A 126829-nucleotide genomic window follows, 5' to 3' on the forward strand; every position below is an offset into this window, starting at 1 on the left:
AACTGACTCTTTTTACTTTTTTGAAATACTGAGTATCATTTACCAAAACAGGAACTGTGATTTAATTTTTTTGTCTGTGTAAATGTGCAGACCACGAGTGACATAAAAAGTTTTGTTTCTCTCTCTTTGCAGTGTCTTGGGTAATAAAGTGACACACATTTTATTTCTTTCATGTCATTGTCAGTGAGAGCGAGTGTGTGTTGCAATTTTAGGCTCATTTTTAAAAACAGTCGCATAAAAAGTCCCCGGAGCTAAATGAGAACGATTATGTGGTAAGCAAAGAAATGTGAAGAAGATGTTAGTGTGACCAGATTAAGAAAATCCAGTCACACTATGTATTCATTCATTCTTTGTTTAAAACATAAGACACTGGACTTTTTCATGTAATCCGAGCTAATCCTTTCAGTTACGCCTAAACAAAGACCATCTTTCTCCATTTTCTCTGTTTCAGTATAACAACAACAACAACAACATCAGTGTTACTGAGCACAGAGTTATGAGCGTGGATAACTCTGTGCTGGATAAATGCGCAATCCAAACATCCGGGCCCGGTACTTTGAAACAACTTCAATAAATGCAGGATATCCATCCGTTATCTGGATTCATTCAGGGATTCAGCAGTCACACAAAGCTGGTTATCAACTCACTAAATCAACTCAGAGTTTCCCCTGTGTATTCACAGGAAAAGGATGGTGTTAGCGGCATCTGGCCAATCACGGATAAGTGCTGCAGCTGGCAACAGACTGGCTGATTAGTATAGTTTAGTATCGCTTTATGTTGCCTGACGATAAATCTATACGGTGGGAAAACTAATACAGATGGAAAGCAACACAATGTGTAAAGGGAAAAGCTCTGCACAATAAAAGTCCTCAATGAATGTGTCTGTTTAAGCGTTTTGGTCAGTAAAACTGGAAAAGAGCAACTATATTAATAGTATTTAGACTATTTAAGGTTAGTGAAGAAAATCAACATAATTCAGTGCAAGTTGATAAACTTACGCTGGTATAGCTCACTGGGTTGAGCAGGTGACCCATATGTCACATGGCTCTGGCCCTATGGAGATGTCAGCCATGCTGTCGTATCTCAAAAGTCTTGAGCCACCCTCTTTATATTTTGCCATGAAAATGGCAAATTGGTGCAGAAATTTGGGGGAAAGCCATCCAATGAATGCTAGTGCTCCACTGCATGTTGTTCTATTCATGAATACTTTTACTGCACTGGTGGTGTAGTTGGGATTACTGTCATGCATGCTGTCAATGAAGCCTTTTTTAATCCTACACTTTCCAGATGGTATTGCACGATGGATGAATATCTGATTGTACTTTTGTGTATTCATATTTCCAGTTTTTAATGAGATCTCCAACACCACTGGCTGAATTTTAGCCCCAAATCATGGCAAATCATTAGCTGTACTTTTTATGCTTTACTGATTCAAAGGTCAATCATTAACAGAAAAAAACAAACAGAACGAAACCTCTGAAAATGTCAGGTACAAATGTCCAGACCTTCAGAAAGCCTGGAGAACTATTGTTCAAGACCACTTAATTAAAAAAATCTTTAAGCAAAATATAAAAAATGGAGGGTTAGGGTTAGCACTGTACTTGTATAGCAGCTTTCTTGCATAGATGTGTATCTTATGCATGAAAGCACGATTTCATGCATATATCTCCCTTTCAAATGCTGCTACAACCGGCAGCCAGTTAACAACTTTGAGCTACCGTCACTTTTGAAGCTCGCCCAGTGACGCACTTAAATGCTCAATGTGTTCAAAAAGCAGTGCGCTAAAATATCAGCTTGTGGTTTTACAGTTTTTTATGTGCTGGGCTATCAAGCCTGTTTTGGTCATGTGCATTTCCTGAAGTGTGAAGCAGTTGCAGCGCAGCCTCGCAATGAACTCCACGACAGGCTGTAAAGCTAAACTGCCTCTTAACAGGTATGCAGAAGAGGGCTAGGCCGTCACAACTAAATCTGCATGTATCCCGTCAACATATGCTCAACAACAAACCGATGGATTTATCCGTTATCACCAGCTAAGATTCAGATCTTATTTCGACGTTACAGAAAGCACCCTGCTCTTTCTGTCACCTCCTCTTCATTTTTGTTCTTCACACTTTGCTCTTCATCTGTTTGACCTTTCACACATCTGCAACGGGCAAGGTGCACGAACACGTATGAACAACTCGATACTGATGTGTATCAGGGTGTTATTTGCATCTGCATGGATTCCACCATTTGTCCCTTGTTGTGTACATTGTTGTCTTGTATGTGTGTGTGTGTGTGTGTGTGTGTGTGGTAGCCTCATACTGAAAGGCTTTATCAGACTTCACTTCACAGTTTCAGATCAACTTCTGTGAGTTTTCTCACCGTAAAATGGAGAAAAATGACAAGTTCAACAGTGAGCGCTCTGCTGCAGGTTATGTGACACCAAAAGCATCGAAGTTAAGATGCTGTGAATGATCAACAGACAGCAGAAACATATAGAGGCTTTACTCTACCAGACATGACACCAGTTGTGTATGTGTGTGGGTGTGTTTGCACCATTTCTAGACACATGAGTCTCTCTGGCCAGACAGTTTTATCTGCAGCTTTGAGGTCTATGTGTTACTTACTGCATGTCTACACAAACACACACACTCACACATACTATATTAACTATTATCATGTCAGTCACAGCCTTCCTGTTCTTTTCACTGTCTATTCTCAACACTGCGTGACTGTCTTCTTCCCACCAAGGTCTCCTGCTCGTCCTCTTTAGTCAAAGGTCACGTCAGAGTTTAGTTTCGGAAAGAGAAAAGGACCAGCCCAACAACATGAGGCACTGAAACTTGTTTTTTTTTTTCCGCAAACACGTGCTTCTGTGGAAAGAGAGAAGGAAAACAAAACTCCTTTCCAGAAGGCTTCATATTGAAGGGCAGTAGGTGCTTGGCCAACAGGGCAGTGCCCTATGATACGCAAATGTGCAACCAAATGAATCATAAAAATATGTAATAGATAATATATACATAGCTCACTGTAATGGTTTTTCTCTGTTCCTGTACGACAGAACACAAACCAGCAAAAAGAAACGAAACTGCTGCACTCATATTATCCTAGCTTTCCAAAGATGAGAGGAAAACTATGAGCAGAGGAAAACATCTGTCCCTGATGTCTGAGAAACAAAACAGAAATCCGTCCATCCATAGTTTAGCTAGTTAGCTAGCGCACAGCTAGCATGTTTGCAGTTAGGACACAACAAAGTCAGGAAGTCGGTATAGTAACCTCAAATTGACGTAGCCCCTGGGTTCTGTGCCTAATTTAGAATTGTGTATTCTTATTTAATGGGTGGATGGGTTTTATTTCTAGTTGCATTCATGATTGTTCCAGGGGCTTGTGATCCTTTTGGGTTCTGGGTAACGAGGGAAGTGGGAACGACTGGCGATAAAGGCACACAGGGGGTCATATTAAGAGAATCAGAGCAGGGAGGGAAAACACAAGACAGTGTGAACAATGAACTACCAAAATAAGACAGGCTTTTGCTTTTTATGCAATGTCCCTGATTATGCTTTGCCATGACCCTCGTATTTCTTTCCCTGATTACCCTTCTTTGTATAAATGGTCCTGTTGTGTCTGTAGTCTTTGTTGGATTCCCTGCTGTGGTGCTTCCCTTGTCTTGTTAATTTTTTTAGATTTCAAACTATGATATAAAGTCTTTCCTGCCCTACACACCAGTTAGTTCTTGTTTTCATTCCCCATCCACTTGTCATCTATTCTCAAAGGCCCATGAGCTGCTGAACAAGGCCTTCCAGACTGAAGCTGCTAGCCTAGCTCATTGCTTCTGAAATATCTGTCCACTTCATTATTAGTCAATTGCTTGGCTATCTGCAAATTGCATAAAACTGTGTGATTGTGGACAGTTGTGGTTACAGATTATCTCACCACCTCCATGCATTAGTACTTAAAGTTTACCTAATTTGCTAAAACGCACAAAACACAATATACAAAGGTCTACATATGGTCTCTACTCTGTGTTAGTGCCTGTTAACTGACTCAACTGCATCAAATGAGGCTCTAAAAGGAAAATAATGAGCCGAAAGATTTACTGATGCATAGCTAATGACACTATTGATGGTGCAGCTTTGATGTAATCAGAGGAAACTTCATCCGAGAGATTCATCAGGTCAGGAATCCCAATAGCCTCTTAATGATGTAGTTACTCTACTGAATAAAGGAATAACAACAGTATTGTCAGGCTATGGCTTCAAATGTTAAGATCTGTGCAAATGCCATTTTTTATGTCAAACATGGCTGGGTTATTTTGGTCTTGTGAAAACTTGACACCTGTCAGCTGCACCTCTTAATATAAAAACGACTTTGAGCATCGTTTCCTCATTCTGTTTCAACTTTGCGATGCGTAGCATATGACACACTCCTGTTGTGGGCATCTGACAAGACGTTAGTGCTTTCTGACACGGGACACACATGAAACTGTCCGGTTTCCTCTCGTGTTTGACTTGGTCGACCACCAGCGCTCTATTTTTGGCTTTGCGTGGGCAAACCAATTCAGTCATGTGTGTCTGAAATAGAGGTTCATTCACTCTCGCTCTCTTTCAGTGCTACCTAAAGGAAATGTCAGTTTCTCATTCATGCTGCTTCATTTGCAAAACCTCAATGATTATCTGCACAGAGGTTATGTGTGGTGAAGAAGTGATTTTTCTCAGCGAGCTTCAGTGGACCACACTTCAGGTTCAGGTTCTCTAGTTTCTGTGCTTTTCATGATGATAATCACTGGGACGCATACTCTTCAGAGATTTGTGCTCCTGACTTTATGTCACACATGTGCACATGTGCATGCATTTCAGACATGTAGGAGTAGAGACCTTTCAAGATTTCTCTTACGGGTTTCCAATTCAGGTTCTGTAACCTTCTGACTTCACCTCCTCACTTCCTCCTCACAGAGATGAACTTCCTCTTTCAATTCTCGCTCAGCGTTGCTGGTAAGACAGATAATTATTCTCTGCCTGTGTATGAACTGTGACTCCTGTGCTTATTCTTCCATGTGTATAGTATCAGAGTCCTGTGGCAAGTCAGGACAATCGCAGGAAAGAGACAATGCGTTACAGTCTGTGGGACAGACAGAGAGTCTGATGCATGTTTTTTTTTGTGCTCTGCAGATTGCAGCAAAAAAGGAAATGGAACATTGAGCATAAAGCAGGAAGTCAAAGCACTAATATTATCCTGACTCAGATATAGATGGCACAAAAAAGAATACAACCGCATTTTTAGACAGCTGAACCACAAAAGCCTTTTTACGCGGCTCAGAATTATCGAGTTTAGTTCGATGCACAGACACGTCTGCGAATTACGTCCCCCAAAAAACCCCAAACCAAAACAAAACACCACCCTTTTAGAAGTTATTAGAATGAATAACTTGGACATGAAGTTTTCCAATATGGTTTCTGCAAGGTGACGATGCATTGCTAATGACACTATTGATGGTGCAGCTTTGACGTGAAAACAAATAAAAGCTAACATTTTATTTTATTTTATAACTTTAACCAATACTTCTGGAGAATTTAATCTTGTCTATATTCATCTTGCTAAAAACAATGATTTAGTCTGTTCTTGAGCAATAAGCGTTACCAAAAAGGTTAAATAGACACTACTAAAAATAACAGTGGCAGAAAGTAGCTTCCTACGCTTAAAAAAACAAACAAATAAATAAAGTAAATTAAGCTTACAAAAGCAACACAGAGACTTGCACACACCATCGCTTCTCAAAATATCACTTCGTGCTCGGTAACAAATAGAGAAGTTTTACTGTGAAGCACCCTTGCTGAATGTTTGTCGGTTCCTATATAATCACTATCTTTTCTGTTAACAGTAACAGTCTGTGAGAGATGTCAGCGTGTATGATTATTAGTCTGAAGAAAATAACAGAATGTGGGAATTAACCACCAAACCCAACAAATATTCTCTGCAGACCAAAGTTCATTCTTTGTGTGGAGCGTTAACAGCTTAGGTCTAAAGACGTTTGTGTGTGTGTTGAAATAAATATGCTAACCAGTTAACTCCAGTAACTAACCACATGTAATGCTAGTTTGTAGCTAAAAGTGTTTTACAAGGTCTTGAACAATCAGGCCAGATCTTATCCTAAAGACCTCACAGTACCATATCACCATACAACATTAGGTGATACTGTATCCTCCCTTAGGTACACTGCAATAGGCCTAGGCTGCTTCCCATGACGCACCCATTAGTATTTCTTCTTCACGCACCTGTTTATACACCACTCAGCATTTAGTTTTCACCTGTCTCCTTTACCTCCACCCGGTCATGGCGGCCCCTCCTTGAGCCTGGTTCTGCTGGAGGTTTTTCCTTTTAAAAAGGAGTTTTTCCTTCCCACTATCACCACATGCTACTGCTACTACAGCATAGATGCTACTACTGCACATTCACCTAAGGTATATGTTATATATATATAATATTCTACCTCTATCCCCCCCCCCCTCCTTTTTGGACAAGTCGAGGAGCGTGTCAGGTTACATTCCACTGTGTGTTTTGTGTTGGAGAAAAGGTGGTGAAAGAAACATTATATGTAACGATGGGTAAAGCTCCTGACAACAGACCACTTGAGAGCAGGATTTGGGCAGGATTGGTTTATTGCTTAGCACACTATTTTCAATGTCCTGTCCTCACCTACTAGTGATGTCTGGTGATAGTAGACAAAAAACCCAGCTGCTTCCTTTGTCACATACCACAGAAATGAAAGAAATATCGATGACAAAACAAAAGTAGCACCAGTTAAGACCCAGAGCTCATGAGTAAGGATAAGGTGCATACTGCACTTTTAAAAAGGTTAATTTCAATAGGTGAATGGCTTAAAACGAAAAGCGTTTTTATGGTTTTAGTTACACACTGGATGCACTTAATTGTGCGGTGGAGTTTTTTAAGCGATAATGATGAAGATGACAAAGACAATCAATCATTAAATAATAATAAATGCAACAGTTTCATATTTATACGCCTTTTCATTCTGCTCTCATCCTTGGGAAACTCAATAATGTTATTAATGTGCAGGGAAACCTGTGGGAGGTAAAAGGTTAAAGGCGGTTAGGTGCCCTTCTTCTACTATCAGCACCTTATGCTACAGAAATGTTACCGCAATCATCCGCCCACAAACTGGCATTTTATTATTCCACAGCAGATGAACAGATCAGATACAGGTTTATACATGTGTGTGTATATATATATATATATATATACACCTCATATATATGAAAGAAAGCTGAACAGGAACACGATTGAATTAACACTGTGAGATGAGGAAAAAAAGAACAACGAGAAATGCAAAACATTTTTCAGAGAAGACCTTTTGCTTTAGAGCGAAGAATTGTAAAAGTCACCTGACAAGCGGGACACTGTTAAACTTCCTGCAATTTCAAAAACAATTGAACTTTTGTCAGTTTCTGGTAATATCACATTTATCTGTAACAGTTGTGACATTTAATGAGGAGTGTGTCTAACAGTGTGCAGGTCACGCAGAAGAGCTCCGGCTTTAGCCTTCTGACCTCTCCGGGGACAGAGGGACTGCTGTCGTTGCATCTGAACAAATTTATGAAATTCACACCAGTTGACTCAGCTCTCCAGCGCTCGTGAGAATCAAAAAGAAAGTGAAGAGCGAGAGTGAAGAAGCGACGGGGGAGAGAGAGAGAGAGAGAGGGGGGGAAGTGGGGAAAATGTTAGTGGCTAGTTTTGAAGGTCCGGGTGAATTCTTCTCAGAGACAAAAGCATCGTTGTCGTCGTGAATGCGGAAGTAGTGTGACATCACAACGTCATGAAGTCACTGGCCACTGGGATGTGCCAAATGTTATAAGGTTCAGTAAGGGGGTGGAATGGCGGGAGACTCATTAAACTTATGTGTGACAAGGCTCATTCACGGGAAAGGAATTCATAACAGTGACGACGGACAAACGTAACTAATGTGTGAATGTGAATCACTGTCGGGGTGTAAATATAAAACTGTGCACAAACCAGCAGTGATGTAATAACTTCAAATCGCCTCACACACACTCACTCGCAGACACAACGGAGTGTTTTTTTCCAATGCAAAGTTGTCATATTCACGTTTTCACAGAACACACTGGAGATTTTATCAGTTTTCTTCCATCCACCCTCCTCCCCCTCACGCTGCCTTTAAACCCTCTGAGAGAGAGCTGGCGGCGGGGGTAAAGGCGAGCAGAGAGGCCTCTCTGTCTCTGGCTCGTTGAAACAGTGAAGCTGTGTTCGAACGGGAGCTCAAGATGGAATGTGCATGTGTGCGCGCTATAAGTCTTTATGCAGCACGTCTCGTTTATTATGCATCAATTGTAGTTTTGTAGCTAGTTTCCTTTTGACTTAAAGCTGTGCGTGCCAGCGTGCGTGCTGTAGCGCGCAGACACTGCTTTTTATACATCCATCAGCTTTTAATCTTCCTCTGATCTCCCACACACCACCCACGTTTGTTCTTTTTTTTTGCAACTTCTTATTACTTCCCCCCATTTTTTTTGGGTGACTGTTTAAGGCTTTCATTGTCCTGCCGCTTCCCTTCTTTTCATCTTTTATCCTGCTTTTTTCTTTTTCATTGTTTACGGTGTGTGATTTTGACGTTTTGCTAACTCAGCAATCTGCACATGGCAGCGAGCTGAAACTTTCCTTTCTCACATTCACGCTCGCACACATACACGCACATGCTTGCAAATGCAGCGACGGAGGCTTGTTAAATTCAGATCTAACTAATATTGTTCGAGCGAGCGGTGAGAATAAATAGAGATGAAAGAAAGTGTCAGAAGAACCACCCAGAGTGCAGTGCAGAGTAAGTGTGCTCGCAGCGTGTTGCACGGCCTCCTGTGTGCATTTACGTGCAAATTAGCTTGTCTCTTCCTTTCTTTAAAGCCTTTATGAGCTGCCTGATTGCTCACCAGCTTTACAGTGGAGACCAATTAGCCAAATATGTGTGTGTGTGTGTGTGTGTGTGTGTGTGTGAGGGCCTATATATTTGCAGGTGCGCTAATTCCACTGGAACCCCTTTGAAGTGTGCAACAATGGACTTTTCCTCACTTTCTGCTACTAACCCTGCAGCACTCTTACTGTATTAGCACAGAGTTATCATCATCATCATCATCGTTTCCCTCTTGCCGGGTAGGGGCCCGACTGCTGCCACTGCTGCTGCTGCTGAGGAAGTTCAGAGCTGGGCGGGAGGCCTTGCTGGGAGGAGGTCCCAGCGAGGAGGAAGAGGAGGCGGCGGAGGAGGAGGGTAGCGGAGCAACGGTGGCCCTGACCTTGTTGTTCATTCCCAGTTGGCGACTGTAGTTTTGTAGCTGAATGGAGGCGACACACACACACACACACACACACACACACACACACACACACACACACACACACACACACACACACACACACACACACACACACACATTCTGAATTTCAAACTCAAGATCACTTTCTTGTAGAAAACGGGAGATGAAAGAGTGGAAGAGGAGGATGTGAAGGAGTTGGGAGGAAGGACATGTGAACGCAGCAAAAAGGAACATTATGTTTGGACTTTAAGTCTGAGGTCAGCTGGAGTGACAGCTCGCCAGAGCGAATAAACACTTTCCCTGCGTTTTCCCATTGAAGTGAACTATTTGCATGTGAGCAGCCTTATCAGCCCCGATGAGTCACCCTGCCAACAGCTATACACCCTCAGGACACAGCAGGCCTCAGTTGATGGGAATATATAAAAAAAAACATTAGGGTGAAAGTTCACGAGCGATACACTGCCTGTGAAATCCACAGGAAATACTACACTCTACTAGAAAATACTCAGAATATACTCCGAAGCACTGAATATTGGTCTGGAATTACAGTAAAAAAACCCAATAGGATGCCACCACAGCAGCGATACATTCAAAACACCAGACAAACCTCGAGTCGAATGATCTTCTGGAAAGTCTGAACCTTTTAGAAGAAGCCCTTGTGATATAAAACCACTTCATCTCAAAAGTGCTATCTTTGACAACATTGTAGAGTATCAGAAAGCACCACAGCACAGACTGTGTGCTCGTTTAATCAGAGTTTATGACTCACTTTGAAAACTCTAAAATAAAACTGAAGAATGATTCACTACACTATCGTTGTTTCACATCAGAAACGCAGTAATCCTCAGACTCAATGAGGTAACTTAACCACTTCCTGAAATAAAATTTAACTTTTAGGTTTTAACTAAACTTCTGACTTCATATGCATCCAAAATTATTCTTGTGATACTTTAGGCACTGAAGCTGCTTAAATGTTTATTTCGCAAACTTTTATCTGGCACTTTTAGTTTCTAGTTTCTTTCCAGGACATGATAAGATTATAAAACACAAAGCACCATTAAACATTAACCACAAGTTCACTTTGTGGCCTCCTTTAAAAACCTGTGATTGTTTTTACTTAGCATTCTCACATTATCTGACAGCTTTCATACATCTCTCAGATGCTCCCATTCAAACAAAACTGCTGACATCACACAACAGTTTACAAAAACAATACCCTCAGAGTGTTTGAGACTGGCTGACCTCTAGTTTACGACTACCTGGCTACAAACTGAGCAGTTAAAACTAGTTCCAGCTCAACCGAGTGCACCAATAATGCCCGATTATCTAAACTGCCTCCGGAGGGCACGCTTACACAACACCTTTATCTGTTTGCTTTAACTCGGACATCTGCTCGTCCTCAACCGCTGCCTCCAAACAACAATGTGGTTGTTTTATTGGATTATGTTGCTTTACTTCACATTTTTCATTCTCATGTTTATTTTCACGTTTTTGTCCAAAAGGCTTGTTTGTGTCTGACTGCAGCGAGTGCTGCCATCTAGTGATCAAATGAGGACGTGAGGCTGAAGGGCATTACTAAAGCACACGCTCCATAGAAAGATGTTTAATGTGGTTAATCAGAATGCGGTCAAATGGCTCTTGAACCATAAACTTCCCCCATCTTATATATAAGCATCGCAGAGTGACCTTCAGACTGTCATAAAGCTGCTGTGTTTACCTGCCGTGGCTGTCTGCTGCCTGTGCTTTTAGGGCCCTCCTGTGGTGGCTGAATCCTGGGAACACAAACAGCTTAGCTCCTCAGTATCATCTCCTTAACATATATCTGTAACCTGAACATAATCTTCTTAATAAGCTTCTTTATCATTGGCAACAGCTTGTGGTTACAATCACCTTCACTTAGCTACATCTTCACTAACGGCACTGATCACGTCATTCTTTAAATTAGAGCTTTGATCATCTCTATAAATATCATCACAGACTCATCATGATCCTCCCGTGTTGCTGACCTGTATGGGTATCGTGGCTGGGAGAGCAGGCCTCGGCTCCTGAGGTGCTGGTAGAGGTTACTGCTCAGGGTGAGAGGGTTTAAAACAAACTCCTCATCCAGCTGAGTGAGACAGCTCTGACAGAGACAGAAGGCACACGAGTATCATTTGAATATTTCAACTGCGACCTGTTTCGACCTTTAGCGAGTACTCAGAATAAAAAAGTGAGTCACAGTAAATGACGAGGCACCGTGTCCTGTAATGTCCTGTCAAAAATACACATGACGTCTAATACTGTCATCATCACATTCACAGAAGCGTCATCCTGAGACGTCATCGAAACTTTGCGTGCTTCGCCTTCGCGATGATGAGTGTGCAGTTTAAGTAAAGGTCATAATATGAAATTACTATTATAATTCTTTAATATCAGGGCGCAAGTGATAATGTGAGGAAAGTGTTCGAAGGAACAGGGAAAGGAAGAAAGTAGACAGGAATAGTGGGAGTATACGGCAAAGAGAAAGGTGGCAAAGGAAAAGGAAAATGCTTACAGTGAGTTGTTTGTGAGACTAGATGCTAAAAGAAGGAAAAAAGAGGGCCTTTTGTCAGTTGGTTATAGAGAGACCGAGGTGGAAAAAAGATAAAGATGGAAATGTGCTAATGAGTGAAGAGAGTGTGTTGACAAGATGGAAGAAGTAATTTTGAGGAACTGATGGGTGTAGGAAATGTAAGAGAGAGGAAGACAGATGGAAGACAGTTGGTCACAAAGTGCAGATTAGAAAGGAGGAAGTGAGGGCAGCTATGAAGAGAATGAGTGGAAAGGTGGTTGGTCCAGAAGACCTACCTTCTCAAGGTGGAGATGTCTGTGAAAGAGAGCAGATTTTGTACCCTAGAAACATGATTTCTAGGGTACAAAATTTTTAGAATTTTGAAGGAAGAAGAGAAGGAAGCAAGAAATGGCAATGGTGAGGGTGCGACATGAGGACAGTGAGACAGTGCTGATGTGGATGGAGCTGCCCGGCAGGAGGAAATGAGGAAACCCTCAGAGAAGATTCATGGATATGGTGAAGGAGGACATGAAGAAGGCTGGAGTGACACAAGAGGATGCTAGAGAAAGTGATTGATGGGTATGTGATCCAACAGGTGAAAGAAGAAGAAGACATATAAACAAATGGTGTGGTCCTTAGTTCCAGGTATATACAAATAGAATTGTATGATGATTCCATGGTTCAGTCTTTAAAAGGTTAACTGGTCATTCAGGCGAGTGTTAACATGATACCGAAATCCTCCATTGAGGGGACGTTGCAGCAAATCCACCTGAAGAAGATGTAACTCTTAGAGCTGCATCAGAATCTATGGGCCTGAGTTAGCATGATAAATGTTAAAGTTCATGATAGTACAATTAGAAAAGACTGAACAAGTGCGGCTTATTTGTAAAGGCTGTCATAAGAAGGCATTTTCTCCCTAAAAAGAACAGCACAGCTTTGGACAGGTGAGAACCAAGTGGAGATGTTTGGCCACAATGCACAGTGTCCCCTCATATCAGCTTTCACCATGGAGATGGAGGCGTGATGATTTAGGCTCGCTTTGCAGGCACAAGACCCGGGCAGCTTGCAATCACAGAGTTGACCATGAACACCTCTGTATGCCAAAGTATTGTAGATTCAGATGTGAGGATGTCTGTCTAACTTGGCTCACAGCTTGCCTTGTATTAATGTAAAGGTAACCAGTGCTGATAGATTACTGAAGTTGAATCATCAACTTCTGCTTTGAGGTTCTCAGTGTCTCTATCTACTTCTCTAAATTGTTTAGAGCAACCGGAGCTCATCTAACCTGTATAGTCTGCATGGCGTGATGTGCAGGGTCCTGAGCCGAGACCAGCTGTGAGCACGGCAGCAGCAACTCTCTGGAGACCACAGGCTTCAGCAGCAGGGACAGAGATGGAGATGGCTGGAGGATGTAGTGGGAATACACACCTGTGTTGGACACATACACGCGGCCTATGATTGTTCACGAATGACCTTGATAAACAGTCATCTCTCTCACACATAAACATAAACACAAATACACACATGGACCTGAGGCTCCAGCTGCAGACTTCTGAGCCGGCTCCACCTGCAGCAGCAGGAACAGGTCACGACTCTGAAAGAGAGAAATCAAAAACTTTTCGAACCGTGGAGGGATATGCAGAATCTTGCAAGGCTGACAAGCTAAAATGAAAAGACGATCAAACGGTCCAAACAATTTTATGCTATGTTATTACTGCAGAAACACTGGGATGCTGTGTAAAATGTAAACATATCTTAAACACAGCAAATGTTCAAATTGGGACATTTGACTATTTCATGAAAAAAACAACAGAGAACATTTGAATTTAATGGCAGCAACACATCTCAAAAACAGGGCAACAAAAAGACTGGAAAAGTGTTACTGAAAAACAGCTGGAGGAACATTTTGGAACTATTTATATTAACTGGAAACAGAGAAAGAGCACGTTAGAGAGCCCGAGTTTCTTAGATGTAAAGATGGACAAACGTTTGCCTTTCTGCAAAAAAACTGCATCTACAAAGCGGGGATTGCTTTCAGAATAACAAGCCTCAACATTAAAATTGGGAAGTCTTTGAACATCTCATCAATAATATACAGTACATTATATCATCAAATGATTCGGAGAATCTGGAGAAATCTCTGTGTGCAAGTGACAAGGCTGAAAATCCACATTGTATGCCTGTGATCTTTGGGCTCTCGGGCAGCACTGTGTTAAAAACAGAAGCAGATAAATTAACTTCAGTAGTGTATTAGCACCAGTTACATTAATATAGGGAACCAAAGAAGTATTAAAGTTGAGGGATATAAGCCATTATATCTGAGGTAAAGTTGGAATCCAAATACAGAAAAAGGCTCAATGTGGCTCTTATTTACAGATACTCAGAATCATGTAAATATAAAGTACACAGTTTCATTTCTGAGCTTTTATGCATTAGGACATACCGGTACCAGCTCTTTATGATTATGTTTGACTACATGGGCTTAGGGACACTTCCAGAAAGTTCACTGAGTCGTCCACAAATTCCCTTCCTGTCTTTATCATGCAGAGAAGAAGTTGCGCAGTATGTGAACATGATCCAGAAACCTCTTCTCTGGGTTAAAGCTAAAATGGACAACTGTCGTGTGGTCAGATGAATTTATTGTGAAATTCCTTTGGGGAAAAAAAGCTACATCATCCAGACTAAAGAGCAGAGACCTGACAGCTTGTTATCATCATTATCATTTTAAAAAGTCTTGCATATTTCAGTCATATTTTCAGCCAATGTCAAATTGCTGCAGCTAATCCAACAGCATGGCTTCGCAGCAGAAGAGTCTGGGTGCTGAACTGCCTTGCCACCAGTCCAGACCTTTCACCAGTTGAAAACATGAAATGAAAATACAACAAGAAGACGTGGGACTGCTGAGTAGCTAGAATCCTTTATCAGACAAGAACGGGACAACATTCCTCTCTCGAATGTGAAGCAACCGGTCTCTGCAGCTTGCAGACAGTTAAAAATACCCGCCACCTCTAACCCTAGATGCACCTTTGGTAACAATTAAAAATTCTAGATGATTTTCAGAAAAGTTGACCTCTGACCTCTAACATGTCTGAGATTTTTAAGTAGATCCACCTGAGCTATCAATTTGAAAGTCCTCTGTCACCTCGTTCTTAAGTAAGACGGCGCTGGCACGGCTGGCAGCCTTAACCCAATTTCCCTCAGGATGAATAAAGTATGATCAATCAATCACATTCAAGAAATCGCATTTTCAGAAAATGTGACCTCTGCACACCCCCCCCAGCAGACTGATGTCAATACTCCATCAGCCCTTTATAGCCGAGGGGTAAAAAAACCTGTTGTTAAACAAATAGGCGATGCTTTTTAGTGCTGAACATGGAGCTGTCCCAATTTGTTGAGATGTGTTACTACCATAAACCACAAGATTATTTAATACTGTTCTTAAACTGGCACATTTTCTCTGTTTGATATGTTTACTATGTTCTGCTGTAAACAAAATATGGATTTATGAAATTTACAAACCACTGCATTTTATTTGTACTTGAATTCGCACAACTTTCCAGTGTTTTTGGTGTTGGTTTGTATGAGTTGAGAATCACAACCGTCAAACAAAAGCACAAACATGAATATGATTGCTCTATTCTACCATGACTCCCACGTTCCCACATTCGCTAAAACGGGAACCAGATTTGCATTATGCAAATTCTTTCATGTAGACTGGTCAAATGGGTTTTACTTCTGCATCACATGCGGCCATAAAATGTCAGTTTCTCTTAATAAAGACAATTGTCACAAGATGAAAAAACAGAAACTACACCCTGAGTGTGTGGCAGAGGGCATGGAACAAGTTCTGGTTGTTCTCCATTTCATCCCAGTCCAGCTGCCAGCAGGTGGTTGGGCGGATCACCAGCGGAAGGCCGTACAACACACTCTCACACACGCCGTCTGCACGCAGAACTCTGAAAGACACACACACACACACGCCAACAATGGAAAAAACAATGAAATCCTTTTCATTTCTGAAATGAGCTCCAGCAGAAAACTGTAAGTATGCAAATATATGGAAAACATCATGAGCAGAGAGAATGACATCATCCCTGCTGAGGTGCGTTTGCAGTGTGACCCATTTTCTAACTCAAGTACATAAACAGCACAATTTTCCAACCGTCTGGTATGCAAAACGAATGCCCATTCGTTCACACAAACGCACATTACTTCCTACTGTAGGTCCTGAAAATGTAAAACAAATGCAAATCAAGTTTCTACCTCAGCGCCTGCTTTCTATCATTAGCGTGTGTGTAGCATGCGTGTGCGCATTTAGGGAAAAATTACATCAGCTGTTCACCGAGTTGGAAATAAATTCAGCATTACCTCAACTGCATGAAAACATTACCACCCCACACAGCAGGCAGGTCTGGCCCGGATCTGGTATCAAGCCGGCACTGCTGGTTGACTTCTGGCATGATAAGACGTATGTCATCCAGATATGGGCCAGGCCCGGCATAGATGGCAATGTCTATGTGATGGCATGCCATATCTGGCTCGATTGTGGTTTGGTTTATGTGGCCCAGGCTCATAGAAAACAAGTCTGGGCCAGACTTGGCAACAAGCTGGCACTTCTGACTAACTGGTGTCACAGCAGGGTGTATGTCAATCCAGATGTGGGCCAGGTCTGGCAATGATTGCACTATTTATGTTCCTATTTTCCTATTTTAATTAGAAGAACCAAATGCCATGTTGCAATACTGCTATAGTAGCCAACGTTTCAAAATAAGGTTTGACAGGTTTGTGACTGTACACTTTATCCAAAACCTAGTGACGGTTTACTCATCTATCACGGTCCACAGTGGCAGACTGTGTGGAGAGTGCGAGGAGGACTCAGGTGCAGACACAAGTGAGGATACGGGAGTGAACTTTAAACAAAAGCGAGCCTTTTATTGTGGCTGATGAACACAAAAGAAACAAACAAGAATGAGGGCAGCACAAGAGCAGTAACTAAACAGAAACCTAAACTGGGAACAAACTATGGTAAGGCTATGGCTTGGAATACAAAAGACTGGGCATGGAAACACGGAGGGTGGGAACACAGACGACGCGACACAGACTACATGAAACACAGAGACTAAATACACATGAGGGATGATCAGGGGAAGTGGCCACACATGGGAGCACAGCTGACACACATGAACCTAACGACAGGACAGGAGAGGTGAAACTAAATACACTGACCTTGAATACAGACTTTCAAAGTAAAACAGGAAACATGGAGATTAGACATGACATGAACTAAACATAACCACGCAGACATGACTCATGACAGGTAGACGCACGAACCAGGGAGACGGAGTACAGGGGAAGATGACAGAAGCGACAGCATGAACTTGACAACACAAGACACACAGACATAAACACATGAAGGGCAAGGGAGGCTTAATACAAGGGTCATATAATTACAAATGAGCTGGAATAACTTAATGAACCTAAACAAACAATAAACATCAAAATAGACTAAACACAAAACACTGGGTCGCACGACCCAGGACCATGACACTCATCTTTGCCAGTGGGTGGCTGTAGCTCGGGAGGTAGAGCAGGTCACCTACTGATCGGAAGGTTAGTAGTTTGATCCCTGGCTTCTCCAGTCCGCATGTCAAGAGTATGAATGCAGTTAGGAAGCGCTCAGTTTAGAGAAAGTGTGTGAATGTTGTATAGAGCACTTTAAGTAATCTGGGAGAGTAGAAAAGCACTATGAAAGAGTCAGTACATTCCTTGTCTAAACAGGGTTTTTCATGTTACTTTTGCACTATTATGTTCCGGCACATGTTGTTATTACATGGCTTGATTGAGGTACACATTAGGCTGACATATGGGCCAGCACAGGGCCAGCAGTGTGTCTGCAACTGGCCCGTGGCTGCACACAACCTACACATGGATTACATACCGGAAAGAGTGACGGCCCTTTGGTGGTCCAGATCAGGATTGTCAGAGGTGGCCCACACATGGGCCAGCACAGGACCACCAGTGTGTCTGCAACTGGCCTTGTGCTGGCCCATGAAACAATCTTCAGTGCACTGCATGAGTTTGTGAGAAAAAAATGGCACGTACACATTCCTCTACTGACAGGTAGGAAAGAGAAGAAAGTGAAAATGTACTGCGCTACATTCAGTTCATGTGTCCACAATCCCTGTGAGGTTTAAAATAACATGACGAGTTTGTTTTGTAGGAAGCAAATGTAGCTCATTTTTTGTATGACACTGTCCACAGAGGCTATTTTTGACCTACAAGCTTGTAAAACTCTACATATTTGTTTTGTGATTGGTATGAAAGATTTTATTCATTTGTCAGACTTTTACGATGAGCATTTTCCTGTCCTCTGGAATATATTTTATCTTCTGGTTTCCTCGTCCATCATGCTGATTGTACATTTACGAGGCCAACAAAATTCCTTACAAAAGCGACTGAACTTTGTGCTCATATTGCTTTTACAGCCTCGAAGCACTAACTCCAGCAGAACAAAGTGCACTCAGATGCTCCCAAGTCAAACAAAGGAGCTGTGCATTCAGAGAACGCGTGTTATTGGATCTTGCACACACAAGTCTTCCTTTCTCCTAACAAAGTGATTGTGAGCTGATCCTAAAAACTTTTATTTGTGCTTATAGTTCGAAGGCCCTCAGCATCGATGCCCACGCTTACTTGATCACTTTCAGTGTCTGCGGTGCTGGGCTTTGATTGGCCAAGCCCTTAGGGCCAGGCAGGAAGTCCCGAATGCTCTCAGTCTTCACTCCCAGGTTCGGGGTCAGCGGGATGAGCGCCGGGCTTATCATGCGCTCCTGCATGTCACACTTCACGCACACTGCACATGCAACAGAAACATGCAGTCATGTTAAAAACAAAGTACACGCCATGATTCAGTAGTTTGTAGAACTTAGAACTGTAGAAATTCTAAGTTCCCCATAGGTGAGAAAGTGAGTCCAAATGGTTTGTCTCTGTGTGACAGACTGGTGACCAGTCTAGGGTGTTTGTTGATGAATGGCCAACTCTTCTTTATAATGTTGCTTCAGTTCATTGAGGTTTATGGATATTTGTTTCTAAACTGCTCTCGGGTCGGGTTGAGGCCTTTAAAAACTTTAAATCTTGTCTTTTTCAGCTATTCTGCTGTAGATCATATCGGACTCTAGAATACTTCTGTATTCAGAGGAGTTCGTGGTCAACCCAGTAACTATAAGGTGCCCAGACATCTCAACTTTAGTCTCATTTGTCCAAAGGACACTGTTCCAAGAGTCACACTGTTCAGATGTAGCTTTACAAACCTAAGCCATGCTGCCATGTTCTTTTTAGAAAGAAGAGGCTTTCTCCAGGCAACCCAGTTTTTTAGGCTTTCTCTAATTGTACTGCCATGAACTTTAACATTTAACACACTAACTGAGGTCTGTAGAGTCTGAGTTCTTCTGAGCACTTTGGAGATGCTGGGATATCTACTACTGGGAAGGGTTTTCAACAGAAGAAACAATTGCTTCTGCTGCCAAAACCTCTGCTCCTAATGAGATGCTCACACTTGCTTATGATCAGGTAATGAAGTGCATTTGATTAGCAGCATCTGGCTGCAACTTACCCTCTTAATTTCTATGGAAGCTGTAAATTTGTACTTTTTCACGACTACACAGAGTCATGTGAAAACTGTATTTGTCATGTGGCTGTATTTATGTGCATTAAAAACCTTTCTTTCTTTCATGTATTTGTTAAAGTCATAAACTGTAATGCATTTCTGACTTCCTAAAACATCAGTGTGTTCAAGTTCTGTGTGTGGCTGTAGATTTTAACCTGGAATCAGGTTATCCATGGGGCTTGGTAGCAAGAGGTGAAGGTGCTCTCTGTCTCCACCCTGTTCTTGAAGCCATGCCTTGAACACAGTCTCTATGGCAAACACAGTGTTCTCCACCTGCTGCAGGTCGACCTCTGTCCCCAGCATCAGAGAGTCTGCAAACACACATGCACACACATAGTGTTAAAAAGCTGTATCAGACTGTCTGAGGCTCTGTATGTGATAAGTGCATTGTTCTAAAGATTTTAACCTCTTTCATTAGTTTGACATATGTTAATTAAACAATGTCAATTAGAACAAACTGACACTAACATTCTCTTTCAGAATCAGAATCAGAATCAGAAAGGGGTTTATTGCCAAATGTTGAGCAGGTTTACAACATTAGGAAATTTTTTGACCTGTATTTTGACATTTTTAACATTTTTATAAACTTGTTCAACAACTCCCCAACTTTCAAAGAAGGATTTTTTTAGCCACTAGATGGCAGCAACATATGATAAATCCAAAGTACAGTAGCAAATGGCCTCGGTGAACTTATCAGTACAAGGGTTCAGTGTTTGTGGATTATCTGAAAGCCTTCTTCAGCCTGTCTGATTAAGAATGAATAAAAGCCTCCAAGACTGAAGATGGTTATATTTTGAAGCTTTTTATGCAAACAAATGTGCTTCTGTTCTGCTTCTGAGCTTTTCCCTCATCCCAAAGGACGCAACATACTAAAAGGCCTAACTTGTCTTCCTTTTTTGCCTGATGACTCCCACTCATCATCAGACGAGCAAAAGAGACCCCACGGACTTGCTCCACCCTCATCTCCTGCTTTCTCGCTTATCTCACCCCCTGATATCCATTACCAAATGACTATAGGCAAGCCTTGCAGAATGCCCCTCTCCTCTCTTTCCCTCATTCTGCTCTTTAATAGTTAATGAGCCATCAGGACATGACTAATGGGACTAAAGGGAGAGCAGGAGATCAGGAAGGATGGAGGAGAAGGTTGACAGAAGGGAGGATGGAGAAGAGTAGGCAAAGTGCTTAATCTCATCCTGTGAGGAGCACTGCGGAGAAAGTAAGAAAGTTGAAATTCCTAGACTAAAATATGCCGATGCTTCTTTCATCTGTCAGATGGAACTACAGCACAGAAGATATTTTTGGTTCTTGGCCAAAGTTTGCAAAAGTGCCTTATCTAGAAATAAGTACATCCTCTGAGGGTGGGGGAGGAGGGGGAGATTAGGTTTGCTACTTTTTTTGCTGATGGACACTTGCGGTAGGATTCCTGCTGTGTGAAGCCGAGAAGGATGAAGGCTGAGAGGGAGGATTTAGAGGATAACAAAACATGCACTAATGACACTTTAGCTTTACAAGTTGCCTTTTATGTGTCAGGGAAAGCACACTGTCCTGACACATGCTATGTTGCTCTTGCTCTGAACACGGATAAAGAAGTTTTGGAAATTCTCTGGTACTCGGGGCGAGCAGTGCATCTCACTTTACAACACTGCAATGTTACTGAGCAAAAACCCAGCGACTGCAGAGAAAGAGTCTAAAAGAACAAAGAGACAAATAGAGAGAAAGAATGGTGTATACAGAAGAGACAGGGGAGAAAGTATAAATACAGAAAGACCAAGACCAGGAGGAGGAAGGAGGAGGAGGCAGATGAAGACAAGATGAGTTAGGGAAGAGACGGGTGGGTGTGGTGGGTGATGGATGGTGGACCACACTCTAGCTGTGTGGTCCATCCAGAAGGAAAAAGGAAAGAGAAAATGAGGTGTATTCCTTTTCACTGCGGCATAAATAATTCGAGATGCACCCTTTGTGTCTGCTCTTTGCTGAGCAATACACTGAAGACCGAAGAGAATAGGTGAAAGTAGTTAACCCTGATATATGTGTCTGTGTGTTTGGAGAGATGGCAATGAGCTGAAGTAATGATGCTCTCTGTTTCTCTTTGGCAGGATTATCAGCGCTCATGAAGAATGTGTTTACACTGCTAAATCCTCACACAGATCTCCCTCTGCTCGGTTCACCAAGTGTGTGTGTTTACTGCAAGTGTGCAAGATCAAAAAATGTGTTATCGTTAAATCCTCCTATCGCTATCTCTTCTCGCTCCCTCTGTTTCTGTTCTCTGTGATCTGGTGGTATGAGACACCAAGACGCCATTAAATTGTGAGTCAGAGCAAGTGACCCATACCGCTGATCTACAAGTCTAATAGTGCTCCTGAATTTCATTAGCATTTGCTTGTGTGTGTGTGTACCTGAGAAGATAAACCATGACATGCATGCTGAGGTAAGCATGCAGGGTGGCAGTCGAATCTCATTAAGTGTGTGTGTGTCTCTATCAGATGTCAGAAAGTCAGGGTGGTCACGAAGGGATTTATGATTGCTCCCCTCTTACACTAAGCACTGCACTGTAACCGCGGTGTTTAAATCCAGCAAAAAGACTAAAAATGTGACTAATAAATGAGTGAGATCTACAGTAAGTGATGTGAAGATGTCAAAATAAACAGTTTCTGTGTCAGCTGTAAAATTCATGAACAGGAAATTTAAACGTTCATTTGACTTTTCAGTGCACTGCAACTTTATATATTTGCAGATCATGCTCATTTTTAACACAAAACTATTTTTTTGCAAAAGCATAACACACAATTGTGTGTTGAATAAACCTCAATACTACATATGGATGAGATCACATTTCAAAATGTGGTACTTAAAGACAGAATTATGAAGCTCTATTTAAGAAACACAATAAAACAGCATCCATACTCACATTTTCATTAACGTTTACAACCTGCTTTAGTATGAGAAATGCGTATCTAGTTAGGGTGTGGTTTCTCTTCCAAAGAGCCCGTCATGTGTTTTTACATTAGCACACATCATTTCCGTGTTTTTAAATGATAATAACTGTAGATTCTCTTACAAAAATATACAAAAACACTCCGAATCTAAGTTTAATAAAGGCACAGTTATATCCACTCATCATGGACATCACTTTAATGGTAACTTTGGGCTTTTAATCACTTCTTTGAACTGTTCTTTTCTCCAGGGTGGAATGATTGCACAGCAGACATCTTTAATGGGCACACAACTAATCCACACAGGGTCAAAAGTATACCTACACCTCCACTTCTATTTGGCCAACTGTCCCATAGCAAGTTGCTCTTCAATCAGACGCTTTTGCACATCAACAAGTATAATTCTTTCTCAACTCATTATTATGGTATTAACACTTTGGGTATATACTCACTAACCAGTTCCCAGCAGCTACAGAAAGCTGATGTGACTGAAAAAGGTGCTTTAAGCCCATTGCACACTTGCTCCTTGCACCAAATACCAGACAGACAAACAGCCACTTATTTTCCCTGGTAAAGTCCAAAACAAATATTAAAAGTGTCTCTACTTTATACTGATCAGCATCCCATAGCAGCTGTATCCCTCTCAGTCTTGTAGTCTCTATGCATTTGTTAAATAAGATTGCACAAATAGCAGAAACTCTGTTTCTTTAACATAAGTCGCACATTAATAGTTTAATAGTTTAATTATTTATATAGCACATTTAATTACAACAGGAGCGTTGACCAAAGTGCTGTACAAGTGAGGGGTTACATTCATTAGCTGATGAATCTGATGCTGACTTACCAAACGCAGTCAAGTGCAAGATGGTTTCCTTTTACATTAGTGTTCCTCGTCTGTCTCCATTGATCCAGTTCTCTGATACCATATCCTCCTGACTCATATGTGATTAAATACCAAATAGATGCAACTAAGTTGCTTCCGATGACATCTTAGAGGGATGTAATTTTTAAAAAAATGATCACACAAACACACAGACACACATATATATACACAAAAAAAAAGAGTCGAATAATTCAGCCGATGAAAATGAAATGAATTCAGATTTTGCTGAAATTTCCCACAAGACTGTTTTCAGAAAAGGGCGGGAGGAGAAATCATTTTGAGTTTGACCGACAGTTTTTTTGCAAGATGCCAAGGGATTTGGCCACCTGCAACACCAAACACATTGGTGTATCTTTACTAATGCACTAATGCAACTATTTCCTTTTGCTTTTCACCTTGGTCATGTACGAGATTACTACCCTGCTGACTCTATGTGTGCGCGTCTTCTAAATCTCCATTCCACGTCCAGTAAAACGTCCTTTTACTCTGTGCATTAGGAAGAGCACATCATTGTCATGACCGCTGACCAGTGCAACATTAGCTTGTGAGTTCAAATTAATGACACTAATGCTCAATTAGAAGAGAAAGCTGAGCTCTTCCATGGAGCCCTGTTTTTACCCCTTCATAGAGATATGGATCAGCATGATGGACACTGTGGCCTGTAATGCCATGAAAGCTTCTGACAGTCATTTTCTAATTCCAGAGAGCTCATGCAAATGGGGGGTTTTAAAGTATGCTACTATGCACATCAATAGTTTGGAATTATGTCCTGTATATTTAGCCATTTAAATTCCTTTAATGCAATCACAACATATATATGAACATTTATATGCAACATTTTAAATTTTATGCAAAACAAGCCATTTAACTTCCCCACCACTGAAGAACAGGACACAAATGTTATAACCTGGATCTTAATTTTGTAGATGTGGTCTATAATTTTAGAAGTCTTAGTCATCTGTTAGATATGGTTCTATCACTTAAAGTACATTTATCAAAATTATTATCCCATATTCCCAAACATAGACAATTCTTTGCTTCAAAAACAATGACTGCAGCAAAATAACCAACACAGAGATATCATCTCTGGAGTCAAGTTGAGAGGGGTTTTTTTAAACTTAATCATTTACCAGATAATTACCTGATGCATGTGGGTGACATAAATTATGTGTAGTGTATTCTACTGTGGTTAATAGCTGTTAATTAAGTGAATAAAATGTCTGCTTTTTTCAGCCGAGCATCAGAATGGGGAAGAAAGAAGATTTAAATAACTTTAAATGTGGTACGGTTGTTGGTGTCAGCTAGGCTGGGCTGAGTATTTCAGAAAGTGCTGATCTACAGGGATTTTCCAACAAAAACCATCTCTACAGTCCAGAGAGAACGGTCTGAAATGGTCCAAAAGGGAGAAAATGTCAACTAATTGAGTGAATGGCCAGATTGCTTTGGACTGATAGGAAGGAAACGATAACTCAAAGCTATATGCTACAGCTAGGTATGCAAAAGAGCATCTCTGAACCCACAATAGGAATGAAGCAGAAGCTACAGCAGCAGAAGGCTACATCAGCACCTGTTAGCTAAAGAAATCTTGGCACATTTTGGGCCATTTAGTGTAACTGACAGTGATTTAATTTCACGTTCTTTGTTTTATATTTGTTGGAAACATTTTTGTGATTTTGAATGAGCCGCTTATTGTGAGGTATGAAGTGCAGCTTCCAAGATGAACATGCTTTCCTGTTTGGCTACATCAGTCAATGAGGTGCGTTCAATGTGTCTCTGTTAATTTGAGTTTCCATGTAAAACATGTACATTTATATTTGCTGGATTTATCTTGCCATCAGTGTTTTTTGGAAACCCTGTCACACATAATGGTTTAAATTATTTCATTTTCACTGGATATATGAGACAAGCTAAAAGAGAATTATCATTTTATGTTTAAGAAACTGATGTTTCTAAATACAATTGCTTTATTTTAATAGTTCTCACGATGACAATGCTGAGTGATCCTGTTGGTGAGCTTGGAATAAGCCATCTGTAAACAAAGAACTTGTCCGCATGGTGACTGGCGGGAGTAACACTTCAGTACCAACTAAACATCATTTAAACACCACAGGCTAGCTGAGTGTTGGTGCTGACCATCTCCTTCATATTATGAGCACAATGTACCAATCTGTACCAATCTACTTTGAACTGCTTTTATCTTTAAAGTCGTGCCTTCTGCTTTTTATTTCTTTGTGAATACTATTTCTATTTCTAACATTCACACTCCAGCAAATGCATCAAGAGCAACGTGTGGTTCAATATCTTGCCGAAGGATACTTTGGCATGCAGACTGAGCAGCAGTGATTGGTAGATTACCTGCTCTACCTCCTGAGCCACAGCCACTACTTTTAATAAGTAATAAGCTTTGAATAAGTAATTTCATTCGTTTAACAGTTACATACAAATAACAGTAACATAGTTATCACAGAGTTACCTCTATTAATTTGTTTCCTTCAAAATGATATTAAGTAAGCAATAATTTTCATTTAACTCAAAAGTATGTTTTGTTTGAACTCTTATCAAATTAATATAGAGAGGAGGCATTACAGCTATGAGCAACAACCTGAAATGAACTCTGATAAATGTACATAAACATAAAGGAAGGGTCGATGAACGTCTGTCTGTGGAATTTCCCTCTGACATCCTTGTTTCAGCACCCACTCTGTCCTCTGTCAGTACGTCTGTGTGAGCGTTAATGATGAATACTTCACTGATGTACTTTGAGACTGTGACAAATAGGACATTGATCATATGGTCTGAAACACGGGCACTCAACAAACCAGCCGCTGTGTGACCCAGTTGCCTCACAGACATTTGTGTTAAAGCCATGCGGTCATGGGGACAATTAAGGAAGACAGACACTTGAAGAGTACAAGCGGATGAGGGGGAAGAACAGCCCTGTTATCTAGCTGTCATCTTAAGAGGAAGAACAAAGGGAGAGAGAAAAGGGAGCGCCAGAACAAGAAATACTACAGAGCTGGTTGAATAATAGGACTATTCATATTTGATGGCTGATTGGGTGTGTTACAGGATTCTGGAGAATTTATTTGCAAGTGGATGTAACGTGAAAAATATTTGAACACAACATGCTACATTAATTAGCACCAAGATATACTTAAGTCAGATGGAGCTACCACAGAAAAAAACTTAGCCTATGAATCTTAGCAGTCAAGTGTTAAAGCTTGCACTCTTTCCACTGGCAACCAGAGGGAGACTTGTCAGGTTGCAAAAACATCAGACTGTATAGAAGTCTATGAGAAAACACCCCAACTGCTCACTTACTATAAAGTAAATACTTTGACGATATAGGCTTAGTTTGTGTTGAATAAATATCGACAGTGTCATATTCCATGCGGTGTGCTATCTGATGTTGTATTTACTTAATTTTAAGCCATGCTCAGGACCAGATTATTTTTTATTAAGTCCTGATACACAAAACCTTATAATTGAAAAAGGGTGCAATTTGTTTTTTACCATGACTGTAAGGTCTCTTAAGAGATTTGTTCCCATCCCAGTTCAATAAATCTGAGAACCAGATTCAAATTGAAACCAAGAATATTATTCACAGCTATGTAAACCAGGGGATACGTATATGAATGACATAGAAAACTACAAACTTTGGTTTTATTTCCAAACCAGCCATGGTACACTGAAGATGGCCAATGGATGGAAATAAAGTGACGGCAAAAGATCAACTGCCTCACTACAAGCAGAATCTGGAAATAGCAGGTGGTTAGTTGGAAGAGAAAGACACAGAAAGCCAGAGAGGATGGCAGCTGGGTGACTTCTTTGAAGCACTTGAAAAAGACAAGAGGACAGAGGAGAGGAAGCACTCTGCAGACTGCACTTCATGGAGGCACATAAGAGAGAAGAGGGTTAGAGGAAATGAAAGGAAACCAGAAAAGATGATGCACCAAATAATCTCCTTCAAAGCATACTTTTTATAAGACCTAAAAATGACAACAGCTAATAACGAGTAAAAAAACACTAAAAAGCTCCAGGAATCAAAAAACTGCTTTTGTTTTTTGTGTGCATGTGTCAAAGTGATGTCATTCTGTCATTCTGTTCCTTGCTGGTTTTGGTGAGATGCACCTGACAGTGATTGAGGGAGTAAAAGTGCATGCACAACATTTACCATAGGGGCTAAAGACTGATGAACCTTGTGGAACCCATAGCATTGACCCCAAATAAGTACAACCACACGAACATTTAGTTTGTGCATCTCACCCTGTATTCATATAGAAAATCTGGGCAATGTCAAATAGAGTGCAGCATGCAGAAGACAACAGAAATATTTTCACTACAAAAAAAACTTGATCTCAGACAAGAAGCTGCTATTTGTGTTCTCATATACAATTATGCATAGGAACAACAAGAAAGGTCAGCCTGTGTATGTGCTGCACAGTGCTGCAGGGTGTGAGAGAGCTGTGCTTACCCTTGCACACAAGCTGAGAGACAGAGACCTCACTTTTGTCCGAAGCTGCCCTTTTATACACACAGCACACAACAGGAAGCTGACCCTTAGAGATGCTTTTTCATTACTGGAAATACTTTGTTTGGTTCAGGCGAGGGTGTTCTTTGGATGGAGTGTGCAGGGGGCGGGATATATGACTGCAAATATTGTTATATGGATTCCAACTGATATTAAACTGACTCTGTCCATGGGACTTGGAAGGATTATCACTGCTTAATGTCCAATCTGGCACAATTTATGCTGGGTAATGTCTCAGAAAACTCAGGCGTGAATGTTGGAAACAACCATCTATTAATATTACTGCAAATTAGAAACAAATTGGTCAGGATAAATGTTATTATGTAGATGGTATTTCTGTTTAGGGAATTCTCCAGTTTCTCAGTGAGCTACTCACAAACAGCTTGAGAGACATGTGCAGTGGTAATCTTGTGCGTGCCTGCTGTTGTGACTTGTACAGAAAAATGACCAGGGTGCTCATTCAGACATGAAACCAGCCCGTTTAGATTGCATGAATGCATGTCTGAAAGAGGCTCAGTGACACCCACACACTTCTGTCCTCAAACCATAGAGGACCATAAGCACATGTGGCTTCATGTGAAAGAAAACAGGCAGGAAAAAATATGGGGCGACAGAACAGACCTACACAACAGGGTATAGCAAAGAAATGAGAGCAGATGCTAAAAAAAGAAGAAAACAACACGATCCTTTACTTTGCCTTATATTTTCCACCACAATCAGAATTTTAAGTCTGGTTATGCACCCTTCTGCCTCCAGTCCTGATGGAGCTGATGGCAGAGGCGAGATGTGACTGATGGAGCAGGACAGTGACAGACAGTGGCAGGTAGATAGAGGATGGTGTTTAATTGCTGTGAACCACTTTGAGTAACCTTGTTTTTTTCTTTCTCTGCTCACTCTTTTGACATTCTCTTTTCCAACTTTGTGTGAACCCAAGAAAGAAAGAAAGAAAGAAAGAAAGAAAGAAAGAAAGAAAGAAAGAAAGAAGATAACTGAAACTGCTTCTTTTGGCTGCCAAAATACTGCACGTGTCTGCAAACCACAACTACAGGAAAATGATGTGGGACCCCACCCCATGTTTTACCAGAGGCTTCCTTTCATGAATAGAAACTGTAGATTTATTTTCTCAAACAGGTGGGGCTAAAATGATTTAAAAAGATCTAGAAGAATGAAGACAGAAGTGTTAGGAGAGATTAGATAAATGATTTTTTGTATTTTAGCGTGACCATGAACCTGAGCAACCAGCCAATCTCAGCAAGATACTAATAGACACCATATACTGGTGTGAACGGTGATACCAGTCTCCATCTGTGAGGCCACCTGCTACTCTGCTAATACAGTGGTGTGAACCGCCTGACCTTGCCGATGTCTGTGTGTAGTGAAAAGAAAAATACGGATTCTGATTTTCAGACAATAAAAAAAAGGTTTCTCTCTCCTTCTGTCCTCTGTACGCATTTAAAGACACAATTATCTAAGCATGTGCTTTCTCTCTTGGTGAAAGCTTTGCGATGGCTACAGTGTGTGCGTCTCTCAGGAGGTCTGGGTGGGGTTTCCTTTGGAGGACCTCTGTGCACATTTAGCCACAATGCACTAAACTGAACTAGCTGACTATGATGGAAAATGAACTGAATGGGAGAGACGGGGAGAAACTGAAGAAAAAAGTTTGTGAGGGAGAAAAGACCCTCGGGTGAAAGACTGCAGGTATGTTGAAATAGTAGCTGAGAAGGAAACGGTTTGGTGGAAAGTTGTTTTTACACAGAGCCAACTACACAAAAGTGTAGAAATGGTGTTTATTAACAGCTCAGAGTTGAGTTGGAGTGAGCTGTATGAGGTTCAAGAAGTGACCCGATCAGAAATACCTTCACTGTTCAGTTTCCTTGTTGAGGTGCTTTGGTGGAAAAAATTAATTTATACCAGACTCTCACATTTGACTCTGTAGTGCAGCATTAAATAGAACTGAGTGGCGTGGTTTGTATGTCTCAAGTGGAGTTGTATCTGTAATTCATCAACGTGTCTTTTAGACCCCATTCCTACAAAACTGCTCAAAGAAGTCCTGCCATTAATCAATGCTTTGATCTTAAATATGATCAACCTATCTCTAATAATCGGCTATGTACCACAGGCCTTCAAGCTGGCTGTAGTTAAACCTTTACTCAAAAAGCCATCTCTAGACCCAGCAGTCTTAGCTAATTATAGGCCAATCTCCAACCTTCCTTTCATATCAAAAATCCTTGAAAGAGTAGTTGTCAAACAGCTAACAGATCATCTGCAGAGGAATGGCTTCTTTGAAGAGTTTCAGTCAGGTTTCAGAGCTCATCACAGCACAGAAACAGCTTTAGTGAAGGTTACAAATGATCTTCTTATGGCCTCTGACAGTGGACTCATCTCTGTGCTTGTCCTGCTAGACCTCAGTGCAGCGTTCAATACTGTCGACCATAATATCCTATTAGAGCGATTAGAACATGCTGTAGGTATTACAGGTACTGCACTGCAGTGGTTTGTATCATATCTATCTAATAGACTCCAATTTGTGCATGTAAATGGAGAGTCCTCTTCACACACTGAGGTTAATTCTGTTTACATTATACATGCTTCTCCTAGGAAGTATTATTAGAAGACATAGCATACATTTTCACTGCTATACAGATGACACGCAGCTCTATCTATCTATGAAGCCAGATAACACACACCAATTAGCTAAACTGCAGGAATGTCTTAAAGACATAAAGACCTGGATGGCCGCTAACTTTCTGCTTCTTAATTCAGACAAAACTGAGGTTATTGTACTCGGCCCTGAAAATCTTAGAAATATGGTATCTAACCAGATTCTTACTCTGGATGGCATTACCTTGGCCTCCAGTAACACGGTGAGGAACCTTGGAGTCATTTTTGACCAGGATATGTCCTTCAATGCACATATTAAACTTTTTAATGAGTCAAAAATACACAACAGTGGCAGTGCAGATGTGAAGTTTTACTACTGTTTACATTCAGTTCCGCCATCTTGGATTGTTTTATATTGGTCTGCTCTTTATAAGTGGGCTATACATTTCTCATTGGGAGCTTCCAGTTGCAAATTTCCAACTTTCGACCTCTTGAATAAGTACAGTTACAGTACAACCCAGTAATGGTGTCGCAGCCTACAACTTTTGAGAAATAGAAATATGAATATTACTTTTTTTTCAAAGTTAAACACTAAAAGAAAGACTGTATGTTTTCCTTCATTAGGATACGGATTTGTGCCAGCCAGTGTATGGGACTGTAGCCTAAGGTTTCATTAACATTGAGCTCCTAACTTTGCTGTCTCTGCAGAGAACATCTGAAGCTTTCTGAATGACGTTTAGATCCCTAGTCAACTTCCTAACCACCTTTATACATAATGACAAAATGCTAACAGTGCCCTAGCGTCTGTCAGTGACGGAATACCAAATTATGTTTTCATTAAAAAAAAATAATTCTGGCTACCTGCCCAACTAGAACTCCTTCATGTGACCTAACATATAGCATCAGGATGAAGGGACAACATTCTTCACAACTCCAAATGACCAGAGTTAACATAGCCTCATCTCCAAGCATCATTTCTGGCAAAGCATCTCCAAGCATCGATTTTGCTAAGGCATCGATAGAAAAGCTCACAGGTTTCTTTTATATTAGTATTAACTTCTTGTACAGAGGAAGCCAACTGAGGGGAGTAGTCGCCTCTGGGGATCGATGAAGTTTCATATTATCATTGTAATGTAATACAAGAAATATGACTCATTGTGAGCCCTGAGGATGAAGTCTTGCCTTACTCTTTTTATAATTCTTGACTGTGGGCCAGTGGATTATAATCCTCCTCTCAAGGGACAAAAATTTTCACAGTTATTATTCTTGCGACTCGAAATGGATTTGTGGGATGTGTGCTGATCCAAGTGCAACTGTGTGGGGTGTGGAAATGGCTTAAGTGTTCTGAAGGAGGCAAATAAGGAGAAGGAAAACACTTCTAAACAAAAAGAGCATTTCTTATCCGAGGTGGCAGCCACAACGATAACAAGGCATACAGCACATACTCCAGGCACTGTAACAGTTAATGTGATTACACAATACAGAACACCCACCACAGTTCGTGAAACGAAGATATGGAACCCAAATTCTTCTAAAGAGTTTCCTTGAGGAATGGAGCAGGCAGGTCAGATATTCAATAGGAAAGTATTCCATAAGAATTATGTACCAGATTGTTTTGCTGGGGGTTTGTCATTTATCCAAGATAGAAAAAATGTTTTCCTTATAGCATATGCAGGGATATCGTAAAGTCTATTAAAGATGCCATCAGTAATATTATCCCGACTCGGATGTCCCAACAGCAGAGATACAGTGTCCACTTTCAAGTATTCTTTCCATATCCTGCAAAATATCTATCCAATCGGATTAATTATTTTGGCATGACCAAACACAGTGTATGTAGGTTTCGACTGAAGTCTTACATTTCAGTACGAAAGTTGATGATTCATCTGGTGCCTTTTATTGTGAGCATTTGATCAATGGCCGTGAGTACCATTCACAGATAGTTAGAGAAAAGCTGTAAGCACAGCATTGTAAGATGGTGAAAGATGTACCCTTAGATGTACCCTTAGGCCCCCTCCTCGACTCAGAGATGGTCTTTCCCCTTGACTCAAGATAAGACAAGATATACCTTTATTAGTCCCACGAGTGGGACCGCTCAAACCAGCATTCCTTCCTGTTGAGATATGTGACTTTCAGCTAATAACTCTTTGGGAATTACCTCGTTGGCGCAAAAAATATTCTCTTATTGCTGTCAAACTGTGTTTTCTTTAGTATTTTTCATAGATGCAACTAACAAAATGGGGAAAAAATGATATGCTTTTGCAACCGACTACTAGTAACAAAGTGCCTAAAGATAAAATTTAAAATTGGTTCTTTGCTAAGTTGTCTGTCTTATGTAGATCCCTGGAGTTAGGTCTCTTTTTTTATGTTTGAATGATTTATAGTTCAGTGTTAAGTGGCTTAGAAATTTAAAAAAACATTCCTCTGAAAACGGTCAAGTACAAGGACATTATATAATTGTAATCTGATGCAGAATGTATAGACTGTGGACAGGATTCCTTGACTGTATACATGCTGCCATACTTCTCTTTTTGTAGCATTAATATGCTGATCATTTCATCCTGTCATGCACAAAGTGCAGAATTCCCTTGCAGCTTATCTTCCACAGTTATAGACTGAAAGTAGCGTTTTGCTGAAAGGAGTTTAGTTTTAATCTGAGCAGACCCACTTTTTGAAAAATCACAGATGGTTAAGGCAGAGAGGCACAATAAATCTAGGTTAATACATCGTAAATCTATGGTAATACAAGAGAGATAAAAAGATAAAAAGAAAGAAGAAATGGAATACTTCACAGAAGTATCCCATTTCACAGAAAGCAAGAAGTATGAGGGAGGGGCAACAGTTAGAGACAAAACTTTCTTCTCCAAAAAAGAACGGGAAAGAGGAAAAGGGAGGTGGTAAGGAGCAGAAAGTAAATAGGTAGTTGGAGAAAGAAGAGAAGAAATGAGGTAAAAAGTCCTATCATCTTTCTGTTACGCTTTGACAGAGCAAGGCAGAAGGGTATGATTAAAAGAAAAGTGAAAATTAACACTGGGAAGGACCACACATGCTTGTAATATATATAAATATGTGCACACATACACACACACAGACTGGAGAAAGGTTCAAAGAAAGACTCATGAGTCATTTAGACATATTTGCACATAGGACACACAAAAGTGTATGATGATTCATAAGCAAATCTAAAAATACACAAGCAACAACACAACCTGCAAAAACGGAGACATATAAACAGAATTACAAACGCACACAGTTCTGTGTTCCTTTAGGCCTAAAAACAAGACCTGTCATCTGTCCCCCATAAAAGCTTCTTATCACTTGTACAAACTGGACAGACAGCAAAAGAAAACAAAAATCTGGAGGGGAAAAGACTGAGCTGTAGCACTGTGGTTTTGTGAACAGTGAGAAAGATATGAAAAGGACAGGGGAGTGAGAGATGGTAAGAAAAGGAGAGAGAGGATTAGGGGAGATATAATGGGCTATAATCCTTTTCTATTGAGAGATGGATCCCAGAATCGCTGACAGGGTGTCAGTTTGAAAGAGCTATTTGCCCAAGATATGAGACTGCTTTTAGACTGCTTCTACCTTCAGCTCTGAGGTCTTAGGAAAAAAAACCAACAACCCCAAAACACAAAAGCACAAAGAGACCAATCTATTTCACTTAATGCTTTTTAAATGAATTGTTTTAATTTAGTAATAATTTTCATTACTATAATCGAACATATACATTAGTAATAGTCATATTAGTGTTTTTAAGAAGGAACTATAGGAAATTCAAACATTGAAACAAAGTCTAATTTATTTTGCTTATGATCAGTAAGCTGTCAACACTATAGATGTAAAATTACATGTAGTTATGGGATGATTTGACAAGGTGAAGAAAATCCCCAGCCATGTAACAGGCTTTTTATCGCTACAACTCAAGACTCCCTGTACTAACAGGGAGATGGAAAAGTCTGGTGTGAAATGGTTTTATTACATTTTAGAGAAAGGCAAAAAAATATATTTTTAATGTGCGTCAGTCAGAATGATTTTTCTTTTCTCTGATCCGTGACTGTCAAGACATGGGGGAGCAAAAACAAAAATGACATATTCTGATTGCCTTGGGTTAGAAAAAAGGTTAGGGTTAAAGTTATCACCTAACATAATAATACCAGGGCTAATGATAAAAAAATATTAGTGACCATTTTCTTAATGAGTTTCTGCTCCTCAGTGGTGAGTTGGTAATGGTCGTACTAATAGTCTCTTTGAGAATGACATGAAAATGATTTATTGAGAAGAATTTATCTCTTGCATCACTGCACAGTAGACAGTCATGAAAACTATGTGGGTATACAGTTGTTTGTTCCAGAAGACTGCTTCTACAATGGTTTATCAAAGAATGGGTCCTTCTCAGGAGCTCAGTTAATTGCAGGGTGGTACTATGGTAGGATGCCACTAGTCCAGCTGTAAAATTTCCTTGTTATGAATATTCCATAGTCAGTTAATGGTATTTTAATAACAAAGTGCCACAAGATGGTAGGCCACCTGAGGTGCATAGTGCGCATAGGTCGCCAACTTTCTGCAGAGTCAATTACTACAGATGTCCAAATTTCACATGGCCTTCAGATTAGCTCAAGAACAGTGCATAGAGAGCTTCATGGAATGTGTTTCCATGGCCAAGCAGCTGCATCCAAGCCTTACATCACCACGTTCATTGCAAAGTGTTTGATCCAGTGATAAAAGCTACTGGACTCTAGAGCAGTGGAGATGTGTTCTTTGAAGTGATGAATCACGCTTCTTCATCTGGCAATCGGATAGACGATTCTGGGTTTGGCGGTTGCTTTTGTGGGATTATGGTTTTGGGTTGCTTGTTAGGAGCTGGGCTCAGCCCCTTTGTTCCAGTGAAAAGAACTCTTTAATGTTTAAGCATACCAAGGTGTTTTGGACAATTTCATGCTCCCAGATTAGTGGGAACAGTTTGGGGATGGCTCGTTCCTATTCCAACTCAACTGCACAGCAAATGCATAAAGCAAGGCCCATAAAGACATGGATGAACGAATCTGGTGTGGAAAAACTCGACTGGCCTGCACAGAGTCCTTACCTCAACCATCTAGAACACCTTTTGGATGAATTAGTGCGGAGACTTTGAGCTAGGACTTTTAGAAGAACAGTCAAAAATACAAAATATGTATCACCTGTTCATCTTCAGTTACTGGACATCCAGACTAGTCATTTGTAGTCCAAAGAATAAAAGACAGTTTAACCTCTTGTATGACCATCTCACAAGCAACCAAAGGCTAAACAGCGGGATAATATTATGGGATCAGGTACCTGCTACAAGGGGATGCAGCTCAGTGGTAGAGCGCATGCTTTGCATGTATGAGGTCCTGGGTTCAATCCCCAGCATCTCCAACTTTTTAATGCTGTAAGTAGCTTTGGATTGACATTGCTGTGATAAACTATATGTTAGGCCTGCTTTGTAGTAATATAGGTCACCAACACAGTATACTGATTGGCATGACATGCTAATGAAGTTGGTTTTCTCTATTTCTTAATTCTGCATTTTATTAAAAAGAACTGTTGTTAAAAGGTACTTAGGTAGTGACTGCCTTAACATTTGGGTCTCACAAATTATTGTAATTTATTGGACCTCAGCCTCAGGTCATACTATAAGAGAATCAACTTATATTTGGTAGTTATGATGACGATTCATGTTGTATTACTTTAACCCCGGTGAATATGAAAATTGTATATATTTTGACAGTCTAAAGCTGATTAAAGGACTGAAAAACTGGAGATTGAACCCAGGGCCTCATACATGCGAAGCATGCACTCTACCACTGAGCTACATCCCCTTCGCCTTGCTTTTGTTATGGCAGCTTTTATGTCAAAGACATTTTGTCTTCTCACATCCTGACTTTGATTTTTTTTAAGTGAACCCCCTACAAAAATAATAACAAAGTATCAATTTTGAATCTTATTGTCACCACTGTTATATCTAGGGATAGGAATTGATAAGAATTTAGCGATTTTGATTCCATTATCCTCATTGATTCGATTCCTTATCGATTGTCATTGGGTTCTCATTGGCTCTGTTGTGAGTCACCACCTTTGCTAAGCAGCAATAAATAAATTACAAATTTATTTCCTCCCTTAGTTGTGATCAGTCTTCACTCAAAAGTCATTATTACATATCCATCCATCCATTCGCTTCCGCTTGTCCTTTTCAGGGTCGCGGGGGGCGCTGGAGCCTATCCCAGCTGTCATAGGGCGAGAGGCGGGGTACACCCTGGACAGGTCGCCAGTCTGTCGCAGGGCCAACACACAGGGACAGACAACCATTCGCACTCACATTCATTCGCACATTCACACCTAGTGACAATTTGGATTATCCAATTAACCTATCCCCACAAGCTGCATGTCTTTGGACGGTGGGAGGAAGCCGGAGTACCCGGAGAGAACCCACGCAAACACGGGGAGAACATGCAAACTCCACACAGAAAGACCCCGGCCTTATTACATATATTACACATATTACACATTACTTCAAAGTAATGTAGTATGTTTCTTAATTACTCCCGGGAAAAAGTAATTTGTTATACTACTCGATGTATTACTTTCACGTTACTCATTAAAATAGCTGAAACACAGTCTCATTATCACCATTTAACAATATAAACCTGAGGCTACAAGCCCATACACCAACACAAATCCCTAATGAGGACACAAATCTAAGATCTTTCTCCTAGAAGAATACAAAGCTGACCGCACAAAGCAAAGATAAAAAAAAAACAACCCTTGTGTGTGTTTTTTCTGAGACAGGAGGATCTGGCAATGACCTTCAGGTGTGGCAGAGGGCAGCCCATGATTTTTTGGGTGGTGTTAATTACCCTCTGCACAGCCTTCCTGTTCTCAGTTGTGGCCCCTGCAAACCAGGAAGTAGGAGAGCACGCTCTCCACTGAGGAGCAGCGTCTGGTCCAAGTTGTTCTTCCTCAGGACACGGAGGAAGTGCAGCTGCTGCTGGGCATTCTTTACCAGGCTGATGTTTTTTTTATATATATGTATAGATTTCTCTGTAATACTTGATATACATAAAATAATGCATTTTTGGGTTTTTTTCATTAAAAAATGAAAATAACAAAAACAACAAAAAACATTAACAGCATAATAAAAACTAATAAGTAAATGGTTAAAATTCTGAAGCATCTGAACAGTTATAATCAGGAATAAAGGCTGTAAAAACTCATAAAATAATGTTAATTTATACAATGTTGACATTTTTTCCCTCACTGACACCATAACTATATATTTTTAAAGTGATAGGGTTATGTGCTCCTTGCTGAACCTGGGTGCAGGCCTGGGAGTCTGTGTGAGAAAATAGGTTTTCCTCCAAGCTACAGCAGAGAAGCAATAAAGAGGCTTATTGATGTGAGACTAATGCATGGAGGAATGGAGGATAGATCAATGACGGGATAATACACAACCTCCACAATCCATAACAAACACACTGTGGATGGTGTTTTAGTTGAATAAAGGCTGTCACTTGAAAGCTGGATTTTGGGACTAAATGTGGGTGAAATGGTTGTTTTGTCACTTCGAGAAGCATTTGAAAATTCTATATTTGAATAAGATAAATGCTCTGACAAAGCTCAGAAGTGACGTGCAAAAGACTAGAACTGTTTGAATGAGTATTTTGTCAAAATATGACGATAAGGAAACGCATTTTGTCAGCCATTTGAAAGGGATTTTCAGAGAAGCTCAAGAAGCCTGCGTCACATGGATTTTCATAGGACTTAACTCTATCATCAGGCAAATTGTAAATGAGAAAAGATGTTAAAATCTGACACATACACAAGCACAGTTTGGCATGCCGATTTAAATGACTAGTGTAAAAGCAACACAAAAGTTGTGTTCAGTCACATAAACAAAACAGCTACACAATATTTGTGTGAATGCATTACCTTTATGTAGAGCATTTATCAGCCACAGTTCTTAGCTCAGAAATAAATGTGAAGGTTAAAACTTCAAAAAGTTCAAAAAACAGGCTACAAAAATAAAATACTGCTTTTATGGTTAAAACACAGCTATTCCCTGGTATGTGCTAATTTACTACGACTGTGGCATCCAATAAAAAGTGTAGAGTGGAGGTGAAGGAGGAGTGCTTGTGTCAGTGTTTATCTAGTATCTTTCAAAACAATTTTCAGCTCCACACTTCACCTTCTTCGCTGAAAGCACAGTGCCTCTCAGTGCTGCCAACTTGGTGGTAACTAGCGTGGTGAACACAGACAAGTGTGCCTGAAAAAATTTAGGCCAGTTACTGCACAAGTGAGTATCGTGGCCACTGGAAAATAGCTTGTCAAACGCTTTTGCAACGTTTCTGTAAGCTAAAAAGTGAAGCTCAGGACAAAGAGACATTGAGTCTAAGCAGAGTTGGGGATGTAGCTCAGTGGTAGAGCGCCTTCTTTGCATGTATGAGGTCCTGGGTTCGGTCCCCAGCGTCTCCAACCTCATCGCTTTTTAATGTGAACAGAAGAGGTTGGCAGCAGCTTAGTGCAGGTAGACATGCTCAAGAAAACCTGCTGAAGCTCAAACTGAGTATCAGAATGGGAAAGAAAATGTTGATTTTGAATATGGTATGGTTGTTAGTGCCAGAGGGGCTCATCTGAGTATTTTAAGAAACTGCTGCTCGATCCACCACTTCACAAAACTCAGTCTGAAACTGCTTTCTACAGTGAATTCACTGTACTCAAACGGCCTCCATAGTCAGCAGATCTCAATCCAATCGAGCAAATCTGGGATGTGGTGGAGCGAGAGATTTGTATCATGATTGCAGCTGCCAAATCTGCAGCAACTGTGTGATGCTATCATGTCAATATGAGCCAAAATCTTTCAGGCATGTTTCCAGCACCTTGTTGAATCTGTGAAGAATTAAAACAAAGAAAAGATGAACAACCTGGAACTGGTAAATTCTAAGTTATGAAGTGGCTGGTAAGTGTATGGTGCCCTCGTCACTTTCCAGATAATTCACTAATATACAACAGAGGCATTAACAATGACCCAATCAGTCTCTGCTGTTGTATATGCTGCAATGGCATTTTAAGGTCTAAAAATCAGCACTGCATTGTAATTCAGATGTTTTTAGCGATAGCTGAATGGCTCTGCCCTGCAAAAGAGCAAAATGTTGCTGGAAAAAGGATCGCAACATACGTGTTCTTGCATTAAACATCCTGCTGCGCTGATAGAGACACATCTGTCAAGCTCTAGGAAGAGCACACTTGTCGAGCATCTTTGATTTGCAATTAAAAAGGCGAGAAACTACTCATGGGATTAACAACTCAGTAAAATAAATATCACAAATGATAATGTCACTAACTCAATAGACAGGTTGGAAAAAGAGACATACATATTAGAGTTGGATGTCTCGAGACCGGTCTTTTACACGGTCTTGGTCTTGTCTTGATCTCGGATCCCTCGGTCTTGTCTTGGTCTCGCTGTTTCGGTCTTGCTGTCTCAGATCGACATAGTGGTCGGGAGATTTGGAGTCAACAGTATCCTGACACACAACGTAACGTTTGATAATGTGTCATGCGCAAAAGCATCAGCTCCAAGAGCCGTGCTTAGAGAGTGCTTTGTAGTGAATCAGAAGAGTCGACTCCCATTCAGCGAGAGCCGGCTCCTCACTTAATTTCCTTTCGCTGCTCAGCTCTCACACAGTGGCTCAGCTATGCTCCAATCCCTCTATATTGTGGCCAATCACATGCGAGCATATAGGACAATATCATTATGTGAAAAACAGAGAGGGTGAGCGACGCGACAGTCAAGTGGAGCGAGCGTCTGTCCTCTCAGTAAGTGAGTGAGACAGTAGACAGCGGTGAGGAGGGCTGCGCGAGTGCATCGCAAAAACACATAAATATGCCTGACACCCGTAAACGAAGCAGTTTACGGGTGTCAGGCTGCAGTTTAAAGACTTTTTTGTCTTGGTCTTGGTCTCGTCTCGATTTTGTCTTGGTCTTGACTCAGTCTGTCTTGGTCTTGTCTGGGTCTCGATACCCTCTGGTCTTGGTATTGTCTCGGTCTTGGTTTAGGCGGTCTTGACTACAAATCTAATATATATATATATATAATCAGCAAGGAAAACAGTGAAATTCACCCTGCTGTCCACTAATATTTAAAGCTTTCAGCATCTCTTAAGTTAAATTAATTACACAATTAGTTGAATCAGTCTCCAGCATATCAAGCTTGAATTTATTGTCTTCTCTTTGGTCTGTTTTGCAGACGAGGGAAGGAAACACTACCCAGCAAAGGCATGTGGCACAAGGGGGCAGCAGTGACAGTGTGTGCTTGTTGTATGAGGCATGGGGAACAATCTCCAGCATCTCCATTTCCTTTAATCACACATTTAAAAACAGGCTTTAATCACCTCACCAACGCCGAACTAAAAACACTTAAAAAACAAAAGCATAATTAATCACTGTGCATGTGTAATGGCAGCCCTTCATCAGGGTGCTGTCACACAATCAGAGGCTGACAGAAGCTTATGTATGTGGCTATAATTGCAGAATTAAGAAATGCATGTATATGTAATAATAAGTCCGTCTTCACTCTCTGAATGTAGTGTCTTGCTGAGCACAGTTAGCAAAAAGCTCTCTCCAGTGAGAATCTTATAAAGTAAAAAGGCTCTGCTGGGATTCCCTGAGGAACAGCAGGAGATGAGCTGTTCAGAATCATTATGTGAGACTATAAAATACCAAATGATGACATTTTCAGTGGGGAAAAGGTGTCACATTCCATTAAGGGAGTTTTAAAGTGTATTTAGTTTAACAAGCCAATAGCTGCAAGCTATTGCATAGAGATACTTCAGATAGGAGAAGAAACTCAGTAGAAGTACAAACTGTTTGTCAGGTGCGTATTTTTTTTCCAAAGAAAACTATACAATTGGAAATGTCTATTTTTGAGTCAAGCCATTCATGTGCCAGCTAACTCCACGATTCACAGAGAGGTGCAATTTATTTTTTTATTTTTTATCTGGGCTGAATTCTTTTACTCACAGTGTCTTTATGCTTCAGAAGACAGACTCAGCACAGCTCTGAAATGCTGTAAAGAAGTCATACTGTGTCTCACAGCAAATCACCATTACATAACAGACCCGTAACACTGTTACAGTTTCGTAAAGCCAAAAATCAGCAGAACAGCAGCAAACTCCTTTTCCTATAAAGCTAAGACTGCTCCAGTCAGTTGATTTGTGCTATTCAGCTTAGTTTTTAGTTTCAGATATACATATATTTTATGTAATGATGCATACAGACTTTAGTTTAGACATAACTAAAAGTGTACCAGAATCAAAGATATGCTAAGTTATGTCAACAGCCGCTCCAATCAAGATTTTATGCACCCCGTAGAAAAACAGCGAGAAAAACACAGACTGAGATATTAGTAAGATACAGCACAACACATCAAGTTTTGAAGCCTGTTATTTGTTCTAGTCCCACTGCATTTGCATTTAGGTTATTTGCACAGGGCCACTCAAAACCGCACCTGGCACCGAATGCAGCAGAAGAGAGACGGAGGGAACATTTGGCTGATATTATATTCAGGTTTGGTGTAAAGCTGACTGACAAAAAAATCAGATTTTTTACTTTACTTTTTATTAATCTGTGTACAGAATCACCCTGATGTAGTTGCCAATGATTTTGCTGAGTTAAGTTAGAGTCATTTATAAAGCTTTGAAGACCCTCTTAGTGCTGGATTCCCTAGATCGCACAGGTGTAATAGGCTATTACCTTCACTACTGCTATGAAGTAAATATATTCTTTAAATCTGAAGCTGGAGGCTTATAGTGTCTCATTAAGTCTTTCGGGGACTAAGTTAAATCCAACAGATTCTCAAGGTAGTTGAGAAATGGAAAATTGATTTACTTATAAAAAAAAGAAAATTGAATCTTTCCAGTCTAGACCGACTGTTGGTGACCTGGCAGCCTATCCCAGATATTCTGTTATACACATACACAAACATATAGAAGAGGTAAGGTAGAGAAGTTGTACTGAAATTTTCTAGTCAAAAAACAACTATATTGTTAAGGACAGAGCAGGATCTCATACTATTTACAATTTAAAGTGTTTCATGATACTTCATCTTGGCACTCTCGATTAGTGTTCCTGTAATTTAACTCTTGCATTGTGTCTACGACACAGAAGCCACACAAACTTCCCTTCAATATCTTACAGTATTTATAGAAACAAGCCTGCAGCATCGCAAAGCAGTTATTTTGATCTAATATGTATGTATTGACTTAATCTCAGTGGTCAAATAAAGAATGCATGTATATAATTACCACTGAAATCTGACAGCAACACTTACATTTTTCTCTTGTGGAATTCTCCAATAAATTTACATGCAGGAATCTTAAAGTGCCATTTCTCTCTCTTATAATATGTCTGTTTATAGCCGGTGCTTTTATGCCTGTTGTCTAAGCACTGCATGATAACATGCACGCTATGCAAGCAGTAGCAGATGACAACACATAGGCACTTTACAACTAGTGATAATAGTCTTTGGGTAACCAACTAAATGCGGGAGATTAAATCCTCTATGCAATCATACTGTTTGTGATTAAACAGGCCCAGAAACAGAAAGAGAGAGAGAAAGATCGAGCTCAGATCACAAAGGTCCAGGTGTTCATAAGAGACAGATGGTAATAATCTGTCAGTCTAGCTGCTCCAGATGGTGTTTTTGAGTGACTATGGGTTTCTATCACAGCAGTGGCCTCCAGTGCCAACAGTGACTTTGCAAAAAACACTAAAGCATTTTACTTTTCTCATGAATCCCAATCACGATCAAGACTCGTGTATAGAAGCTGCACTGCGCTGAAAACAACACCTAATATTAAAGTGTGAATAGAAACTGTTGAATGGGCTGTATGTAACAGACTGAACATGCACCTGCACGTTCTTTTTCTAAGGAACTAAGAGACAGCAGCAGATGGATGAAGTCTGAGAGCTGCAGAAGAGTTCATATTTCTCCAGTCTGAAGGGAGGAAAGTGTTACCCTGTTAAGGCTGGCAGAAACATGATTTGGCATGCTGAATTCATCTTGGATCCAGTCCATCATATTATCTACTCCTAACTTTTAACAAGCACATCCCAATTGTCTTTGCTTTTGTCTGCCACAAACCCTTAAGATAATCAGTATTTTTAAACTACTAGGGACATTTGTATTTCATTATAAAACTACTAATTGCAGCTGTTTAGTAACGGATTACCCTGCTTTGCTCATCTACGACCAGCTTAATGGCAAAACAAAACAACAACGAAAAAAATCCCAGACTGGTGTAGAAAAGCAAACAGACTCAAAAATTAACTTCATTTCCTGAACACAGGGATTTTTTTATCTCATAGTCTCTTTTTTTGGTGACAATCTCTTTATATTATTGAGCCCCATATGGTGTGAACCAGTCACATATACATCTACTATCTATCTATAGGAGTTTAAATAGGCGTGCTAACAATAGGAGTTTTGAGGTAAAGAAAGCTTTGCATATATGATGTATAGATGTATTTCCTTAGCATTTCCAGGCTATGGAAATAACAGAGAAACACATACAATTTACAGGTCAAGTTATCCTGTGTGATATCTGTTACGTGAAATAATTACATGAAATAATTATTAGGTAAGCATAAGGTGAGGGTTCCACCTCTACCTTGGTTGGAGTTTCTTTTTTCCAGAGGAATCTTTGACTGGTCTCTCCTGCTTCTCACACAAAGGATGTAGTATAAACTGCAAATGGCTATTTGGATTATAGTCAGTCAGCCTCCAGTGACCCCAATGTATTGACTTCAATCAGGTAAAAAGCAAGAGGCTATCTGCCTACCTACTGATACCATTATCAACACCTGTCAGTCAAAATGTGGTCTTTTTTTCCTGTTTCCTTCTTCTTCTTCTTCTTTTTTCTGGAATCAGGCCTTTATCACCCTTTCTCTGTACTTCTATATATACCATCGCCTCCTCCCCTCTTATTGGTGGAACTATTGCAAAGCAAAAATCCAATTATGTGTTGCTGTATGGAAATGTGTTTATTATTTTTGGTGGGATTGCTGCAAAGAAAACATTCTCACTAATTGTTGTGTTCGCTAAAAATATGTAAAATTTTTCTCGTACCAAATCAGCATCCTTGGTATTAAGATGGACTGCCATTAGGGATGGGTGATATAGCCTCAAAATTCAATTTAATCAAAAGACTAATAACAGTGAAAACGACATTTCTAACAATACAGAAAACAGTTTTTTTCAGTGCTTGCAGCTTGCATTTATACGCATAAGTAAATGAAGGCTATTTTCCAGCCTTCTTTACGAATTACTTGTCAGGAGCTGCACAGTACTGTCACATGCTTCGTGGCCTGGATGACTCAGCGATGTGTTTTTGCCTTAAGTGGTGCAAAGTTTGTTGTTACCAAAGTATTGTGCTTTTAGAAGGTTTTTAAGTAGCCTCCTTTTTAGGTACTAAACGTCATTGGAGACAAGCGCAGGCTCTTCTCGTTCCTGCACACATTCGGGAACATAGATGGTGTTGCTATAGCAATGGTATTACGATGTAACATTTATATAGTACGTAAAAAATTATTCTGGTATTATCGTGGATGACATGATGATTTTTTTACTAAACAAAAATGTGTTTTCTCTTAAACAACGTTGTTCACAAAGCCAACATCCTGAGCCTTTTGCTCTGCAGGCACTTGAGTGAGAGGAGTGCCATCTAACAGCTTTATGTAGACCCATTATAATTTGATCAAGGCTTTTTAGCTTTTACCTTGCATCTGTGACATGTTTTTAAAGCTAGGAACACAAACAGAAACACCCCACAGGTCTATAGAGCAACTTTCTCAGGACAGTTTTTGTAGATACAACTTGCTCCTCTAACTTTACAATCAGTATCTTGCGGGTGGTGCTGAAGCAATTTACCAAGATTTTGCTGTCAGTTACACAGAATGCAATCAATATGTTAACTTTAGCTGCCAATTCATTTAATCTAATTGGTTGATTTGAATCTTCTCTCTTGTAATTGGTTGTTACTTGTTGTGTGTTCACATGAGCTTTGCATGCTCTAAAAAGTAGTTTAGATAAAATAGTATGTTTTTTTTTACTAGTTTCATCTCACCGTATATTCACGCCTGGTAAGCGATTTGAGTTATGAGCTAAATGCAGTGATCTGATTGGATTCGGATCTAAAAAATCATTAAAATCCGGCTTGGTTCACAAAACTAAATGCTGCTAATTCGTGCAATAAAAATAAATGGTCAGTTCGAACTACTACATTAAGAAAGGTGAGTGCGAAAAATCCTTTAAACACACAAAATATTCACAGGGATTTGTTGTGGTAGGTGTGTGAAGATCTTACACTTGAAACTGAAATGGATTTACATACCATTTCTCCTCTGCAAAGGAGCAGAGCATCTGTCTGTTAGTGCCTCTAATAATTCATAATGTGAAAATGACAATTTCAGCTCAGCCAAACTGGAGGATATTTGCTCTGCTGCCAAAGAGGCATTTAGATTAACTGGCATCTGGACACCCAACCAAAATACATGCTTGAGTCTTGGTAGAGGGAGTCCTGTACAATACTGTACTAGCAAACATGTTTTTAAAAACATGTCACATACTATATTATTTTGGCAGACTTCAGCCTCCTCATCAGACTTTCCCTCTACTGAAACCTCTTTGAATGGTCAGTTGTAACCCATATTCTACAAGATACCACCATTCTGCTTCTCTCTCTGTGTAGTTGCAGTGGTGTATGATACTGCAAAAAATACAATTTGGTTATCACAGATACTCCTACTTGTAAGTTATAAAAGCAGTGTATGCAGGGGAGAGCAGTGGGCCATGATTTATGAAGTCTGCATCATCAATATACTTCATGTGGATATATTTTAATGACAACTAGATGTCTGAATTTCGTTTTCTACTGTGAGTGTGTTTTGCTGTATTAATGTGTTTGCATGAAAAGCACTTTAGATCAACTTCTAATGTGCTACATAAATAAAAATAACTTGACAGTCACCATAAAAGGGTATTATATTCAGACATATTCATACTTCAAGTTTGAAGTATTTTTCTTTTTTATTCAATTTCATTAAAATAATTTATGTAGTATGTTTCATATGGGTTGAATATATTATTTTAATGTCTGACTGCAGTTTTTTTTATAGGTAGTCAGTCTGGTAAAGTAACAGTTATGATGACCAATAACACTGTGGTAACTAACCTTAACTAATGTTGAAGAGTCATGATTGAAACATTACTTTTGCCACTAAATGAGCTACCTGGATATTCTGTGTATCTCTGACAGGACTCTGTCAGTGACCTCTGACCTCTGTGTGGAGGTCTAGGTGTGTCTAAAGGATTTCCCTCTTCCTTTGTTTCTTTTGTGGCCTGTTTTGGGGAAAATAAAAATGTATTTAATAAATCAGTAGTGTTGACAAAGTATGAAATTTCTTTCATACATATATTTCTGTTTGCACTGTTTTCATTAACAGCTGTAAAGTCTCTCTACACAATGCTCCTCTTTCTCACTCTGCAGCCCACATGTGTTTTGTCAGTGCAGCTGAGCGACCGCACATCAGCAAAACACATCGGAGCCGGAAGGAGGGGGCGGAGCATAAAGTGCCAGCATGAGAGGAGCTGTGTTTGCACAGACAGAGCTACTTTTTCATGAAACGCAAACAATGTATTGAAACATTGAAACAAACTAAATCATCAAGCTGGTCACTTTAGTACTGATTCGACACCAATACCAATGTTGGCATCGATATTACTGACATTTGGATCAATCTGTCCACGCCTAGCATGCAGCTTAGCAACAGTTGTCGTTTGATCAAAAATCCAACTATAAGAATCAATTGCAGGAAGAGTATGTAGCCAGGCATGTGTCCAGGTCTTTTATAGATAGAAACTTCAATGGAAAAAAATGACAATCTTTCATATTTCAAAGACAGACAGTAGAGGAAAAAAGCGTAATGCATATAAATGAGACAGTGTCGCAGGCTAGCAGAGTAGCGCTAATGCTAGTAACTAGAAAACAGAGATAAGACACAAACAGCAGTGTGCTTTCAACCCAGTATGACAGCAAAACATGTAATAGACACACCGGTCCACCGTGTTCTTTTCACGCTTTGCCTTTCTAAAACGTGAAATGGACACGCATGCAGAAGTTGCAGTAAGCTGCAGTAACAGTAAAGGAAAAAATATTTTATTTCAAGCCAAAATTAAAATAACCACAGGAAAGCTTTAAACAGACATTAAGAACACATTTATGTGTAAATACATATTAGTCATCTAGCTTAATCATTTCTGGTGATTAAGGATCCTGGAATGTACTTCAGACCTTCGTGGCTTTAAATATATCATCTCCCCCTGCTGGTACTGCAACTCCTGCACGTATATTACACGCTGTCTCAGTCGGGGGTTTCCTTCTCCTACAAGAAATTTCACGACCTGACAGCATCGCAGCTCAAATTCAGTGAACAACAACCCATTCTTTCACAGATGCTTGTAAAGGCTAGGTACTCGATTTACACCTGTGGAAATTGGATTGAATGGACAATACTGTCAAGCTACACTATATTGTCAATGCACCATTTCGCTCAGGTACAGCTTCAGTGAGCACAGTTGTAGTTTTAAATTGTTGAATGGAGGTTAAATTGATGAGTGACATAAATTAGGATACTTTCATCAAATTCTGACATCAGTATTATAATGAATTATAACACAAAGGCCCTTTTAGACTGTTTATGAGTGAATGAAATGATTAAAAAAAAAAGCAGCCTTTCACAAAGGAAACAACCATCTGATTTTGCTTTCATTATCCTGTGTGTGTACTTTGAAAATGCAGCTGGAAATATGGTTTGCAGAAAATGTCAACTTAAATGTCAAGTTTACAATTACAATCATATTTAATAAAAATCAGATTGATACTGCCAATGATAAACACCTTTTAATGTCTCAATCTAAAACACACACTTCACTAGATTTTAATGTAATGCATAACATTTATTATAAACTGACATCTGACATCACAAAATAGTGCATCAGATTGATGCACTATTTTGCAGAGACGAATGACAAAGGATGAGATGTGTTTGAATACAGCTAAACAATGCCATATAATTTTTCGCTCATCAATCAGCACAGAAATAATTAGTTTTCACGCCTGACTATCTCTGACTATCCCTTAGGAGCAGCTGCATTCAGAGTGGGACAGCTTGTTGACTCTGTTTCAGTCAACAATGTTGCTGTTTAGCTGTGAAGAGGAAACCAAAACCACTGGTGCCATAATCATCCCTGTCTCTGTCTCACTCCGTGACCCATTTCTGTATCGTCTCCCTGATGCTCAGCTGTAAAATTACAGAACAGACCTAACATTTAAGGACACATCGGTGGAGTTTCAACAAAAACCGGATGCTCGTCAAGGCGTTGGCTTACAGACACTCACATATCTATACTTTCATTTTTGTGAGGACCGTTAACTCGGCCCTCTCCTAACCTTGACTGTAAAACCAAATTAAAAAGTGCTCGTAAGAGAGATTCAAACAAAATCTGGAACACTTAAAAATTATGTTTGAAATTGAGTGTCAAGGTGAGAAATCTTAACAACTCCATTAAGAGCTGATTTTTCATCTGTAAGGTCAGATATAATAATAACAAATACTGCTTCTCAGGCACAAATGCACACAGACAGAAAATGACAGTATAAATCTGCCGCATGCCCTTTCAGACATGATATAAGACAACAAGTTAGAATGACAAGCGAAACAGAGACAGAGGGAAAAAAATAGTTATGGTTTTTGTTTTACTTTGTACAAAAGAAAAATGGATATCCCACCCATTTCCTGCACTATGCCTCACTCTGTGGAATAAATAACTGACACACACACACACACACACACACACACACACACACACACACACACACACACACACACACACACAAACAGAGCTAAACCAAATTGTCTGGTGTTGAATGATGCGCCCAGATTCAAGAGTATCAACACGGCTTCCAAAAATGTTTGTGAAGCGGGGCCGGTGTCTAGCCGCACACTGCTTTTTGTAACTGAAAATGGAGAAATGACAAAAGAAATCGACTAATAACTGAAAAGGTACAGCAGCAGTATCTCTCTGTGTGTCACATCTGAGCAGCTCTGCATTTACTACTGCGGGTTAGACCCCATCAAAGGTGTCAGAGCAGCAATCAACCTGTCACGCTTCCACTAGGGTGTTCAACAGACTGACTAAACACAATTTGGACCTCTTAGAGCATCCAGTGAATGTGAGTTGAATTCATACTGGCTAGACACCCAGACTTCTTATGTCTTGATTAAACCCTGCTTTGGTTTTTCAGCCAGATGAACTCTGAGGTCAGTGTAGCTCTTGGATGAAGCACTGACCCCATTCCCTTTTCTGTACTGGCTGACTCTTATCCAAAACATTTGAGGTTTTCCTGTTAGTAAGAGACTAAAATGTAACACATTCATGTCAAAGTTTATCATACAAATAGAGCATGTGATGTATTATAATCTCTCTCTTGCTTTATTTAAATAAATTATTGTACTGTATGTTCTGTTACAATAGATGTTCATATTAAATTTGGCCGGAGTCTCAAATAATGAGGTCAGGCTCAAAAATCTGTGGTTTTCTCCTACTGGATCAATATGATGTCATTTACAGCACATATCCCTAATATGGTCGCGTCAGGTACATAAGCTCCACCCGCTGTTCTAATCTTCTTGTTTATGACGAGCAGCCAATCAAAAGAATTCTGGTCTAAAAGGCAGCTGAAGGGTGTTGAAACAACTTATTTAAGACAGAGGATGAAGTAAGAGGATGCACCAAGGCACAGTATAAGATATATAAAGATTATTTCTAAATGAATCATGGAAAGCTACTCTAGTCGAGTCTAAGAATAAAGATATGGAACTGTTGAATGAGCTGGGAATTACAAGCCCCTTTCAAGTTCTTTAATTAAAACAAATAAAATAAGTCAAACAAGCTCTTTAAGCGTGATTGCACAACAATCAAAATGCACAGAAGAGTGGAACCACTACGAACTAGTGGAACCAATAACTCTATGCAGACATTAGGGTTTCAACAATCCTACCCACTCTACTATGGAAAGAATGAATGCTAACAGCTTTTTGTGGGACATCAAAGGTCTAGGAGGACCACTGGTACTGATATATCTCTGATGATGGAAGCCGTAGTATCATCAAGTTAGAGTGACTGTCATGTTTCAAACACTCTGTGCTATAAACACTTCAACAACACTGCGGAGGAACACAGTGATGTATTCCCAGTGGCATCCTCATCAAAGTCAATCATCAGACTGCAGTAACTACAAAACCACATCTCCAAGGCTCTTTCCAAACATCTCTATGTTGAATGGCATTGCTGTTTGATTAGATACAGGGGAGAGATCGGAATGAGTGCCCCCGCATATTGATCTACAAATACAATAACACAAAAACACAAAAAAATGTGTACTTGAGGCACTGATTCAGGGACACTTATTTTGTGGTTCCTCAATATTTTATTCTAAATACTTTTAGTTCTAAAAAACGCACATGTAACACACTATCCTCTCTTTCACCTGACTGCCTGTGCAAGGACTAAGTACCTCTGTTTTTTTAAAGGCCGCTTCACGCTAACATTGACTCCATGGGGAGCAAAGGCCTCACGAGGACTAATGGAACAAAGCAACAACGTTTTTCCTTAGATATTATATAAAAGCTGTAGCAGGGGATCAGGTATAAGAGCAGTTTTGCAGGCAGCATTGCATAACTGATACAACTGTCTCGAATGAGTTAAAGGGTATGTATAACACTGTACACGTTTACAAGAAGTTACATTTCAAATGCTAGTATAACATGTATAAGTCAAAATCTTGTTTTTGGTAAACAAGATTTTTTTCTATATCCAACTTCCATCAATATCATGGGATATATCCTAGTTTTGAATATCATCAACAACAACAACAACAATCTTTATTTATAGAGCACATTTAAAAACCAGCGGTATACCAAAGTGCTTAACATAAGAGACAGAGAAGTAACACGAGTATTATAAGGCCTTAGCAAAGTATCAAATATACTCACAGGTCAATGCCACTAATACACAGGGGTAATATAAAATGCATATCAAAATAAAAACATAATAAAAGCACAAGCCATAAAAAATATGTATAAGAAAAAATAGAGTAAGTCTAAGAGTCAGGTGCGAGCATTAACAAGCAGGACAGGCGAGATTAAACAAATAGGTTTTTAACCGTGATTTAAAAGATTGGATAGAATCGGACGTCCGGATCACAATCGGAAGGTTATTCCACAACTCTGGTGCAGCCAGGGCAAACGCCCGGTCACCTCTAGACTTCAGCCGAGATCTAGGCTGCACCAAGAGTAACTGAGTAGATGATCTTAATGCTCTGGCAGGAACATACGATTTAAGGAGTTCCTTGAGGTGGCTCGGTGCTGTGTTGTTGGTCATTTTAAACGTAAGCAGCAGTATTTTAAATTGGATGCGGTATTTTATGAGTAGCCAATGCAGGTCAGCTAGAACAGGAGTGATACAGGCAAACTTCCCAGTTCTGGTCAGAATGCGTGCCGCAGCATTTTGGACTGTCTGCAGTCTATGAAGGAGGGCAGAAGGAAGACCAAAATAAAGTGAGTTGCAGTAATCCAGCCTTGAGGTCACAAAGGCGTGGATGAGCTTTTCCAGGTCCTTATGCAGAACATACTGCCTAGCCTTAGAGATGAGACGGAGTTGGTAGAAACTAGATCTGACTACAGCTGACACTTGTTTATCGAGTTTGAACGAGCTGTCAAGCAACACGCCCAGATTGCTAACAGTGTCAGAAAGGGAGCTGGTAAGGGAACCAAAGGCTTCACGAAGTTGGCCACGAGGAACGTTGCTGCCAAATACCACGATTTCAGTTTTCTTATCATTTAGGATAAGAGAGTTTGCTAGGAGCCATTCTTTGACCTCGCGCATGCACTCTTGGAAACAATGGAAGGACAAAGCAAGATCATCATTTAGTTCAAAGTAGATCTGTATATCGTCAGCATAGCCGTGGAAAGCGGTGCGGTATTTCTCAAAGATTGCACTTAGAGGGAGCATATACAGTGAGAAAAGAATAGGGCCTAACACAGATCCTTGAGGCACACCACAGCAGACAGGTGCAGCGGAGGAAGAGCAAGTGCCCAGGTCGACAGAGAAGAACCTATTGGAGAGGTATGATTTAAACCAATCAAGGGCAACACCTTTAATGCCTACAGTATGCTCAAGCCTCGCTAATAAGATGTTGTGATCTACCATATCGAAGGCCGAGGATAAATCCAATAAAACTAGGACCGCAGAGCGTCCATTATCAGCAATTAGAAGCAATTATCAAGTACAAATTTAATGTATGAAATTGAAAGTAAGAATAAAATAGGAAGTACAGAATTTTGTTTCAGCCCTGTATACCATGAGGAACTCTGAAAATGTTAAAAATATGAAGGTTGAATTTCTCTCTATCCTCTAGCTTGAGGATCCTGTGCAGTATCTCAGCTGTTCTTAGGACTGCGCTCTTCTGAACAGAGATCTCTGGGAGTCCTAGTGCTCCGCTTCCCACTGGGACCACTGTTACCTTCACCCTCCACATCTTCTCAAGCTCTTCTCCGAGCCCTTGGTACTTCACGAGCTTCTTGTGTTCCTTCTTCATGATGTTGCTGTCATTCAGTATGGCTACATCTATCACTATGGCTGTCTTCTTCTGTTTGCCTAACACCGCTATGTCCGGTTGGTTAGCCATCCCCATTTTGTCCGTCTGTATCTTGAAGTCTCACATGATCTTAGCTCAATTATTCTCAACCACCCTAGGGGGCGTCTCCCATTTTGACCTCGGGAGATGTTTCTGTATACTATGCTGAACACTTGGTTATGGCGATCCATGTATGCCCTGCCTGCTAGCATCTTGCACCCTGTTGTTATGTGCTGGATTGTCTCAGGGGCATCTTTACACAGCCTGCACCTGGGGTCTTGCCAGGTGTGGTAGACCCCAGCTTCTATGGATCTTGTGCTCAGAGCTTGTTCCTGTGCTGGCATGATTAGTGCCTGTACTGTCTTTCAGTCCAGCTTTGTCCAGCCACTGGTAGGATTTCTGGATGTCAGCCACTTCCTCTAACTGTCGGTGGTACATACCGTGCAAGTTTTTTATCTTGTGGTATTATAGGTAATTTAAGGCTATAAAACTGATTATGATTCAGACAGATGATTGGCAACATGATGTTTTCTATGCTATCCATTCTTAACACCTTGGAACATGCTTTCTGGTGCAAATTACAGTTGAAAGTCCAAAATTACACCTTCCTTCTCCAATCTTCACACTCTGCAAATCCATCCAGAGGGCCAGACTCTACTCTTTGATGGGTTAGTTCAGACCTGCAGGCTGTATGTTCAACAAAGTTAACAGAACACTACTCCAGCAAGAAAATAACAATGGCGAACTGCATCTGTTTATTTATGATTTAAGAGCTCTCTTTGGCAGTCAGGAGCTGTGGTTATCCCCTTTTAACGTTAAAAGCCGCTCAAAATCTGAATGGCTCATTCAGAGACACATATTCTGATCTATGGAGAAAGCAAAGAAACTTTCTCATGACTTCTGGGCCTCTAGACACAGTGGGGACACTTAATTATGTTCAAGAACAATGAGAGTGGATTTTGCATAATACAGTTTGTCTCCTCTGAAACATCATTAGTATAATGTTTCCAGCATCGCTCTCTCATACACACACACACACACACACACACACACACACACACACACACACACACACACACACACACACACACACACTTCTGAGAAAAAAACAACCCAATCTTAAAGTCTGCTAAGTCATTTTCTCCACAGATACAAATAACTATTTATGATCAAGGAATAAACAGACGATGCACAAATAGTTTTATATGAAACGCCTCAGTCCTCATTATTTGCTCCCACTTGGATGTTTCTTTCTCACTTTCTGTTCTTCTCCCTTTTCACCCCTTTATTCCTACGCAGCCCTCATTGCACCCTCTACTTACTCAAACCAAACCACATCACTTGAACCTTCGTGTAATTAAAAAACATGACATGTGATTATGAAATCAGGCTCTCTAAGAGAGGACTGGCAAATGTTTGGATTGTAGCCAAGTTATACAAACCGTGACATATGTGATGAGTGTGGCGCGCAGATATGCTGAAAACAGTAAAAAAATAGTAAAAATAGGGTGTTATAAATGGGTCAGTGCTACACAGCTTCGCAGAGCATGATTAAGAAAGCACGGGGGGGGGGGGGGGGGGGGGGGGGGGAGATATGTGGAAAGTGCGGAGGAGTCAAGTCTGCTTTGGAAATAGATAACAGACTTCATGAGGACTGAGTGTTTGTTAATGCTTTTTGCTTGTTGTTTTAAACTGAGTTACATGCACTCCTGGTTAGCCTGCAGTAACAGCTGACAGCCTGTCTCCTCTTTAATGACCCTACAGTCTCAATTTGTGTGGGTCTGAGTGTGTGTGCATGTTCCAGTCTTGTGTTTTGTGTGTGTATTTGTATTTCCTACCTTCAGTCTCTGAGGGTGCGGCGGCCTCAGGTGAGAGAGTGTCTTGGCCCCAGTCTCCTGTACTGTAGATCTGCACTACCAGGAGTCGCTTCAGTGAAACCAGGTCAGCATCTTTGAGCCCCATCTCCAGCTGATGAACAATGCTACGGCCTGGCTGGCTGGTCACCAGAGTAACCTGGGGAAGCAGCACAAATATTGCTCCCAGGAGCACAGACATAGACATTTCATTAGGTTTCCAATGTCAAGGGGCAAGCTGACCTCAATGCAACACAGTGCAAAAAAGTCATCAGGCTCAAAAAGAACTGAGAGGTGCCCTCTTAATGCTTCTTTAAACCACACTGCACAATATTCTGGCCACTACTTGTTTTATGCGCCGACTGATGAGAATGACATCCATGCCATTCACACTACTTCAACTCAAGTGTGCTGCAATTAATCTGTGATGTCTTGCGATGATGTAACCCATTCGCTGCTCTTCCACAACCACACTACACAAACACTATCACTTTTCATTAGCAAGCCACATTGATGTTCTTTGCCACAACTCTTTTCCAAAACCTTTCTGTATTTGAAGTGTTCCAGCTGGTTTTATGAAGGATTATATCAGAGTCACAGGACACAGCAACACCACAACAAAGCATTCTTTATGTCTGACAGTGCTGTGTCTGTTGGGAGTTTGGGGACATGACATGCAGTAAATTACAGTTACTAAAATGAACATGTGATGTCACAACCACTAGATACAAAACAATGTCAGCCCAAAAGGAAAGTGGTACATGCATACTCAACTCTACATTTAAAGACACTCTAAAGGTGTATGACTGTATGTACTGTATCTCTAAGTTTTTGTTATGTGTTAAGCCTCTTAACACTCATTCAAGCATATAAAGGCAACTAACGCAAGAGCTGAACCTGATAAACGACCTAAGAGATACAGCTGGTCCTTGTGTTATTCGATCTACAATTCACTGAAGCCTCATACGAACTAATTTCAGTGGAAGAGTGGCTGTCAAGAAGCCAATCCCAATTTAAGGAAGGGAAACAACTAGAAAAGACTTAGATATGCTAAATTACACATAAACTGGTTTGAAAATCAGAAGCAACAGCTGATAAATCCACATGTTTGGTTCAAACTATCGTCAATATTTCAGAAGAAGGATAATGATAGAATAGTGCCTACATTATAGGTAAAAACATACCTTGATGGAAAAACATAAAACTACTACTATGGACTACTATCAGTGATGGATTAGCATACACAGAGCCTGAACCTCAACATTATTGAGGTAGTGCCGGAAAGAACAGAACAAAAGTCAGCCAACATTAAAAGAAGACTTTTGAATGTCCTTTAAAAACCTTGGAAAAGTATTCCTGAAGACTACTTCAAGAAACTGCAATAACACTTGTCTGAGACAGTTCACACTGTGTTATAGAACAAAGATGGTCACATCACACACTGACTTTCAAGTTGTTAGAGTTGCATTTCTGTATCTCTATTTGCATGTTTCAGTAAACTACCTCGCATTTGTTTTACAAAAACACAAAGAAGTGAGGGCAGTTCAACATTTTTGCACAATACTGCACCTTGACAAAAAATATTTTAAAAACTGTCTCTTTGCAGAAATCCTGAGCTAGTCACTCATCTGAGTTTATTAATGGCTTTTCATTTGAAGATGATGTGAAGATTAATGGCTTCCCCTCTGAATGACCTGTAATGTTGGGTTCTGTATGGAACAAGGTTTGAGGGTCTTTGTGAGTAACTGGGTTACTCAAGATTTCTAGAGAGAGACATTACTGCTGAGATTTTCAAATGTATTTGAGCACCAAAGCAGATGCCTTCAGGTCCTGTTATATTCAAGGGAAGGCGGTATTCTACAGCAGATAAAACTGGAAAACACAACAAAACAATCTAAACAGATAAACAGCATCACAGCCCAAGAGGGAAAACATGTCAACTCGATTTGGGAGCGAGCTATCCCTTTAATTTATTTTTTTTCTCTAACTGAGCTCTCATTATCTGTAAATGAACAAAACTACTGGTAATACGTTTTAAAATGTTTTTACTCATCCGTTATCTTTTTAATAATGAAGATTTCGGCTGAACATTTGGACTAAAGACAGCAACTTAAAATAAGCAGAAAAATGTGATCATGGGAAGAGATGAAATTAGTTTTCTGTGTCATTTACATGCCTAATGGGGGAAAAAAGATAAAATAATGCTAGGCTGACATTTAGCATTCTACTGAATCACATTAACAGTAGCAGGAAATGATGATTGTATTTCGGTTATTGATGAGAGCTGCTCTCGGCTTCCGGCTGTTTAGAAAAAGTGGATGGAAACTGCTGCTCAAGGAGAACACATGCATGCATTAAGCGTCATGTATCTGAATGAAAACATGCATTGTATTGGTGGGCTAGCAAGGCACACACAGACACACATGCAAAGGGCCATGCTTCTGTTTTTTCCTTCACTGTCTCCTAACAGCGTTATTCATATCTCCTACCCTTGGAAGCAGTGGGTCTTAGTGCAATCATCTGTCCAGTGCCTCATAAAAAGCTGGCTGGAATTTACAAAATCTCGTCAACAACCTACAGCCTGGTGTCCAGAGGACACAATGTTCAGCAGCTACCACAGTTCTTACTGGCTGACTGCCGGCCTGACCCGTACATTTAACAAATTAGATGTTTTCAGTGAGCTGAAAGCATCTAATTTGTTAAAGTGAGAGTGAACACATGCCATAAACTATCACTTGGTGACACCAAAAATGTTTTCTGCGGTGCGTTATGAGCCTGCATGTTTTTGCATACCATTAGCAAAAAACATTACACAACATTAATAGAATTGAACGGATCTATGAACTTCAGCAGCAGATATGAGCTTTTAGTGAAACTTGTAATGTTACACTTAACTGTTCAATAATGAGTCAATACAACAGGATACAAGAGGATTTACTTTTTGAAACTGACTGCACGAAGCTCACTAAGGAAACTGGCTTCACTATTTCGTACACTGGCGTTAAGTACCTGATCCGATTTCCCCTTCAAATGGGGAAACACTGAAACTACTAAAGCTTTTTGCGATGTCCTCTTTCTACAGAGATGGTTCACAAGCAGATAAATAGTAGCTCTTTTGCTCCATTTCATATGTGGACAGGCTTATTTTAAGTGCACTGTTTCATATAAAACATGAAGAGCCATTAGCAGAGGGTTGTTAACAGAGACATGCTAATGAGATTGCCTTGTTCAGTCTGTTTTTTGCAGCTGCTTAATACACTGAATTGGACCTGAGGACAGCTCATTTAATAGGTATGAGTGGAACCTCTATCTTGAATATCCAAAGGGGATCTATTTAGCGTGAGCTGGTCTGCAGCTGAAAAGATTATCCTTGATAATGAAAATGAAGATAAAGTTTAAAAAAAAAGAAATCCAGTGACAACAACTGCAGAGAAAGAAAAATATGTAAATGAAAAAACATGAAAAACTGTGCCTATTATTCTCCTCACAGATCTAATTGACAGTTCAGGGGATGGAAAGAAGTAATTTACCTGCCGCAGGTAATGCTTCGGTTTCGATGGAAATTTCTCAATGTGTTCTCCTACTTAGAAAGCGCTGATGAATCTCATAAAGCTTTTATGATCAACATGCTCCCTGTGCCTCATAGGGGATGTAGCTCAGTGGTAGAGCGCATGCTTCGCATGTATGAGGTCCTGGGTTCAATCCCCAGCATCTCCACTTCTGTTGCCATTTAGAACTATTTAGACTCAGATTTCTGTGCTACAAAGTGGAATTTGAGTACAAGAAACATGATTATGGTTTAATGCTTTGTATTTACTGTAACAGTTACCAGGGTACTCTTATACCACAGATCTAACTGGCTCTCTAGCAGTGTGTGTTCAGTATAATCGATCAGCACTTACAAACCTACTAAGCAATTTTTTGAAAATAGTAACTGAAAGAGCCTGTTAACCTCTTTGTGCAGATAGTTAGAGGCTTTATATGTGTTTATTACTCCACTAACCATCAGCAAAGTTAAACAGGCTGTGTGTGACACCCTTTCTAAAAGCTGTTTGCCAACTGTAAATGAAAACCAAAGTTAAATGATTCACTAAAAGTTACAGAAGTGTGTACGGTGTTTGTGTCTTCTTTCACTATAAAGACAGAGCTTTCACACATGTGTGTTTCTTTGGAAGATGATCAGGATAGTTGCTCTCTGCTTTGTACTGTGGGGCTGATTCCTAAGTCAATGGTAAGAGTGGTCTCTGAGAGGAGCTCGCTACCCAGTCCCTGTGACTTGTACAAATGTGCAGTTTTACATAGAAATTCATTTCTTGCTGTGAAGTGTCGCTTCTCACCTCCACAGAGATGTTGCTGCCGGCCTGACTGCCAGCGCTGGTGTGTCTGATGTACTGTTTAAACTGCTGCAGACTGTCCAGCACTGCCTGTCGCAGCAGATCAGCTCCCGCGGCTGCTCCTCTGATACAACCTTCACTTGGAATAGACCTCAGCTCTTCAACACAGGAATGCAGCCTGGCGAAGTTACCACGAACTTGCTAAAATAACAAAAGTGACAGGGAATGAAAAATGGATAAAAATGGGAGATAATGTGGATGACAGAATGCAAAGCAGGAAAAGGGCTGATATTTATGTATGAAAGAAAAAGCAATTATAGGAGAGAAATAATGTGTTTTGCACTGCTTTCAGGAATATTACACTTTTATCCATCTTACCACAAGTGGCAATAGACATTCCCGCTGCCTGCTGACGGCATACAGGCTCAGTAGAGGTATCCTACAGGGCCCATCCAGACTAGAGGCCAGAGACAAGAAGTTGTCGAGAGCATCGCAAAGAACTGTGCGGGTCTCTGACCATCGGGGCGGCAGCGCCTCCACAATTAGGACCCTGGCTGGTTGCCGTGGGAACGACGAGGACCAGAAAACCAAACTTGGAGAGTTGGAAGAAGCTGCTGCCCTCTTTCTGCTCTCCATGATAGCCTGCAAACCACAAACACAATGCTGAAGGAACACATAAAGTACACAAAGACAACAAAAGAAAAATGTAAGGTCTCTTCCCCTGTAATGACAATCACCCTTAGGAATTAACAAGATTCATTAAATAAGTACATTATCTGCAGTCCTAATCATCAGTAGGGAAACTAGAACAGAACAAAATAAGCAGAATAAATGAGTTGTGCTGCATATGAAAATATGTAGCGAGAAACTAGGTTATAAATCAGTCCATTCTTACATAACTCAGGGCTTTCCTTTAGATCTGAGGAGGATGGTGGGAAAAGAAGTAGTTGAACACTGAAAACATAAGAATATAATCTGAAATGATAACACAGCCAGCTCTGCTGCTCTCAAATGTTCACTTAATCAGAATCATGTTACTATGCTGGAATAAATCATAAATGAAAATATGTAAAACCAAAATGGACAAAATGGAGCATATAAAGAAGACTAAAGTAAGCAACGCTAATGTGTCGAATGCTCCAAATACTGATCAATTTTATCACTGCTGTTTTAAAGATATGATACCGGCAACATGTTTAATATTTTAGAACCTTTAAATTATCTGTTTTGCATAACCAGCAATCCAAAACGCAAAAAAGCCCCCCCATTATAATATGAAATGTAGTAATTGACAGCTGGGAAATGGGTCTTTGTGAGGGTGACTATGCACATAAGCACAATTCCATGCTTGAGAAAATAAAACCCACTTAAAAAAGGGACTACAACACATTTGAAAAATATCAGTACCTCATTTTTTCCTTTTGCATCCGCATTCGGGGAAAACCCCCAAACATATCCTTGCAATATTTCCTGTAGATTTCAGAGGGGTAGATGACTGAACAGTCTGAACATATATATTTTGTAAGAAGGGCCATCTGTGTGGCTGTCAAAAGGAAGCAATCAGTCATCCATCACACAGGATGTGCCCAAAGGGTTAAAGAGGGAAACCCCCTAATCTTTCTATAAACAGTTACTCCATCAGAAACCCGTCATTATGGAATATATATCTGCAGCATCGTTGTCTCCCTTTACTGACACACAGCTACTCAGCTGGTTGTTTAATTTCCACAGCTTGTTGAGTGCAGCTGATGGCATTTTGTTGTGTAGTTTACACATAAGGGACTGTGACGTGAATTTCATTTTAAGCAAATAACTGATTAAATTGCTGAATTAATTGCTGTTTGTCAAATATGAAGATTTGATCATTTTTTCAATTCATTGTAAACAGAATATCCTTTGGTATGGGACTGATTGTTATAGTAATTAAGCTTTGACTGGGATGTGCAAATTAGCACACTATTTGACTGATATGTTACAAAATGAAATTACTCTGAGACATAGGATAGATCATGTCTATGTAAAACACACTTAAAAACCTGAAATAGTAAAGGCAAGTCATAGGCCTGACTCAAGGCTAAAAACAGAAGCAAATACAACAGATTTAGAGCCATTACTAGAGAGCTTGGAGTGGACTTATCAGGGCAAAACCATTGACAGAAATAATCCCTCAAAGGCTGAGCTCCGAGCACTCTTTATCATCCCGGGTCTTTTAATCCTGTATCCCCAGGCCCTGCTCTATTGTTGTCTTCAATATAAAGGGCACATTGTGTAAATATGTGCATTGTTTGATTGTGTGCCCTTTTCATCTACCTCTGACTCAGTTCTCCTCTTCTAAGCCAAATTCTGTGCTTCCCACCACCCAGATCAAATATCTTTCACCTTCACACCTTGATCTTGCATCACCTCTAACTAGACTCTGTTCAAAGACAAATAAATGTAATCAGATTCAACCCAGTAGCTAAAAAAATGAATCCTTTTGCCACAGGGGTTTTGGGTTGGTTATTCACTGACCTAAAAAATATTTCAGGCATTACTTAGTGGTGTGAATTTAACATCACACTACAGTGACACAAACACATCTCTTTTTGTGCAGCTTTAATAAGCCAAGCAGTCCATACTGCCTGTGGTCATGTCTTTAATTAAATGATTTTGACACAAATAATAGGTGGCAAGAAACATTAATTTATTAGTATTTAAAAACTAAACACATGTAAATTAGATTATTCTTAGATTAGAAAGCTGTTATATTAATTTTAGCTAGGATTAGCAATTTATACCTTGCAAAGTTTAGCTAACATTACCTTGCTGAGTTTAAGTTCCAACTTCTCTCAAAATAGCTTCTGCTGGACGGTCTGTTATGTCAAGTAGACAGGTTAATAAAAGTATATAGAAAAGAGAAAACCAACAAACTTTTGCGATACAACATGCACAGGCTCTGCTTCTTATCAACAAAATAGCTAACCTAGACCTGAGAGTTAGTCGGTTAGCATGCTAACGTTAGCTAGCTAACAGTAGGCCTGTAACCTGAATCCAGAACAGCTTCAATACAAAAGGGCATAAATAACATAATAGAGACACAGCACCAATAATGTTACACTGGGAGTTAACTAAACTTACTTTGAAACAATTTCTAGTTTACTCTGCTAATTTATTAATGCTGAATAAAACTGACATATGTGGGGAATTTTGCAGGTATATAAAACTGATAATTCATTTTTAGAGAATTTCATCTACATTTTAATATTATTTGAATTAAACATCTGTAATAGATGGTAGAGAGTTGTTTTTTTTTTTTTAAATTCAAGACAAACAGATTTTTATTAAGTTGCTGAGACGTTATTATTTTCAGTTGTTGTGTTAAATTTCTTTAATCTTAGTAAGCAGCAATTTCAATGTTTCATCTACCCAACTGATTGTTATTACTCCTTAAATACATTGTGGTATTATCTTCTCAGAACAACCACTTTGCGGTCTGCCTCTGACATCCTCTGTTGTATGGAAACTGGCCTTCAATTTGGAGATGTACTATGGCTCACTCCAAACGACGCTACAACTTGGTTTTGCAGAACAAATGCTTGAAGTTTCTCTGTGCACAAGCCCTATCCAGATCAGTCAAATATGGCATGCTTGTAGCAGGTACTGTTAATCAGGTACCAGTCAGGCACTTGATTGTTAGCTCCAGGGGTACCAGAAGCTCAAAACAAGAGTCAGTATCAGAATAACCTGTTTGGCATTGACAGAGAAGATTTGGCAAGTTTTTCACAGGCATCTTACATATGCAACTATGCAGCTCAACCCACAATTGTATTTTTCTTACAAATGCAGTACCACTTAAGAGGACATAAACAGGCTTTCCAATGGTAAAAGATTTATATCAAAGAAGCATTGTTACAGAAATGAAATACACAACCAAATACAAATTTCCTTACCTGTTGAGCTAAGTTTATATTAAAGAATAAAAAAATCCCCATAACTTTTTTCGAAATGTTAATTCAAAAACCCCATTTGCATCTTGTTCTGCCCCGCTTCTGTGTTTATTTCTATTCATCATTTGTAGATGAATACAGAAAAAGATCAATGAGAGGCAAAGTGCAGGGACAGAATAAAGGGCATGGAAATGTGTTCCTGATTGCTGGTTTGCTTGATTCAAGTGCTTTCTTGGACTTTGTGGCTGTTTATATGTGAGAGAGCCAGACGGTCCGAGCTGTGAAGGTGCAATCAAGATGTGAAGGGAGCTGCAGTCTTGGAAAATGGAATACAAGGTTTTTGATGAATGTGTGTGTATGCGTGGATGAAGGGGCTTTGTAAAGGGGTCTGCATAAAAGGCTTTGGTGAGAGCTCTGTCGTGAAATGAGAGCTGCTGCAATCGTGCACAGTCATACTCGCCGTCTCTCTCTCGCTCCCCGTCACTCTCTCTCAGGCACACACAAATGCTCCCAGTGAAACATGTCACTGCCAGGGTATATGAGTTTGTCATGAAGAAACTGGAACATGCACATCTGTTTAAGGGAGATAAGAGGTATGTGTGTTTTTTGGTGGAAAAAAGGAAAAAAATAAAATAAACTTAACTTCTGCCAACCCACTGCACCTGGCAAAACCATTTGGGGATAAATATGTAGCCGGTCCTGATGTGAAAACACACTCTGTCTTTCTGTGCGTATATCTATGTGTGTGTTTGCGTGTCAGCAGCTGATTAGGGCTTAATGTCACCCATTGGGCGGTGGCTTCTTGAAGGCACTGGCAGTTCTCCATCTTGCCTTTTTCTTTTTTGGCTAAACTTTTCATATCCCACGCACCTGCACCATCTTCCAGGGTTTTTTTTTCCAGTCACTCTTTATACCTCCTGTCAACATCCCACTTGCCTGCCCTTGCTCAAAGCTCTATTTTTATCCTAAATGTATATGTTGTGCATCCTGTTGCAGGGACTTCACTGTGAGGAGCTTGACTGGGATGGATGTTGAGCAGTCAGTCTGAACTATGAGGGTCTGTGTAAAGGGATTAGGTGCACTGATATGATTGGAGCTTAATCAGTCTTACACAAAGAGCACACACACACACACACACATGTGCACAAAATGCACACATGAATTTGCTTCCCAATTTTGTTGTGATGAACGCACACACTTCTAGGTCAATAGGAGCTTTGCACCAACATACTAATCCGCTGTGTCTTTTTGATTTACTCCTGGGGATCAGGCAAAGTTTGCCCGGTGGTTTTTAGCACTTTTCGTGCACACTAGTTGCTCTTTTCGCTCGTTTTTGCCCAGTTTTGAATTTCACTTCCGTCTTAGTTTTATTCACTGAGCAACTGAGGTTAAATGAACGTTAAGTCGGTTCTGCTAAGTTGTTTGCTTCCTTGAGAGGTTTTAGTTAAATTCCCTAAGATGGGAACAAGAGCATGAAATTAGAAAATCCTCTACATCCTAGCAGTTTTGGCGGAAGGGGGTCAGATGGAAGCTGTTGACAGAAGCTATTTTCATAACTAAGGTTTTTAATTATCTGAAAAAAGGCACTGGGACAAATCACATTATTTTTGGAAACAGCTTAAATTATACCTGTTTTAGTTCCACACCCCTATCAATGTTTAGCCCATTTATATTATACTCTTCAAAATATGGCTGCATACATATATTTACGGAAGTATCAGTTTGCCTAGACTCAGATGAGGATATTTATATTTGTATGATGTCTGTGCACTAAATATAAAGCTAAAGTCAGCAGAGCATAAAGGCTTGTAGACTGTAAATAAAAGATGGATGTAGCCCTGTGGTATCATGCACTAGTGAAGTCTGAAGTGTTTTCAGATGTGAATTTAGATGTGATGAGCAATAGGTGGGTCTGACAGAGAATCCAAGGGATTCTGCCTTTTTTATTGTAATGTAATTTTTTTTATGTAACATCCACTAGGGGGCTCCCTAGCCACAAGCTCAGCCACAGTCTTTCTTCAATTATAGCTAGCTGAACCACTTCATCTACGTAGTGAAGTAAGTATATAAGCTAAAAATTAAATGTACGATATAAACACATTTAATTTGTAACCAAAAAATAAAAGGTGAAGATTGACAGATAGATTGCTGCAGTATCTACAGCAGAGGTTCCCAATCCCAGTCCTCGAGAGCTACCGTCCTACAGCTTTTAGATGCATCCTTGTTCCGACACACCTGAATCAAATGAATGGCTTGTTATCAGGCCTTTGCCAAACTTGATGGCATGCTGAAGAGGTAATCAAACCATTTGATTCAGCTGTGTTGGAGTAGGGATGCATCTAGCTCTCAAGGACTGGGATTGGGCACCCCTGATCTACAGCGATGCAGATGTTGTACTGGTCCGTCATGAAGTTTTTAACTTTTTCCTCGTTTTATTGGTCTATCTACGTCCATACCCTTATCGATGGCTATGAACTCTGGGTAATGATCGAAAGAATGACATCTTGAGCTTTCTCTGAAGGGTTCCTGGGTTCAGCCTTAGAGATAGGGTGAGATGTTCAGTCATCCAGGTAGGACTCGAAATAGACCCGTTGACTCCTCCGCATCCAAAGGAGCCAACTAAAGTGTTTCAGGCATTTGATTAGGCTTGCTTCCTAGGCACCTCCTGGGCAAGATGTTTCAGGCATGTTCTATCTTGAGCAGAGAGTGGTCTGTCGTGCAATAATTAACGTCTGCCAACAGGTGTGATTTGGATGACTAACAGCTGCATGTCATGTCAGGAGGAGAAAAATGGTTGCCCAAAACAATGATATCATCAAAAAGGGCACAGCCTTATTGGGTGAAAGAATGAATCAGGACGAAAACTGAAGAAGAAAAATGTGCACAGAATAATCATATAAGGTTGTATAATCCACCTTCTATACCTATTATATACTTATTGGATTATATTCCCTTTGGATTAAGCCAGGGAAGCCATTTTTGCACTCTACTTCTTCTTCTTCTTCTTCTTTCTTAAACAACTATATTTCAAAAACCCTCAGCCACCGCAATTATTACATTGAAAGATTTCAGTGTACAAATCAAAAGCATGCTTCAGCATGTTATGCTTTGCATTAAAGAAAAACAAGTAATCAGGAACTGTGAAATCTGCTTGTTTATATTATTAGAACAGCATATCGATCATGCATCCTTGATTGCACAAGACAGACTTCCACTGAACTACTGCAGGTATTTTCTTGTAGACTCAGGCGATATAATCTCACAGTGGGACTTCACAGATTTGATTTTGTTTTGTTGAAACTAGATTGTCTTCCTCGAGGGCACGAAAGACATGAGAGGGAGGTAATCATAATTCTGAAGGATTTCGTCAGAATATTTCCTGAGAATATAAAGACGTGCGCTCAAATGCACGGCAGGGTCGCGTGGGATGCCATTTACAGTAAGAGCAACAAAATGCTACCTGACATGTAGAGCACATGTGTGTAAACGTGTGAGTATGGAAGCATAATTGTGGAAGGAATTTACATAAAGCACCTACAGCCATTTGCCCTCAGAAGAAACTGGGACTGACTTGCAAAAGAATAGCATTCTTACATTAACGTTAACTCAGGATGACGGTATTCCCTCTGTAAGTCTTTCAGGTCATAAAATATATCATATATCAGAAAGAAAGAAATATATCACTGGGCGTTTTGAGGGAATCATTAATATACCAATCTCCTGCTTTTTCTCAGAAGTACCACTAAGGACAAGTCAAGCTGCTCTTTTATTTGCATGAGTACTGTTTTGGAGCCAATCCAGTCCTATTGTTACTTGACAAGCATTATTGGAATTGCTGTTCTGGTATATGTGTGTGTGCGTGCTTGGAGCTTAGAGATGGTAAGCTTTAATTCTTTGAGCATTTGCACTAATCTCAGTGGGAAAGCAAGTTCATTTGGTATCCTTCTTGGCCGTGTGTGGAGCACAAAGCCAGAGCTGCTTACTGTGTGTGTGTTTTTGTAACTGTGGTTAGCTCTGACTGTATATGGTCTCTGGATAAGCTAAAGTGGTGCATAACTACCTGGATGGGAATGTTTTCGAAAAGGGCTAATGGAAATTCAGCTTTCTTTGAGGAGGAGAGGGCCATTATCAAATGTGGGAGACAGTTGTTCTCTAGTTTAGTCCGAAACAAACGAGCTCAGATGTTTTCAACAGAAGACAAAAGCATGAGCAATCTCAGAGCACAGTTTATGTTACCAGTAGGTCACCATGGACTACTAATGTCTTTGTAAGTGCTACCAAGTGCTGCCTTCAGCACTCTTTCCAGAGCTTTACATAACCTGAAGGCTTTAAGAGTTATGACAGTGGTGGCTATACAGAGGTCAAAGGGCACAAATCCCAGACCTCCTCAGAAACAGCTGCTGCGATTAAAAGACTCTAGAGTCATTCCATCTCGAGTCAGCAAATCTTTAGAATATTTTCTGCTGCAATTTATGATCCAAAGTTTGAACATATATACTGAGTGCTGTGAAATTTAGCAAGCTTTCAACATATATTCTTTAGAAAACTCATCCATCGACCAAGTTTCAGGTGTGAACTTGAGTAACTTGAGCACTTTTAAACATAAAGCCTGAAATTTTCACTGATTTTTCTCATTATCAACATGAATCGTGATCTGTAATTTGGGACACATATATATAGAAAAAATGAGTATTGGATGGTTAAAAAAAGGCCCACATTTCAGCCCTCATATGGCAAAAGACAACCAGTGAGTATGTCTGAATAGTATACAGTTCAATTTCACAATACTGCAAAATATGGAAAATATTTTACCATGAAATTTTAAATCAAAAAATGAAGCAAATGCAATTTTTTCATCAAGTTTTGTTCATCACTAAAACAAAAATATCAGCTTAGAACAAAATTCTGGAGTTTCAGGAATATTCTAATTTTGGGAAATTACAAGGTCGTTTCAGCCTTGCAAGAGTAGTAGTGTGCCGCAGCTTTGAATCGCAAATACACTGAGGCTGACAATCAATCAAAAGTGCAAATACGTGTGCAAACAAACATGGAAATGTCATAATATTGTAAATAATAGCAGCTTTAAAACAGAAGAAAACCCTGAGCCACATTTCAAAGAAATACATTCAAACTTGTTGAAAATCACAACTTAATAAAACGGCTCGTGGTACACTTTGTCTATTTTTAGCCGCCCACTCGTGCTTGAAACCGACTGCTCCTGTGAGATTTGAGTACGATCCCAGTCCCAATGCAGGACTGTAAAAATTTTTATGCAAATCGGAGACACGTGACTTAAAAGGTAAGGATCAGTGCTGCCGATACAGATAGTGTGCTTGACTCTAAGTGGACAAACAATATTATTTTCCCATGTTTAAATTAGGTTTAATGTTGGCTGATTAAACCAGTGTTTAAACCTTTGTTTGTCACTTTCTCTCCTTCTTGTGCATAATGGACTTAATGTGTACTTTGGTTGGTAAAATACTAAAAAGGCTGGAGCAGTGAATTCTGCAGCTCTCCACCTGCTTCTTCAGCATGTAACTGATACCATTAAAATCGCTGCTAAATGCAATTATCCATTACATATCAAGCAGCAATCTAATTTGTTCTTGAAAATCAGGGGACACTCCCCCACCTCTAATGGGATGATGGATGGAGAGCTTTAGCTGATCTGCTACCAGAGGCTGGTAATGATAAAAGCTGTTTTTACAGCCTTTTCTTTCCCGTTATTGTTTTTATTTTAACAACTTGCTTGTCGTCCTCTGGGCTGTACTGGAACAGATTCATGACGTCTGTTTCCAATGGCAGGAGCTCATTTCAAAGGGCATTGTGTCAGCGCTGTGAAAAGATGGCGGGGAAACAGGCTGTCTGCTGAATACAGGGAGCTCCTGATGATCCTGTGACTGGAGCCTCATCAATAAGTTAGTGTTCCTAATGTACCACATGAACAGGAGTGATGCTCTCTGGAGGAAAACTCCTGAGTGAGTTCAACATGGATGACTCATCTTTGACTGAACATAAACATCTCCAGGGCTGATGACGTGAGTTAGATGACGTTATTCTTATCAGGTCATCTTTCTCAGTTCTATTCGCTTTAAGTGTATTATTACCACATTACTTCTAACATAACCATTATATCAAAGTTTTGACTTCTAAGCTAACAAGGGCTATTTCCCTATCACATTTCTCCCATTGGGGTCCCCTATCTTTGAAAAACACCTCAGCCTGGACCTTTAACTTTTTGTCCAATCATATTTCCCCTGAAGAAAAAAGTGGTTCAAAAATCTGTTGTAAAAAAATAATGTACTTGCTACAATTTAAAAATAGCAATTCATACATTCATTTAATCTTTGTTACATCACTGGAGTGCTCTTGTGCATTATGCAGCAAAGCCTCACTAAGCCTCAGATGTAGAAACTCATAAGCAAGTCCAGCAGGAGAGAAAACATCTGAGTGGTTTTAAAGTCACTTCACTATAGATCCCAGATTATTGTGGAGCTGACTTTAAAATTGTATTGCTTACTTTTGATACAGCTTCAAGATATATTGCTGATCTTCTGACCTCCTGCCCACTGGGTTTCAAACATTTAAAGTAGAAAAGTTTTCCTTTTGCAGCACATTTGCACAGTGGTTAGCACTGTTGCCGCACAGCAAGAAGATCCTGAGTTCAATTCCACCATCAGGCCGGGGTCTTTCTGTGTGGAGTTTGCATGTTCTCCCCGTGTTTGCGTGGGTTCCCTCGGGGTACTCCGGCTTCCTCCCACCGTCCAAAGACATGCAGTTTGTGGGGATAGGTTAATTGATTCATCTAAATTGCCCATAGAAGCGAATGTGAGTGTGAGTGGTTGTGTGTCTCTGTGTGTTAGCCCTGCAAAAGACTGGTAATCTGTCCAAGGTGAAAAAATAGCACTAATGGGAGAACTCTACAGGAGGATAGAAAAGGCCAGAAGGAGTTGGTCTGTTGTTGTGGGCTTAGAGAGAGCACATGACAGAGTGCAGAGAGACGAGGCGCAGTATCACAGAAAAGAATTCAGCTGACAGAGAAGCAGATAAGAGCGCTGCAGGATATGGACGAAGGCAGTGAGACAGTGGTGAGGTGTGCAGTAGGAGTGACAGATGGGTTCAAGGTGGAGGGGGGATTACACGGGGGGTTGCCTGTAAGCCCTCTCTGTTTGCCAGGGTGATAGACAGGTTGAAGTCAGCCAAGAATCTCTGTGGATTATAATGTTTGTTTTAATGATCGGTAGAGTGAGTAGGAAACAGGTTTAGGAGAGCCTGGAAAGAATAGTAATGAAAGTCAGAAAGAGAATGGTTGGTACTTCACCAGTAAGTGAGACCAGTAAGAGTAAAGGACGAGGTTTTCAACATGTTAGTGAGTACAATTACATTAAATGGGTGCATAAGTATAGACAACTGAGCTAAAGATGCTAAGATTTGTGTTGGAAGTGACAAACTAGGGGTTTATACTTCAGTAGGAAATCTACATCATAGCTATGTTGTAACCGCAAAACCCACTGAAACTGACGTAACCTACAACGTACACCTGCCTAGAAATGTAACTACACATTGGGCCTGTTCAGTGTCACCAAATCCTCCTTACGTATCTGTGACAGAATAACAATCGTCCTCCCAATATAAGGACCAAGATATTCCTTGGAGGGGAAATATTGGAATAGTCAAAAAACAAAAATATGTATCCACGAAAAACAAAGGAAAAAAGTGCCAGCGTTTTATTTTCTTTCTATTGGCTGTGACCATATATAAAACACGGGGACATGACCACACAGTAATTAACATGTAATGCATGGATACACCAATAACTTTCGCCAACTACATCAGCCGCATACGTAGGTTACGTCACGGGATCTGCAAAAATTCACCACAGAAGTTTATAGATGCACGATTTGTAATAGAAATCTGTTGCATGTGGTGAAATGACAACAATCAGAGCACACCGTCCTCTCTGTTGTTGATGTAGGCAACAAATGCACGCTGATCTTCTTTGTGTCTCGCGTGTAATGTTGAGATGTCCGGAAACACTTCCATCTCATCTCTGCAGAGGGACAGTATGTACAGTATAGCTCTGTACAGTAACAGTAACAGCACCGCATCTTCCCTTTTAATCTCCTGATGGGTCATGTGACTCTGGAACAATCCACTCTGTTGTTGCTCTTAACTCTGTTTTACACACTCAGAACGGGAAGCAGCAGCAGCAGCAGCATAGACAGGCCCAGCTGTGCTAGTGTGACGTGCAAATACATTAAAACTAATGGATTTGCTTTCTGCATTTACTTTTTAAGGGTCACACATTACATTATTGACTGCACTGCTGATCAATGCATTTGTTGATCAATGCAAGACTTGGTGATTACTAAGTTAGAAAGGAGATTAAAAAAATAAAAAAGGACACTTATGAGATTTATTAGCAAATGTGAGATGAGCCACTAAGTGTAAAGTGGGTTTCTTTTTAATTAAAAGCACAACTTGTTAATCTGATGGCACAAGGCCTTGTTTAATTTCCCATCAGTGTTTGCCTGCTCTCTCTCGTGTGCGAGCTAAAGGTTGATACTGGAGCTGAGTGCATCATGGCGGCGATGTCGCTGCTCTCTGTGTTTCATCAGGTCATTGTCCGTTTAGATGGATGCATCCATAGTGTTAACACGATCATGAATCTTGTTCCTCTGATGGCCATAATTTGATGATTCATGTTGTACGCATGCATATTGCAAACATGCAACAGTCTTCGTCTTAAATTCTCCTATTTTACACAAATGAATGATTGTTTCCTGTTTTCTTTTCCCGGAGCAATGAACCGATGCACTGTATTCAAAAATGTCAACGCACTACTCAAGGGAGCAAGAAGTTTCCCTTAGTCACTGTTTCAGTGATAGATGTGCATTTTAAGTCACTGTCTAACGTTAAGTCTAAGGTGGAAGTTACAGGATGTACTGACATAGAAATATTTCCTATGAAAAAGTGTCTACAGGTTGGATACACTTAAAAGAAAAACACAAATGTTTTAAGATGAACATAACCCGCTTGCTATCTTCAAAATCTGCTCAAATACAGCTAATTGAAGAGCAGCTACAGCCTGGTGGCAAACAAAACTGATCATCTCAGAAGACCCCGGTGTGAATGACACACTTCACATCTTCTTAATCTGCAGGTTCGGTGTCATGAAAGAACCACGTCAAAGGTAAGAGAAGTGTTTTTGCAAATGTAAAAATAAAATTAACACACGTATAAAACTAGTTATACACTTTATGAGGAGTGACTGACAATTTGCCCTGGAGAAAACCGCATGCAACGTGCTCACACAAAGCGATTCTGCTCTCTGGCTCAGCTTTGAAAAGCGGCTATGAAAGTAGGAGGCGATCCTTCTGTCGTCGCAAGATTAGGCGAAGCAAAGGAAACAAATTTTGAATGTCAAGGTGTTTCTATAACCTGCCTCCAGTCTCCTCCAGGTTCACGAAGCATCCCTAAAATTACTTTTTGCAGCTGAGAATTCTTCATGGTCGTGTTCGTGTTTGAGGCAAGAAACATGTTTTTCTTCCATCTCCCACCCACCTGGAATCATTCCTTTCAGCACACATGTGGCAACGGTACATGTTGCACGAAGACTCATGCTCACATGTAAATACACCATATTAATCTGGATATTTTAGTCATGAAAGTGGAAAATAAAAAGATAATTAAAGCCAAATCACACTGTCTTCACATTCATCTGCTAAAGAGGGAAGCCAGCAACTGTATCACATGAAATTCATAAACTAATACGCAGATTTATGTCACTTATAATGTAGTGTGATGAGAATAAATGTGTGGATGTAGTGCTTTTGATTTTTTTCCCCAACTGAAAAACAATCTTTGCCATTTTTATTCATTTTATCCCTCTTTTATTGTTGGATCATTGCACAATTTTCATAATTCTGGCTATGCATGTTAATAGTCTTATTTTCTTCTTCTTACATTAGAACTAAAATCAAAGAGCAATCAGGATGCAATCAAAGCGCAGACTCCTCACAATTACTGCCGTTTTCATGCACAGTCACTTATTTTCAAGGGAGCAGACAAAATTACCATGAACAAAATGAAATGTTAATTTTTTTTTATACTTTGTCTGCCTGAAGCCATGAAAATTGTTTAAAAAAAAAGGGTTTACTCCTTTGTAATGCTTTCCTAGGCTGTTACCGGAGCTGTCTTCTGTTGTTTGCTTGTGGGTCTTTCTGCTTTTACGTTTTTTCAGTGGCTCACGAAATGCGACTCGATACTGGATTGACTTCAGGGGACTGACTCAGTCGCTGTGGGTCGCTTTGCCAAGATGTTTCGGGTCATTGTCAGCATGCGCAATAAAGTGCCATAGCAAAACTGTTCATGCGCTCCGAATGCTCCTGCTATTCCTCTAATAGATTGGTTTTTGAGCCCTCGAGCTTGATGATTTAATGCACGGCATTAGGTCTACAGTGTAGCAGTGTAGTGTAGTGTACCCTATTCTGTAACACACAAAAAAAGCTGCATGTTGTGGGTAGACTGCATGATACTGCGATTTGTCCACTTGTTAGTATTCGGCCATGTCAGCGGTCCCCAACCTTTTTCGCGCCACCGACAATATTTTCACGGACCGGCCTGTAAGATGCTGCGGATAAATACAACAAAATAAAATCAGTACCGATACCTAAAAAAGAAGATTCATTCATATCACACAGGAAAAGACCCAGGCTAACCAAGTTTACGATAAAAACAATTAAAAAGATAATGATAAAAACTGATAAAAACCCTGAAAAACATAAATTCGTACTTGAGCCCGGTACCAAATGACTCGTGGGGTTGCCCCGGGGGTTGAGGACTGCTGGATTAGCACAACAATTCACTGTAACTCTGTCTAGAGTGCTCATAGTATTTATATTGCACAAACATTGCACAATATGCTCTCTCTTTCTGACAGGGACTAGAAAGAGAGAGCATATTTCTCCTGTTTTGGCTTCCCTTCATTGGCTTCCTGTTTAATCCAGAATTGAATTCAAAATCCTGCTCCTCACATACAAGGTCTTAAATAATCAGGCTCCATCTTATCTTAATGACCTTGTAGTACCATATCACCCTATTAGAGCACTTTGCTCTCGCTCTGCAGGCCTACTTGTTGTTCCTAGAGTATTTAAAAGTAGAATGGGAGGCAGAGCCTTCAGTTTTCATGCCCCTCTTCTGTGGAACCAGCTTCCAGTTTGGATTCAGGAGACAGACACTATCTCTACTTTCAAGATTAGGCTTAAAACTTTCCTTTTTGCTAAAGCATATAGTTAGGGCTGGACCAGGTGACCCTGAATCCTCCCTTAGTTATGCTGCAATAGACGTAGGCTGCCGGGGGATTCCCATGATGCATTGAGTTTTTCCTTTCCAGTCACCTTTCTCACTCACTATGTATTAACAGACCTCTCTGCATTGAATCATATCTGTTATTAACCTCTGTCTCTCTTCCACAGCATGTCTTTTATCCTGTCTTCCTTCTCTCACCCCAACCGGTCGCAGCAGATGGCCCCGCCCCTCCCTGAGCCTGGTTCTGCCGGAGGTTTCTTCCTGTTAAAAGGGAGTTTTTCCTTCCCACTGTCGCCAAAGTGCTTGCTCATAGGGGGTCATATGAGTGTTGGGTTTTTCTCTGTATCTATGAAGCGCCTTGAGGCGACTTTGATTTGGTGGTATATAAATAAAATTGAATTGAATTGAACATGTGAAAAAGATGACTTTCTCTATGCAATCTTGAAAAAATTAAAACACCTCATGACTGAGTTGCTTATAGAACTACTTTTAGCAGCAAAGACTGGTATTTTGTACGGCTTTATTGGCCTCGCACATTGTTGTGAAAGAATTTTGGCCCACTCTTCTTCATAGCCTTGCTTCAGTTCATTGAGGTTTGCAGGAATTCTTTTAATGCACAGTTCAAAGCACAGTTCAAAACAGTGGTTCAATCGGTGCTGCTGTGCATGGGATCATTGTCCTGTTGGATGACCCAATTTCAGCTTTAGCTGTTAGACATATGTCCTCACTCACTCTGGAATACCTTGGTATTCAGAGGAGTTTGTTGTTCTGAGGTTATCAGGCTGCAAAACAAGCCCACATCATCACCACTCCACCACTGTACTTCACAGCTGGTAGGAGGTGCTGATATGCTGTTTGGTTTTTGCCAAATGTGGTGCATTATGGCAAAAAAATCTCCACTGAGGTCTCGTTTGTGCAAAGGCAGCTTGTTTAGACGCAACTTTGCAAACCTGAAGCTGTGCAGTTCTTCTTAAGGAAAAGAGTCTTTTTCCTGGCAGCCCTTCCTAACCACTCACGTGTTGAAAGAATAAAAAAACATGTAGCCGTGAAACAGCTTTTAAATCATTTTCCAATTAAATTTAAAAGAGAAAAGGGACCGGTGTGATTGTTTTCTTTTCTTTTTGAAATCTTCTTTTGGTGTCACACGGAGGGTAGATTATGAAAGTTGTGTCACCGTCCAAACATTTCTGGTCATATCTAAAAAACATTTTAACACCGAAAACAATCAAGACACAGGAAATGAGCCAGCAGCATTATTAAATTGCACTGAAACCGAAGACACAGAGGCCAGTGAACAGTGCACACCAGTGTGAGGTTAATGTCATTTGCTCTTTATTTTAGGGTTCTTAACCGACAAAGAGTTGCTTCACATTTTACAATTTTCTCCTCTACCCTTTCCCCCTCTTCCTGCCCATCTTCCCTCTTCTGTTTTCGCTGACTGCTGTTTATCTTTCTTCACTTTGTTTATACCATACCGCTGCATACATTTACATCGGCATTATAGGGCTTTACCTGTTTTCCATAGTGACTTACAGTGAGAGAAGATGTGGGGGTGAAGCGATATTTGCCAGGATCATTACCCATTCCCTCGTTCTTCCCTTGATCCTTCCAGCCGACCCAAATTCTCCCATCTCCACCCCCGTCCTCTCCTCCTTCCCTTCACTCTTAAGTGCTCCTCTGATTCAAGGTGCTCTGACAATTGCTCTGGCATGACAGTTTTTCACCCTAATCCTCAGACCTGTTGTCATGGAAATTGGGCTCTCCAAATAGCACCCCGTCACATTCAACCCCCTCTCACATAAAACCTGAATGATGAATTTGAAGTTTTGTGTGCGTGTGTGTGTCCCTGAATGTGCGCGAGGGGAGGCCAGTGGACGGATTTCAGCAGTTAATCACTCTTTCAGTCATTTCTTGACAAGAGGGGTAAAGAAGAAGAAGCAAACGATGCAGTGAATGGAGGCCTGAAGGTAAAAAAAAAAAATCTCCTCAGTGCTGTTTTTTTTTCTTATTCATTCACTGCATTCATTGCATTCGCTGACAGAGCTAGTGGGTTTGTTTAATTGCTCTGGGCTCAAAACTGCTCAGTCCACAAAGAAAAACTAGGCTAGGCGCTTCAAGATAGATAGAGCTGAATGCCTGAGTCTGATTGGTGCTGATGTGAATTGCCCAGTTTTAATAACCCTTCTGACTGAAATATGGTGAGTGAGTGTGCAGCGATAAGACTGATTCAGCTGATTTATGCTTTCGAATTCCTCCACACATGATGTACTAGATTCACTTTCCTTCACTTCAAGTCATTTTTTATTATATTCTATGTTTCATTTATTTATTCTTTAATGTTTCTGTTCTTGCTGTGTTTTCTGATGATTTTTATTATCTTATTTATAGAGGGGAACAGTTCTAAAACAGTATTATTAAATAGTATTATATTATTATTTGCCACACACACACACAGACGGAGAATAAATCAGAGGGAGGGTATAGACTATGATGCCTGTTAGTCTATTAAATATTTATTGCTACTGTCAATGCAATGTTTATTGAATAAAATTATGAATTTTGGACTAAATAAGGTTAAAACGTACACACTGCAATCGCAATTATCTGTCTTTTCTCTGTCTTTTAAAAAATTAAATACACTAACTTATCTGATATTCTCATGTTTTGACTTTTTCTCTTGCAGTCATACAGAGTAGAATCAGTACAACAGGCTAACTGCTATTTTACCTTCTTCACAGCACCACCCTTGCCACAGTAAGTCGAATACTTAATATAAAAAAATTACCTCAGCCAAAAACGTTATGTTTTTGGTAACATTTGCGTGTGTGTCATTCTGTGTGTAAACACAACAGCTGGAAGAGTTTCAAATGAATTCTGCTAAAAACTTGGTGGGGGTCTAAAGTTGGGTCATGTTAACAAGCCATTGAAATGTGGCTTACACCCACCAGGGTCTTTGAGGTCAACTGAATGATTTATTGCTGGAAAACTGACAAAAAGCCCAACTTTTCTTTTCTTTAAACAGTTCTCATAAATGTGGTGTGCATTGTGAATATATATAAAGTACTATGTAAAGACAATAAATGTGATCTGTCCAGGATGTACCCCACCCACTTCTGGCCCAGTGCCAGCTGGGAAAGGTCCCAGACACTGTGACCCTAAGTCTGACAACATAATTGGTGGATGGATGGTTGTCACAGGCAGCAGCTCCACTATGGTTCAATAAGCTGTAATATGCCGTTGCAGATGTCATATTTTTGAGACTAATGCAAACACGTCTCACTAATAACAGATTTTATTCATGCACCTGTTGAACAGGCTAATTTGTTGCATGTTTTCATCACTAAAAATTTAAAAAATATCTCAAGGTTGGCTATTTAGGACAGTTCTGTGCATGTAACAACTTGTGACAGCTCATGTCAAAAATGCACACTGAACTGAAAGAGTGCCAGAGAGCGGCAGAAAGGTGGCTTGAATATTTCGTATAATTTTTTGTGTTTATTAAATCGTTAGAGTGCTCATTTTGCTCTGATTAGCAGTGGAAGAGGCAGGTCATAGTGGACGTCATTATGGAGCAGTCTTCTCTGTTAATCAAATGTTGAATGAGGTTCAGTAGGTCTGTTACCATAGAAACAAAAAATGAATAGACCCAATCAGTTGGTTGGACGTATAGTTGTTCCAGCCATTAATGGAAAACTAATAGGGCACTTTGTCTTAATTACAGGAACATGGAAATGAGTGTGTCAAGTTTGAGTGAGTGTGTATGTGTGTGGGCCTCTGTGTGTGTGTATGTGTGGGTTGGCTGATACACAGTCCTGTAATTTTTCAATCAGCACCATCAACCTACATTTCAACTTTGTGTTCAGTGTTTCTTCTTGTTTCTTGAATGTGTTATAAAAGAAAATAGAGTCAAAAATGCATATCAAGCAAACTGAGAAGTTGTTGTAAAATTTCTATTAAGATTTTTTTTTAAAAAGCGCAGTGCATACAAAATTACAGCTGCAGGCATCACTGATATTGCTCCTTCCCAACATCTGTAACATCTGTAAAGCTGGGAAATACACTCTGATTTACTTTTGCTTGCGATTTCATTATAAACACAACTTAACTGAGATAAAACAATTACTGTGACACATTCTATTTCGCAGTCGTGCATTTTACTCACAAATTAATTACAAAGTCATACAGCCATTGAATCATTAGTACCACGGATAATTACAACACACACAATGACTGTGATCTCAATCAGCAAGTAGTGAAGGCTGCTTGAAACTCATTTTAATAAACTTTAATTATTAAAATGTTAATTTACGATTTAATATACATAAATTTGAATGTTATTACTTTTATCATTATTTCTGTTTATGTTGACGCATGAGTGTGGCATTCTTTTCATTGTTTGGTAAAATTTGTTTCAATTTTAATAATAAAGATCAAATTAAAAATGGTTTTGATCACAAATTTAATCGCCTGTGAATTCCATCCCAACATCTTGTCAGTTTGAAAACCTGTTGTTAATTTAAATAGCTCTGGATTGCATTATTATCACTTTTACATTAAGATCAATCTATTGACCTTGAAGGAGAAGTCAGAGGTCAAATGTGATGTCATACTTGCAATCTTTATATAGGGCGATCGTGGCTCAAGAGTTGGGAGTTCGCCTTGTAATCGGAAGGTTGCCGGTTCGAGCCCCGGCTTGGACAGTCTCGGTCGTTGTGTCCTTGGGCAAGACACTTCACCCGTTGCCTACTGGTGGTGGTCAGAGGGCCCTGTGGCGCCAGTGTCCGGCAGCCTCGCCTCTGTCAGTGCGCCCCAGGGTGGCTGTGGCTACAACGTAGCTTGCCATCACCAGTGTGTGAATGGGTGGATGACTGGATATGTAAAGCGCTTTGGGGTCCTTAGGGACTAGTAAAGCGCTATACAAATACAGGCCATTTACCATTTATATGCTAATTTCTATATGTTATGATTAAAATGTAACTTTGAGTCTTCACCATGCAGTCAGTGAGGGGACCAACATTCATTTGGAACTTCAGAGCTCTTAAAGAGTTTCTTCTATAAAGCTGATGTGTCTGTAAGCCCGAATCTGCAGTCAAATGCAGTATGCGGCTCTTTAGTTAAATTGAACGTTAAATTTAAGCATGAGACACTAGAGTATTGTGAAGAATGCAGTAAAATTAATTTAAAATGACTTGCCAGCAAAAAGACTAACAGTGACATCGACTGCAAAGTATCTTAATCAATATTTATCTTCTTCCTGTGTGTTGAAAAAAGAAGGCCTGTCCCTGTGAATCATGCTATCTCCGGTGAACTGTGGTCCTGCTGATGCAGCTCAAATATTATTGCAGCTGTGTTCCCCTTTCATATGATGTTGTTTTCTTTCGTGGTGCCTTTGATTTCTGTCAAGAGGAGGCTGTTCTAATTACCGTTCAGTGAACCCTGTGTTCCCTTTTAACTTCATGAAACATCATCTGTTGTGCCAGAAGCTTTACTCCATCTCTGTTTGTTTGTGGGTTGCAAAGACTTGGAGTTATCATATGACAAACGTGTGATTCTGATTCTGACTTTTTTGTGCGTGTTAAAAAAACTGGATTATATAAAAGTTCTCATGCGTCTTAAGAACACGCCCAACTTTCCAGTTTCCTGTTCATCAAATGATCTTCCACCTCATGACAGGGAGCATGCTGCCTGTGCTTGCCCTTACCAGTGTTTAATGGCTGAAGCAAGTCTGTCAGCTGCAGTTTTACATCTCAACATTCATTACCTGATAACATCAGGAAATAAGAATCCACTTCAGTTTCTCCTCACTTATGTGATCTGCTGCATTGGCAAAATGCACGGATTTCTGGAATGAGCACAAAAGATGAACTCATGTCTTCTATTGAATTTTGAAGCAGATCCATCGTCCAAGTAGATGATTGCCAGACAAATACCATAATTGTGTTGGATTCTTGTAACAGAAAACCGGAGGTTAAATGTTTGTTTTCATGTCATTTACAAGCTACGAATAAAGCTTCATTAACTTATTTAATGCGTCTTGTTTTATTTAGTGTGTGATGTGGAACTGCGCTTTTAAGAAATATGAATAAAACATTATGGACTAAAACAAGAATAATGGATGTCAGTGAATAATAAAACAGAATATCAAGGTTTGGTAATATAAGATACTGGTTATACTGGACCAGATAAGGCTGTACCCACAATGTACCCATTAGAAGAGGGGTGGGCAACTCCGGGCCTCGAGGGCCGGTGTCCTGCAGGTTTTAGATACAGTGGGGCAAAAAAGTATTTAGTCAGCCACCGATTGTGCAAGTTCCCCCACCTAAAATGATGACAGAGGTCAGTAATTTGCACCAGAGGTACACTTCAACTGTGAGAGACAGAATGTGAAAAAAAATCCATGAATCCACATGGTAGGATTTGTAAAGAATTTATTCGTAAATCAGGGTTGAAAATAAGTATTTGGTCAATAACAAAAATACAACTCAATACTTTGTAACATAACCTTTGTTGGCAATAACAGAGGTCAAACGTTTACTATAGGTCTTTACCAGGTTTGCACACACAGTAGCTGGTATTTTGGCCCATTCCTCCATGCAGATCTTCTCGAGAGCAGTGATGTTTTGGGGCTGTCGCCGAGCAACACGGACTTTCAACTCCCGCCACAGATTTTCTGTGGGGTTGAGGTCTGGAGACTGGCTAGGCCACTCCAGGACTTTCAAATGCTTCTTACGGAGCCACTCCTTTGTTGCCCGGGCGGTGTGTTTTGGATCATTGTCATGTTGGAAGACCCAGCCTCGTTTCATCTTCAAAGTTCTCACTGATGGAAGGAGGTTTTGGCTCAAAATCTCACGATACATGGCCCCATTCATTCTGTCCTTAACACGGATCAGTCGTCCTGTCCCCTTGGCAGAAAAACATCCCCATAGCATGATGTTTCCACCCCCATGCTTCACAGTAGGTATGGTGTTCTTGGGATGCAACTCAGTATTCTTCTTCCTCCAAACACGACGAGTTGAGTTTCTACCAAAAAGTTCTACTTTGGTTTCATCTGACCACATGACATTCTCCCAATCCTCTGCTGTATCATCCATGTGCTCTCTGGCAAACTTCAGACGGGCCTGGACATGCACTGGCTTCAGCAGCGGAACACGTCTGGCACTGCGGGATTTGATTCCCTGCCGTTGTAGTGTGTTACTGATGGTGACCTTTGTTACTTTGGTCCCAGCTCTCTGCAGGTCATTCACCAGGTCCCCCCGTGTGGTTCTGGGATCTTTGCTCACCGTTCTCATGATCATTTTGACCCCACGGGATGAGATCTTGCGTGGAGCCCCAGATCGAGGGAGATTATCAGTGGTCTTGTATGTCTTCCATTTTCTGATGATTGCTCCCACAGTTGATTTTTTCACACCAAGCTGCTTGCCTATTGTAGATTCACTCTTCCCAGTCTGGTGCAGGTCTACAATACTTTTCCTGGTGTCCTTCGAAAGCTCTTTGGTCTTGGCCATGGCGGAGTTTGGAGTCTGACTGTGTGAGGATGTGGACAGGTAAGTTCAAACAGGTGCCATTCATACAGGTAACGAGTGGGGGACAGAAAAGCTTCTTACAGAAGACGTTACAGGTCTGTGAGAGCCAGAGATTTTCCTTGTTTGAGGTGACCAAATACTTATTTTCCACCCTGATTTACGAATAAATTCTTTACAAATCCTACCATGTGAATTCATGGATTTGTTTTTTCACATTCTGTCTCTCACAGTTGAAGTGTACCTCTGGTGCAAATTACTGACCTCTGTCATCATTTTAAGTGGGGGAACTTGCACAATCGGTGGCTGACTAAATACTTTTTTGCCCCACTGTATCACCCTGGGTCAACACACCTGAATCAAATGATTAGTTCATTACCAGGCTTCTGGAGAACTGCAGGACATGTTGAGGAGGTCATTTAGCCATTTAAATCAGCTGTGTTGGATCAAGGACACATCTAAAACCTGCAGGACACCGACCCTCGAGGCCTGGAGTTGGACACATGTGTCATATAGGGATGGACACGGTCAGCAGGAATGCTCAGTAGGCTGTAGTGTTTAAACAATGCTTAATTGGTACTAAGGGGATCAAGTGTGGCAATATCCTCCACATTATAAGACCACCACCTTCCACCAAACGCGGCAGGATGGACCCATGTTTTCATGTTGTTATGCCAAATTTCTGACCCTAGTATCTGAATGTCACAGTAGAAATCAAGACTCACCAGACCAGGTATTATTTTTCCAGTTTCCTTCTTGCAGTTTCAATGAAAAAAAATAAAATAATCAATTGTAGCCTCAGTTTCTTGTTCTTAGCTGACAGGAGTGGCACTCCTATGGTCTCTTCATGCTTCAAGGTTAAACGTGTTGTGCATTCAGAGATGCTCTTCTGCATGATTTTGTTGAATGGTTATTTGAGTTACTGTTGCCCTCCTATCAGCTTAAAACAGCCTGGCCATTCTCCTTTGACCTCTGGCATCATTATAGGTATTTTCACCCAGAGAACTGCTGCTCAGTGGATATTTTCTCTTTTTTGGATCATCCTCTGTAAACCCTTACAGATGGTTGTGAGGAAAAGTCCCAGTGGATCACCAGTTTCTGTAATACCAGCTCCAACAACCATGACACATTCAAAGAACTTAAATCACCTTTATGATCTGCTTAGTTTGAACTTCTGCGGCTCGTCTCGACCATGTCTGCATCTCTAAATGCACTGAGATGTTGCCATGTAGTTAGCTAATTAGTTCTAATGGTTGTTAAAATTTAAACCCTATTTACTCAGGCACAGTAGTGATCTGTTATGTGTGAAAATCATCAGTAAAATCATGCATTTGAGTTTTATGAAACCTTTCAATTTCAAAGCAACACTATTCAACCCAAAATACAAGGTTAGAAGTGTGTCTTGTACAAACCTGCAGTCATGTAGTTTTCCATTGACAGGGTTTCTGTGCAAAACAGGAATCAGAAGCGAGATATGATTGCAAGATGTGACGGTTGAGCTACAATCAACTCACAGACTTGGATGCCAAAAGAGGAGTTGAGGGTAATATTTTACTGCTTAAAAAATTAAGGATTCAAGAAAAAAAAAGTGTGATCTGGGTAATGTGGAGCCTGTGCCCCAACAAAGGTTTAACATAATAGTTATGTAGTGTAGGCCTAATTGTACGCACATCAAAATCATGGTAGTGAAACACCCTGCAATGACATTAAATGAGAGATCTGCAAATGTATATTTCCTTCAGTAGGCAAATAAAATCAACAAAGACCAAACAGGGTTTGAAAACAGTACTTTTATTTCTAAATAGATAAACTTGTAGGTTCAGGTTGACCATGATCTGCTGTCAGTTTTGAGATTTTCTAAAGTAACTGTTATGGCTACAGTAGGTATCAGGGAAGCAAGCAAAGTGAATTAATCAACTTCAGCTCACCCTATTTTAACACTGAAAAATGAAGAAGCACCTGCCTCTCCAGTCTCTGCTTAGCAAAGAGGGAAATATTATTGGGAGTTGCCAGAGAGGTCAACAAAAAAACTTTATGTTAGAGAAAGCTAACAACAAGTATCAACTGCACATGTACAAATGAGTCTTTAAAAAGCAAGTTCATGTTTGTGTCTTTCAAGCTGATGTCGTACCAGATTAAGAAAGTTTGCTTTGATACAGTTTGCTGGAGGTGACAGCCCTTGAAAAAGCCATTAACGAAAACATATCCAATCTGGATTTCACTGAGTAAATCTGTAAAAACAGTCAAGGCCTGTAAATCCAAGAGCCACAAACTGCAAATGTTTGTAATGCGTGCAAGTGGATTAGAATAGTCTTTGAAAGTGTGTTTTGACAATGCCGTCTTCCCAGTGAAAACAACCCCATAGGTCATTTGTGAAAGTGTTTATTCTGGCTCAACTGTGTTTTAAAGTTAAAAAACTTTTCTGTGATGAAACGTGCTAAACCAAATAACAACTGAAAATGAAAAGAATGAAATGAAATGAAAAGTAGACTCTGTCTCTTAAAATGAGTTATAAAAATTTTTGCAAACCGATACAAATAACAGTTCCAGTCTGTACCTAAGGGAGAGAACAATTGAGGGAACAGCCACTTTTGGCACATAGCTAGGTATCGACTCAGCTAACTGGAGTAAGCATTAAAGAAGTCTGTGGCCCAGTTTTCCTTTTGATGAAATTATAGCACCATTTTAATTATTTATTCGCACAAATTAACAGATAATAAGTGGTAATTAGCTTTGTGTACTGTACATATAAAATATAGCAAAATAGCTAGCATTAGCTTTAAATTAGTTTTATTCAGTCTCCCACTATACAAAAGTAAATAAAACCACTCAATTACTTTTAGAAATATTAGGAGCACTGATCTATCAGCTCTTTCCCATGGCATTAATAACTTACCTACTATTGATACCTCAGCTTCCATAGACGACCTGGTATCTCACTATAACAATGAACTTATCAACCTCTTAGATACCTTGGCTCCCCAAAAAACTCGAACTGTTTCTTTCTCTCGCTCTGCGCCATAGTATTCATCTGAACTTCGCCAACTTAAAGCTACTGGACGCCGCCTAGAACGTCTCACCAGGAAAACAGGACTTACTATTCACAAGGACATGTATCTCAGTCATATACAACACTATAAAGAAGCTATTCATCATGCTAAATCTGCTTACTACACCTCTGTTATTGAATCTGCTGAAGGAAACACTCGCACTTTGTTTTCTACATTGCATAATATTGTTAAACCCCCAGATACCTTTGCCATACATACACACTCTGCCACAGTTTGCAACAAATTTATGGATTTTTTTTACTCCAAGAATGAGAATGTTCATCAACAATTGCCCTCGTCCTGTGAAATGGTCAATTGTTCTATCTGCATTTTTTTGTCCTTCTCAGCTGTCATCCTCTCTATCAAGTTTTGAACTTCCCACAATAACTCAGCTATCTTCCATAATTACTAACTTAAAGTCATCATCATGTAAACTTGATCCACTGCCGACAAATCTTGTCAAACTCTCATTCCCGTCGCTTGCCCCACTGATTGCTAATATCGTACACTCCTCTCTTATATCTGGTTCTGTTCCTTCTCGTAAAACTGCAATAATAACCCCAATACTGAAAAAGAATGGTTCAGATCCCTCCAATCTAAATAATTTCAGGCCAATTTCAAATCTCCCTTTCCTAGCAAAAATTCCTGAAAAGATAGTGGCTGCACAGGTTCATCATCATCTCATTGGAAATAACTTGTACGAACAGTTTCAGTCCGGCTTCCGTTCATGTCACAGTACAGAAACAGCCCTAGTAAAAATCACCAATGACCTTTTGCTTGCAGCTGATTCTGGACTTACAGTATATCCATCCTCATTCTCCTTGACCTTACAGCAGCTTTCGATACTATCTCCCACTGCATCTCCCTTCACAGATTAGCATCTATTGGCATCAATGGTACAGTACTCGCCTGGTTTACTTCTTATCTCTCTGGCCGCTCACAGTTTGTTCAATTACTCCTCACAGATCAGTATCTACTCCAGTTAATTCCGGTGTACCCCAAGGCTCTGTCCTGGGTCCTTTACTTTTTATCATCTATCTCCTACCCCTAGGTAATATTTTTAGGAAGCATAACATCCAGTTTCACTGCTACGCAGATGACACCCAGCTCTACCTATCCTCCAAACCCACAGCTACTCTCCCACCCACATCCATTTCTGACTGTTTAAGTGAAATCAAGGTCTGGTTTACTCACAACTTTCTTAAACTTAATGGCAATAAAACAGAATTAATTTTAATAGGCACCAGATCAAAACTGACTACAGTTCCAACCAGTCTTTCGTTATCCATTGATAACTCTGTTGTCACGCCCTCCCCTCAGGTTAAGAGTTTTGGTGTCATCCTCGATAGCACTCTCTCCTTCACAGCACATATAAATAATATCACTCGGTCTTCCTACTTTCATCTCCGTAATATTAACCGTCTTCGTCCCTCACTCACACCACACAGTACCGCCATACTTGTCAATGCTCTTGTCACATCTCGTCTGGATTACTGTAATTCTCTTCTCTATGGTTTACCTCATAAATCCCTCCATAAACTGCAGTTGGTTCAAAATACAGCTGCTCGTATTATTTCCAGAACTAGATCCAGTGAACATATAACACCTGTTCTTAAACAGCTCCATGGGCTCCCAATTCACCTCCGTGTCAATTTCAAGATCCTGCTTCTCACTTTCAAAGCGCTTCATAACTTTGCTCCTCCATATCTATCTGATCTTCTCCATACATACTCACCCCTTCGTACACTCTGCTCTTCTTGAGCTTCCCTTCTGTCAGTTCCACCTGCTCGCCTGACTACCACGGGACTCAGAGCCTTTAGTTGTTCTGCCCCAAGACTTTAGAATTCACTTCTACTTGCTCTCCGGACCACACACTGTCTCACCACTTTTAAATCACTACTCAAAGCCCATCTGTTGCATACACTTGATCTGTCTTAGGCCATTTTTTATGGTATTGTTTACATGCTACTGTAAGGTGACCTTGAGGGTCTGAAAGGCGCCTATAAATAAAATGTATTATTAGTATTATTATTATTATTAATGCTAACTTAGCATTCCAGTGTTAAGTTAAAGCTAATAACTGAAAAGAAAAAAAACCAAACAAGAAACAAAAAAGCCTAAATGGCAATGGCTAAAATACTTCAAATTCCAGACCTTAAATGATTTTGCACAAACAAATGAAAGATAACTGTGTCACACTTTTTTATACCGTTCAAACATAATTGCTCAGTAATAACCAAACTTTTTTTGTCTGTACCGAACAAGCTAGCAAGTAAAAACAAAGATAAACCGGGTCGCAGAAGAAACTTGAATTCCAACCTTCTGGTTGCAAGTAAGTTTTATTCCTTTAAATAAGAAACACTCCGGAGCAGAGCTCACGTGTTTTTTCTTTTGATGAGATCATGTCATCGGAGGACATGTTGAATTTCATGGCTTGTGTGCATGTGTCAGGAAACGACGTCGACAGAGTTCTCTGCTGTTTGTTCCACCTGTTATCTTCTCCTCTCTCCACATGCCGCCAACATCCAACGCAATAATTAGCAATCAGTCTCGCCCCAACAGTTCCATTCACTGACCTGGTACACACACACACATACACACACGCACACACACACTAGCTTGCTTAATGGACAGCCTCGTTATAGCAAAGGTTTCTTATCTACTTGTGTCTGCAGAATGTTTTTATCTACTTTGTCGAGTCCTTGTAGGCTGCAGCTTTGGGGCAGGAAGGCAAAACAGCACTAGCTGTTCTTCTCCCTTGTGACAAAAAGCACAGTAGAGACGCAAGATAATTACAAAGAGGAGAGAGTCATCACAAATGAAATTAGATTACAGAAAGCAAGAGCACATGGAAAGAGGGTCAGACAGTATAAAGACAAAGAATAAAACAAGGTTAAAGCAAAAACATATTGAAATGAAACAGGATAATGGATGAGTAGGGCACGTACTTGTTCAAGAAAATCTCCAAAGATAATACCAAATAAAGAGATACTTTTAGCAATAGGTTCATTTGCATTATAATCAGCTTTCCGTCTCATTTGGATGCATCAAAACGAAGAAACACCAGAGCCATTAATTAAAGTGTTATCACCAAAAAAATGATATTCTTGTGCTGCAGTGGAAAAAGAAAGAGCATCCGACTACTTTACTTCTTTGGGGAAGATCAGCTAAGAAAAGGGAAATATCTCCTGACAAGTGAGCTTTTAGGATTCTGACAGCAGAAAGTGAGCAGCTCTTGCAGACTCGAATGTAGTGGAAGAAAGACAATCACGCCACCAGAGCAGGAAAAAAAAAGTAGTCAACAGGAACTCCTTTGTACTTTTGCAACTTCTTTCGCACCTGAACCCCAGACAGTGTCAGGTCAACAACAGTCCTCAAACACAGCACACAACATTCAAACAACTAGGCCAAGAGGCAGGTTGTGTAGGGCATGCAGATTTAAAGCAGGACACATGAAACTCAGTGGCTTACTAAGAATTTACCTGCCAGTTATCTTTCCAACTCTTAAATGTGCAACTGAGATTACTCAGACTTGGTCCCAGGGAGTTTGCAGGTTAATAACTGTTAAATGTCAGATTAACCCAGCCAGATATGTGCAATCTCAAATACAGTTCAGCCAGGTAATGAAAAGTAAGGCTCGGAATTGGAGAAGGTCTCTTTCATCTTGCATGTGCTGGGAAATCATTTTGAATACTGCTTCCTTTGTGCAGTGAACATCAAGCCTGCAATACAGTGCGATCAATAAGTAAGAAAAGAACAGCAAGAACAACCATTAAATAGATATGCGATACATTTAGTAGCTCCTTCGAGTGTCGACTTTCAGAACAAAATACATGAACAACTGTTGGTTCGATGAGGCTCAGGGCTGACAAATAGTTCTTTGAAAATTGGTGGGATCACTTCTTATCTGGAGCCATAAATGCGTCAGACTTTTGCTGTAATTTATGTGTGCAACAGTCTTGTTTTCCTTGAGTGTTCCAGCCTCACAGTGAAGCCTGATTTGAAAAAAGAAAAAAATGCTTTAATGAGCAGGTAACTAAAGAAACAAACAAACTTGCATCTCGAGCCTTTCCCTAACTCGAGTGGAACAATCACTGCAGCCTCCTCCCGCTGTGAAATATTCTCCCGGCCAGACTAATCAGCTTCACTTTCATCAGAGGTTGAAAGACCTAAAGCTTCAACTTCTGCAGCCGCCCGCTGACCGAGTTGAACAAGTCAAAAAAAAAAAGAGGTGCGGAAAATGAGAGGGCGGGTGAGGGAGCACCTGATGAAAGGACACAACGATCTCGTAAAAAGAAGTAGAAGAAAAAAAACACACATATACACACACAAGGACAGTCTGCGCCCTCTGGTGCCTTTGTCCTATTGGCTAAGAGCCCACCCGGTGCTGGCGGCAACCGATGACATCACTGTATGAAACACTGCGGGGGAGGGTGGGGCCTCTGCTGCCTCCTGTCACCTTGGCAACAGGTTCATTTGTGTGTCTGTGTGCGCGCGCTTGTTAAGAGTTATGCAGTCACTAATTCACTTCTGCCAATAAGTGTGCTGCCAGTTCTCTTTCAGTCTCCCCTTCCCGTCTTTCTCGATGCCCTCCCTTTATTCTTTTCTTCTGAAGTAAAGTTGGGTTTTATCCCCTAAAAAGTGTGTGCGCCCTTTAAAACACAAAGCACAATTCATCTTCTCTAACTTTCCTCCTTAACTCATATCCACTTTCCTTTTTTTTTGCTCACTCCTTCGTTCTTGTCCATGTCTTCTCGAGTCCACTTCTTCCCTCCTCGTTCCCCCCTTTTCAGTCTTTTCAGTATTCAGCCGAGTCTATCGTAAGTGGATTGGTGGTGTGCCCACTTAAAAGGAGTGGAAGAATCACACCACTAATCCCATTGTGACAGAACAAGAGGCGAGGCAGTCCAATATGTGTGTGTGAGAGTCCAAGTGTGAGCGACATTATTCCTGTATGGAGAAAATGTGTTTGATAAAGGAAGAGAGAGGGATATCCTACAGAAGGGGAAGGAAGGAGAGATAGAGGACTCTTTGTGTGTGCCCTGTTAAATCAGGCATGTGACGCCAGCTTTTATAGGAGAGCCTCTCTAGACTCCCGTGATAAGTGGCGGGCTCTTCTGATCTGAACATGAAAGACTCGGTGCAAGAAAGAGAGAGGGAGAAAGAGAAGGTGGAGAGTAGAGAGGGGGCAAAAAGAAAGAAGAACAATGTAGAAATGAGAGATTCGAGGACGAGTGTGGTCTCTCCATTGAAAATGCCATTTTTCCACTTCCTGTGGAGCTCCGTGTGGCACTTTGTCGAGGACAAAAATGACGAGGCCTTGCATTCATTCAATTCATTCATTTCAATGAAAGCAGCAGGTCCTCCAAAATAAATGAAAACAGAAAATCTTTCAAAAAAATGTATGTCCCAAACTTTTAGCAAACTGTTATTACAGTTAAATACCTCACAGACATGGAGCGATATTGCCAATTATTTGTAGCGTTGTTTTTGGAAAGTGTCATATTTTCCTCTCCCTTTTGCTGCTTTGCTTTTCGTCAAACCTGAGTCTTTTCTATCAAATGATCCACTGAGTAGCAATTTTTTTGGGCTGTGTATTAGTTATTTAGTACGAGCAAATAAATAAACTGCATCATGTATCAGGAGACATAAATGCAAAATAACCCAGAATATCAGAATAAAAGGCCAGAAATCTTAATATAGCGTATAGTGTATAGTGCCCTCACTCAAAAATTGGATTACTGGTAATGACCAGTTTGTTAATATGTACATGACTTTAATGTGGCTTTAATGTTGGAGGTATTTTAATTACTTCTACACTTCTGGGTAGCTTTGCCTAAAATAATACAAGATCATATATTAGTAGATATAGTAACTAGAACTTTAATATTCAAAAGTTAGCAGCATACAGGTAGAACGTAAAACTAAAATACTAGAATAAAACTGTATTCAGTAAAGTACTTGAGTTACTCGTCCTCTCGTCTTATGATATTGTGCACTGTAATACCGACAGTAATTGAGTCTAATGGCAACAGTGAGAATGTTGGTGCCACTTCTTGAGGCTTTTGTAGACACACCCCTGTACATAGCTGCAAACTTCAGTAAACGTAATCTTACATGGTTACAACTTTCAAGATCGATAACTCATAACCAAGATGCTGTTACACATTTGATGCTTCTTTCTAACTGACTTTAGAACACTTATTGTGTACTAAAATACACAATAAACCAGTGTTTCCCAACCACTGTGCCACGAGAAATGATCAAGTGTGCTGTGGAAGATTATCTCGTTCCACCTGATTGGAGTAACAGGCAGAACATTTACATTCTCTTCCACTAGAGGGCAGTACTACTACCTGCTCTAATTAAATCGGCTACCAACTGCTAGTAAAATAGAATAAGAAAAAGAAGAAATTACGTAATAATCATGCTGTGAGACGACACAGCGCGTAATAGCAATACATAAATATTTGAAAAGAAAAAGTAGTCAATCTGACCCGGGTCCTGGAGAAAATTCGGACCCAGATGAAGGCCCTAGCATGAGTAGTGGTCAGACGAAAGCAAACAAGGTATACTAGGAACAAACCGACCCACACACCATATTGATCAACATGCTTTTTGTGACATTTTTGTTTGGTGGTGTGCCGTGTGATTTTTCTAATGTGAAATATGTGCCGTGACTCCAAAAGGCTGGGAAACACTGCAATGAACTACAACCTAGTTTTCATCAAAACAAGCCAAGGATAATTAACACTTTTGTGCACCCAGCTGTGAAATGAATGCAAAGTGAAGTGTAATACCAAAAAGAAAAAAGAAAAAAAAAGTTGACAACAAAATTATGCAGCAACTTCACTTTTACATGATTAAAAGATCACTATCAAAATAACCTCCATGGTCTCCTCTTTATTATAATACTTTAATTAATTAGTGAAAGAGGCTTTGTGTAATTTTGAGGAAAAAATCGTGACGTACTGTCTGTTGAACTAAGGTCACTAAAACTCAAATAATGATAATATTACACATCTATAAACCAGAGATCCTCAGAGATCAACACTAGAGATGGAATCGAGAGACAGTTCTTGTAGACAACCTGTTCTCATTGGTTCAATTTCTTGTATCAGTATCAGTTGCACTTCACTTCCCTTTGCACTTCAGCTGTTTTCAGTTTGTGTGGCAGAGGAGGAAAGTAGTGCTACACTCTACAGCGTGGATATCGATGTTACTTTTATTTTTATTGCACAAAAGGAAGAGAGCGCGATGGTAAAGTGCAAACTGCATCCAGGACAGAAACAGCTGCGTTATGCTGCTAACATAACTTTGCCTCTTTGCAAGCACTTGCATGGGTAGCATGCTAATGCTAAGCTAGCCAAGAATCCAGAGTGATGCTTGCTGTGTTAATGCTGACCCCAGCCGAGCAGCCAGACCCTGAACTTCAACAGGCAACAACGGGAGTGATGAGCAGTCAGGCTGTAGCCTCTGTGTCTACCTGTTAATGTTTCTAAAGTAGAATCACTGTGGCGACCGAACAAAGAGACTTTGAAGTCTCTCTATTCTGGTTTTCATGTTTGCTTTGTGTTGTCGGCTTTGTTTTCATACCTAAATACTAAGAGAAAGATAATAGTGATGTTGCAACCTGATATCAAAGCATAAAACAGACAGACCGGTCCACTGTGTGCAAATCATCCTTTGCCTCAGATATTCATGTAGAAATTGCAGTAAGCTGTGGTACCAGCAAAGGGAGATATTTTATTTCAGCCAACATGAAAATTATCACAGAAAAGACATTTGCATGTAAATACATATTATCCACCTAGCTTAATCATTTCGGGCATAGAAGGAGCCTCGAATGTACTTCATACCTTCCCTGGTCAAAAGCGACTTCTTGGCTTTAAATATATTACCGCCCCCTGCTTGTACTGAATTTACTGCATTTCACGCTTAGCCTCTCCAAAGCGTGAAATGGACACGGTGGACTGGCGTGTCTATTCCACGCTTATGCGTGATACTGGGTTGGATGGTGATGACTCTCCCAGCCAATGAAAACCCAATGATATTCCATAAGAGAATTAAGAAGGAATCGACTCGATAAGTGATATCGATAATGGAGTTAGACTCGCTAAATTCTTATCAACGTCCATCTCTAGTAAACACAACATGACCTCGTGAAACACACGTAATAAATACAAGAAAATCCAGAGATCCTTAGAGTGAGCACAGATCACAGGGACACTTCTCTGATCCACTTTTCCTTTGAGACAGCTTGCATCATGCCAACAAACCACTTCTTTTTTTCTTCATCCCCCCCTTTTCTGTACCCTCACATACTCATCACCCAACAGGCGCAAACACACTTGTCTTTCATTTCTGACACTCCTGCTTTCTTCTCTGTGCTCCCACCACTGCTCGCCCTGTGGGAGGTAGAAAGAGATTTATAGAGGCTGAAGTGATATCATTGTTAGTGCTTGTCTTCTGAGCTTCCCTTTGAAACATAGACACACACACATGCAAGCAGAAATAATGAGGGATCAAACGCATGCAGGTGACTGAGCAAGCCACAGAAGGACACACACACATAAAAACATTCAGCCTCACATATCCTCCTTAGCACTCTCCTGTCTGCTGTCAGGAGCGCTTGTTCCCACGCTGTGGGGAGTGTGTCCTGTGACTAGCTTGTGTGTATTGGAGTGTTTATCGGGACACCAGGGGCTCCCTCTGGGGATTAAATGTCAGTTTTGAGGTCAGAGAGTGACCTCGGGACAGACTTATCTGAAATCAAATGTCCAATAAATCAAATTAGCTGATTTTAGAAGCAATATGGTGTGTGTGTGTAAGCTAATATTCTCACAGTGAAGTGACCACATGGCCACTAAGAAGCATCTGTCATTCAAGAGTGTCAGCTGTTGTATTAATGTGAGTTTTTAAATAACTTTGTAGTCAAACAGTTGATTTTGACATGTCTAAAGCAGCGGTCCCCAACCCTCGGGCCACAGACCGGTACCGATCCGTGAGTTGTTTGGTACCGGGCCGCGAGAGTTGAGGCTGGGGTGTGAAATTTATGGTTTTCAGGGTTTTTATCGCTTTTTATCATTATTATTTAATTGTTTTTAGCGTTAACTCAGTTTCCCGTGTGTTAGGAATAAATCTTTTTTTTTTTTCCAGTACCAGTACTGGTTTTATTTTGTTGTATTTATTCGTGACACCTTAAAGACCGGTCTGTGAAAATATTGTCAGCATAAACCGGTCTGTGGCGCAAAGAAGGTTCACTAAAGCGTGAAGCTCACTCTTTGTGTTTGATACCCTTACTGGTATTCACCTGGATTTGATATCACCTTTTTATTTCTTAAAGTAGTGTAGTTATTTAAAATCAAGAACATAATTGTTTACCGTAAATATTTTCCAGTGCATAAATGGTTAGGTTAGCTGTGACTATTGGATGGATGCTCATGCTCCATATTGTACAGGGCTTCTCTTTCCTCTGTTTTTAAATAGTATTAAATAGTATCATAATAGTATGATCACTTTTTAATCTTTTCGGTATTTTTGTACTAATCATTTTATTTCTACCTGTTGAATTTTGAAATTCACTGACTTATATTTCCTTGTTTGTTTTCTTTCGTTCTTGATTATGAGTTGTTTTTCTCTCTGCCATCTCTTGTCCTTTGCTGGATTGTTACACTTTTGCACGATCATCAACAACCAATTACTGCTGTCCAATTATCTAGAGAACTATATCAATATCTATGTGAGCTTTGAGTGTATGGTTTCCCAGACCTCCCAGGTGTTATGGCAGGGCAGCCAGAACCAGGTAAATGGACCCAAGCAGACACAGCACGAAGGCGAGGTTAAAAACTTTATTAACGAAAAGCAACTGTGAACTGAAGTGTTGCAAACATGAATAACAAGATCAAAACATGAACTATGAACTGAAATGTCAGACTGGGCTGTGCAGGAGCAAAAGGGAGTCTCAGGGAGAGGGTCGTGGCTTAGGAAGTGGAGGTCAGAGATACGAGAACACAAAGAGAGAAATGTCAGAGGTGCCCACGATTCGTCAGGTAGAGACAGGTGAGTTACTTTGAGTGTCTTACAGTCTTTGCAGGTGGAAGCCGGTGTGGAGGGGAAAGCAGTCAAAGTGGTCTAGGTGAGTTTCCAGAGGCAGGGAGGCAGGCAGGTAAACAGACAATTAAACTGAGCTTGGGCTGTGACTGTGATTCCAGAGAAGACCAACATCCAGAGAGGAGTGATTATTACCTAGAGTGAGATGAGGAACCAGAGGATGCCTAGAAATCACACGGAGAAAACACCAGGTAAGCATAAGCAGTAAGCTGTGACACACAAGAACAACCTGGTGGCCTCACACTAATGCTAGGTTAACAGCAGATCTTGTGGGGACCCATTGAGAGCGCTGGTCTCATATACTGGCCTATAGCCCATATTGCCCACAGGTACAGATCGTGTTAGGAATGAGGCAGTTTTATGGAAAAACACCGCCACTCACCTGGGCCATGAAACCAGGTTTACTAACTCGAAGTATATTATGAGATCTATTTTAACATTTTTCATTTTTAGTTTTTATATTTGGGTAGAAAGGAGTTTGAAAGTTTGGTCACTGCTAACTAGCTAAGTTGTGTTTCCTCACCTACACGTTGATCCATCTGGAGTTCAGCAGAGTCATTCAGACTCCAAACCCACCATCATGGACTGCATGATGGTGCTCTGCAGTGGAAATTTGCTATGAGCGAAGCTGCAGCAGGTGATTTATGTGCTGTTGATATACCTGCAGGTGGTGGTGTTGGTGGGAGAGGGACTGACTGGAGAGGCAGGCGATTATCACTCCATTATTTATTGTCAGAAAGTTTATACAAAATATATTATTAATTAGTCATTTGTTTCAGAAAGCTTGGGCCCGCCTCCTTTTGCATGTACAAGCATATTCACACATGCATGTGTGGGCTCCGCTACCACTACAAACACAGTCTAATTCTATGGGAAACACTTGCTCATTAAACCTTGGCCTGATCGCACCTCTACTCTGACCTTAATGGCACAGCCAGAAAATAAAACTATATTAGTTTTGCTTTAATGTTGGACAAAGCTGAAATTATATTTTTCCAGATAAGTAGCATAAATCACACTGCCTGTTACAAGAAACCAAAAGATTCAACATTAATACTCATAAAGTCCAGACTACTGCTAGTTTCAGACTGAAGGTCTTTCAGAGCAGCTGTTCAGCTGCTGTATCCTGTTTAGTCTCTCCTAAGAGCGTGAAGGTGTGATGGGAACCATAAGGCTGGAAAGTAAATTGTTGAATGTTTTTGTCTTTTCAAGATATGAGTCCTCTATCCACACCAAAGCTGTAATTCTGCTTCCTCGGAGCTCAATTTATGACTGAACCTTCTGCAGCAGTACATCTCGTTAAAATGTGATTTTCACACAGGTCTTTTTAAAGTCCGATTTCTGTTTGGGTCTAAATGGTAAAAAAAACAAAAGCACAGATATTCCTCAGTCCTTTTTGTAAATAAAAAGCCAACAACGCTATTTATTTAAGCCACTAACATGTTGCAAGGTGAGACACAAAGCAGTGTCTTTTGTCAATTTGGATGTCAGCTCCATGATTCAGCCTACACCGTGTAATCTTCTGTACCTTTGATTTTATTGTTGTTCTTCGAGCATCCTGTTTCCTCCCACCCCTCATCCTTACATGACCTTGGCTTCGAATGTGTTATTTGGATGGTATCATTAACATCTAAATTAGCATCAGTTACAAATATTGAGTGCCCTGACTGAGAATTAAATCAGCCCCATTGATCCGATCTGAGCCACGACAGATACAACTGGGACTTGAGGGGGATGATTCAATGTCTAAACAAAAAGTAATAGGCTCAGATGGATTACACAGCCAGTGCTTGAATAATGAAATTAGGAGAGTATTGTAAATTCTGCAAGCGCATTGAAATCTTCCTTAAAGAAAATCAGGTGCACGCGCTGAATAATAAACAATAGCGCTGATCCACCTTTCATTCCTAACTCTCATAGATTTTATTTTCTTTAAAGGAGCACACACATTTTTAATAGTGAACTTTAATTAAGAGCCCCAGTCTTGTGACTTAAGCTGATTATTTGGGAAGTGTTTTGGGGGTGAATAGATGAAGAGGATTATACAAAGGGATAGAAGGGTTGGAAGGCTGTTTTTGAACACGGGTATTATCCTGTTCCAATCCCACTGTTGTGAGACGACGAGGCTTTAAGGCATTGGTGTTCTTCAGTTGGCTGGTTCTGGCGTGTCGCTGTGTTTTGGTGTAATCCTGCGACCGTCTAGACAGATGACATTTGCTGCAATATGTTTATTTGTGTCAAATGATCTAATACCCCAAAGTCAGATGTCTTTGAGACAGGAAGAAGATGTGTGCGGTTACCTTGTTTACATTTTAGTAGTCTTTTCATTTCCCGAGCCTATTCCAATTACATTTTATTCGTTCCAGTCTGCCTGGAGAATTTGTCTCCTTCATTCAGTGAATGAATTTTTCTTCTCCTGATAGAATCAATGTTCAAACAAAGTTTTTAAGACTTTCCAGTCCAACATTTCTTTTTCTTTCTAATTCATTTCAAGTTCATCATTGCTGGTGGTAGTTCAGGTGAATGGGCTATGCAGCAAAATCAAGGCTGTCATTAAATACTATCAGGAGGGATATCCTTTAGCATCCGGTGGTGCTATCCGGTCGTTAAGTGATGATGTGACGAATCCTACTTCCGGGCCTAAAGTAGTCTGCGTTTAATATGGCTTTTGTGTTGTTAACATGTTTAATGTTTTGTATTTTCTTCTATTTAATCTCAAAAAGCTCCTAAAACAGTCACTGTTGACCTCCCTCGGCTTTTATTACCGCTAATCATTTATTTAAGCTCAGTTTTTAAAACCTTAGGATGTAACTACAGCCCAGCCCATGCAGCAGTATATGAATGACTAACCTCGTATTGTGGATGGATTATCTCAGTTGTTCTCCTGGCTGAAGTTTGGTCCTTTTACAGCATCCTGCCATACGATTACATTTGTTCCTGACCACCGAGAACACTCACGTCAACTTTTATCGAGTGGAAAAAAAGTTAGCTTGTTTATATTATGCTAACATAGCTGTGTCGCTAGCGGTCATATATATATATATATACCAGCTAGCCAAACTTCAGTAACCCTACAAACGTCACTGCTTTTTAGTTTTCTGTCTTCATTTATGTTGGAAGTGATAACAGAGCTGTACGTTTTAATTTGTTTCCAAAACCCCGCAGTCAGGACATGCTATATTGTATTTAGATAGAAGCTAGCGAGCTAACTCCCTGCTAACTTCTAACTCCGTTAAATGTCATAAATTCCGTTTTCATGGATGCCTGGATGTTAAACTCAATTGTTACACCTGGTAGAGCAGAACGCTGATCATTTTATTAAAGATGAAAGACTTTAGACAGATTTTCAACTCTCAGTAATGCCATAGTGATCGTTTGATATATGGACCTGCAGCGGAGTTTAGGCCCAGACACGGCCAGTGACGTCAGACTTAACGACCGGATAGTAATATTCTACACCCAGAGCTAACTGTCCTGTTTGCAAGCACAACAAAGCTCATATAAGACATCTTGTGCATTTCCCTTTGACCAAGCTGCACTTTGACCCGCCAGCAGTCTTACAGCAGTTTGATTTAATCCATTGTTTTAAGTTCGTAGACACAAACTTCTTTTTTTCATGTACAGTGTACACTGAATAAATCTCTGCTAAACACTCTGAGGGCTGTTAACAAAATAAACATGACATTTTCTTTGTGTGTGTCTTCACAGCTAGAATACACATAAAAGATGGAAGCTTTGGGGTTACAAAAAGAAGAAGAAAATTACTCTTCTATTCACTTGATCTATGACCTCAGTAGACACTTTGTTGATGAGTTCGTGGTCTCAATTATTAGCTCCACATCTTACTGTATAGAAAATGGTTTCATTTTGTAAATTATAATGCCTGTGATGATGTGAAAGCATAATAAAGCACGACATGTTTTAAGTCAAACCTACCTACTTTGTTAGATTTAGGCAACAAAATAACTGCTTATTTGGGTTTGGAAAAAAATCATTTTGGCTAAAATAATAATGGATTGCATTTATATAATGCTTTTCGGGACCCCTCAAAGCGCTTTACAATTCCACTGTTCATTCACTCTCATACACTAGTGAAGGCAAGCTACAGTTGTAGCCACAGCTGCCCTGGGGCAGACTGACAGAAGCGAGGCTGCCATATTGTGCCATCGGCCCCTCTGGCCATCACCAGTAGGCGGCAGGTGAGGTGTCTTGCCCAAGGTCACAACGACAGAGACCGTCCGAGCCGGGGCTCGAACCGGCAACCTTCCAATTACAAGACGAACACCCAACTCTTCAGCCACGATCGCCCCAAATATGCCGACTGTTTATACATTTATACACACATCTTGCCGTGAGACTGGACTGGGCACCATGGGATTGAAAATGGGCTTTAACATCAGAGTCCAGGGTTTGCTTGATGACTTATAAAGGCCTCAGTCACGCAGGCCTAGTGACCCCCTGGGATCCTGCAGTTGCTAGGAGAAATTTGCATTCCCCAGTCGGTTGGAGAGTGGTTGCTGGCTATTGCCAGAAGGCTTTGCAGCAAAAACATCTTGGTGGTTGCTTTGGTCCCTAGAAGATTGCTGTATTTGCCCTGACCTAGTTTGAGCTGAGTGGTCTACAATCAATTTACATTCTTCACGCTCTTTAAAATTTACTCTCCAGGCTGTAGTAAGACTAAACCATTCAAAAGTTTTTTTTCAAGGTGAACATTCTCTGTTTCTAATTTGTATCGCACTTTTTCAACCTGCACTGCAACTTCGTGAGAAACATCTTTTGTGCAATTTACCTTTCAACCTGCACCTAGCAACCAAAGCAGTTTCTAGGGGCAGGTTTTTGGTGCAGCACCATATGCATGTACCAGTTTCACTTCGTTACTGCCTGCAACCTTCAGCTACCACTCACCATCTGGCTGTGGAGAGCACACTTTTTCCAAGGAACCTGGGGTTGCCACGGGGTCACTGACTGATCACTAGGCCTGCGTGATTGTAGACAGAAGGCAAGAAAGCTAGAAAATAATATGGTTTTGATAACATCTTTATAGTTGCAGTGTATTTCATTTCACTGATGACTTTCACTGTATTCTATGATGATACTTAATCCTAAACAAGAATCATGATGTCCTAAGGAAAAACACCAAAAAACTGTCACATAAATATTGGAGGTATATAATCTGATTCAAGAAACTAGCACAGAAATGAATAAAAAGCATCTCCGTGTGAGGTTAATTGTAAACGTAACTCATTTTATCTTCATTTCAATTCAAAATGTATTTGTTGTTGCAAATCAGTTGTAAATAAGTTCACTTCGAGGAGGGTGTGCATGGCTAGAAGGGAAAAAGGCTTGATGTAAACTGCCTCAGATGGACTCTGCACTCTGACGTCCCTCTGATTAGTGCACTCAACCCCAGAGCACATCCTAACCTTTTACCGGACAGTCTTCTAAGAGTGTGTGATTACCCTTTGGCAAGTGGAAGACTCCTTGTAAGAGCATTCAAGCAGGTCTGTACAGTAAAAAATGTAAATGTCAGTCAAGCTGTGGAAGGTGTGCTCTTTTCCCTTTTTGATTTTTGCCATAACATTCGATATTCCCCGTTATGTCAGTTTCATTTACATGTCACAGATAAAAATATCTGTGGCATTAATGATTAATCGATCACTTGGCACAAAGTTAAAGCGATCACTGATTAATTTAAACCACCCCAAAAGCACAATAAATATCCTTTGTTTCGTGCTATAAACTGGAGAACATTTGCAATAAAGCCCATGGAAACATACTGCCAGCTGTCACTGTGGCACTTGAAAGAGCATCTTCTCAGAGCCCACCGTGACAGCATTAATGATCTTGACTGATGACAGAAGTGGCTTTTACAGTGTTGCAGTTAGACAGATATTCAATCATGCTGCTCTATAATTTGTTGCGAGTCTTTGGTGGTGGAAACACGTTGTTTGCGTGCTACCAAAGCGAGACAAAAAGAAGGAAACGGGAGGGCGTGTTTGGTCCAAACATTTTAAATGACCTTCCAGGATATGCCCGGTCAGAGTCACTTGATCCACAGGATGCCACACAATGTCACAAGCTGGTCAATTTGTGCACTTCTGTAAAAGTGTTAATTAGAAAACAACTCAGTGTTCATGTTGATAGTGTTGCCTCTACACTGTTGCAATGTATTGATTATTTGGAAAGGCCTGCTCAATTTTCCAATAGGTCATTTATGGTAAAACGTTTCAGAGTCAAGTGTTATGCTCTTTCATTGCACGTACCCACACAGAGTATCTCTTTGTTTTTTTGCAATTGAATTTTGTATGGTTTAAGATGATAGCCTTCACTGTAAAAATGCTGTCAGCACTTTGTCCTCAGTATGTTGCGATAGATTTGTATTGATTTTGGCAGTGGACATGCGGCGCTTTTATTACGTGTAATCACAGCGTTTCTCTGTTTCAAACTACACTTACTAATACATACACACAGTACAGGTGTTTTTGAAGTCATGAAGAGTTTTTTTTAATGGTTGAAAAATAACTTTCTAAATTCCAAAACCTTGTAATCCCGAAATTAGCAGGTGGAAGTCATTTTTTTACCCTTTTGGAAAATTTTAAATATACTACAAAGACTGCGAGGCTTTGTCACTTTCACAATTTAAATTTGTACTTTGATGGATGTGAGCAGGGGCTGATTAGAACAGGTGTACTGTATCTGCTGCTGGGTTGCTCGTTCATGCAATAAGATGCATGCGCATCCTCTTGTACATGCTCACACACACATATATACCCCTCCCCCTCTAAATGTCAGAAAGCATTGATTGTAAGTTTGTGAACAGGAGCCTAGGAGCAATTTAAGATTTTGTTTGTCTCTCAACAAAGATATATATATAAAAAAACCTGACAGCGTATTTAAAGGTCAAAAGAAGAATGGAGGGACAGTGGGTGTATTTTGTGTGTGTGTGTCAAAGCAAAATGGATAAATAGGGGAAATAAGAGAAAATAAATGTTTGTTGACCTGTTTTTTTTTCCACACAGAGCAGACAAATAATTTAAAATGAGAGAAAAACATGATTTTTTGGAAATATGTTGCTTTTTGGAAATATGTGGCTATTTAAATGGAATGAATGGAGCAAAAAGGAGAAAATATCCAGTGAGCAGCATTTCTCTGCTGGATGTCAGAGGAAAATGTGCAGATGGGTTCAAGCTGGTAGGAAGGCAACAGCAACTCAAATAACTATGTGTTATAGCCAAGGCTGGACTGGGAAGAATGGGCATTTCTGTATATATACACTTACACACACATATACATGAAACCGTGGATCCATCCTAACCTGTATCAACTATTTAGGTTTCTCAATGAAACACCACAGCCTACCTCAGTATGGTTGTTGTTGGCCATGTCCATCACTTAATGGCCACAGTGCACCCCTATCCCGATGGCTGCTTCCAGCAGGATAACACACCATGTCACAAAACTCAAATCATGTTAAAAGGTTTTTTTCTGGAAAGGATTTCACTGCACTCAGATGGTCTACTAAATCACCAGATCTCAAGAGCACCATTTGGATGTTTGGAATTGGGGGATTTCTGAAAACAAAAGGGGCTCCGGCCTGGTACTATCAAGCTGTAACTGATGCGGAAGTGAGTGTCATTAAAAAAAAAAAGTATTAACTACTATTAACTATTAACTGTAATCACTGAATACCTAAAACGACCAAAACCTTTTTCACACATTTAATACTATCCATAAGAACCCTTTTACCCCGATCATGTAGTGTCTGTCCTGGGTTTTGAACGTGCCATCAATAAAAGCACATGACCTCATAAACACCCAAATTAATCTGTCTTTCTGCAGTACGACTCCCTGATTGGTGAATTTAATCTGTCTCAATCCACAGGCAATAATCCTTGCAGATTATATACCCTCAACTGTGCTGAACACCAACCACAGAACATAACAGCATTTTTAAATATATCGGACACAAGGGTTAGCGCCTCGTCAGTGTTTGCCTGGATAACCCCAACAGAGATGGTGGACTCATATAAACACACACATGTATGACAATGCTGCATATCCATACATTACCGTATGGTTATACACATGCAGATGCATAATCACACTTTCAATATATTGTTTCTTTTAGATGGATGGAAGCTATATTGCAGCCACACACCGATTTGCAAATTAATAAGTTGATTAAGTGCTCGCTTTAATCTGTCTTGGTGTCAGCCATTAGAAAAACAGCTAAAATATGCTGACTTTCACCACATGTCAGATAAATGATGTCAGGATTATACAGATATGTCTGTGTGCTGTGTAATCACTTGTAATCTGTTATTATACAGATACTGGACATGAGCGACACATATAATCCCTCCGACCTGGAGAGGACACAGATAGGCCCAAAAATGTAGCTGAAGGCCATATTAATGGGGAAAAATCAGATGAGGAGGATTAACATCATCTTAATATCTTAAATAAAATCTACATGATGCTGGGATGAAGGGAGGCGGGGAAACACTTTTTTAGGAGAAATTTAGGTTTCTATGTTTAATACTTTATAGTGAAACTAATTTGTCTTTGTGAAGTTACAGAGTTACTGTACAGACTATAAACATGAACTTTTAATGCTCTGTAGTTGGACATTTTGGCACAGGAGTTCATTGGGGTTTAGCCTGCAGTTTCTGGCACTCCCATGTTGGCTTTGTTCGAAGATCACCAACTACACTTTCTCCTCACTTATGCGCTTACAAATGAGGCAATACAATGCCAAAAGCAAAAGTGTCATTTAACTGATAATTTGAAAGAAGTTTCAGCTGTACACGTGCACTTAAAGGACAAAGGACACTGTTTGAAGGATACAAATGTTCACATTTTCCACTGAAAGTCAGATGATTTTTAAAATAGAGGCCAAGTACACCAATCCGACATAACATTATAACCACCTACCTGACTATGTTGGTTCCCTGTTTGCTGCCAAAGCAGCCATGAGCCATTGAGGCATGGACTCCCTGAAGGTGTCCTGTGGTATCTGGCGCAAAGATGTTAACAACAAATCCTTTAAGGTGGGATGTGTGGCCTCCATGACTTGCTTGTCCAGCACTGGAGAGACCTGAAGAGTTTGGGGTCCAAATCAACAAAGCCGACTCACTGTTGTGCTCTTCAAACCATTCTTGAAGCATTTTTGCTTTGTGGCAGAGCGCACTATCCTGCTGAAAGAGGCCACAGCCACCAGGGAATACTGTTTCCATAAAAGGGTGTATGTGGTCGGCAGCAATGCTTAGGTAGGTGGTATATGTCTATCATCCATGTGGATGGCAGGACCCAAGGTTTCCTGCAGAACATTGCTCAAAACATTACATTGCCTGTAAGCGACACTAATGCACCCAGCCATCCTGTGATGTACTGTAAAAGAAAATGTGACTCATTTGACCAGGCCACTTTCTTTCCTTGCTCCATATGGACCCTGACTGGTCTGTTGGTGGCTCTATGCAGCCCCATACCCAAAAAACTGTGATGTACTGTGTATTCTGACACCTTCTTCTATCAAAACTAGCATCAACTTTTTCAATAATTTGAGCTGCAATAGCTCATCTGTTGGATTGGACCACATGAGCCAGCCTTTACTCCCCAGGTCCCTGAGTGAGCCTTAGCAGCCCTTGACCCTCTCGCTGGTTCACCACTTTTGATAGATCCTGACCACTGCAGATTGGGAACACCGCACAGGAGCAGGAGTTTTAAAGATGCTCTGGCCCAGTTGTCTAGTTATCACATTTTGGTCCTTGTCAGACTCTCAAATCATTATGCTTATCCATTTTTCTGCTTCTAACACATCAACTTTGATGACAAAATGTTGAATCCCTCCCTGATATGTCCCACCCATGCACAGGTGCCATGACAAAAAGAATATCAGTGTTATTCACTTTACCTGTCAGTGGTAATTATGTTATGCCTGATCAGTATATGTCCACTGGTGAATGGTAACTACAGGCCATCTATGTCCTCTTGTCTCGTGTGACCTCAATAAGTAATAATAGGGTCGGGCAAGGTCTCAGTGATTTCACCCTTGACCCCCAGTCATAGTAATGACCAATGCCTTTTTTCACACTTTGGCTCATGTGATGACTCAGATAATCAATAGTGGGTCAACAAACCCTAGAACCACCTCTAAATTTGAAGTCCAGTTAATTTCTTCCAAGCTCTGAAACGAAGTTAGAAATGTAAGTATTAAATATGAGTATTAACTTGAAACATAATGCTGAAAGCCAGCTTGGAATATGGAGTCCATGTTTTTTTCTACTGAAGAGAAATCTTAATGTTCTCGAAGCTAACAAGTTTGCTAATGGCCAGTTATCAGAGTTGTTAGCGTGTTGACTTAGCTCGCTAATCAAAAGTTTGCAATGTTTTAAAAAGATAAACGATTCATTGCATAACTGTCTGCAAACCATTGATATTTTGTAGATCAGGAGAGGAAGAAAAAATATATAGGAAAACAGGAGTGTTGCAACCCAGCTAATAAGCATTGATACTTTGTTCTACTCTTTGGCTGTCTGTCCCCTCAAAGGTCAGTGCTGTCTAGACAGCTTGCTACTGACTTCTAGGCCAAACTTCACAGAAGTTAAACTTCATATAACAGATTTTTGCAATTTCTTCGCCCTTATGAGCGTCTTCACTAATGAACAAGCTTGTCCTTGTTACAGAACAGAGTAATGATGCATAAAAATTGTGTGCCGTACAGACACATATCCATTCATTATACACTGATTTTAACATAGAAGTTAATATTTAAATAAAGAGAGAACCCACTTGGTGCCAACCTTGTAACTGCTAGCAATAAAATAGAAGCGCCTTTGCAACCCAAAAGATTCTACTCATTTAAAGTGCTTATTGTACTTTTTTATTCAAAGTTTAACCCCTTCGTTTTAGTGCCTTTCAGTTCTCTCCACTTCATTTTTAGTCTGCTTTTCTTTCATCTATCTTTCCTTTAGGCTACATGCTGCTTGTAAGACTTGGAAGTGTTCCTTCTTTTCTTACATTCTTAGCTGTCCCTTCCTTTGAAACTTTCCCAGTGATGTTCTCAAGGTACAAACAGTGCTAGGGTTGTTATTCAAAGACTCATTATTTCTCTTAAAAGTAATGTAGTACATTACCTAATTACTCACCAGAAAAAGTAAACATGTAACACTATGTGTTAAATTACCTTTGTTACTCTGTAAAATGACTTGAAACATACTGTCGCGTAATTACCAGTTAACTATACAAACCCGCGGCTACAGTCCCACACACCAACACAAATCCCTGTCTTAATGAGGGCACACACAGATCTTTCTATTAGTGTTTACATCTAAACATGGCTGACAACACAAGGGCGGTGAAAACCCTCCAAAGAGACTTCAAAGTGATTGCCACATTGACTCTACTGTAGAAACATTAGTTACAGGTAGAAAATAAGGTTCCATCAGTGCTTTGTTACCTGCTGAAGTTCAGACTCCGGCTGCTGGGCTGAGAACATCACTGCGTCTTTGCTAGGTTTGTGTTAGCATGCTATCTGTGCAGATGCTAGCAAAGAGCCGATGTTGAATTAGCACTGTGATGCAGCTGTTTCTGTTATGGATGCTGTTTACAGTTTACCATCACACTCTTGCCCTTTCATACAATAAAAATAAAAGTAGTATCTCCGCTCCTCCCCATTTTATGCACACATATTAAAATCAGCTAATCGTAACGCAAATGTGAAGGAAGAAAAAACATGTTTGTTTGACATTTTTAATCCTTTCTAGCCCCACCCCATGTGCAGAAAACTAAGAAACCTTTCTAATGCAAGTAATGGTGCAATTGTAAATGCAATTGAATTCCTCATTTTAGCAGAGTGATGCATAACATCATCGCATTACTGAAAAATGTAACGTGTTTACAGTAATGTGTTACTTTTGGAGCATGTTACACCCATCATGGGTTACAAAGGTGTTGGTTCAAAGAGAAGAATGAGATGAATAAATTAAACATGAATGAGAGTCTCTAAATAACAGGATAAACTTCTATACAGATTCTTAGATTTGGGTGTTGTAGCATTCTGGCAGCCAGCATGTGAGTCTATATGTGTGCATGAGAAAGAGTAGAGATTATAATGAAGAGCTGCCAGAAGAGTGTGTGTTGGGTGAGATGGAGTGATGCCAATGTGTCTGCATTAGTGGGAGATCAGAGTATCATATCATGATCCTTCTACAGCTCTGGGTTAGTGTGTTTGGATGGTTAATCACTATGAAGCTGATAGCTCGTCTGCCTCCCTCCGTCTCTCCTTTCTGCTCCATTTGTCGTTTCTTTATCAGCTTCCAACTCAGTCAGTCTTCATATAAGCAGGTCACCAGCCACGCATGCAGGCGGCCACCAACTCTTCAAAGCAGTTCACGTGGCAGCACCAACGAGATGTCACTTAGTGTTAATGTTCAGGCTGCGTCTCTGGTGGCAAGCTAGAGAAAAAGTTGGCTGTAGCTGAAGTTATCTCCTTTTCTCCTGTCACTTTTCCTCTTGCTTTTTCCTTTTTTTAAAAAAGAAATGGTGAAGCCCTTTTTGTAAATTATGCTTTCAAATACCATATCCAAAAAAAAGTATGCTTTTGTACTTTTCAAATTTAGATCCTTCAAGTGATTAAAGAATTTCCTTCACAGTTCTGCTGATAATCCAGTCTCCACAGTACTCTCTGCAGTTCCTGTAGCCTAATTTGAACTGTAATTACAAGCTGGAAGTTGGAAGAACTAGATGTAATTTTGATTTATGAATTTGTGAATTTTATTAAGCTAAAATCTTTATTCATGATAAAATGACTGGGAGACATATCATTTCTGGCTGATTCATTTCTGGCATGACTAGAAAGATGCCAAATCTCTCCATCACAATCACTTCTTTCAGTGCAGATGCTGTGTTAAATTGCTTCCTGAAAGTCCCAGTATAAAATGTATTTATGAAATTTCACCATAAGTCTCAAATTTGTCCATTATCTTATATTTCAAAGAGCCCACAGTGTCGTGGCTTTGTGTAAGAAACACTAGCAGGAGCATATCGTTGTTGTTGGGGGGGTTTGACATTGATGAGGTTGTGCATCGTGAAATTGTCCCACAGGGTGAGACTGTCTGTGTTCCTCTTTAACATCCCGAGGAGTCTTTTGGCTGCACCAAAACAACCTTCACTCACCTCCAGCTCTCCTAGGCGAGTTCTTCTACTTCCATCAAATTAAAATCAGGTTGATTTATCTATAATTTGACACGCTGGAGGGGAACCAGCGTGCATCAGAGAGGCACAGAGAGGCACAAGCGCATGGGGACAGAACGGGGCTGTCACTGAGAGATCCAAATATAGCAGCAGGACGATCTTAAAGACTTCTTTCCTTTTTGATTGCGTTTTATGTATTTTACTCCAAAATGTCTTCATTTGATCTAATTAAAAATAATCCTGTATCAAGTGTTTGCTTCTGTTTGCCTTGAATTGAATTTTACAGTATGTCAAATAATATTTGAGAAGGACATTTCACACACGCGCACACAACTAACCATTATTATGTCTCGACTTTTTTCATCTCTGCACTGTTATTATGTTGCCAGACGTTTACAGCAAATCCGTTTTTATAAATCTTTTCTTGAAAAGCAGCAACTAAATGAGTTTATTTCCACACTCCATAATCCAGTATAGAAATGAATCGACCATCTCTCTACATGTATGACTTCATGTGTTTTAAAACATATCTAAGACGTGTCTCGTTGGACTGTGAATTTTTGGATGCAGTTCTTCTGCGTGCGTGTGACTGGATGCCATCTTGGCTCTGCAGAGCATCGCTGGACTGGAGCCAGCATGGCAGATGGCTGCTTGTCTGCAGGGTTTGGATTCCTACAGGGCTTCTAATACAACAAACACAGACAACTGGGTGGAGAAAAATGCTGCCCGGACACAGATATTTATTGTTTCTCTCTGTGTCTCTCTGAACTGGTTTCATGTTTTTTTTCTTACCTTTGGTTCACGTCTGCCTGATTTAGCTTCATTTAGCTTCTCCTTCTTATGCTCTTAAAGAAAAAAGAAAAATTCTCTTTTATGTTATACTTAAGGAACAGATAACATAAAAAAGGAGCAAAAATATTTATAAAGAATTTGAATTAATGATATTTCTGCCTCATTTTTTCTTTATTAGATGACATATTTTTGGTAAAACTATGAAATTAATTTCAAATGTGTAATAATGGGATTATGGGTAAGAAACCGTGACAACTTTAAAATCTTTTTTTTCCTTATTAATCTCTATGGTTTAGAAAGAAAGGATTTATAGCTGGTTTGTTTCTATGCATTTTTTTGTTAGTTCTGCAGAACATTTTCCATTTTAATTATATTCTGCTAATATTAGCTGCTGATAGGAAAGACACAGGGCAGAAGATTAGATTATAACTTTGCTGTGCTTTAAAAAAAAAATCATCTGCCAAGCAAATGGATCCAACTGCTGTGTGCTGAGAGCTGAATTACAAATTATAAATTTGTTCGAGGGGTTTTGGAGACTTATTTCATTCAGAAGAGAAAAATCTCAGCTGGGGAAAAAAGTACTGCTGTTGCAGGAGGTAAATAAATATCAGTTTCTTTCTCATTCCAGCATTTTCTGTATCCTTTTGTCATCCCTTACATTTTTTTCTCATATTCCTCTAAGTCCTGTTCTCATTTTTTTCCATATCTCTACCATTTTTTTTAACCCTTTCTCTTTCCGTCTCCCCTGACACCATCTCAGCCTCCTTCTCCCTCTCACGCATCTCTCTGCATCCCATTCTCTTTTCCATCTCAATTTTTTTCCTCTCCTGGAGCAACTGTATGTATACACCCGGTTGCCGTGGCAACCAGAGGAGGCCACATGAGCGGGTGGATGAACAAAAGACCCAGAGACCCTCATACACAGAGAGAGAGAGAGAGAGAGAGAGAGAAAGAGTGAGAGGGAAAGAAGGAAAATCAAATTTCATTTTTAGGCAAGGGGCTTGGTGAGTGTAGAAAATGAGGAGGAGGAGGAGGAGGAGGAGGAGGAGAGGGGAGCGATGGATAGCGTAGGTGAGGTGAGTTCGTAAATGAAAAAGAGAGACAGAAAGGGGGAAGGGAGATGTGGTTAACAAAGCAAGAAAAGAAAAATGTATTCAGTGACTGTAAAAGAAAAGCCTAAAAAATGCAACATTGCATTATGACCGGCAGCTGGCCACAGTTACAGAGCATTTCCATTCACTTTCAGTTTCTTCTCATTCCTAACGTATTTAATCGTCTTGAACGTCACCTGTGTGAATAAGTCAGCTTTCTTTTTTATTTCTTTTCATTTTTTCCATAACATCTCTGAGATTTCTGACAGTAAAGCCTGGTTGTTATTGTAAAGCTATACCTTTTCTATACTTTAACATGTCATTCAGTACAGTAGCAATGTATAGTACAGTAGGATGTAATGTAGATGATGCATGTCAGTAAGAGGAAATCACACTCACAGTGATTTCTGAGGAATTATATTTTTCTTCAATGAGCATTTTTAATGCTGCCAGTATCTCCAGCTGGGTGTCTGCTTGAGCAGTGAAACCCATTACCATTGCATTCAGGCAAAATGTAAGAGCTTGTCAGGTGAGAATATCGATTAATATAGTTTTATTGTTTACTTAGATACTTGTGAATCCCAGAAACACCTTTGTTTTTAGGCCTCCATGATATCCAATCACTCAGAGTTTAGATGAAGCGCCCCTGTTCCTCTGCTGGTGTTCAATCCAGACCAAAACACACCGGTGTTGCTTCTAAAAAGCTCAGAGGGAGCAGTAAATGTTGGCTGGTTATCAGTGTGCTCCACTCCAGCACTGGCGCCATGTTACTGGAGAAAAGGTAGCTGATGTATGGAGGCTGAGCACAAAACGACTGTAAGCAGGGATTAGTTGTCTCCAAGGGTGCATTCAACTGCCTGATAGAAATTGGAAAGTCTCAGTCCAAGAGATTTTCAGATCAATACATCGCCAGAGTCCAACAATTTATCATGAAGGCATTAATGGGACTAATCTTTTGCTGCAATATTGGTGAGGATATCAGCAGAAATGAGGTGTACTTGCTAGAAAATAATCCAGCAGGGATGTGCACAGCGTTAATCTGGCCAGTGGTGGTAATGCTTTGGGAGATACTGTTGCACTCTGGGCTCTGGCCAGAAGTGAACCTGGCTAAAGTTCCTTGGTTATGTTGGTGTGACTGTGGCCTTAAAGGTCACGGTCACAGTCTTTGAGTGGGCAAAACTGGAAATTTTTACTGTAGCGGCAACATTCAAGTAATTAATGTTTTGGGATTTGGTACGATGCCTAATGTTGTCTAGTTGAAATTAAAATGTACTGTATAATACGAGATATAATTACCCGTACAGTAAATCCATCCAGGCCAACTCAAGGTTTCTTCCAATTACTCCAGCGATAATGAAAACAACTAATTGTCTCTTGTAACTCCTTTAATCAGCGTCTCCGACTGCATGGCTTGGGTGGTAATTATGTTGCGGCCGTTGTAAACAAGTAGCGCGCATTCTTCGGTCTCACTTATTAAACGTAACCCAGTAATGATTAGAAGGGGGGTAAAAAAGCATTACACTCGGGAAAATGTCAAGTTGATTTCCACTTCAAGCCCTTGACAAATATGCAGATTTGTTTTCAATGCTGTGTGTGTTTGTGTTTTTTTTAAGGTTATCTTCTCTGTTTTCAATTTTTTGGACACAGGACGTTACCGCTCTTGATCAGCTATACGATGATTAACCTTTGAAGTTTATGATTAGAATTTGCACCGCAGGCAAATGTGTATCTATTTATCTAAGCAAATGTAAAGCGCGACCCTCTGCAGTACACGTGGAAAGAGCCTTCGGGGCAGTAGCGGGAGAACCATATTCAATTATCCTGCCTATTAAAACTTGCAGTGTGTGTGGTGCATGTCGTTAGCTGAAACAGGACACCCTTATGCAAATATAATTACACCAATTAATGCATATAGGGGCCTCCGGGGGGGGGGGGGGGGTGTTAGTGTGGAACGACTGGCAGCAGTTGTATCTACATTTTTGTGTGTGCGCCAGTGGGCACAGTGGCAGCTACAGAGCTAGATCTCCAGTGTGTGTGTGTGTGCACATATGTGTGTGTAGATATATGTAGGTTAAATGTGCACATGTGTGGGTGTTGACATTCTGGGAACACCATTCTTCACACCCTTCTCCTCATCCCCCATCAGCACCACCACCACCTTATCGCCCCTTCCCCCAAAGCCGGCTTTCCCTTCTGTCTTCAGGGAGCTGACGGAGCTCAAAGGAGACGCACCAGAGTGGAGGAGAGCTGGAGGAAGGGTCGAGGACATAGAGGAAAACAGAGGAGAGTGAACCGATGAAAGAGGAACTGAACGATAGAGCAAATCGGCTGCCACACTAAATAAATGAGGACTGAACAAAAAAAAGAGGAAGAATAAAAAGCGCAGCATTGTCTTGTAGCCATGACAAGCATCATTAATAGATGAGCTTATGTAAGAACACATCAAGAATAGTTTCTTTTTTTGCTCCTTGATGAGTTTACTCAAGGTAACAAAGTCAGAACCTGTGACCCTTTTGAGTTCAGTCATTACGACCGTGCAGCAGGTGCAGACTGTGCGCAGGGAGGCTTTTGTGAAAGAAAACACTTTTGGGCAGCATGTTGGTGCTGATGCCATGTTTATCTGAATGAAAAGAGAGTTTAGATTCTGTATAATCATTTTTTGTAAGATGCCACCTGGGTCTTCCTGTTGGGCAAAAGGTTTTCTTTACTGTTGGTACCTTGATGAACAAGCTACAGGATTTATATGGTGCCAAGACTTGTTTTGCGCTTGAGCAGGGGTAGAACAGAGTGGTTACTGTTAATGGGGGTGGTATCAAAAATATGTGGTACATATATGGTAGACTGTGAGCCAGTATTGCCTGTCCTGTTGTTGGTCCATCAGCCAGCTGCTGAGAAGAGCAAAGTTATAACATGCAAAGAGCTGAATTAGAACCGAGTGTTGAAAACAATGAAGTGAAGTGTCCACTTCAGCCAGTCTGTGCTTTCATGCTGGAATTTATGATTCTTTAATGTTTGTTTTCTGTGAACTCCGCCGCTGTTCACTTCCCTATTCCAACCCACATGTCAGTCACTCAGTGGGCAGACGATTACATCATTCACATCCAATGATGTACATAGGATTTTAGAAGACTGCAGTGGATTAGAAACCGTCTCTGTTTACTCTCCAAATGGAAACGCGTACACAGACAGACACATTTTTTGTGTTTTGGTTTGTCTGTCACATCATCATTTGTGATGTACATTTGTGTTCAGTTGGGATCTTTGCGCTTGACAACGTCTTTTGTTTTTTTTTGTTCTTCATTCGCTCACTTCTTAATTTTGCTTTCCCTCGTTGGTGAAGTTCTGTCTCGCTAACGCAATAACCCGTTGAGTCAGGACACAGATGCAAAAGGACACCTTGTGCGTACATGAGCCACTCCAGTGGCTATGACATAACACCACTAATTAATGCTCCTGGGATGAGAACGAAGTAATTTAGAGTGAAAGAGGAGCGCACGAGGCAGAAACCAGGCTGGAAATAAACAGGTGAACGTGAGCTTTAGCGTGGATCAGGAGCATCCAACACATGTTAGTTTGTGCTGCAGCTTGTTTTGATTCCAGCTAGGTCGAAGTTTCGGAAGTGGAGATATATTCTAATTTCCATTAAGGAATCATCCATTCACTAAGCAGATGAAGAACAGGCTGTAGCGTTTTTACACACTACTTAAAAAACCTACTTTTAAATAAGGTCAGTATCAGAGCAGTAATGTTAAAATCTATGAAACAGTAGAGTGAGACAATTTGGTTTATTAAGCCGCAGCAACGACACCACTATAATAGGTTTATTGTAGTCTTCTAGCTTCTCTAACACTCGTCACTCTGCTGTCAAATAACAGCAAAAGGTGTGGGAAAACATCTGTTTATTTATGGATGATTTCTTCTTAATTAATTTCCAAAGAAACCAACTTTGGGATGAGATGTCTTTGTGATGGACGTGTTCAAAGGAGCGAGCCTAAGCTGATGTAATCCTTTCTGACATTTTTGCGTGATTATTCTGCATGTTTCTCCACAATTCGCCCCCCGAGCAGAAAGGTATTCAACTCCCTGTCGACTTAAATTTACCCCTGAGAACTACCTGTTTACAGAATCAGTTGGGGTGGGGGCGGGTTTTTCTGACGTTGTCTAAAAAATGTTTTCGTTCTTGATCTCCTGGTACATAAACTGTGATCACAATGCAGTTGTAGCAATTATATTGAACATCAGCAGTTAGTGGAAGCTGTATTCAGCGTTACAACTGAAGTACACTTATAACATCATTCACTTGAGTAGGGATGGGTATCGTTTAGGTTTTATCCGATACCAGTACCAAACCGGTACTTTTGAAACGGTGCCGGTGCTTAAACGGTGCTCAAAACGGTGCTTAAAGAATGGAGAACACAAAATTGGTCCAAAAACCTCTCATGTTCAGCTGTTTTTTTGTAAAAAGATAACAATGTTAGCCTTTTCTGCAGCTATAGGGGATTTATGGCATCACTCTTGGCTGGAAGCAGTGCTTAAACAATGGAAAAAACACAAACTTTGTCCAAAAACCTCTCATGTTCAGCTGTTTTCCACTTTTTCTTTGGTCATTTTAGCCTTTTTGGCCAGGGTGAAGGGAGTATCTGCCATCAAACAAGAGGACAGCTGCATGTAGCTATGATGATGTTTGCTAGTTCACCTCACATGCATTAATGTCATAACGTGGTTAGCCTACTCAACGTAAATTACACACGAACAACATTAAGCTACTCATGCCGAGAAGAACGGCTGCTGCTGCCGTCATCATTCGTCATCATTTCTGCTACACTGGCAGGGCTAGGGGCCAGGACTCTCCTCTTCGGGTTTTTGGGGGATGTTGCTAACTCCGGGTCAGATAACAGGCAACCAGTGTTGGGGAACAATAAGTTCAGTTGGAGCAGTCTTTCAACGCCTCTCTCTGTCTCTCGCAAGCAAAGTTGACCCAGACAACAAAGTAAAGCTATTTTTCGGCTACGAGCCCGACACAGAACCCACCATATTAGCCAGAGGTCCCTTTACTACGGTTCGGAGCCGCGGACCTTCAGTAACAGTATTAAATCACAGCAATAGTACATTCACATAGTTGTAAACAGCATGATAATATATTAAGTAATCCAAAATATTCAGAATACGTTACTGTCATTGAGTAACGTAACGAAATACGTTACAGAATACATTTTGGGGCATGTATTCTGTATTCTGTAATGGAATACATTTTAAAAGTAACCTTCCCAACACTGCAGGGAACCGCAGTAGATGTGCTCGGTGTGAGGTCTCGCAGCAACCTATCAAATACGGCGCATTTCTCGGCTTTTAACAAAATGCTATACGTCGCCAGGTGTTTCATCAGATTCGAGGAGTTACCTCCTTTGCACAGTATCACCTTAAAGCACTTGTTGCAGGCTGCTGAGTTTGCATCTTTTGCTGTGAAGTACAGCCGGACTTTGACTGCTTTGCTTTCGGCATTTTTAATCTGTAGCTTTGCTCTAAAAGAAAGCACGTACCTGGGCCCGCCTACTACGCTTGCAAAGGTAAAATGATTGGCTGGAATCCAAAGTGTATGACATCTCAGGAAAACAAAGCACTGAAATGTGCACTGCTTTTCGGTCTGGTTACTACCGTTTATGTCAGAACCGGTGCCATAATGGCACCAGATACCGGTACCCATCCCTACACTTCAGTGCACTTTATGGAGTCTTCACAATTCAATTAAGTGCAGCTCTTGGGGGGGGGGAACTGTTATTTATCAGTGTGACAGCAGGTAAGTGGAGCTAAATTTGTGGATACAGCCAGTTTTTAAAGGAGAAATCTAATATTAGACCATTAAAGCAGCGTGTCAACGTGTCCCAAGATGCCGTTTGTTAGAAAGGTCAAAATCCAGCCCGCTGTAATGCACTAAGATTAATTTTATCACAGCACCGATATTTTATTTTGGTTCCACTGCAATGATAGCTTCTCTGTGCTGAAGAGTAGCCAAGAGGACTCATTTTTAAAAGATACTTCATAACAATTCAGAGACAATGAATAGATTTTGGTCCACACGTACGCACACATCAGGCTGCTTTCCCTTTAGTGTACACGTACAGTAGGAGGAAAGACATTAGCCATGGATGAGACGCTGCACTCTGTATTTTACTCACCATGAGAGACGAGCACTTTTTTCATAAAATGGACTCACATTTCAATAATATATTTTCTAATCTCATGCAGTATTTAAAGAACGTTTGATTTATTTCCTGTGCTCCACTCCACCATGGCTATTTTAAGCGCTCAAACCAACTTTAAACCCTCTTCTCCTCTCCTGTCCTCCTCTGCTCCCCTCTCCTCTCCTGCTAATCAACGAGCAGATGTTTGGGAGGGACAGATGCCACTCTCTTTCTCCTCCCTCCTGTCCTCCTGTCACTCCTCCTCTCCCCCTTTTTAATCCCCTCTGAATTTCTTTCAGTCTTGGCTTGCAAAATCTTTAAAATGAAGGAGCTGTTGTCATGTGAGCAGACACCCAGCTGGATTCATCCCTCCCGCCTTCCCTGCACAAACCTGTTCATCCTTCCTGATGAAATTAATAAAACTTGCTCGTGTGCTGATTATTGAACCGTGTCCTTTGTTTAATAGACACGATGGCATCGTGTTCGCACGCTAAGACGGCATTCTTCATCGAAGCGTTTTCAATTTCCATCAGCCAAGGATCAATTTACTCCTTCTCTTTGTTCCTGCTCCTTGTTCCACCCTCACTCTCTTTGCGCTCTTATTCTCATTTTGCAAATTTGGCATGGACAATAGAGATCAGCAGATAGAGACAGATAACATAATCAGAGAATATGATGAGAGGACTTTGCATGTGACCCATGTTTCACACTCATTTATCACAAATTTCAGATGAAAGGACAGGTAAGTCAATTAAATGCTCATATATTTCAAACAAAAGAGGTTTTATTTAGTTGAGGAGAACCGCTGCTACTGCTGCTTTGTCATTCACCCCTTCATCAGGAATTATTGCCTATTCTGGTAAACACTTTGTGCCATTTGTTGTTATATAGGCTGACATAGATAAGATAAGAAATGGAGATGCTGGGGATTGAACCCAGGACCTCATACATGCGAAGCACGTGCTCTACCACTGAGCTACATCCCCTTCTGCATGCTATGGTATTGATGTCAGAGTGTGTGAGAGAGAGGCTGGTTTAAACTAAGCAAGCTTCACTAAAACACATTGTGTTTTAAGTCTTTCAGTATTTCAAACTGACATTTCTTGTATTTACAGTCTTCTTGATGGCTCATTACCATGCACACAGTGCACATTACAGCCACCAACAGTAAATCAGAAGAAAAGCCTTAAAACAAGCATGCAAATTCGTGTGGATCTGCAGAGTGCAGATAAGATGTTGACGCACTTGATCACAGCTCTGCCAGTGGTCAAAAATATCACTGGACACGTTTAAGTGTTTGACAGAAGATAGCATTCTGCTTTAAAGTGATATGTTTGGTTCTGTATTTGAGTGTGGAGTCACTGAAAAGGTAATATCTGCAACAATTTTGTAAGTCTTTCCATGTTTTAAAAGTTAAATGAGCACAAAACGCAGTTAGAGTCAATTTTACGGCATCGTGATCAAATATACTATTTGAGTGCAGCGCATGTGCTTCATTTTCCAGCTCACATTTGAAGGCTGTTACAGTTAAATGAATTTGAATGTTACAGTAAATGGAGACTCACTCATCACTCATTCATTCAGCATGAAAAAGCCTATTTAAAGCGAGCGGCGTGTTTTTTCCTGCTAGTAATGACACTTCATTTAAAAATCAGTCATTTGGCCCCAAAAGAATCGCAGATATGAGCGATATGCGACATAAACCTTTAACATGATGTTCAACATATCACACTGAGGATTTATATCACTGCAGACACATAAAGCCAAAGAATTATTTCATCAGCGATCCACACTGCACTATAAACTGTGTAATCAGCCACTGAATCAGCTGAATGAAATAATCTGCTTCCACTACATAATCACCATCTTTCATCCTTTCAGTCCTGGCTGCGGTGTAATTATTTGAATGTGATCTTACACAGTCTGACAGAAATGTAATTTTTCCTGTAAATGAGGTTGAAAAGCTTATAATGCAGTCATCTTACTTTTCAGCATACTTGCAGACGATGGATTTAAGTGAATTGAGCCAAAGAAGAGGTTCTTTTTATTTCCCAGGCAGTTTTTAAGCAGATCTAATTTGGCACAAGAAAGTTGTATAAACTGAAAGTCAGACTCTTTTATCTTTTAAGTTGCCATATTTAGAATAAGTGCATTAACATCGTCATTGGATTCCCCCGCTCAGCCCCTCTTCCCTATTACCTGCAGTATGTAAATTTGCACCAACGGTCAACATTTTTCTACCTCTAACCAAACTTCCTTATATTTCATCAGCTTTCCAAGTGATTGTTCCACCTTGATGTGAAATTTCAGGAACTAATTTCTTACGATGACTCCAACACCATGTGAATGCACTTAAGATTAAGGTGGAAACAGAAATTTTCCACCTATTCCCGAATGTAAACAAGCAGCCATGTGGCAGCTCTGTGTAGCTGTGCATAAGGAGGACGGTAATTAAGTCAAATGCTGCAGCCAGCTACTGCTCATTTTAGCTGCTTTAATGATTTTGTTACCTTACTTAACATTTTACACTGTACCTAGAGCTGAATGCATTAGGAATGTTGTACAGAGTGTGTAATGCGCTGAGTTCTGGGTACAGTATAAAAATAGGCTCAGTACTAAAGCTGGACTCTGTACAGTTTTATAGATCTGACTCCAGCACAGCCAGAGCTTTCCTCAAACAATGAATGCTTTGACACAGAAAGGACTTGAGCAATGCAACTCTGAAATGGGAATATTCCACATCTGCTATGGCCCACATTGCAGCGCAGTTATAAAGCCGACAGAGGCAACCAGAGCCAGTCAAAAGCTGCGGCAATGTTTACTGTAAAGGATTTAAAATCTCTGCGCTATCAGCCACCCACAGCAGTTTATCTTCCGGCACTGGGGACTCCACTTACAAGGGTGCTTCTGCAATAAAAAAAAATCTACTGTGAAATCTACCATAGTGACATAACTTGAATGTCATTCCTCTTTAAAATGCACATTTATTCATACTCTAAAATGTGTAGACATTATAACTGCAGCTAACAATGCCCAGTGCACCCACACCCTCACTCTTTTGGGTTAAGACTACTTTATCGGGCTGGGTGAGAATCAAAACATGTTGTTGAGAACAGCTTAGCGCACAAAGGCTCTGTCTTACCGTTCTAGAGGTCACTTTTTTACCACTAACAAACAATGACCCCAGTACATTCTACAAGTAAACAAATGACAAAAACACAAACTTCACACTCATTTTGTGATGAAATTCTGAAGCAAGGGGTGGTGGTAAGGTTAGCGTTTGATTTTTAAAAAGCTTTGGATACAATTCAAAGCAGTCATGTGGAAGTTGACTACGAACATTAGCAAAAGTAGTTTGTAGAGTACTACAAGAAGTGCAACAGTGGTGCTTGTTATGAAAGTAGCAGAAAATGTAACAACATCAATGGAAAATGGCTGTTTTGTAGCTCATAGTGAATAAGAAGTTATTGTAGTTAATGCTGTTAATAGATTCTTACAACTTGCAAGTAATTCTAGAGACAGATACAGGCATTGCTAAATAATAAAATTATTTATAAAGACATCTGTTGGCTGCTTCACCTGTAGATTAGATGTTTCACAACATGAGCAGCTATAAACACCTACACAAACGTTTGGTTCCTCCTCTGCATCCCCGGATTCAAAATCTTGTATTTCACATTTATACGCTATGGATCACAGAGACTTCTTTTCCCCCCCCCCCCTTTTTTTTACACTAGTCATGTATTAATGTCCCAGCGAGCCAAGGAGCTTCACTTTGTACCAAGCACTTGTTTCTTCAATTGGATCTCAGCGGGGTGGAGGGGTACAATGTCGTCTTCGCCCCGGGCTCTCTTCTAGTCTCTCCTCTCTCCACACAGTTGGAGTGGGTTAACAGGATTAAGGGGACGTGCATCGTGTTGGGTGGAGCGCTGAATATACTGGAAGTGCCTCCATCATGGTATGCAGTGGGACAATGCTCAGAGAAATCATCATGTAGCATATTTAGGTCAGATTCAAAAGAATGTATACATTAAACATACACAATACTCCCTGGGGACAATAAAGTCTTAAGACCGAGTGATAGCAGGCTAGGTAGGTAGCTAGGTAGGTAGCTAGGTAGGTAGCTAGCTAGCTAGATAGATAGATAGATAGATAGATAGATAGATAGATAGATAGATAGATAGACTGAGGCGGTTCTGTCAGGGGCTATTCATCTTTAGATCAGCATAATGCTGTGTACATAAGGGAGTTGATGTTGGGGTAATCTACTTAATCCGACTGGGGGTTGAGTCATCTTCACAGGCTCAATAATTGATAGCACCATCTGCTGTTGAATCAATCTACCACAATATCATATGTATGGAATTAGGTTAGTGCATTGCAGGGTAATTATACTTTATCTTTCCCATCAGGGAAATGATACTGTATAATTATATTTCAAAATGTTCTTTCATCATACTCTCAGTAAAATGAATGCGCAAAAACAGTTCTTTGGGTTGATTGATGTACCTGTTCCCGAGCAGATCACATGAACTCATAAAGTAGTATAACATGTTACAAATTTTTAATTTCATTTAATTTAATCATTGTTATTTTTTCCCCACAGAACTAAATTTAATGGAGAACGTTATATTTTACAAATAATTAATCTCTTTTTACATAACATTAAGCTAACCATTTATTCATTTTTTTTAGCTACTAGTCAGGTATTGCTTGATTGGAAAATAAAAGCTCCACTTCAGAGCAGAAAGCAATCCCATCCTGCGAATGTTTCAGGTGCTAACGCTTCAAATGCTAAGAAATGGAGGGTTTGAGTTAACTGAAATGATGTGTTTGGATGTTCTATGTTTGTGCAATTTTCTTTTCTGGTCAATTGATCAGGTTTTGTCTATATTTATCTTTATATTAGACTGGCTAAGCTGTGACACCATGAGTGCAGTGGGTAGCTGTTTTAGCACTGTGAACAATTTTCCTGCCAGAGCTCTGTTCTGGAATGACCAGTGATCAGTTTCACAGTGAAGTAATCACTGATCTAAATACTGGTGTTTGATGAATATACATATATCAAAGTTATATTTTTAACTCCATTGCACGAATAAAAACCACAGATTGCTGTAATGCTCTGTCAGTGGTGGAGACAGTGCTAATCAGCATTTAGAATTCTATGCTGTGTTTAATGCACATATCAGTGTACACAGAGGGTTTAATGCTACCTTGCTTAAGTAATGACATATAATGCCTAAACTGTGTCATTAATCAGACAGTAATAACAGCCTCAGTAACGGGACATCGGAACAAGATCATCTCTAAGATGATCTCATATACTGAGCCAGCTGAATTTATTATAGAAAAAAAGTCTGCTTCAAATACAGGCCTGTTACACTCACTTTGGGGAAATAAAGACTCAGGTCACTATTTGAGGAAACATGTCCGGGGGTCACAGTTGACTCAGTGGCTAATGCAGTAGGCATACTGGGCCATCGCTGCCTGATTAGCAACCATTGCGTTCACTGATTAGACATCTTGGCATTAAATCTAAGACATCAGATGAACAGCTGCATGTTTCATTTACAGAGAGCTTATGGTTATTTCAAGGACGAGGTAAATGATTTTATTTCAGCTCAATGGTTATGCTACCTACATACTGGACACTCACTGAATAGCTGACATTATCCCTTTAATCCTAAGATTTAGGATGGTGTGTGTGTGTGTGTATGCGTACTCATTCATGTGTTTGCTGTTGCTAGATTGCGCTTCTGTATTGTCTATAAATAATGAAGAAGTTAGCATTGTTTGAACATCTTCGACCCACAACACAGCGAAGGTTAGCGCACAGTTCTCCCAGCACACACACACACACACACACACACACACACACACACACACACACACACACACACACACACACACACACACACACACACACACACACACAAAACCCCCAAACCTGCTAACATGTGCTAATGCTTCACTGATTAAGACGCTTTTATTAATGCTGAAAACAAGCACATCCCCAATGTTTGTGATGGTGCAAGGCAGCTTTGATTTCTCTGCCAAGCATTGTGTTGCAACACCTCAGCTGCAGCCACAGGAGAACCATCTCGACATGTGTTTATGTTTCTCGGAAGCATCATGCATGTTGTGTTTATGACACCCTGGAAAGAAATAAAGGAACGGGGTGAAAGATTGACGCTATAATACGTGAACGCTGAGAGCATTTCACGCAGAAATTTAAGGACACCAGACAGCTGAGAGTTACACCTAATTACATTATATCCAATGTGACATGCATGTGGCATACCTGATTAATAACAGTTGAAAGCAAGATGAGGTGCGTAATCACTGCATTCTGAGATAAGTCTTCTCTGTATGGAAGCAAATCTCTTCTCGCTCTTCCTGTTGACAAAAATGCACGCAAAACCAATTCCATTGGAAATCTGCTTTGGAAAATGTGTTTTCTGACTCGCAACTGCATATTTTTGATGAGCTCTTATCACTTAATCACTGCAACCAGTTAAGTCGTGTTTGATTTCCTTGTATTATCTCAACCTGACTATTTGCTCAAAGATTGTGAGACGCTGACATTGCTCAAAGTTCGTCAGGTTCGTGCAACCCCCCTGGCTGCTGTGTGCATGACAGAGAAGTTAAGTTTGAGGAGGAAAGTTGGATAAAGGATGGTGAAATCTTTCACCTTGGATTAAGTACAAGGTTTTTCAAGTAGCCACAACAGTTGATGTCGTATCATAGCAAGATTCTGTAAGGCTACGGGTGGACGCACTGGCAATAAAACCTCAGTGAAGATCTGACTACTGTGTTACATCCTCTCAACAGGAAGCATCCGATTGTTTTATGTCTGACCTTTAGTTGGAGAGTGATAGTGATTGATAGCTTGTCACTTTTCTGAGAAATTGTTGCTTAATGCAGAGTTTTAACGAGTTCCAGCTGAATACTACACAATTGTGAGATTCTTCAAGCAAGTGCACTCAGTACTTTACTTTCCTGTGCTTGTAACATAGCTGCAATCTCATCTTCAGATGATTTAGACTCAGAGTGAACAAATCTGCTCTCACATGTGCGCAGCAGCCCTGAACTGTTCTCGCTATTATCCGGTTGAGCACGAAAGAACCAAATGGAGTGTTTCCAGAAGTAGGACCAAAAGCGTGAGAGAGGATAACTTCAGACAATACCCAGGCTTAATTATTCCAACCTTGTCCACAGGTCAGGTGCTAAACTCGCTTCAAGGAAGCACTTCAAGCAAGAGGTAATTTTTGACTACCTTCCAACATTTGGATGGCAGGATCTTTTGCAGAGGACAATTCTGTGCAAAGAAACAAAGTCGGCTTCAGACATTGCTTCAAATGATTTCCAGTTGCAAAAGAGCAGCTGGAAACCTTCCCCTTATTATTTGTAGGTTAAGATTTCACACTTGGCTTCTACGTAACCTGGACAAAAATCCACCCGGTCATGGAGCAGTGTGGTGGAATGAAGCTGATCAAATGCTTTAACTGGACCATTGAACCAAATCTCCAGGCTTACCTGGGCTCAGAACTGCGGTTCAGCCCCACTGCCTAAAATCTTTTCCATCTCCGCCCTCGATAAAAACAGCAGATTCCATTGTTGGGGGATTAGTAGAAAAGGTTTTAAGCTGTTTGTTCCATTTCCTCCTCAGCAGAGGTGAGGCATGGGGGGGTAAATCGGTTGGCACCCAGCCAGCTGCGACACAAACACCAAGTAGTGGATATCACAGAGGGTAAGGATTGACCCCTCGCTCTTCTTGTAATCTTGTTTAGCCAGACATTCTGGGTGAAATACACGCATTCAGCACATTTCTGCAATGATTTTCAATGGTTCAGTTAGACTGATAGCGTGAATGATATATTTATATGGAAGAGACGTGTGTCGGGGCGAATGTGTGCAGATGCAGCGCAAGAAGCGGAAAACGTAATGGGGAGCAGGGATGCTGGGGTGAGGGAGGTATGAGGGGAAAGAAAAAGAGATGGAAAACCAGGATTCACTAAATCTTAATTAGGAAAATGAAAGCTGTTAACTAAACGACTGTTTCTGTGCATGTGGGCCCACTGTTCCTCGGGGCAGAAGCCCCTCGCCTTACTGTGACCCCTCCCTCCCCCTCACACACACACACACACACACACACACACACACACACACACACACACACACACACACACACACACAGACACACACACACACACACACACACACATGCTGTTAGTGAATTTTAACTGGAACAGAATTAATATCCTTGAGTGCACGCATTACTTACACAGCAATTAGATTGGCCACAGTTTTGCTAGATTTAGTGCATGGATTTCAGACAAAGATATTTTTTTCTTTGTCGTTTTAACCAAGTCACTGCTTCTCTGTCTGCCATGATGTAAAGGGACGAGGACAAGGTCAACATCATGTGTGTGTACGCCCAGCCTAAAGCTGACCAAGAATCAGCTCCCTGATTCCCAGCCATATAATTACATTTGCTGGAGGAGATGGCTTGTGTGTCTCTCTCTATCTTTCCTCTGTCTGATTTTCTTTTCTGTCATCCTCTTCCCCATAACAGTCCCTCCAGCTTCCACTATTAGTCACACACACACACACACACACACACACACACACACACACACACACTCCTGCAGACCAGTGACAACCTTTGGCCTGCATAAGCTAGTGTCTAGTTTTGGCTGGCACACATGCAGGAGAAGCGTGCACACTGGGAATGCACATTAACAGACAAGTGACAATGCATAAACAGTCATGCACAGCGACACACACATTAGCCAAAGGAGTGCAGGGTCACGGATTGCAGTGTCCTTACATCAGGACCTGACTATTAATGCGTGGCGACAGATAAGCAGCCATGGCAATCCCTTTAAGGGTCATACTCCTCTCTGGTTGGTGCCTGTGCTTAATTTATGCCAATCTGTACGCCCGGTTTATGCAAATGTTGTGGTTCTGTTTGAACCAGTGCGTGCTGAGTGATATGAAGGACTCAATCAAGCTCACAGTGTCTGTGCAATCTTGCTCTGTCTTTGTGTCTCACCCCATTCTGTTAGCTGATTCTCAGTAAAACGTTATTTTTTCTTAAATCTCTGCTCTATTTCGTTCAGTCCAATCCATATACAAGGCTCTGGGTAATCAGTACTGTATTTTGTTTTTGCATTTGCCTCACCTGTCCAGAAGGGGGCAGCAGCTAATCTCTGGGACATTTGAGTAAGGACAAAGGCAACAATCTCACCACCAGCTGGACTGAATTCAGTCTAAACAGTGACTGACACTAGACGTGGATCTGAACCCCCAAAATGACATTGATAAATATGCCGACCACCCCAAAAGTCAAGGGTGGGCCTTTGTAAAAAAAATAATGCCTTCACCTCCAATGGTCACTGCAACAGTCTCCGATGAAGACATCCATTGTGATGCTGTCCAATGTTTAGTCATTCGAAATTCATTGGCCGCTTAAAGATGGGACACGCACAGTGTGGGCTTAATCAAGCTCGATTAGAGACGGCGCCGCTCACTCCTTAGTTCCATTTGACTTTTTTGAACATCAGCTGCCTCACCTCTGACCCCAGTCCTCCCCCTCCTTCCCCCTCTTCGTCTATCAAATCCTTTAATCCGGGTTCCTGCATGACCCCCTCCCTTTATCCTAAAACCGGGGTACATGTCTGCACTCTGGCCCCGTGAAATCGGTCAGCCAGCATCCCTTGCTAGCCGTGCTGGGAGAAGAAACCCCGAAGAGGAAGCGGGAAAGCGAGCGCACATGGCTGCTGCACACAAAGGAAAAAATGAATGTATATTGAAATGTCAGCACTGAGTGAGCTGACGGGCTGCAGATTAACTATCAGTTAACTATCACGCCTGGCGTAAAAACAACCTATTATTAGGGTGTTTAAAAAGCTTGCAGACCATTAACCTCACATCTGCTATTTAATCATCTTTACTCCAAGCCCCGCCCCTCCCAACATGATGTCAGGATGACTGACAGGCGGATTAAGGAGTCCAGAGCTAAAAAAAAAAAAAAAAAAAAAAAAAAGCAGAAGACGGAGGAAACCGGTGGAATGCTAAGTGTTTAAAATGTTAAAATATTGTATTAAATAATATAAATATAAAACTTATGCATTCGTAACATTAGCCTGTACTGTTCAAAAACCACTAAAAATGGTTTCCAAGACCACAGCCCACGCTTTTATTACGCATAGTTGGGTAATTCCAGGTAATTCAGTGT

The 126829-nt window shown here is 40.3% G+C and overlaps 1 protein-coding gene and 4 non-coding genes across 7 annotated transcripts; 3 read left to right on the forward strand and 2 right to left on the reverse strand.

Moving 5' to 3' along the window:
- Nucleotides 1-7148: 7148 nt before the first annotated feature.
- On the reverse strand, nt 7149-62498 carry LOC146580482 (meiosis 1 arrest protein-like). Of its 3 annotated transcripts, XM_085267252.1 has the most exons (13): nt 62374-62498; nt 62213-62263; nt 59790-60053; nt 59415-59612; nt 55063-55237; nt 19666-19821; nt 18538-18697; nt 15662-15803; nt 13372-13441; nt 13133-13299; nt 11324-11439; nt 11035-11089; nt 7149-9335 (listed from the first exon to the last, which is right to left on the reverse strand). In XM_085267252.1, the coding sequence occupies exons 3-13, from the start codon at nt 60045-60047 to the stop codon at nt 9102-9104; spliced, it is 1731 nt and encodes a 576-aa protein (XP_085123378.1). In that variant the 5' UTR covers nt 60048-60053; nt 62213-62263; nt 62374-62498; the 3' UTR covers nt 7149-9101. The 3 variants fall into 3 exon arrangements, with proteins under 3 accessions (XP_085123378.1, XP_085123380.1, XP_085123379.1); XM_085267254.1 differs by having other exon boundaries at nt 13133-13275; nt 13378-13441; nt 62213-62449; XM_085267253.1 differs by having other exon boundaries at nt 13133-13275; nt 62213-62449.
- trnaa-ugc (transfer RNA alanine (anticodon UGC)) lies at nt 35781-35852 on the forward strand. Its single transcript has one exon. It is a non-coding gene; the product is annotated as a tRNA-Ala (tRNA).
- trnaa-ugc (transfer RNA alanine (anticodon UGC)) lies at nt 38874-38945 on the forward strand. Its single transcript has one exon. It is a non-coding gene; the product is annotated as a tRNA-Ala (tRNA).
- On the forward strand, nt 58723-58794 carry trnaa-cgc (transfer RNA alanine (anticodon CGC)). Its single transcript has one exon. It is a non-coding gene; the product is annotated as a tRNA-Ala (tRNA).
- A 55005-nt stretch (nt 62499-117503) lies between the features above and the next one.
- trnaa-cgc (transfer RNA alanine (anticodon CGC)) lies at nt 117504-117575 on the reverse strand. Its single transcript has one exon. It is a non-coding gene; the product is annotated as a tRNA-Ala (tRNA).
- Between the last annotated feature and the right edge of the window lie 9254 nt (nt 117576-126829).

The sequence above is a fragment of the Mchenga conophoros genome, linkage group LG3 (assembly GCF_057382185.1).
Source record: "Mchenga conophoros isolate Kocher_MC1m ecotype Shallow Benthic linkage group LG3, M_conophoros_male_GT1.1, whole genome shotgun sequence".
Lineage (NCBI taxonomy): Eukaryota > Metazoa > Chordata > Actinopteri > Cichliformes > Cichlidae > Mchenga > Mchenga conophoros.

Excerpts from the sequence above, each read along its gene's own strand:
- LOC146580482 (XM_085267252.1), bottom strand. The coding sequence starts at position 60,047 with ATGGAGAGCAGAAAGAGGGCAGCAGCTTCTTCCAACTCTCCAAGTTTG. Across the intron at positions 59,613-59,789 it reads AATGTCTATTGCCACTTGTG|CAAGTTCGTGGTAACTTCGC; the intron begins GTAAGATGGATA and ends TTGTTATTTTAG. Across the intron at positions 11,440-13,132 it reads ACGCCATGCAGACTATACAG|AGCTGTCTCACTCAGCTGGA; the intron begins GTTAGATGAGCT and ends TGTCTCTGTCAG.